Genomic DNA, 133815 nt, shown 5'->3' with positions numbered 1-133815 from the left:
CATGTTAGTTGAGTAGGCATAGCAGAGACGTGGATTCAAATCCCACTATTATCACCTACGTTGAAAAATAGTGCATTTTATGGAAATTGTTGTAAAAAAATTCAACTGTGTACATTGAATTGAACACAAGTATTGCACACTGCATATGGAACATTTTGCAAGTATGTTTAGGGATGTCTAACTGGCTGGGTTCGGGTTAATAAACTGAACACACCCCAACTTGATTCCAATATCGAGTGAATGAAATAGAAACCTGAACCTAACCCAATTTTGTAGGTCCATGTCAAACAACTCCAACCTATTGATTAAGGCGTTTTCAATGTCATCATTTGATTGGTGTGCCGATCACAGCATTGTAAGCACATTGAATGAACACTTAATAAATATTCTGCAATCAAAAGTTGTTTTAATCATTTTCAAGGGTAAGTTGGGTGTATTTTAAGGGACAGGTGTCAAAAAAATTTTAATTGCTTAGTGTGGTCACCATGTGCCCACTCTAGTAAGCACATTGAATAAGCAGTCAATGAATGTTCTGACAACTGAATCAAAAGTTGTTTGTGAAGGAAGTTTCTTTGAATATTTCATTGTAAATATGTAAATATTGTGTGTTCACAAGGCTTGGTTTGTTTGCAGTTGGTGTAAATGCATGAGAGTACAAATGGTGCAAGTAGGCTGAGTGTAAATTCTTGTCTACTTTTGCTTTAAGTTTGATTGACTTTATCTTTTTTTTTTTTTGTGAGTAGTAAAAATATGAAGATGGATGCAAAATTTGCACTGCCAACAAATGCAAATGAAACAAAAATGTACAGTTTATGCATCAAACAGGAGTACAAATTATGATTATAAACAAGTGGATGCAAAATTGAACCAGATGTGAATCTTGCATCCAGTGCACTACAAACAAACAGAGCCAAATGTTTATATAAATATAGTTTTTGAGTTTCATAAAAAAATGATTAAATTCTTTCTTCTAATGCTGTGTTTGGTTTGAAAGAAAAGGTAAGGAAAGGTGGGGAAACTTGTACAAACCTTGTATACGTTTCCCTACCTTTTCCTTTCTTGTCCTATCTTTTCTTTCAAACCAAATGCATAATAAAGGGTTCAACTATACCAAAAACTAGAAAAGCTCACAGCCAATCAAGTGTTATTATAAAAGAGATGACCAGTCAAGTGGTATTAATCAAAATTTACAGGGGTGCTTTGATTGGTGAAAGCTCTACCGATACCATGTCTTTTCTTTATCATGGAGAAGGATTTATTTAACCAAATCATTCAAACCAACAACATCAAGCAGTTATGACAAAGGAAGAAAAACTATGGCATACCCAGTTACTACCCAATTAAGGCTGATTCAAACCCTATCAAAGAGCATTGGTCCTCTTGGACCATGGAAATTAGAAATCCAATGAAGTTGATAAAGTGGGATATAGTTGTATAAGGTTGAAAACTACAATAAAAGCCAATGCGATGTTTGTTATGGCTTTCTTTTATTTGAAAAAAATGGTTGTACTTGATTTATCTTTAAAACTAAAAAAAAGTGGTTGATAAATATTTTTCTACTGTTATTCACAGTTAGGTACTACGTAAGTAGAACAGTAAATAAATATTATGATATTGGAAAAACATTAAAATAAAATTTTCTCAAATATTTGACTTACACATAAACCAAGAAAAATGTTTATTTGATAAACAGACTTACTAAATAGCATTTTGGGACAAACGGCCACATGGCAATGAACTAACACTGTTTTACGAATAAACGAAAGCCATATCAAACACCATGTAACTGAGTGGTGGCTCGATTGATACATAAATTGGGTAGTCCGAAAAGGGATATGATTTCAAGTCCTATTATCGGCTCCCACCACCTTTGAAAAGAATTATTAAAATGTTGTAATATCACAAAAGGCGAGTGATTTAATACCAAGAAAAAAAAACAAAACATAAACCTTGAAAAGATAAGAAATATGAAACAAGATACCTAATGCCATCAATTGCCCATCTTGTGTAGTACGGCATTAAATGATTTCCCAAAAATTAATTTCATTATAGAAAATAGCTTTTATTAATTGTCTGTGATGTATAATTTGTAAATATTTATCATCTTACCTTGAGAAAAGAAAATGGAGTGGAGTGACTAAAGCTGTGTTTGGCTTTGTGGGTATTTATTGAAAAAATACCGCTATATCAGCACCACACAAGTATTGGCATTTATTACAGAAGAAGCAAAATGAAATAACTGTTTAATTTTACTGTTTATCAAATAAATGGTAGAAAACTGAAACACTTTGGTTTTTGTGTATAAGGTATTTGGAGAAACGTCAAATTTTTGTTTCTCCCAACACCCGAGAGTTTCTTGAAACTAAATACTGATGTAGCACACTTTAATGGTATTAATCTGAGGTGGAGGGTGAAAAACGTATAAAATAAAACTCAACCAAACAACAAAAACAGGAAATGTTTAAAATGAAAAAATATAAATAAACGCTTAAAGTGAAAATGTACAAATAAATGACCTATCAGTAAACTCCAAAGAACCAAACACATACTAAGGATGAATTATGTTTCTTTCTTCAACTCGGGGTTCATTTATTAACGTTTTTCTGAGTGTTAAGAAAGTAAAGTCCAATGAAAGAAGACTTGTACTTACAAGGCTCCAGTGGAAGGTCGCCCATTAGTCAAACGAATTAGGATCTCCTACCAACAAAAACCCCTATCAATTCTAACACCGCACATCTCACCCTGAGACTGCGACCCAACATGAATCAGATGTACAGTGTCAGATCATGTTGGTAGGAAGTTGAAATAGGACACTAGTCAAGTAATCACGATACAGATGTCATGGGGTCGAATTTGTTACGGGTTTTGTTCAACCAAACACTCAATTCCAAATCCGATCCAACTAAATGAAGAGGGATATTGAGACCCGTTGACCTAGTTTCACAAATACTATTCTATAATTGGTAAAGGTTATAGTTTCAAATGTTTCAATGCTACTACGGTGTTGGACAGAAAACCAGTTAAGCTGACCCGACCCTGATCCAATACGGTCGGGCCAAAGGTGAATTTACCACTTAACCCAATCCACCGACACGGCAACACCATGTGTCAGCTTTTTTATGAGCAAGTATTTTTGTCACTGGGTTGTGTTTAGGGGGTGTTGCACAATTTTTTTTTGGGGGGGGGGCAAGAAAGAATTATTTACTAAAACACCCCCTTATGGTTTCACGAATTTACTTAAACCTACTAATATAAATTTCATTTTATTAAAATACACCCTCTAATTTGCAACCTATTTATTTTATTGACCTCTCTTTAATAAGTGTTTGTTTCGAAAATAGTAATATAATCATTTAAACTGAATAGAAAATGTTCAAGGGCATGGGGCCATTGATTGTTTATTTCGAAAGTACTCCCTAATACTTCTTCATACAAAAAAAAATGACCAAATGGAGCCAAATAGAATGGTTGCACATGTCCTACTAAGGGAAAAATTGATATTTTCATTTTTATTTTTTTAGATCAAATTTATTCAAATGGACATTAGGGTCAAAGTTGTCATTTCAACAGTCATCTAATGGAAGGCCAATTAAGACTGTTTGGCATCAATGCCATTTTCTGAGAAAATGGCCTCTTATTTGGCATCATTTTTCCAAAAAAAATGTTGCTCCAAACCAAGGTTCAAAATATCGATACGCCCAATATGTCGGTAGGGGCGTACCGGGCATTTTGATACTTGTTTTTTACTTCTTTTTTTTTTCAAAACTGGTTCAGGGGAGCCAGTCTAGGACCCCTCCATCCCCTGAACATGTCAGACCCCCGATACACCCACTGTAGGGGCGTATCGGAAGGGTCCCAAAACGATATGTATCAGCCGATACGTAACGATACTTTGAACCTAGCTCCAAACCACATCTTGGAAATCGGAAAAGTGTGGTATGAAGAAATGCCAAATTCAATGTTTTCTCAAAAAACAGTTCGTTGTTGTTAGTGGTGCAATGACGTGACATCAATGTGGCATCATCTTAGGCGTTGGATAATGTAAAACAATGCTGAAAACGATTATACAACACTAGTACCAAACAAAACCAGTGTTGTTTTCCCAGAAAATAGCCTATATGACAACATCGATGCCAAACAAAAAAAAAATGAGCCGTTTTTTGAGAAAATGGTGCAATAGTCCCTCCTACATACAGCACCGTTTTCTCAGAAAACATCTCCGAAGCAATGGCATCTACGCCAAACAACTACTAAATAAATTGCAAGTTATAGGGGTGTTTTAGTAAAAGGTAAACTATAGGTAGGTTTTAATAAATCTATCAAACTATAGGAGTGTTTTAATAAATGAGCCAAAAAAACAAGTGCCACATCAATAAAATTATATTGCTTTCGCCGACATGGCACTTATTTTTATTTTCAAAAACAAAACCAACCATGTTGTCCAACACTCCACTAGAAAATAAAAGGATCATTTACTAAAACACACCTTATAGTTAGATGTATTTGCTAAAACCTATCCTTAAAATGAATGAAAAATTAGAAAAAACACGAGCCCAGGGTTTTTTTCATTCTAAAAATATCTCTTAATAATTCTCACATCAACCAGTCATAAACAAAATCCTATCCCGACAAAATCTCTAGAAGGCATGGAGTGTGACTGATATGAGAACTATTAGGGATCTTATTAAAGTAAAAAATCCTGAACCCATGCTCAGTCCTATTTTCACTCATTTTAAAAAGTTATGGGACCACTCCTATACAGAATTACAAACAATTCCTAACGAAGGGTCAGTAAAGCATGATTTTTGAACCGTCGCTGTTGCAAACAGTTGGACCATTCGACCAAAAATCCACCCAGACAACCGGTTCCGTTTTACCCCAAACCTGGTCATTGGCCAAAACCATTGAATCAGTCAATGACCCATTGATCCGAGTGGTCGACCCGTCGACCCATTGACCCATTCAACAGTTTTTGGCCGTTTTATGAATAGAGAAGTTTCCCCTTCCCTTATTTTCTTTCAAACCAAACACAGCCTTGAGATATGTATTACCACTCTAGCATTCTACCGTCCAAATATAGGATCACATCGAATTTATCCACCAAGGACTCGGATATATCATATAAAATTCCCACGTAAAGTGTAAACAGGTAGCGTTCTAGTAAACCACTTCGTGCTACTCTGGGATGCTTCACCCTACATAAAATATGATGGCACCCATGAAAAGGCACTACAAGAAACTGAATAGAAGTTGGAATTGTCTTTTTACAAGTAGTTTATAGTCATCACCTTCGAGGTCCAACAGTTGCATTAACTCGGTTGTTTTAGTAGCATTCCTTTTCATTCTTAAACGAATTTAATCCAAGTAACATTGTTCAGATTAATAAGAAATAAAGTAAATCATCTCTCCCAAAATGGGTAAGTTACAATAGTGTTAATGTTAAGTCACCATGGGTTACATGCAGAAAAATCTATATACAAAATGAACACAACTAAATGACAATTTAAAAAACAGATTTATCACGCAGACACGCAAGAGCATCCCTTGGAAGTTACTCTGCTCTCTTTCCAGGATACCCTCCCGAAACTTTTCCAGAAATTGAAATCATAGAATAGCTTATTATGATTGAGCAGCATCTCTCACAAATGCCAGCTGACAAGCCAAGGCAATGTGATCACTGCCCCATTTCTGAAAAAGCAACGTCAGCAAATACGTCTCAAATCAGTGTGGAAGTATGAATTTCAAAAGATAAAATATATCCAGTCACTTTTGATGATTAAACCAAAGTATCCAAGGAACCCTCTATGGTATTCTTTTAAAAAATGTCTGTCACCTTAAGGGTGGACTTATCCAGCCACGGACAATCTCTTGTGACAAAAGCAACCCATTTGGACAATCTGTTCTTCAGAAGTCAGAACCTTATTTGATGTTCAGTATATCTTGGTACGACAATCCATAAGACTACAATTTATTGGACGGCTATGATCATTCCATCAGTTTGGTTTTTGCCACAAGAGATCTCTAGGATGTAGTGCACCTTAACTATGTGTTCCATGCTCCAGCATGTGCATTAGATGTGTTAATGCAGGGAATGGATGATTATCCTAAAAATAATAAAATATGAATTTGTTGGTTAGTTGGTCCACTAGTCATGTTTTCCCATGATAATTGGATTAGGACTTGGCCACTAAGCCTACAACAATTAAATTAATGGAATTCCAAAACTGAGTAAATTCTTGATCTTACATGTGTTGGGAATCCAGGAGTGAATTGCATAATGTGTTTTGGTATTGTATCAAGCACCTTGACTGTCTGGAGACCTTCGGAATGCCTGGATGCAGATAAAATTTCAGTTAACATTTCAAATAGTTCTGTTTTGTCCCCAGGTTTCAACAGGCCAGAATCAACTTTACAATAAGGAAGAAGTTGACAGATCTTAAGTCAGGAAAAATGACATCAAAAGTAACTTGCCAGATATAGTCAACTGTTCCCAGAAATCGCCTGTTATAACTGGTAACTTGAGGTTCCCTGCTCGAGTCTCTTGTCCCAGAATAATCCTACAAAGCCAAAGGGAAAAAATCATCCAAATGCTGGTATCCTTTTCCTCAAAATAACTAAAACACACAAGTTGAAGGGATATGGGCGACCAAAAAGGGCATGGATTGTAGTAAAAAATGATTTAGTGCTCATAATTTAATAATAGATATGGCACTAAACAGAACAGAATGGTGAAACAACATTCATGTAGCTGACCCCATATAGTTGGGATGAGGCTATGAAGATCATGATGATTATAAATATATGGAAATGTGCAATGAAGTAAAAGCTACATCAAGTAGTTCTCACATTCCAGCATTAGCTACTATGATGCACATAATAAAATACTAAATCAATAATAATGTTGCAAGAACAGCATTAAACAGTGTCAAAGAAAATTATAAACTGAAACAACAATTATGAACTACCTCAACTTCTGCATACGTGCTCCTTAACTTAAGAGGATGCTCAAGAAGGGTGCACTCTGCATTTCCTGTTGCTGTTTCTATTTCCTTTGGAGTCCATAGGTACGGATCATAAGTATATTTCTCCATTTCTGCTAGTACAGACTCCTTGTGTGGAAGGAAACCATCTTGAACTTCACCACTCAATAGATAAGATTTTGATTCTTTTGTGATGATAACACATTCTTCTAAAGATTGATCTGCTTCTGCAAGATCAGGTCCTTTGAGCTTGTCCCCACATATAAAATCAAATGTAAAGCTATCTTTCTCATTGTCTACCTTGGATGAATGTGCACTGCTTTCAGTTTCACATACACATGCATCTTTAACCATGTCTACCACTTTTGGATCTACAGATATGCCATTAAACTCAATGCCAAAAGAAGTTTCTGACATATTCCCCAGATGAGCACTTTGGTAGGGAGTTTGCATCTTGGTTTCCTTATCTGTATCAATTATTTCAGATGAGAATCCTCCTAGGTTTTTCATAACAGAGTTTTCAGTAAGATTTAGAGAGGAAGCTTCTGAGACCAGTTCCATTAAACAAGAATCTGAAATGAAAGAACTTTCAGGCCTTGCATCAGTCCTAACTTCAGTGAGTCGAACATCACCTTCAAAAGATGATTCACTCTCTAAATCTTCTCTGTTAGTATTGCTAAGATTAGACTCATCATGCACCATAGGAACTGTCATATTACTCAGGTATGAATTTGACTGAGAAAGTCCACCCACAGATTGGTGGACATAAGAAAAATCTTCACCAACTTCCTTTTGATCAACAGAGAGCTTACCTTCCATTTGATAATTACTCGGGTTTTCCTTCGAACAATCACTAGCAAGGGAGGCAGTTGAGCCAATTTCTTCCTTACGGCCATCTACAATGTCAAGCTCTGTAATTTTTGTTGTTACATCAGAAATTGGATTATTGGCATCCTCATACTGTTCATTAGAGCAAGGTTTATTAGACATGTCTAAGACACCAATAACATGCTGAGGCTGGGAAAAGTTCCCTCTTGAAAGCAGATGTTCCACATCATTACTTGATTTGTTCTGATCATGCACGTCTGTTAGATTATCACTTTGCTTGATGCCAAATCCCATTTCATCAACCATCTCTGAAGCTCCAATTGAATCACTACTTGACTTTCCCCTGCAACATAGTGAAGCCTTTCTTATCTCAACCTTCCTTGGAACATAAAATCCAATTTGACTTCGCCAATTGAATTACCTGTACAAGCCATTCACAAGGTTCCGGTCTGGTGGCTTTGGGGCATGAATTTCAGCAGAAGATTGCCCAGATATCTGATCTCTAGCAAGTCCAGATAAATCTAACTGAAGGATATGAAGCACAGAACATTAAGCATTGGGTGCTACATAATATGTCAAGCATCAAAACATAGAAAATAAAGTTCATAGACTAAAAAAAATTGAGCATTTACCTTTTGTTCCAATATGTAGTTATATAATGGACTCTGAGCCAAAGAAAATAACAAATAAATAAATGTCAGTGTCATTCTAGCATCATCTAAGAAAAATTTTGAACTGAAGCCTCCACTGAAGAGGAATGATATCATGGATGTACTTTTGGAGTACAGTTGAAATCCCCACAAAGCACAACTGGAGCATTATTCCAACTCCTAGAAACAGCATGAGCTCTATCCAAAAGCACTCTAACCTGTTTGAGTACAGTATTGAAGTTTCATCAAGCCAAAGGAATCTCAAAATGTTAAAAAAGATTGTATATGTAAAAACCTAAGCATGTTCTCGAGTTATAGAAAACATGAGAAACTGATTAAGTTCAGTGAAATTACAGTATCCTTTTCTTTTCTTTTTTTCCTTTTTTCTTTTTTTTTTTTTTTTTTTGGGGGGGGGGAGGGGGATTGAAGGTGCCAGCTAGCTTGTGGTTAAGATCTCCAGCTGGTTGTAGAGTATAGGAGAGGATTAGCCCACCCTCCCAGTTGTGTAGCTCATTTGTCCTGCCAAAAAGAAAATTTTATATACAGAAATTATCACCCATGCTCCCTACTTATTGCCCCCCAATACGATTGATCTTAGTTGACTCCTTGTTTGGATAAAGCATCTGCTAATCAATTTGCTTCCCTTTTAATCCAATGGAACTTAACTCTTAGTTTGTGTGACAACTTTCTGATTTCCCTCGTGATGTAACAATGCTTCCATGAACCTAGATTATTTTTTATTAAACAGCTCAATGCAATACTTGAATCCAATGTTTTTAACCTGCCATTGACCCAGACGGTCGAACCATCCGAACCATCACCCGGCCACATTTCCGGTTCCGGTTTCACTAAAACCCATCTTTTAATGAAAAACCGTCGATCAAGTCAACAAACCGTCGACCCGGACAGTTGAACTGTCAACCCGGACGACCCGGTTAGCGGGTGACGGTTAGGTTTAAAATTTTTGAAAATGCCAGACGTGTCCTAACCCTTTGCCCAACCCCAACCCTCTTATATTTTCATTCTCCTTTTACTTTCTTTTTTCATTTTAGGGTTTTGCTGAGAAGAAATGAAGGAGGAATTTCTGTCTTTCAGAAGAAGAGAACAGAGATCCCACCATCTTTGAATGAGAGATTTAGTGCCGGCAACTGCAGTGGTTATCTCCGGTGACTTGCAATCGGATCTGGAGTTTTGGAGGGTTTTGCCGAGAAGAAACAGAAGAGGAGTTTTGGAGGGTTTCGGATCTGTATATATATATATATATATATATATATATACACACACACAGCTCTTATATATGTATAATATAATATATGTCTACATATATATTTTCTCTTTTTTAATATTTTTAATTATGATATCACGGCCTGAACCGTTCAACCCAGACGGTCGAACCGGTGACCCATGACGCAGAGGCAAAAAACAGTTTGGCCTCCGGGTCGGTTTTTAAAACATTGCTTGAATCACCCTCCAAGATAACTTTGGAATTTTGTGATTTGCACAGTTTGAGTCCCTGATGTAAAGCTAACAGTTCAACCCTTCAAGAGCCGCCTTATCCTATAGGTCCTGACTCCTAAATATAGCACAAATATCACGCCATTATACCCCTATATACTCTTCTGATACCTCACTTTACTGGATTTCCCATGCTCCCAAGTCCATCAAAGTTTAGTTTAGCTTGATGCAAATTGAGGGATACCCAAGGGAAGAAGTGTTTATTGTGGCCTCCTATACAATTTCCTTTTCCATCAACAGGAGATAATATTGAAATTTTTCTAGTAGATTCTATCCTGCTTAAAATCTGCTCTAAGGGAACCCCCAGAACCCATAACTTGCTGATTCCACTTTACTAAACTAAGTTCACTTCATCAGGTTTTTAAATAAACCTTAGATTCTAGAACTTGCATTCTTTAAAAACCCAGTTTGTCCATATTTTTAAATCCCTCTACAATTTATACCACTAGCTAATTGGTTAACCTATATCCTACGCATTGATTTCTTGATAGGAAAAGAAGAGGAGAGGGAGAGAAAAATGGGAGAAGAGAGGAGAAAGAATCATTAGGAAAGATGAGAGAGAGAGAGACAGAGACAGAGATGGAATATATAACAAGAGAAGAGAGAAAATAATAAGAGAAAGAAAGGAGAGAGAGGGGGCAAGAGAGAGCAAGGATTGAAGAGGGAGTGACATACATAACTTATTTCATGTAATTGACCTAAATGGATACCCATAAGGGCCATAACCCAACCTAACCAAACCCTTTTTATTAGACCCAATGGATGATGCAACCCATGCTCGACCTACATCTTATGGATTGTTTTGGGTGGGTAATAAGTGAATGGGTTGGATGGGTCAGGTAGGTTGGGTTAGAATTTGCCATCCCTGTGTATGTAGGCTACAAAGCAAAATCATGGTAGATCTATTATCCTTCTCTTCCTCTTTCTTGTTATTGTTTTCTTTCTCTGCAAGTTGACAAGGTAGTTGGCCCCACTTTATAAGTTTCTTTCAAATATCAGGCTTTCTTTCCAGGTTAAATCTTTTTTTTCCCAGAAGTTATATCATCACACCATTGTTCATGAACCATACCATTTTGAATGCTTGTGCATGCACACATGCACGTATGGACATGAATGTATACATAAACATATAGGCAACCACGACTACATATCTATGTTTTTAAAGGCATACAAACAGCCTAATGATATTTCAATTTTTTCTAACCAATAATAAATTGATTTTATTGAACAGAGGATGGCAGGTACAACATGATATACAAGAAGAAACTCCACCAGGAAAAATGGCACTATAATTTAGAATTCATAATCAAGCTATTCAGAAAGTCATAAAAAAGATGCCAAATATTTAATTCATCAACAACTGCAAAACAATGAGGAAATAGAAATGTAAAACAACTAGCATGGCCAACTGCATATATGCTACACACCTGCCCAAGCTTAACCTCTCCTCTTTTAGGGTTGTACAGCACATGAGTGTTACATATAACAACTTGATTAACAAGTTTTGAGCTGCAAAAATGTAGTTATTTACTTTAAGCAAGAAGTCTAATTAGCAAGCACTGGAACCTTAAGTACTACAGATTCAAGCAATCAAAACCTGGCCGGAGAAAACCTCAAAAATTCAAGTAAACAAATAAATCGTCGCAATACCACTTTGCATTAGGATTCAATGGCAATGGAGTTTCTTCCAATTATGTTTGACCACACATTAAAGGATTAAGAATCAACAAATTTACTGTTAAATACCAATCATACAAAAGTTAACATCATTTGCTATCTATTGGTCCATATGGAAGGAAAGAAACAAAGATAAGCATGACCAGGACAAAGGAGCGAGGAGTACAAGCAAAGCTGTCTTACATCATTAAACTTCAAAATGGATTAGATCATAGGTAATAGCTTTCCAACTGCATAATATTTGGAGAAAAGAGACAAATTCATGAGAAACTTGCTAGATGCAAGGTAGTGTTATGGGCCCAGGCTGGGCTAGGCACGGATTCCAAGCAACATAAGTCTGAGCTTGGGCCTACACAAGTCAAGCCTGATTCCAGGCCTATAGCTTTTATGTATAAAATATTAAATATATATAATATTTTATATTATATATAATATGAATTATAGGTGTCATATTATAACATTTATATAGGACAATTTAGTGCACGAGGCTCCCACCAATGTAGGGTCCGGGGATGGACATATGTACGCAGCCTTACCCTTGCACATACAGAGAGGTTGTTTCCAAGATTTGAACCCTGGTCACCCAGGTCACAATGGAGTAACCCAAACATTCGTATATAAAATATATAAATATAACATAAAATAACATATACACATATGTATAAATTATGTATAAATAACACATGCACACACATACATATATATATGGGGGAGGGGGGGTAGACCTGAAGTGTTGAGCCCAAGCCTGGCCCTGAAATCTGTAGGACAATTGCAGGACTGGGCCAGGCCTGAGCACAAAACCTAAACCCAGGCCCAGAATTGCCAGGCCAATATGAAAATGATCACCCCTACTCCAAAGCATCCTGCCCCTCTTGCTAAAAGCCTTCGACTTACTGCCAAGAGGGGATCAGATTTGGAAGGCCTGGGGGAGGTACCCACTTCCAACCAAACAACCTCAAAATGGGAACCCATATTTTGTATGAGTTAAACAGCATTAGATGAGCAAGTGCTGAATGGTCTCAACTGCACCACACCACACAGCCAGCCTTGGTTGATGATAATCATCCTTTTTGTTCCTAGATCCAACTCCAAGGGAAATTTACCACATCCAAAGAAGCAAAACTTCAAAATAAGGATTTAACCAAGAATTTGCAAGAGCCATCACCTATCCACCAATTTGGCCAGACACCATTGGTTGTGGTTTCATCTAGTTTACCTCACCCAACAAAGCAATGGACGAGTCAACATCCCAATCATCCACCAGCCCTCTCAGTCTTGGAGCCCAAACAATATGATTTCCAATGATATCATGACAATCTATTACCATGGTTAGTTTATATTGGCCAGAGCATAAATGTTGGGATAAGCAAGGTAAAAAGGGGAATTGCCACACTGCAGATCCTTCCAAAAGTAGATATCCTCACTATTACCTGGTTTAAGGATAATGAATTTAAAACATAGGTGATAGGACCTTGTTTTGCCTAATACCTCTCCATAGGTTTGTGTCATAAGAATCATTTAGGGGATTTGTTCCCTATCCAAGACCAACCTCCCCATACTTACATGGCCTAGAAAGGATTAGAGAATCATCTGCAAATTGAAGCAGTGTAATTGGGCTACAATTATTTGAGACTCTGAAACCTTGAAGATAACCTCCATCCTCTACCCATTTTACCAATCTTCTAAGAGCCTCCACCACAACGATGAATAATGGGGGTCCCCTTGTCCAAAACCCCGTTCTCCAACAAAGAATCCCCTAGGAGTGCCATTGACTAGTATTGAGAAATGTACAGAAAATAAGTAGCTTCTGATCCATCCCCACCATTTCAAACCGAATCCCATGTTTTTTGAGGGAGATAGTCAACTAAAACCCCATTTCACATGGTCATAGGCCTTTTCCATATCCAGCTTATAAATCACACCCAGCTCACCTAGCCTCAACTTTGAATCAATACACTCATTAGCCATGAGAGAACCATCAAGGATCTATCAACTATCCGCAAAAGCATCTTATGAGGGAAAAATAATCAAACCCAACACTCTTCTAAGCCAATTTCCTAATACTTTAGATATTACCTTGTAAAATACTACCAATAAAACTTTTTTTGAGAGAGAAGGCAACTTTCATTAAGATAATCAAACTAATTGTCCTATAATCCCTAATATCATATGCTCCTTGAGACTTAGGCATCAAAGAGCCGATTGGCTTGGCTTATTAAATATAGTTTGAGGGGGATCCTATAATATTGAAAATGTTCTTTATTTACAGTATCTTGGCTTCTTTTGTTAATCTATGCAAAAAAGTGTACTAAGGATTTTCCCTTTTAGATCATAGAACAAAATTTACTCACCAGGAAAAAGGAAGGAAAAAAATAACAACTTGGCAATGTTAGTGGTGTTAGTGAAGGGGTATTTCAGTCTTTGTACTTGTTGAGAATGCTGATGTGTACTGTTATATTAGTTCGAGTGCCTCTTACTTAAAGAAGGGCACTCAAGTCTTTTCCAATAAGTTAATAATATAATAACAGGTCTGGCCGAATCAAGGGATTAACTTTTTTCCCTAATTCGAACCAGCCTTTCTCTCTTCTCTCTTTTCTTCTTTCCTCTCCTACTTCTTGCTGTCTACTTTACTCTACAGTCAACGAACAAGACAGAATTCTATGGCAGGTCAAACTTCAACATGGTATCAGAGCTAGGTTCACCAAATCAGACTTGCTAGAATTCTGCCTTCTGCGCATTCGAATTAGGGTTTCACTTGGGGTTCTCAGTTGTGAGTTGAAGACTGGGAAAAGGGCTGAAAAGGAGTGATCGCCCTCTTCCCTAGGAGGTCTCTATGCCTCCGATTGTGTCGTTGGTGATTGGTTGCTGTGGTTTCTAAGCCCTAGTTAGGGCTGGTACGTGTGGTGCAGTGGTGTCTCAGCCCTTCGTATGGTTGGCCTTCAGGCGATGAGGTAAAGTTTTTTTATATATTTTTTTTGTTATGGAATACATGAGAGGTGTAGTACAGTTCGCATGATGGGTTTTCAGATTGCAGTATGCTAGGGTTTATTCTGGTTTGTGTGTGATTCGAATGGCAATAGTGTCTACTGAATGGTGAAGCTTCCTATAGTTGTGGATTAATGTTGGTGGTGTTACAAGTGTGGTTTTCAGCTTTTGATATCGCTGAAATCAGTGTGTAGACCTCGGTGAGTAGGGGTTGTGGTGTTGTAGCTTTCAGCATTTAATACTGCTGAAATCAGTGTACAGATTTCGGTGAGTAGGGTTTGTGGTGTTGCAGTTCTCAGCTGTTGAAATCAGTGTGCAGATTTCAGTGAAGTGTCTGTGTGTAGTGTGCAGTGTGTAGTGCTCCTAATTCAGTACTCAGAATTAAGGGAGTTCGGCAATGGCAGATAACAGTGATAGTAAACCTAGTGTCATGATATCTACTGACTACTTGAATGTCCAAATGACCTCCATTAAACTGAATGGAGAGAATTATGTCCCTTGGGCCAAGTCTGTAGAGGTTTTTCTGAAGGCGAAGAAGAAAGTGAAGCATATAAGAGAGGAGAAACCCCCCGCTAATTCTCAGGAGTATGAAGACTGGGAACAGAAAGATGCACAGATCATTACATGGTTGTGGAACAGTATGGAACCCAAAATCAGTGTGAACTTCATGTTTCTTGACACAACCAAAGAGGTGTGGGATCATGCTAAGAAACTGTATTCAGGTCAGGATAATACCACTAGGGTATATCAACTGTATCAGGAATACTTCAATCTGCAACAGGGAAATCAGAGCTTTGAGGAGTACTATGCCAATGTGAGGAATATCCGTAATGAGTTAAATGTCTATCATCCTCTCACTTCAGATGTCAAAGTTCAACAGCAACAGCGAGAACAGCTTGATGTGACACGGTTTCTGGTGGGGCTGAAGTCTTGAGTATGAACCAGTACGAGCCCAGATACTAGGGGGATCTGCTCTTCCATCTTTAGAGGAGGTGTTTGCCCGTCTTCAGAGAGCTTCCATTGGATCTATGGACTCTAATGTCTCCGATAAATCAGCATTTGCAGTGTCAAGAGGCCGAGGTGGCAGAAGTGGGACTCGAGGAACCCAGCCTGGCAGGAGTGGTAGTGGTGGATCTACACATATCCGTGGTGGTGGTCGTACTGGAGGCAGAGATTCAGGGGGAGCTCGGGGTAGAGGACGTGGCTCAGGTCCACGGAAGTGTACTCACTGTGGTTTGGATGGACATACCATTAACTACTGCTATGACTTACATGGTCCTCCCTCGACGTGGGCCAACCATGCCATGACTAGTGACACCAGTTTCAGCTCTACACAGGAGAAACGGTCAGCTGACCCGATGCCTTCTACTCCCTCAGATGGTCCAGGCAAGGAGATGGTGAGTGTTCCTCGTGATGAGTATGAGAGGTTTGTTCAATCCAAGTCGCAGCAGAACACGGCTTCCCTTGCACACTCAGGTATGGCGTGTTTGGCATCCACACCCAACCCCTGAATTATTGACTCTGGAGCCTCCGATCACATGACGGGAACTCCAGGTGTGTTTTCATCTCTCACTCATTGCTCAACATCACAATCTGTTACCCTTGCTAATGGCTCCACGTCATCTATCTGTGGTGTTGGTAATGTTGACCTAGACCTTGTATCCCTATCCTCTGTTTTATATGTACCTAAGCTTCCATTTAATCTTATGTCTGTTAGTAAGCTGACCAAGTCCCTTAAGTGCTCCATCACTTTTTACCCTTCTATGTGTGTTTTTTAGGATCTCAAGACGGGGATGAAGATTGGTGGAGGGCATGAAGCCGGTGGACTGTATTATCTTGATGGTGGTGGACGAACGTCAACGGCTCTTCAGTCATCCATTTCTCCTCTCCAGTGGCACTGTAGATTTGGTCATCCTTTGCTGAAAGTGTTGCAGTCCTTAGTCCCTTCATTGAGTCAACTTTCTATTTTAGATTGTGAGTCTTGTCAATTTGGGAAACACCATCGTGTTCCCTTTCGTTCTAGGGTCGATAACCGTGTCGAGTCTTTTTTCTTTAATTCATTCAGATGTTTGGGGTCCTTATAAAGTGATGTCATATAATGGATACCGATATTTTGTTATTTTTGTTGATGACTGTTCAAGAATGACGTGGCTCTATTTAATGAAAGAAAGAAGTGAATTATTTTCCATCTTCCAGAAATTTTATGCTGAGATCCGCAATCAATTTGGTGTTCACATCAAAATTTTCCGTTTTGATAATGGTCGTGAATACTTGTCTTCATCTTTTCGAGAATACTTGGACCAACATGGCATTATACACCAAACTTCATGTACCTATACTCCGCAACAAAATGGGGTTGCTGAGAGAAAAAACCGCCATCTTGTAGAAACGGCACGCTCCCTCATGCACCACATGAATGTTCCCAAAACTTTTTGGAGCGATGCAATGCTCACCTCTTGTTTCTTAATTAATCGGATGCCCACGTCTATCCTTGATGGTCGTTCTCCTTTTAGTGTCTTATTCCCCAACATGTCTCCGTTTCCGCTTTCTCCTCGGGTATTTGGGTGTGTCTGCTTCGTTCATAATCTGAGTCCCGGGACTGACAAGTTAGATGCACGTTCCATGAAGTGTATCTTCCTTGGTTATTCCCGAACTCAGAAAGGGTACAAGTGTTATCATCCTAGTTCTCGTCGTTCCTTGGTATGTGCTGATGTTACATTCTTCGAGTCTACTCCGTTCTTCGTGGGGTCCGGTGCTGCTGCTTCCCCCACATCACCACCTCCTCTTCCTCTTCCTGTGGCTGATCCACCTCCTCTGGTTCCAGTCATGCCTACGTCCTTGCCTCCGGTGCCACCATTGGTTGACCGTCCACCCATCCGTCACGTGTATACACATCGCCCACGTGTACCGGCTGCAGCTCCTCCAGCTTCATCACCGTCGACAGATCCAGCTCCAGCTCCGACACCAGCCTCCGACCTAGATCTTCCTGTTGCCTTACGGAAAGGTAAGCGTACTTGCACCCTTCACCCTATTTCCAATTTTGTTTCACTTACCCACCTCTCCGCTTCCCATCGCCAGTTCATATCTTTGTTATCCTCCGTGGTTGTTCCTAAGGATGTCCAGGAAGCCCTTACCTCTCCAGAGTGGTGCCGTGCTATGGAAGAAGAGCTCTCTGCTTTGCATCATAATCACACTTGGGATCTCACCGCTCTTCCTCCTGGGAAGCAAGCTGTCGGTTGTAAGTGGGTGTATAGTGTTAAGTACTTGCCAGATGGTCGTGTTGAGCGCCTGAAGGCGCGGCTGGTGGCCAAAGGGTACTCCCAAACCTATGGCATTGACTACACGGAGACGTTCTCCCCGGTTGCTAAGATAGGGTCAGTTCGTGTCGTCATCTCTCTTGCAGCTATGTCTGATTGGCCTCTCCATCAGCTCGATATCAAAAATGCTTTTTTGCATGGGGATTTGCTCGAGGAGGTCTACATGGAGCAACCACCCGGGTTTGTTGCTCAAGGGGAGGATGGTAAGGTATGCAGACTTAAGAAGGCTATTTATGGACTTAAACAGTCCCCTCGAGCATGGTTTGGTAGGTTCAGTGAGGTGGTCAAGAAGTTTGGTATGAAACAGTGCCAAGTTGATCACTCTGTCTTCAGTCTTGACTCTTCGGCAGGTAAAATAATATTGGTGGTGTATGTGGATGATATCGTTGTGACTGGGAATGATAAAATGGGCATTGACAGATTGAAGGCATTCCTACAGGAACACTTTCAGACAAAGGACCTTGGCAAGTTGAAATACTTTTTGGGCATAGAGGTAGCAAGATCTAAGCATGGCATTAATTTGTGCCAGAGGAAATATGTGCTTGATTTACTGGAAGAAACAGGATTGTTGGGTACCAAACCGGCTGAGACACCTATGGAAACAAATACGAGGCTGAGCAGTGATATAGGTGAAGTGTTTGAAGAGCCTGGCAGATACCGACGACTTGTAGGCAAACTAAACTATCTAACCATTACTCGGCCAGATATTTCATTTGCGGTTAGTGTGGTGAGTCAATTCATGCAGAAACCTTTGGTCCCACATTGGAATGCAGTGCTAAGGATTGTGAGGTATCTGAAAGGAGCTCCTGGTCGTGGTTTGCTGTACAGAAGTGGTGGAAAACTGGTAGTAGAAGGATACACCGATGCTGATTGGGCAGGTTCTATGTCTGATAGACGATCTACCACAGGCTATTGCACCTTTCTGGGGGGTAACCTGGTAACATGGAAAAGTAAGAAGCAAACAGTTGTGGCAAGAAGCAGTGCAGAAGCAGAATATAGGGCCATGGCACATACTGCTTGTGAACTAGTGTGGCTGAGGAACCTTCTACAGGAGATAGGATATGACATCAGTACTCCAATGAAGCTCTATTGTGACAATCAGGCAGCGGTTCATATCTCTTCCAATCCAGTGTTTCATGAAAGAACCAAGCACATCGAAGTTGACTGTCATTTTGTGAGAGAGAAGGTGCTGAATGGGGTGATAGAAACTACATATGTTAGTATGGGAAACCAGTGGGCAGACTTGTTTACAAAAGGCTTGAGTCGGGGGAGAGTGGACTACATATGTAACAAGCTGGGATTATATGATATATACTCACCAGCTTGAGGGGGAGTGTTAGTGGTGTTAGTGAAGGGGTATTTCAGTCTTTGTACTTGTTGAGAATGCTGATGTGTACTGTTATATTAGTTCGAGTGCCTCTTACTTAAAGAAGGGCACTCAAGTCTTTTCCAATAAGTTAATAATATAATAACAGGTCTGGCCGAATCAAGGGATTAACTTTTTTCCCTAATTCGAACCAGCCTTTCTCTCTTTTCTCTCTTCTCTCTTTTCTTCTTTCCTCTCCTACTTCTTGCTGTCTACTTTACTCTACAGTCAACGAACAAGACAGAATTCTATGGCAGGTCAAACTTCAACAGGCAATAGCAAATTAATCACCATAAAAGGAAAGATAAACTGTGTACCTATCTCCTCCATTCATATATTAGTATAGTGCTTTTTTTTTGAAAAAGGCAAGGATGATTTCATTGAAAGAACTATAAGAAAAAAAAAAGTTAAGTGTATAGCCCTTGTACACAAGATTTTGTACCCTAAGCCTATAAAATCCTTTCATTCTTTAGAAAAAGAGATTACCACTATATATTAGTATGGTTCTCATGTACACACAAAGCACTAACGTCATGGAGATAGCCATGAATGTATAAAACACAAAAGAACAAAGTGTGATTAAGGTGTTTGGTAATAAATTATTACCCTTTAACCAATGTTTTGCACCTTGTCTTTTGTGGCTTACACCTCCACGGTTATCCCATGTCCTCGAGGACTCGGATGCAAAAACTTTATAGTGGAAAGCGACTCAAGAATAATGACAAGGTGGTTAAGACAAAATTTTCCAGTTCCATTGAAACAAAGACATGTAGTAAGAAAAGCAAAGAACATAGCAAAGAAGTTGAACACCGTAGTGGTTTGGGCATGAAGATCAGCAAACAGCATGTTTAATACACTAGTGAGACAAGGCACCAGTAGAAACCAGCTTCTTCGGGGGACTATAGATAGTGAAAGGGAGGGACAAAACAATGTAAAAGGACCTTTTTCTTAATTTTGTCAGGTATGATGTTTGTTCTAGGAATTCTTTTTTTTTTTTTTTTTTGGGGGGGGGGGGGGTCAAGATATTTGGGTGGAAACTCTGCTCTCAAGGACATTTTACCTTCTCTTTACTCTAATTAATTGTTTAATAAAGAGGTTGTTTCTCATTTTCTCCCTGTCCTCCCTCTTTCCTTAAGTTGGAACTTTGGCTTCCAAAGGGGTCTTAGGGATGATGAGCTTGGCTCTGCTTCAGATCTTCTCTTTTTTTCTTGGCAATGCCGACTTGGATCCTCTCAAGCCGGACAGGACGATTTGGTCCCCTCATCCAAGAGGTTATTTTACTTGTGTCTCTTTTTTTTAAGTCCCTTTGTTCTTCTGTACAGTTGGGTTTTCCCGGTTAAGGAGATCTGAACTAGGCCTGTTCCCCCTAAAATTATTGTGTTCTGTTAAGAGGTGCTTAATTGTGAGGATTGCTTCCACTTGCTAATACCTGTCCTTTTGTTGTTGCTATTTGGAATTGGATCTTTGCCTTATTTGGGTGCAGGTGAAACCTACCTATAGATGTTAGTTTTTTGTTTGATCCGTCCTTTGTGTGGGCCACAAAAAGAAAGCTAACTATGTGGAAATATATTTTTCTATCAATAACTCATAACTTTCATTAAGATTAATGAGAAATAAATACAGAAAGAGGGGAGATGTATTAGAACAGCTTCACTTTAGACAATCTGGGAAGAAAGGAATGCAAGACTTCCAAAAAATGAAAGAAGTCTCCTAAATGTCAAGGATTGCATTTTAACAAGGGCAATTCATTAGTTGAGAACTATGGACTCCTTCCAATCTTTTTCATTTGATGATCTTTGGAGAAATTGTTTAGCTGTGGCACTTAGCTCTTCCAAGAAGGATAGGATTACTGTAGTGTGAATTCCTCCTCTCAAAGGTTGTGTAAAGCTAAATTTTGATGGAAGTAGTCAAGGTAACTCAGGCCCTTGTAGTATAGGGGTATTGAGAGATAAGCACAGCAACATTTCAGCTTTATTCTCTGGCCCAGATGGAATAGAAGACTCTAATAGGGCTGAATTACTAGTGGCTATATAAGGCATCCAGGTTGCTAACCAACTTGGAGTGGAGAATCTAATAATTTAAGGAGATTCTAATGTCATTGTGGGGTGGTTGACAGATCTGGATTCAGTCATTTGGTGTTATAGGGACATCCTAAGGAAAGCTAACTGGTTAACAAGGAGCATGAACATCAGCTTACATTGGGTGAACTGGTCATTGCCAAAGAGTGCTTAGACTGTTGTGCTAGAGATGGGGTGCCAAAGTGTCTGTAAATTGGATTTGGAGAAGGCTTATGATCATGTGGACTTGTTGCTCTTGTGCAGATATTAGTTGAGGAGCCAAATTATGGTTTGATTATTGCTTGTTTTGCTGTCTCCTCTATGCTTAGAAATAGGGTTGCTAAGGCTACTTTCTGAGCTTTAGGTACCTATAACAAGATAATCCCTTTACCCTTTTTTTCATCTGGCAGAGGCTCTTAGTAGGATGATTGTTAGACAATCTTATGCTGATTTTAGGATTCAACTGAATATGGCACCAAATATCTCCCATCTTCAATACGCTGAAGAGTGAAGATGTGCAAATTGTTCTGAATCCTCTTATTATGTATTATAAATCTCACAGCCATCAACGTTTTAAGGCAATGCCACTTCATTAATCTAGGTAGAATGTCTCCTATGGATTGGGATTGTGACCAGGAAATTGTGGAAGCTATCCTATTTTCTGACCATCAGGAAAAACACTTCTCCAGGGAAAGTTCGATGGTCTTCCATCTCTTTCTGAGTATATTGTCTTTGGTTGTCCTCATTGTATGCGTTAACATAGATTAGAAAAAGGTTTGCATTCTGCAACAGTATTGCTGGGAGGGAAAATGGAGGGTGAGAGGGTGAGGAACTAAGATGGGAGGGAAAATGGAGGGGATGGAGTTCGTGCAGGCAGGTCAGTGGAGGAGATCCTTGAAGATAGAAGCAAAAAATCTCCTGTTCGAAGAGATGAGAATCAAGGGGAAGGTAAGCCTGAAGGTAAGGGAAGCGAAAAAGGGTACAATATTGCTGGAAGGATTAGAAGTGATCGAGTGGCTAAGAAAGTTCATAGCTGGAGCCTGTTCAAAAGGTAAGCAGATAAACTGGCAGGATTTTAGTACACTAGAAGGGAGAAGATATGTTGTTGAATGTAAGAGGAATAGAAAGGGGTTCTTCATAGCTTTGACTGAATTTTTTGGGAAGGGACAGAGGCAACTGGTGTGTCTACCAGCAGGAAAACAGAACCAAGGCTGGGGGGAAGTAAACTGGTTGCTCAAAGAGTTCTTAGTTCAAAGAGTAGCAAATGAGAAAAAAGCCTCCATAAGGGAGGAGAAGGCTTATTTCAGTAACAGCAGGGTACAACAAGGGCCAGTGGTCATGGCAAAAACAAAAGGCCATTGCAGAATGGTGGGAGGTCTAGAGAGAGAGGAGTGAGATAGTAAGTTTGTGATACAAGCCAAGGAAAAGGTTAATGATTGGAGGAGGGTAGCTGACTTACTGGCAACCAGGTTGAAGTTGAAGACTGTCTTCATAGTAACCCCCTTCGATAACTGTAAAGCCATCCTAGATCCATTAGAGAATGATTTGGAAATATTAGCTATCAATATTCAGGCTGAGTTCGGATCATTCACAGTCTTCAAATGGAATCCAACATCCAACTCCAAGGATTTTTTTGTTGAAGATGGTGTGGTGGTGCGTGTAATAGGCTTGCCATTCCATCTATGGAAACAAGAAATAGCAGAGTCTATAGCTGTGTTGTGTGGAGGAATCTTGAAAGGTGCTTTCTGGGGCGATCTCTATTCAGTAGCAATCCTGCTAAGTGGTGTGAAGCCAGAAGAAATTCCACGAAAAGTAGAGGTACGAACAGAGGGGAGTTTTGTCTCTGTGTGGTTAGCTTCCTCCATTGAAGCAGGGCTGTGGAAGGAGGCTCGGTTGGTAGGAGGGGAGAAGGAGGAAGAAGAAGCACTACGTGGACTAGTGAGATTGGGTAATTCAAATGGGAAGGGATGTTTCGCTAAAAAGGGCCAACATATTCTGGGAAGCCAAAAAGCTTTGGGGCAGTTGGAAGGTCAAACCTGGAGAAAGCAAGAAGAGGGTATGACAAATGGCAGATCCTTTACGCAGGTGGTGTCAGGGGAAAAAGACAAAAAGCTTCTACTGTCGAAAGGGAGAAGGCTGAACCAGCAATCTCAGACAGGGAAGGTTGCTGGTTCGACCATTAAAACAGGGGGGCGTGACTCTTTAAGTGGTCACGTGGGACGAAAAGAAGGGCCCAATCGAGTGGATCCCTATTATGGTGGGCCGGAGAAGGCTTTTCAAATAAAGGACTTAAAGTTGGGCTCCTATAGTCTTGAGCCCAAGGCCCATTATAAGACAGATGGGCCGAGGGACTTGTCAAGTAAGCACGTGACTGGGAGGAGGGATGAGCTGATAGACGAGATAAAGCGTTTATCTTCTTCAACCCCGAACCCTTCCTCTCGACCGAACAGTTCAGGCGCAAAAAAGTCTCAAGACTCGCAGTCTCGAGACTCTCTACAATGGGTCCCATCCAACCTGGCGAACCGTCTCTCACCAGATAGGCGCAACCCGAGATACATGAAGCCTAGTGATGAGAACAGAACAGGGTTTGAAGATTGGTTGAGTGAACAAAACAGTAACGACGATTCTGATAGAGACGAAATGCCAAGTCTGGGAAGTTTGTCTCCGAAAAGCAACAATGATCTTCTTGAAACAGAAAGTTTGCATACAGAGTTGTTCTTAGAGGAAGAGACTGAAGAGGCAGGTGGCGGGAAGACTAGGAATGGTGAAGAAATTGGTTCTAAAGTTGTGAAAACTCCTCCTCCCTTCGTCGAGCGAGCTGACCCTGAGTCTAATGAATTACAGGATGTTGGTGGAGAGGGACAAGAATCGGCCGTGAGGATGGATGCGGGTATTCCAGTGTCGGAAACACAGAGAAAGGTTTTCCAAGTGGGTAGGTCGTCAGGAAGTGATTCTTTCACCATGTCTACTTCCCAACCTTGTCCAAAAAGGGGAAAGGCCTTAAAACCATGTGCCGCCTGTCAGCAAATCATTTTCAGTGATTCTAGTCCTACCCCCGTTCTATCAGGTATGGGTGTCAATTCTGTTTTAGGTACTGACTTGTTTGCTATGCCTGTAACAGATATCCCAGCTTCCCATCCAGGAGTTTCTGATGCAAGAGAGAGGGTGATAGTGGAAGGAGGAGAGAGGGTGATAGTGGAAGGAGGAGAGAGGGTGTTGGAAGGAAGTAGTAAGGGGGAGGCGGATAGAATTTGGGAGTTGATATGTACAATGATGGAGGAACAAAATAAAAAGGAAGGATTCGTAGAAAGATGTTGTAGCAAAAATAAGTGTGAGAAGGGTAAAATTCTTTCTCAAACATTGGCTGGAAAGGATGGAGAAATTGGGAAGGGGGGGAAGAGAGGAACAAATAAGAAAAAAAGATCTGAAGTGGAAAGGCTAATCTCAGACATTGAGGGGGATTCAGAATTCAGTGGTAGAGGGGATAGGAGGAAGGGCCTAAAATGAGGAGAATATGGCCTCTTATTGGGTCCTTTGTTATTTTGTATCGATGAAAATTATTAGCTGGAATGTAAGAGGGTTAGGGAGTGCAAAGAAGAGAAGGGCGATCAAAGACCTACTCCGAAGGGAAAAACCTGATATTGTGTTGTTACAAGAATCCAAACTGATGGAATTAGATGGGAGATGGGTGAGGAGTTTTTGGAGGTCTAGAGGTTTAGGTTGGAGCTCGTCTCCTTCTTGGGGAGCCTCGGGGGGGATTGTAACACTACGGAAGGAGGATGTGGTGGAAGTAGTGGAAGAATTGATAGGCAGATTCTCAGTTTCCATTAAGTGCAAGAATGTAGAAAATGGGTGTGTATGGGTCTTAACCAATGTTTATGGCCCTAATTCCTATAGAGAGAGGAATGAGATGTGGGAGGAACTATATGCAATTAAGGGGCTATGGGATGGTCCTTGGTGCCTGGGCGGGGATTTTAACGTCATTAGATTCTCTGATGAAACCAGTAATCCCCAACAGGTAATCTCAACAAGCATGAGGAAATTTAATGGTTTTATTGAAGATTGTGAACTGAAGGAAATACCTCTGCTGCAAGCCAGTTACACTTGGTCCAACCTTCAGGAAACCCCTTTGTGCTCGAAGTTGGATAGATTCCTTTTTAACCTTGCCTGGGAGAATAGTTTGGAAAACTTGGTTGCTAGGGCATTACCCAGGGTCACCTCCGATCACTGTCCTATCCAAATAGGAACTGAGTCTTTTCCTATAGGACCCAAACCTTTTAGATTCGAAAATATGTGGCTTACCCATCCAGATTTTGTGAAAAAAGTGAAGGAGTGGTGGGGTGAGAAGGAGAGGGGGGTAAGATGGAAGGGGATCAAGTTCCACAAGAAATTAAAAAGGTTGAGAGCTAAAATAAAAGTGGAATAGAGATCAGTTTGGTAGAATTGAGGAGCAAAAATTGGGCCTAATCTCTCGAATAGAGAATTTGGATGTAAAGGAATCTTACAATGGGCTGACCGAGGAGGACAGAGTGTTAAGGAGACAATTAAAAAAGGAGTTGGAAGAAGTGTTATTGAGGGAAGAAATCAATTGGAGACAAAAATCTAGACACAAGTGGATTAAGGAAGGCGATGGGAACACTAGATTCTTCCATGATTGGGCCAATGGGAGACGAAGAAAGAATTTTGTGACCAAGCTAGAGATAGGAGAGGAGGTGATTACCGACCAGGATGACATAGCCAGAAAATTTGTGGACCACTTCAAATCGATTTATAGAAGGCCTTTGAGTGAGAGAACAGTCATGGAAAGGGTGGATTGGCCAAGGATTGATGAAGGAGTGGCAAGGTGGCTGGAAAGGGATTTCGAGGAAGAAGAGATTAAGAAAGCTGTCTTTCTAATGGATAGATCCAAGGCTCCGGGTCCAGATGGCTTTACAATGGGTTTTTATCAAGACTGTTGGGAGGTGTTGAAAGAGGATCTAGCTGAAGTCTTTAAGGAATTTGCAGACAATCACACTATAAGCCCTGGAATTAATGCCACCTTTTTGGCCTTGATACCTAAGAAGAATGATGCCAACCACCCAAAAGATTATAGGCCTATTAGTCTGGTGACAAGCATCTATAAAATTCTGGCTTAAGTGCTCTCATTGAGAATCAAAACAGTCCTCCCTACCATCATTAGTGAAACTCAGGGGGCTTTCATTCAAGGGCGACAAATAACAGATCAGATCTTAATTGCGAATGAGTCTGTGGAAGAAATGAAAAGGTCTAGTAGGAAAGGATTCATTTGTAAATTGGATCTTGAAAAGGCCTATGATTTGGTGGACTGGGAGTTTCTATTAGAGGTTATGCGGAATGATGGTTTTGGGGACAAGTGGTGTAGTTGGATCTTTGGGTGTATCAGTACTTGTCACTACTCTATTCTGGTAAATGGTACGGTGAGGGATTTTTTTCCAGCTTGCAGGGGTGTCAGGCAAAGGGATCCACTTTCACCATTCCTTTTTACCTTAGTAGCTGATGTGATTAGTAGGATCATTACTAAGGCTGACAACAAAGATACCATCAGGGGTTGAAGAATAGGGAGACACCAAGTCCCCGTCACCCACCTTCAGTTTGCAGATGACCTAATGATTTTTTGTGAAGGAGGTCTTAGTGAAAAGGTAGCAAACCTAAAGAAGCTAATAAAAGGATTTGAAAGTGTCTCTAATTTGAGAATAAATCTGGAAAAGAGTTGCGTAGCAAGTATAAATTTGGAGGTAGGGGAGGTCGAGGCTATTGCGGAGTGTCTTGAGTGTTCCACCTCTGCTTGGCCTATGTCATATTTAGGGCTTCCTTTAGGGGCAAATCCTAGGGAGAGTAGATTTTGGACCCCAGTATTAGAAAAATTTGAGAAGAGATTAGTCTCTTGGAAGATGAACTATATTTCTTTAGGAGGAAGAATTACCCTAATAAGAGCTACCTTGGCTAACTTACCTACCTATTATTTGTCTGTCTTTAGGATACCAGTTAGGGAAGCTAGGAAGCTGGAGAAGTTGATGAGAGACTTCTTATGGGAGCCGGGACAAGAGAAAAAGGATCACTTGGTTAATTGGGAAATTGTGTGCAGAAGTAAAGAAGAGGGGGGTTTGGGAATTGGGAGGGTAATTAGAAAGAATCAAGCTATGTTAGGGAAATGGTTGTGGAGATGGCCTTTGGAAAGAGAGAGATTGTGGCATGAGGTGGTGGGAAGCATTCATGGGAGGTCAGAGAATGGATGGGATGCTGGTGTATCGAGGCAAGCTAACCTAGTAGCACCTTGGAAGGCTATTCACAACACCCTTCCTCAATTCCTCAATTTTATCAGGTTTGAAGTTTGTTCTGGCAACTCTATCCTTTTTTGGGAGGATATTTGGGTAGGAGACTCACCGTTAAAGGATTTGTTCCCCTCGCTTTTTTCTATTTCTTTGTACAAAAAAGAGGTGGTCTCAAAATTTGTCTCACCCTTGGGAACACCCTTAGATCCTACTTGGGATTTTGGTTTTCATAGAGGACTTAGGGATGCTGAAATTGAGTCTCTTTCTTTTTTGTTTGGGTGTCTTAATCAGGTTTGTTTGGATCCCTCCAAGCCAAATAAGAGGGTTTGGACTCCTAGACCCAATGGAACCTTCACTTGTGCTTCTTTTTTCAAGTTCATCTCTCAACTTTCTACTCACCAACCCTTTCCGTCAAAAGAAATTTGGTGTAGGCCAGTCCCCCAAAAAATTATGGCTTTTTGTTGGGAAGTTTTCCATGGGAAAGTAAACACTTTAGACAACCTACAAAAGAGAAGACCTTTTCTCTGTATTTCTCCTAATTGGTGTATCCTCTGTAGAGCTCACGGTGAGGATTGTTACCATCTGTTAGTATCTTGTCCCTTTTCTGCAGACCTTTGGGCTTGGCTACTTTCGTTGTTTGGGGGTAGTTGGAGTCTACCAGCAGAAGTTCACATGCTCTTCAACCATTCTACCTTTTATTGGCCTACAAAAATAGGGAGAATTATGTGGAGATGTGCTTGTGCTGCCTTGACTTGGACTCTTTGGGAAGAAAGGAATCTCAGAATTTTTCAAGATAAGGAAAGGAACAGCCAAGATTTGAAAGACTGTGTGTTAAACAGGGCAATACATTGGCTGAAGACCTTGGAAATCTTTCGTCAATTCTCCTTTAATGACATTTGGAGAAATTGGTTAGTAGTAGCAAGGTGCTCATCTTTAAAGGCCAAATCAATTACAAGCTGGTCTCCTCCACCCGAAGGCTCAATTAAGTTGAACTTTGATGGAAGCAGCATGGGTAATCCAAGATTATCCGGAATGGGGGGTGCTTTGAGAAATGAGAAGGGAGAGATTTTGTTGCTCTACTCAGGTCCTTTGGGAATTGGGAATTCCATCAGGGCAGAACTTTTAGCTGTTGTACAAGGGGTCCAATTTGCAAACCAGTTGGGGGTACAATAACTAATAATCAAGGGGGATTCCAAAGTGGTGGTGGGTTGGTTGAAAAATTCTGAAGAGGCTATGTGGCAATACAAGAATGAAATGAAGAAATTTAGTTGGTCGACAAGGAATATGTTGGTCACTGTACAGTGGGTGGGGAGATCAGCAAATACCTTGTCAGATGTGTTAGCTAAGCAAGGGGTAAATAGGGAAGAATTATTTTGGGCTCAGTTGTGATTCTTGTTTTTCTTTCCTAGTTTACTTGTAAGTTTCAAGGAGGGGCTGCAGCTCGCGCCTCTCACTGGGATGATGTATGAACTCACTCTAATTTGCTTCTGAATCAATAAACTTACTATTATTCATCAAAAAAAAGAAATTGTGGAAGCTTGTGCAGATATTTTAGGTTGTGGCTTCTGATTACTCCCTTGACTCCATCTGAAACCCCCCTTGGGTGCTAACTGCTAAGCAGTTCTCTACAGGTGCTTGGAGTCGGCTGACTGAGAAGATGGATACTATATTGGTGGATTGAAAGTCAGAACAATAACTTCCTGACCTTCTTGGGGCAGATCACACTAATTAATAGGTCTGTACTCCAGTTTACTGCTACTCACTTCTACAAAAGCCTGCTTTTGAGGCAACTGGTAAAAAGATTCAAAGAATTTTGAAATAAAAGATGTAAAATGAGAAAGTTCCATCATGCTAAGTGAAAGGGGGATATGGCATACTAACATTGTGAAGGGCTTGGGCTTCAAGTAATGACTAATGAGCAGTATGAAGAAAACCTTATTCACAAATTCTCCGTGAAGGTATTTCAAAAATTGACTCATTAAAATGGAAGTGGCTGTTAATAGGGGGATTCCACTCTTGGTTGGACAATTAGACCACTGAGATGTAAACAGCTCTTAGAAGGTCAGCCTCTAAAAAGGTTACATAAAACTTTTAAATGGACCAAGGCTTGAGGAAGAAACAGGATTCACTTTTTGGGAGGACGATTAGAGTGATTTGGAATTCTTTATCACATTATCAATGTTTAGACAAAGTTGGTGAAACCATTTATGAATTTCTTTAGCCTCATGGGTGATCCAGTGATTTGGAACCCAGTTTTCATATGCCCCTTCATTGGATATGGAAATTGGTAAGGCATCATCCTCTTCCAAAAGTCATAAGGTACTCCATTTCCCCAAAGAAAAAAAAAAGTTCAATGATTAGGAGGATAGAACCTAATCACAAGTGTGAGCAAAGTATTTCCATCCAGTGATTTAAAAGGCCAACCTAGGCACTCAAACAAGGCGCATTTTAAAGTATGCGGCTCACCTAGGTCCCAGGCACAACACTTTCAAAAGGCACAAGGGGCTTGGTACAAAGGTGGCTCGTAGAATCAGGAATGTAAGATGTTTTACATCAGATTAGCTCAGTGATTTAAAAGGCGTGCCTAGGTGCACAAGCGAGGCACATTTTGGGGTATGCGCCTCACCCAGGTCCTAGGTGCACCCCTTTCAAAAGGCGCGCGCCTGGTGCGCCTAGGCATGCACCTAATGCGCCTTGCACCTTAGCCCAGGCGTGCGCCTTTTAAAAGGGGTGCTTTGAGAACCCCCTATTTGCTAATGTTGTTCATTCATTCATTGCAATAAAATATCTTCTTAAAAGGCAATGAAAGTTATATAATCATTATTTTTTATGTGAGAAATAAGAATTTCAAACCCTAACATAGACTTGTTCGGGCTTGCCTCGAGAGGCGTGGTACAAAGGCGACTCATAGAATCAAGAATGCAATATGTTTTACATCACATTAACTACTTGAAGCAATGCAATTAAGGAAAAAAAGAGATTGTGGGTTTTACATGCTTGAAAATGCTTTATATGTTTGCTTTTATTTTTAAATTTTCATTTGAATACACTTTACATGTTATGTTTATGTATTTTAATTTTAGATAATAGGTTTTTTAAATCATATATTTTAAAATTTAAGTTTATATTTTTATTAACATTATGTTTAATATTTTTTGCATTTTTTTAATTTTTGGCTATTTTTTGAATTTTCTGACTTATTTATTTTTTAGCTTTTTTTTTGTAATTTTGCGCCTTTCTTAAAAAGGCGCACACCTCGCCTTACGCCTTGCGCCTCAAGCGCAAATTTGGCCCTTGCACTTTTTTTGTGCCTTGCGCTTTTAAAACATTGGATTAGGTATTTGAAGTAATGCAATTGAGGAAAAAAAGAGATTGTGGATTTTACATGCTTGAAAATGTTTTATATGTTTGGTTTTATTTTTAAATTTTCATTTGAATACACTTTACATGTTATGTTTATGTATTTTAACTTTAGATAATAGGTTTTTTAAACATTTATTTTAAATTTTAAGTTTATATTGTTTTATTAATATTTTTTGGCATTTTTTGTATTTTTGCACCTTGCTTCGAAAAAGCAAGTGCCTTACCTTGCACCTCGGGCGCAAATTGCCCCTTGCACTTTTAAAACAATATTTCCATCTTCCTCCCATGGAAGAGCCATGAAGGCTTTTGCATTGAAGTACATAACAATTGCATTTCACACGCTTCTATCCATAATGGATTGGTGGAGGCTCCTATGTGACTTGAAACTTTGGGTAAGGTTGTCATGGTTAACAATCTCAACCATAGGGGCTTCAAATCCCTAAGAGGTGTTCTGCATGTGAGGTGGATGAAGAATCCTATAGATCACTTCTTTGGCTTTTATTGGCACTTTGGAGCTCTGGTACTTCTTTTTTTTGGTTGCTAAGCTCCCTTCAATCAATTGGATGCTAAGCTTTTAGCCTCAGATTTATTTGGGTTCAAGGCTATCTATCCTTTTGATGATGATGTCATTTGTGATATGTTGGATTGTATTAGAGAAAGATTGGTGTTTAACAAATCTAATCCTTGAGCTAGTTGAAATTTCTCATTTAAGATGTAAAAAGAGCTTTAAGTATAGTGAATACAATACATTACGCTTTTTCTCAAAAGAAAAAAAAAAAAGAGCTTTAAGAAGAAATTTCTCATTTAAGAGGCTTTTCAGAGAGAGGCATGATTGAAAAAAAAAATAAAAAAATCAGTTAATTTAATTTTGTTATATTAATTGTGAAGATATCTATAAACTAAATAACAAATCAAGACTTATATGTTACAAATTCATACATATGCCATAAAAAAATAAAATAAAATAAAATAATGGGATTACCTTGAGCACGAAGCTTCAGACTCATTTTCAGCAGCATTTTGACTCCTTGACTGCTCAAAAGAAGAACACCACTGTAATTAGGTTCTTGTAAGTTGTAATGAACTAATGATCTCATTGAATGCATAAAACCAAGTAAAAAGATAAAAACCAAATAAGAAACCTTCCTATTCAATATCAGCAAAATTAGGCATGTTTTCTGCAAATTATTTGAGATGTAATGTACCTCTAGAACACAAATCTGTGCAACATTATCACGAAGTCCAAGCTTATTGAACTCAATGAACTCCTCATACAGTAACTTGAATCTAGTACATGGAGAATTAGAATTGTAGTTAGAGTTAAGCACTTCTATTTCTTGAAGGTAACATATGAAATCACATAAATTCAGTAAAATTGGCATCAGAGAGCCACAACAATACAGCTTAATGATGTCAGTTACTCCCTTCGTTAAAAACACAGAAAAAAGATTAAAAATAAAATTACATTACACCATAAAAGCTTCACTGGCCAACAGTAACATAACATATAATACACCCTCAGAACCATCACAATCAAGAAACAATCACATTATAGATGGTCACATCCATCTGTTTTATGTACCTATGTGACAGATGGTTTTCATCAATCCTGGACCAAATCTCAGAAGAAGGCTGAGGGGCCATTTGATAACAGCTGAGGATGCTGAACTGAAAAGTTTAATTGCTTTGTCTATTAGTGAATAAGTTTTTCAAGGAGATGGAGATTGTGGGCTCCTTAATGGCTGAAACTGAAGTTGGTAGATTACTATACCCTTGAAAATTTTAATATTTGATTATTTTACCAACTAAAAGACAAAGCAATAAGTCTTTCAGTTCAGCAACTTCAGCCTTTATCAAACACCCCCGTGAGAAAGATGGAGAAGATTATCTATGCCAGCAATACAACACCTGAGAAAACATGAGACTTAATTTCTAATAATCCAACCACTGGATTAGCTTGAAATTCAGATATTTGAAGCTTAAGAAGTGCATTAGATACCCTGTATATCTCAAGCTAATCAGACTACAGGAAGAATTTCATCAAAGGAGGTTAATCCAGCTGTTAATAGTTGGTCATAGCCAAAGTAAAATACTTGACCATTGGGGCCCGCATCTAGGGTTACATCAGCATTGAGTATTTGCGGTTCAAGTTTCATGTTAATTGGGCCATGGTTAATGAGTAATAGTAGTTCTTTTGGTAGGGAAATTGAGGTCAGTTTTTTTGTTTCCTTTCTTCCTCATTTATTCAATATTTTTGATAAATAACATGTATTCATTAAAAGAGAAAGAAGAAACACCTTACTGCTCAGCAAAAATAGTAGGCAAAACAATATAATGCAGCTTCTTTCAACAAAGCTTCAGGAACCAAACAGTACAAAAAGTTACAACTGGGACCTGAGCACCCCTACAACCCCAATCAAGTAGGGGTGCTCACAGTTCAACCGAACCATGGGCCTATTTTCCAAGCCAAACCAATACCACCAGTTTTTTGAAAATCGTGAACCGAAACTGAACCAAAGCCAATCGATTGACCAGTTGATCAGTTCAGTTTTCAACCAGTTCGGTTCATGGTTTTTCAGTTTTTTATATTTATAATATATAATGAATAAATATATAAACAATAATAATACTAGAAATACATATAATATATTATATCGTAAATAATAAATAATATACTATTTATTATAAAAATATATTTATATATAATGCATATATATTCATTTATAATATATAGATAATATAAAATATATATACTGTTGGTTCGGTTAACCGCCGATTTTTTATATTGGTTAACCAAAATCAAACCTGTACCTTTGGTTTTTCAAAAATATCAAACCAATCAGTTTGATTAACCGGAATTTTTTGTTTGGTTTGGTTCAGTTTTTGGTGACCACCCCTACAATCAAGTACATCCCTCTTCATTTCTTCAATATAACCATACAGGGGTATTTTGGGGAGTCTAATAGATAAAGCATGATGTCTTTTAGTAGTTTCCAACAAGCAGGGGTAATTTTGTAGAGTTTTTAGGAGAGTATAAAGGTTCTTAACACTCTTTATGCCACTATCCCCATCTTATTCAAATTGAACTGATTTTCTGTTTTAGCAATGAGGTTTTATTTTCTTCTACTGTTCTCTTTAGTTGCCTGCTATTGAGAACTGATTTCTCTGCTCCCAATCTACTTTTATTGATTGCTGCAAGAAATCTTATCCTATATATGTGTGCTAGTTTGCAATTTCTGGTTACATTACTATGCATTTGTGTGCACTTAAATAGGCAATGCATATAAACAGAGGGTTCTTATATCACGTGTGAAGCAATGAGAACTCCAGATTTTTTTATCTGTAACAAGATTAGGTGCATCAACTAATATGAAAAAGTTGGCAAATAAGAGTACAAAAACCTTTTCTACCAAGCTGTGTAAGGACCAACATCCCCAATATAGTCAGCCATTTTCAAGCCCTCCTCTAGCTAGACAATCATTTAGGGAATTAGCCAATCTCTGTAACCATCTAAATAGCTGTCCATTCTTGAAGTCAGCAACCTAGCCTCCTAAGGCTGCATTTGGTAAGAGTGCAAAAAATGAATGCACTGATGTGAATGCAAATCTTTCAAGTAGAAGGATGCAAACCCAGTTCGGTTTTGCAGTCATAAATTTACAGTGTCTTGTTTAGTTGTGATGGGTTCAAACATGAATCCCATGGCCAGAACCAACCAATTTTACATTCACCAACTTTCAGTGCAAAAATTGCTTTTTTGGAAACTAACCTCTCTCATTTTGAGTGCAAAAACAGTTGGGAAAAAAAAAACAAATTTACTTTCATTTTCAGTACAAAAACTTGTTCTTAACAAATGCCTGCAAAACTGAACCAGAGTGCACATTTTCTTCAGTTCTGCATTAGCAGTCTTACCAAACGCAGCCTAATGAATGTTGAATAGTCCACAGACAACTGGATTTAGTAGCTTCAAACCAATCGCTGCTAAAGTCTTTCTCCACCTCACAATTTTTACTTCCAACCCTATAACAAGGATAATATTTATGCACTAACTAGTGTTGCTTCCATAATTGGTACTGAATATGCTGCTACCAACTATACCACTGAACCCTGAAAGCTCCTACTTCTCTAAAACGCCCTAGGTTGGCCAGAGAGCACCCATCAGAATTCAGTTTTACTCAAGTCTTGTAGATGCAAATATCATGCTACTCCTACTATGAGTGAGCAACTCTGGCAATGGGCTCCCATCCTCTTATAATGAATGCTCTGAGCTAAGGTCCTTCGTGGTGATCCAGTAGGCTATTCTTATAGTTATTAAGTTAGCGATATCTCCAACTTCCTTTTCTTCTCACGAAATATTCTGGAGTTCCACTCTTCACAAATATTCCACAATATTCATGCTCCTTTGCCTACTAAATGTCCCTATTTCCCTCTAGTATTCACCCCAATGCCCCATCTTCTAATTCCAGAAAAGATTCTCATTTTGTTTCACAGATCCTAAGATTCACAATTTTCCTTCTTGAGTTTTTGATCAAAGAAACTTACATGTTTTATCATCTCATAGAATATAACTAAGGTAGGTCGCTCCGTAAACCCACATATTCTTATTGACCATATTTGTACAGGACAAAAGTATAAGCATCCCTTGTTTGAGGGAATCATTCTTGGTGAAAAGGCAAAAGTAGACCTACTTTAATGGCCAGAGGAATCATTTAACAAGGATATCTGGAGTTATGCCCCAGAGGGTATTTATTCTTCTTACCACAAGGGCTCCACTTATCAAAGTTAGGGGGCTTCATAAATTATATTCTCCAAGATACTAACATCTTTGCCAATTTTTTATTTAAAACAACAATTTATAAATCTCTCCTGTACACAAAGACAAGTACCTCCCTTTTTTTTCCGATATGAAATCAAACAGATAAGACCTTGTACCTACATGGCTCAAACTCAGAATGAAACTCATCTAATTGATCACAAGAACACCTCATTGTGCAATGATCACAACTTGGCTTGTTGCCTTACTAGATCTTCTAATGCTATATGAACCAGCATTTAAAGTTGAAAAAGTACTTTGAACATAGAGATAATAGCTATTGAACTTGGAAAAAAAAATTATAAGATAGGGGTGCAAGTCGGTTAGGGGTATATCCAAATTTGATCCTACAAAAACCCAGGAGTTCAAATTCAATATGATATTTGAATTCAAATGTGATTCAATTACATATCAGGATATCTGGTTCACTGGTTCAATTTGAAGATCAATAAATTTGTATAAAACTAGTATAAATCCACAAAAATAAGTATAAAATAAGAAAATGTATTAATTTTTTATATTATAAATAGACTTGTCCAAATCCCAATTCCCATTTATTGCCAAGCAACTTTAAATTAAAATTCTTAAAAGAGATATATATAATCAAATAAGATCGGATCTAGCAATATCCACTAATCCACATTGATCGGATTAATAGCATATCATATTTTCAAACCTGATTTGATTCAATTATGGCTAAATAGATATCCATATCCAACATAAATGAACCAGATTCAAATTCAAATTGGATTAAATCCAAACTATTTGCATCCCTACCCCCAAACTCTAACCCTGACCAATCTGATAACATCCTGTTGGTTCAGGATCAGGCTTGGATTGGGCCATTTTCTCACTTCTTTTTCTTTTACCAAAAAAAAAAAAGGTTCTCACTCCTCAGACTTAGAATTAGTCAATTAAGGTTAACTAGCTTTAGTCTATACGGAGTTATGTGCATGTCTGTGCATAGGAACAAAGTTGTGGTGCTTTAAGATAATGTTACACTAAAAAAAAAGAAAAAAAAATATTAGCTTTTAAACTTAACCCCCAAACTCTAACCCTAAACCAATCCATAACATCATGTTGGGTTCAGGGTCAGGCTTGGATTGGGCCATTTTCTCACTTTTTTCTCTTTTACCAAATAAGATAAGAAAATGTTCTCACTTCTCGGGTTTAGAATTAACCAATTAAGGTTAACTAGCTTTAGCATATACATACATATGTGCATGTTTGTGCATGGGAACAATGTTGTGGTACTTTAGAAAATCATCATCATCATCCAAGCTTTATACCAAGTCCCAACTATATGGGTCAGCTACATGAATCCTGTTTCGCCAATCCGTTCTATTTAAAACCATATCCACTGTTAAATTAGTAGTGCTTAAATCACTTCTTATTAATTCTACAGTTCTACACATGTCCTCTTTGATCTACCCCTAGCTCTTTTAGCCCCTTCTACTTGTAATAAATCACTTCTTCTAACTGGAGAAGTGGAGCTGTTGGTGGTCCTCTATGCACATGACAAGCCATCTTAGCCTACTCTCTCTCTCTCTCTCTCTCACACACACACACACATTTCCTCACTTATTGGAGCTATTCCTAGGTTTCAACAGATGGCTTCATTCCTGATCCTATCCTTTCTAGTTTTTCCACTCATCCATCTTAGCATTCACATTTCTGCTACACTCATTTTCTCAACATGTTGTTTCTTTTTTTTCTTTGATAAATGAAGAATTAATTTCATTAATCAAGCATAATAGAACTTTACAAGCTTCCCTTGGAGAGGTGCAAGGTGCCCAAACTGATATAGATCTGTTTTTCTTAATCGAGGAATGGACTATAACATTCCAATTCCTCCAGAAATCATCAAAGGAGAAGAAGCTGAAGGAATCCAAAGATTTCAGCCAATGAATAGCCCTGGTTAGGGTGCAATCCTTCACTGCTGTAATGGATCTCTCCTTGTCTTGGAAGGTTCTTGCATTTCTTTCTTCCCAAATGGTCCACAAAGTGGCTGCTCTAAGGCACCTCCACATATTTCTTCCTCTTTTTGTTGGCCAAACAAAGGTAGAGGGAGAAAATACCAACTTAACTTCTGTTGGCTGGTTCCATCTGCATCCAAACAAACTGAACATGTTGTTTCTTGACTGCCCAATACTCTGCTCCATACAAAATAGCTGGCCTTAAAATTGTTTTATAGAATTTTATTTTTGTCGTGGTATCCTCCTATCACACAAAGGTCCAAATGCACCCCTCCATTTTGCCCAACCTGCTTTAATTCTCTAGGTGGTATCCTCCTCAACCTCTCCTTTGTTATGAATTATTGAACCAAGGTACCGGAAATGGCCACATTGAATTATCTCTTGCTTACCAATCTTAAGGTTATCCTGACTTACTCTCCTATTATTACTAAACTTACATGTCATATACTCTGTTTGAGTCCTATTTATTTTAAAACATCTTGTTCCTAGGGCATTTGTCCATAAGTTTAATTTTGAATTTTGCATTTAATCCTTCATTAGTTTCATCCATTAAAACAATGTTGTCCGCAAACAACATGCACCATGGAACTTGGTGAAGACCCATCGTAATTGTAAAATCTGAAGTCTCTCCGAGTGGTATTCTAAATTGGTTGTTGCCCCTTCATACATATCCTTAATTAGGTCTATATACCTATTTTGAAACCCTTTCTTTTCCAAGACCCACCATATTATCTCTCTAGTAACTCTATCATAAGCCTTTTTCTAGATCAATGAACACCATATGAAGACATTTCTTCTTCTCTCTAGGCAATGCTATACTAAAAAGGGAAAACATTAGCTTTTAAACTTGATATTTATTTATGCAAAATGAAGACACATCAAATTCAAGTTGGGTCAAGTTGCACCAGGCCACACCCCTACCCAACCTGAAGTTAAGTTGGGTTAATTTTTTCAACCCTAACACTAACTTGACCTTCAACTCAACCCAACCACACTTTAAGATTGTAAACCAGCCCAAGTTGAAATCCTACCATAGGAGTTTGCAAATAAGAGTGTGAACAAGGACTGGATTTCTAAGGAAGTACTAGAATCATTAAGTATTGTGTTCATTATCCATACATTACTTTCTGTAGTGGCCACTTTGTGTTTGTGTGTGTATTCATATCCAGTCCACTCCTCCCAAGACCCGAAATATTTGGGACCAAAATTGGGTAAGAACACACGTAAGTAGCTGAAAGTCAATAGTAGTAGATGCAACTAGATAAACCCGCAAACAAAACAAAATTCAATAATCTATGGCGATATTCAGAGATAAGAGGCATACAACTACAAATGAAGTATTTTACCTTGATGTTCGCCAAAAAATTGCACATCCATCAACTGCAGTGCCAGTTCGCATCTGCAGATTCACAAAACCATTTTTGTGGAAAATACATCTAGAAAAAAAAAAAAAACATAAAACAATAAACACCATTAAACTGACCTTCCAAATGCCTTCATATCCTTGGAGCTTTAGCTCCTCCTCTAAGTCATGAAATCTATCAACCTCCTGAAAGCGAGAAGAAGAAAAACATTGACAACAAAACTTGTATAATAAGAAAAAAAAAATCATGAGGTAAGAATACATCAAAGGTATTACAAAAGATATTTGAAGTCAACAACCAATAGGTGGAAAAAAATCCAGAACCACAAGAATAATAGCACGATTAAACGGTTATTATGGACAAAACTAAAAGTAGGAAGGAAAAAACATGAATATGAAAAGCAAATAAAACATTAACCCCTTATTAATGACAAAAGAAATTGTGTTACCTGCATGCAGTGCTTTAAAAGTGAGAAGTGCAACTAAAATGCAACAATGAATTCCTAGAGGTTGTGGCACAAGACAAGGCATGCTTCTAAACAAAGTAAAGCACTATTTTTGGAAAAAAACAATAAAAAGTAAAACTTAATATACAAAGATATGCAAATCTAAATTCTTGAAGAAATAAAATATTTCAAAATCCCTATTTAGCTCAATTGGTTAAAACATCATGTTACTAACATGTATATTGTAGCCTTTTGTACATCTAAATTCTATATAGGCTAAACTATTTAAACATTGAACATCATACTACAACCTACACTGTAGCAAATTGCCTATTCAGCATCAAATTCAAGGTCAATTCATTGAACTAAGCAACAAGCCAGGTAAGGAGAACCTAGGTTAAGGTGAGACTCGTACAGCTGGCACCCCACAAAATAAGCCTTGCCTGTGAACCTAGGCAAGCCTTTTAAAACAATGCTCAAATGAGTATTTTGGATCTAAGCGCCACTTTCAGTTGATACACAAATAAATGTTTTTTTATGAATGTTGATACACAAATAAATGTTTAAGGCCATGTTTGGGAGTGCTTATTTGGGCCATTAAGCACTTATTGGTATTTGGGAAATAAGTCCAAAATAATTGCTTATTTTAAAAATAAGGGCTTATTTTTTAAGCCCAAATTTCCAGCTTTTTTTAAGTGCTTATACAATAAGCACTTATTCAAATTTTTTCCTCCAAAATTATCCCTAATTGAATTTTAAAATACCACATATAAAATTATCCCTAGTTGAATTTTATAAAAGTACTTTTATGAAAGCACTTTTATTAAATTACTTTTATAAAAATACTTTTATGAAAGTAAAGTGCTTTCAAAGGGTATATTTTGAAAATTTGAAAGAAAATGAAGGACAAAATAGTCACAAATGCTTATTTAAGTGCTTATTAGAGAAAAAGACTACCAAACGCCCAATATAAAATAAGTTTATTTTAAAAAAATAAGCACTTGAAAAAGTTGGGTGCCAAATGCAAATAAGTGCTTATTTGAATAAGCACTTATTTTTAACTTAAGCACTCCCAAACATGGCCTAAGACACATTAAAAGAAAAATGTTCAGGATCTCCTCTACAAGCCCCATCAACATTCTGTTTAAACATGTTTGCAGCAAGCCTGGTGCAGAAAGAATATTTCTTTTGTTGCCTCATAGGATTGTTATTCAAGGCTTTAAAAAAATCCCAAGAAGCTGAATTCATTCTTAGTTTCGATTAAAAGTCCCATCTCTTTAATCCACCTAAAAATCTCTGCAACATTGAAATTACAATGGTACAAATCCTCCTTGTGTTTCGGGTACTTACTTTACCTGCAAGCTTCCCAAAGCACCAATGATGGAAATACACTCATCATAATGTTTGATACGTGCCTTAGGAAAACTCACCCCTAAAAGCTAGCTGTTAGAGGGAGAGAACCCAAGCACATATATATCACACAACAGCATCCCATAGTACCAATGTGGGACAAAGGGGTTGTAACATTTCACCACACTCCGCAGTCCCAGCACCCACGCAAGCCGACTTTGCCCTAGTCCACCTAGTCCCGACCGAACATTGCAATACCAACATCACTGCCTGCACCGCACAATTGCAACTGGGAGGCATGGTGTAGGCTCTGATACCATTTGTTACGTGCCTTGGGAGAACTCACCCCTAAAAGCTAGTTGTGGAATATCTCACATTAGCATCCCATACTACCAATGTGGGATAGTTGAACAAATCCATTCCTCTTGCCCTATTAAACCACATTATACAACTGCCAAATTTTTGGTTGACTTGAAAACAAATACTAAAACAGAGACCAAGATAATTCAACACCTTCTTGGCCAAAGTAATTCTATTGAGAAGGTCAACCAAGGCTTCAATAGTTCAATGGATTTTGTTCCACATGGCATGTGCATTTTGAGGATCCAAAGAAAGCACAGAATCTTTAAAGAATAGCCCTATGCCACAACAACTTCCACCAAGTTTTTATTTATTTTTTTTTTTTGATCAATAACAGCTTCAGCAATTTTATTAAAATATCACAAGAATAGTTACAGCAAGGAAGACAAACACTCTTATCTTCCAAAAACAACTTAAGTCCTCAAAGAAAGAAAAGGAAAAAAAGAAGCAATTTAGTTACAACTTAGACCGAAACATTACATCCCTTTCTATCCCCTATTTAGCTAGCCCATCAGCTATAGAGTTGGCTGTTCTTTTAACCGAACTCAGCCTGATTTCCATTTCCCGCACCAGCCACTTGAACTTTCTTCTCTCATTGCTGTACTTCCATAATCCACAGTTGTCTTTCCTCAGCCACCCTATCACCACCTCCAAGTCCCCTTCAATTATGAGTTTCCTGACGTCCATCAACTTAGCTTTCTGAACTCCTTCCATAATTGCCAAGATCTCAGCTCTAAGAGAATCCCCCACTCCAATTGGACCTGAGAACATGGCTGAAATGACCCCGTTCTCATCCCTAAAAACACCCCCAATCCCTGATTCTCCAGGATTCCCCCTACAACTCCCATCAAAGTTCAATTTTAGGAATCCAGCAGGTGGGGGTGTCCAAGACACCTTCACAACTGATTTGGACTTCATACAGCTTGCAATCTCACCCCACTTGCTCAACATGTCATCCACTGTTTAGTCTGTGAATAGCTCTAGATATTTCAGCCACGGTACAGCCCTGATATGGATCACAAACCTCAATTCTTCAGCCCCTCTCTCTTCATCAGAGAAGATTCTAAGATTTCTTTCTACCCCTAAAGACCAGCATACTGCAGCCCTCAGTCCTCTCCACAGTGTCCTTCCCCTTTTCACACGCCATTTGAACAAAGAAGGAGAAAATAGGCTCTGCAAATCTGATGGAGGGTTCCACCTGCGCCAAAAGAGAGAAAAATCCCATTCCCAAATTGACTTTGCAAATTGGCACGACATCAGTAAGTGAAAACCAGTCTCCCCATCCGCTTTGCATAGAACACACCAATGAGGTGATAAGCATGTATTGGGTCTCTTCTTTTGAAGCAAATCACCAGTATTGAATCTTTCCAGATAGGCTTCCCAACAAAAACTACCAACCCTAGGAGGAATTGGTCTGCACCAAACCTCATTAACCGGGAAAGGGGAGGTTGCAAGACTGGTGGACTGACATAAGACTTTGAAAAAGGAAGCACAAGGAAAAGAGCCCGTGGGGGTCGGGGTCCAAGTTCTAGAGTCCACCTTAGAAGGGTCAATGAAGACATTATCAAGATGGTCAAGGAGGCTCAAGACACATTGGAAGTCAGAGTCCCTCACAGCCCTCCTCAATCCCAGGTTCCACCCAAACCCAGAACTGGAGGAGGAAGGGGTGATGAAAAAAGAAATTGGCTTATTTTTACACTCAGAGAGGGCATACAAGGAAGGAAACAGGTCCTTAAGTGGAACATTCCCCACCCAAGTTTGTTCCCAGAATTTTATGCAAGTGCCAAAATTCGAATCATACTTGACAAGTGGGGAGAAGACTGGAAGCAAATCGTGAATGGCTTTCCAAAGTGAATTGCTTGTGGACCTTGCTCTAATTCCAGCATCCCATCCATTCTGCTCCATCCCATGTATGCTTGCCACCATTCTAGCCCATAGCTTCTCCTACTCCAAAGGAAACCTTCACAACCACTTTCCCAAGAGGGTCGAGTTCCTTCTCCCAATATTCCCGAGCCCCAAACCTCCACTAGCTTTACTCCTGGTCACCATTTTTCAGCTAACTCTATGGTCCCTCTTCTCCTCTCCCGGCTCCCAAAGGAAATCTCCCATTAATCTCTCCAACCTACTGGAAACCTTCACTGGAATTTTGAACACTGAAAGGAAATAAATGGGTAAGTTTGCTAGCGTGACCTTGATCAGTGTAGTCCTTCCACCAAGGAGAGATAATTCTTTTTCCAAGAAGCAAGCCTTTTTTCAAATCTCTCCACCACCAGGCTCCAAAAACTCTCTCTTGGGATTATCACCTAGGGGCAAACCTAAATAACTCAAAGGCCAATCTGATATTTCACACCCAAGCACCTTTGCATTCTCCCTAACCTCTCCCTCCTCCATATTCACACCCACTACACAACTTTTCCCGAAGTTCGCTTTCAAGTTTGACATTTGCTCAAAAAATTGAATTACTAATTTCAAATTCCTAATGAACCTCACATTACCTCCTTCACAAAACAAGATCGTATCATCAACAAACTGTAAGTGAGTGAGTGGGATGTCCTCCCTACCAACCCTCTATCCTCTAATGAGGCCCCTAGAGTCTGCTCTATGAATCAACCTTCCCAACACATCAGCAACAAGTAAGAACAGAAAAGGGGATAGAGGGTCACCCTGTCTTATACTCTTAGTGGTTGGGAAAAAATCTACCACTGTCTCATTCACTAGTATTGAATAATGACAGTTCCGAACACACCCCATGATCTATTTACACCATCTAGCCCCAAACCCCAATTTGGTCATGACTTTCCTCAAAAATTCCCAATCCACCATTTCATATGCCTTCTCCAAATCCAATTTACAACCCCCCCTTCTTTTTATCCTTCTTGAAACTCTCCACACTCTCATTGGAAATGAGGATTTGATCTGTAATCTGTCTTCCACTCACAAAGGCACCCTGATTTTGTTCAATTAAGTCTGGCAATACCTTCTTCAGTCTCAAAGATAACACCTTTGCAATGATTTTGTACAGGCTATTGACCAGACTAATTGGTCTGAAGTCCCTTGGGTGTGAGGATTCTTTCTTTTTGGGGATCAGAGCAATGAAAGTGGAGTTCACCCCCCGATTAATAATTCCTCTCCTATAAAACTTCTCAAACACCCGTAAAAGGTCCTCTTTCAGAATATCCCAACAATCCTGATAGAAAGCAATTGTAAAACCATCAGGCCTTGGAGTTTTTGTTCTATCCATAGAAAATACAGCTTCCTTAATCTCTTCCAAGTCAAACCCCCTCTCCAAACTTCTCCTGTTATCCCCCCTACATCTGGCCAATCCAATCCTTCCACCCACACCCTTCCACTTACAGGCCTTCTTAGAATGGATTTAAAATGTTATACATATGCCCCAGCTATCTCCTCTTGTTGAATTAACTCAATTCCATCCACAACCAGTTCGGAAATGAAATTTCTCCTTCTCCATCCACAACCAATTCCATCCACATGCCCCAGCACCCTTTTAACTTTGTACGAGGTGGAACTCTTATAGTTCAAGAAGCAAATTGCAAGACTCTTCTAATTATTTCCTCAGTTGTCTTTTTGATTGATAATAGGTCAATTATATTCTATTGAACAATAAAAAGGTAAACTCAGACCTAAGGCTCATATCACTAAGTTGTGTCTATCCCAAAGGAACTAGTCCATGTACAACGAAGTATACACTTCGCAAAAGATCACTATGCCATTTTTTTATCAGAAATGATAACTTCATTAAAGATAATTTAAATCTGAAATATAGAAGTCAACCCCTATTAGAAGAGGTTGATCCAATAGACATCATAGTATCATACACTACAGCACTGCCCAGTAAAGGCTCTCCCTTACAATCCCTTGTTTTGCTAAGGCATCAGCTAAACAATTTGCTGATCTCCTTACCCACTTAAAACAAACACCCACCTCCCTTGTTATGTTAAGTATTTCCCTTATCAGCTGTCTATATTGCCAAATTCCTAGCTGCCCTAATTGCATCCACCTACGGGTGTAAACGGATCGAATTCGAATCTGATTAGAAAATCCAATATCCAAATTTGATTCAATATCCGATGGATATTGAAAATTAATATTCGAATTCAATTAAATATTAGAATATTTGATTCGACTCGAATTCAACCAATTAATTATTTTAGGTAATTAATAAACATATAAAATAAATATTTTATTTATAAATAACATTTAAATATTTTGTATATTATATATAAGAATTAAATAATCAATTGAATTCGGATATTTATCAAATCGAATCAGGTCATATCCGAATTTGACTGATTAGATATTTGAATTATCCAAATTCGATTGATTATGTCAAATCTTGAATTCGAAATTGGATTTTCAAATAACATTGACACCCCTACATCCACCCAATTACCAATTTGGAGTCCCCCTCTATCTCAATCTGTTGTAGCCCCAATTGTTTGGCCAGTTTTACTCCTTGATGTAGTGCCAAGGTTTCCACTCTTAAGGAATCTCCAATTCCAACTGGACCTGAATACAGAGCTATTATCTTGCCTTCTGAAAGCACCTCCTATACCAGATGGGCCAGGATTACCTATACAGCTTCCATCAAAGATCACTATGCCATCTCATACGCATTATGATTTTGAAGACCAACTACACCAAATTTTGTATTTTCTTTTAACATAGATGTATACTTTTTTTCAAGACCAAAGAAGCTGAATAATATGAGAGAAAACACAAGGGATACGCCTTCTGGTATTCTGCTTGTATCAAACAAAAGTTATTATAAAACACTGCAATATGGAAAGGAAAATTATTACCTGAAGACACATGATGTCAGGTGACCATAGCCTAAGCTCAAAAACCATTCTTTTCTTTCGCCATTCCCAGTCTAGCATATACCTGGGTATGTGAAAGTAAAGTTCTCGCCGGTGGTTCGTAGCCAGGTAATCCGCAAGTATATTGTATGAGAGGACTATAAACCGCTCTGTAAATCATTGAAACAGATTAAAAAACAATGTCTAGCATCCAACTTTGCAATTATCCTAAGAAATAATTGTATCGAAATGCAACAATTTTGCGACTTAATCCACCATTTAAATGAACAACAGAACTAGTTTATAATCCAATTCATCACCAGCAGTGATTCAGATGTTATTAACTAAATTTTCACCTTAATTAAAGGAGAAGTAAATAAAAATAAAAAAAAAACATGTGTTTTAAAGACTAAGCAGAAAGCAATACCACATTGACCAGGAGGCTGTGACAAAGCGTACTCCCAGTTCCTGTAATCCAAGGGTTTCGGTCGCTGTTGACGGACAGGCGGATGATGACCGTATGGAAGTGGTTGGCGAAAAGGTGGCCGAGGACGGAAATTTTGCGGCTGAAACCCACCGGGGTCCCGGAAACTCCCTCTTTGTCCCTGCCGGAAACCGTAATTTGTCTCCCTTACCGTCCTGAAATGTGAATCTCCGGACACAAAAGTGTCTCGTCCGCCACTGGGCCGATCCGAGAACCCTCGTCGCCATGGATACCGACCGCCGGACTAGCAACGAAACATATACGTTTAGGATTTCTCGGTCAAATGATTGAAGCATGAAGATTTAAAAAGTTTTCAGCTTTTTACAGTACATACAGAAGCGCGGGAAGAAGACATGCTTGCGTCAGCGGCTGCTGCGGCTAGGCATTGGAAAGAAGAGGCGGATGACCTCATCGTTCACGGCCTTACTTTCCAGACCGTATTGTTAGGAGGTTCCAACTTCTAACACTTTCTTCATAGGAAGAATCTCTTTATCCTTCTTCTTCTTTCCCTTCTGGTGTTTCACTTCACTCACTCAGAGGTCGCCGACTTGCTGCCGAAGGGCTTTAGCTCTGATCAACTTGCGAGAGTTTTTTAAGAAAGACGATGATGAACGCGTTAGGATATAGGATGCCACGTACATTTTCTCATAAGGGCATTTATGTCATTCAAGAGTAATATTTACTATGGTAGCTCTCGTCTGCAGCGGTGCAATGCAGCTTAGCGGCGGCGTGTGCGTGTGGTGTGGACTCATGCTATCGTGACCGAGTGACTGTGTATACTGTAATACCACGGAATCTGAGGCTGGGCTGTTTTGGAAGCCTGTTTTGAATGACATCTCGTAATGAGTGTGAGTAAAATAATAGTTACACTCAATACTGTTTTAGTTGAGAAAGACAAATAAGGACATGAAATAGGTGTGCTCCCAAAAAAGCCCAAGATGTTTTTTCGAAACAGGCAAAGTGATCTCCGGAATATGGGGTTGATCATTTCAAGCCCAATCCGAAAGGCTCGGTCTCGGTCTATAATTTCCAGGCCCGTTCTAACCCAACCCTGCACGTCCCTTAATTAGGGATGGCAACGGGACGGGTTCGAGAAAGGGTTTTTGTAAATTTTAGAATTTTTTTATTAATAACCGCTCATAAATTGGCATCAATTCCGATCTGGCATATATTCTCCTATTTTTATGTGTCAATACATTATTAAATTTAACACACAATGCATAAGTTCATATTGCCTTACAACAAGTATAAATATCAATACACACGGATACACCGAATGGGACGTATTGAGTTTTTTGACCCCCATACTCTACTCTTCTCTCTTTGAATTTTTTTCAAAACCTGTTTAGAGGGGTCAGTCTAATGTTTCTCTACCTTTTAAAAGGGGTCAAAAGAACCAAATCCTGCCTATTTGGCGTGTTGGTGACCCATCAATACAATATGTGGCAAAAATTTGGACATTGCTTGCAATAACAATTTAATTGTAAGCACTATAATCATCTTAGTAAATTCAATATGTGGGTCAAAAAAAAACATGTCTAAGAGATTAATGATATTACTAGTGAAATAGTAAAAAAAAAATGTGGTAGTCTATCAAATATGGTAGTGAAACAGTCAAAAAAAAAGCACAAAAAAATGATGGTAGTCTATCAAACTTACCTTTTATTGTGTACATCAAATATCACATTGTTTTCATGTAATAGTTTGGGGGGTCTAATGCAAACAAGGAAAAAACACATGGATGGAGAATGAATAATATGTAATGCTGAGAGAGAGAGAGACCTTTATAATGCAGATTCTTCAATGTTTATGGTTTTCCTAGGCTAAAACTTGTTTGAAAACAATAATGAGTGATTTTTTTCTTAGGCTGCGTTTGGAAACGATGCAAATAAGTGTAAATGCAAATATGTAGAATGAAATAGTTCATATAAATTGTAAAATTGGGTTAGTTTTGCACTAACAAATTTATCTTATTAACAAACAGACTTTTGGTTGCAATGGGTGCAAACATGAATTCTAATAAAGCATATGCTTTTTTTTTATTAAAAGCCCATTCGAATGCAAATTTACTTCTTTTTTATTGATGCACTTTTACATCTTATTATCAATATAAATATGCATTGGCTTGTCATTTGTCAGTCTATAAATGTAATGTTGCCAAACACTGGCAAAAGTAAACCAAAAAGTGCAAATTTATCCTGAACCGGGATTTATACTCCATTTGCATCATTTCCAAATACAGCCTTAATGGCAAAGGGAAGAGGAATACATGCAATAAGAATAAGAAGAAACATACAATAAGAATACCAACTGATGGTGGCTCAGGTGGTAGGTTCAGTGACTACTCGGAGTAGAGACCTAGGATCAAATCCCTCTGCCACCAGGGGTTAGGGGGTTGTATAGTCCCATGAAGCTAAAAAAAAAAAAGAAAGAAGAAGAAACATGTTCATGTGTTTTTTTAAGTTATGTCGTTTGATATCCCAATGGGTATTGAATGCAACTTTTGGGGAAATGAATATTGGAGGATGCTTCTATGTAACAAGCTATTTTGCCCACGTGAATTCCACACAGGTGATGGAAGTAGTTCCATGGGAAGGTCATTGAACCGATTCAATGTTGGTTGATGTCAACTTTCCTTACAAGATTTCACCAAACATTGTGTCGAGGGCATTTTACGTGGGATCCACTTATCAATGCTATAATCCAACGCCCATAGCCCTCCCAAATGGAATTGGATATGCTACCCCACTCGTTATTCCCACATCCCTCCCCATCAGTAATTACAATTGTGCATTGAGAACATTTCCCTTATCATTCATGGGGAGATGTTCCCAAATACACAGGGGTGGTGTTAGGTGGGTATGGATGTAAGAACAATTCATGAATAGCATATTCGAAGTGCTCCCAAATAGGTTATTAGAATTTTCGTATTGTGTTAATGCATTGTTTTTTATCACATAGGACATGATTGGTTTCTAACTACTCCGACCATTATTGAACGCCCCATCCCTAAGGGTAGGGTTGCAAATGAATCGAACTGGGTATAGGCATATCCAGATTTATTCATTTATGTTCAATATATCCAAATTCGATTCTTTTATGTTCAATATTGAATCGGATCTTATCCATCTGATTATAATTGAATTTGGATTCCAACCGGATATTGAATAGTAATAAATAAATAAACGATTAAAATAATATATATTATTAATAAAATGAACTAAAAATGACTGCTATTGTATTTCTTTAACAATATGAATATAAGATAACTTGCATGAAACTTAAACTTATAATAATTTAATAAAAAGGGAAATTCCCGATTAGTACCTTGTACTTTGGGCCTAGTGCCACTTTGATCCCCAAACTTTAAAACGCGACAAGTCAGTACCTGAATTTTTTAAACGTGCCAATCCAGTACCTACCAACCAACTGTTAAGCAGATTTTGAAAAGACACAAATGCCCTTCAAGTGTCATCTAATTTTTTTATTAACCATCCAAAAGTTTGGGTCACATCTCAATGGGCATTCTAGTGACTCCAACTTCTTTAAATAGAAAAGGCAAGGATTTGAGATTGTTCATTTTTTGTCAGCGTTTGCATGGTTGATAAAGAAAAATAGATGGCACTCGAAGGGCACTTGTGTCTTTTCAAATGTCAATTAACGATTGGTTGATAGTAGGTATTAAATTGGCACGTTTTGAAAGTTCAGGTATTGAATTGTCACATTTTAAAGTTTGGGGACCAAAATGGCATTGGGCCCAAATACAAAATACTAATCGAGAATTTCCCCAATGCTTAGTTTATAAATAATATAATATAAATCTGTACAGTGCAAATACATACAAAATAAAACAAAATACAAGGTTTTGCATTCTATATATTTGTATTTGTACTCCTTCCAAACCGAGCCTTATCAAAAATACAATATTTGAACTAATACATACGATATAAACTTTTAAATACTTAATCAAATAAATCCCATGTCATCGGATTTTATGCAATTATAATCATATTGAATTTGAATTACCTTTGATGGGATTGAATTAAAATTTGGAGTTTTAAACAATCAAATTCCGTTCACACCTCACTTAATGGCCGAAAGGAAATGGCATGATGGTTTGACTTTGTTAAGGTGCTCTCATGCTCTACTCGTCAGCAGCCAGCAGGTGTTTGATTTTGTTCAACCACTTTAGCCCTTTTCAATCGGCATTCAGTTGAAGACATAAGATAGGAGTTGGGAACTCCCGCCAACAAGATACATTTAAATACTATTCCAACTTAACGTGAGACCGCACATCTCACCATGAATAAAATGTGTGGTGTTCGATCATGTTGGAAGGATATTGGAACGTATTTTATTGGCAAGCGATCTGGACTTTAGCATATCCAATCAACTGAGTTTCTACATAAAGGAGCTACACAAAACACACATCACATAAATAAATAATAATAATAATGATGAGGGCGGATTTGTCCCTCCAATAACCTCATGACATATGGCATTTCGAAACAGCTAGACAACACCCAAATGCCACCTAAGCGATGATTTGGAGTCTTAGATCGCAATTCGTCTTCGCCCTGACCTAGCGACCTGCCTTTTATCGCTGACCTGGCGACCTCGACCATAACTTAGGTCGGCTTGTAGCACCTCGTCCAGGGCTGACCTGTAGCACATCGTCATCGGCTGAAGTGACCTCGACGCGAGGTGCAATCTCTCTCGAGGGCTTGCCGACTTAACTGAGGACTAGGTGACCTGCAAGATGTGCTCGCCGACAAATTCGGCATGCATACCCCGACACTCCCAGGTTTATCTGAAGTTGGCCCGCGTACTGAATGTCCCGGATGATGGTCAACGTGCATAGCGGTTACCTCTGAGGATTTGGGACCAGCAAGGCATGACCTCCCAGAAATCTCGGATGCGGTGCGCGAAGCCTACACCAAACAATGCCTATATAAAGGCACCAACCGCAATGACACTGGGGACGCGCGATTACTTGCATCCAATATCTTTAGCACTAAGATTCTAGCTCACAATCACAACACCGTACTGACTTAATCGCCCCGGGTGCTCTAATCCTCTGTCTTGCAGCTTGGTCCAGCTTACTACACGACTAAGGTTCAGATCATCCTCCAGTTAGGAGCTTCCAGATCGTGCATCATCAAATAATAATAATAAAACCTAACGCTACCTATTACAAAAACCCTCATTATGACGAAGGTTGGCAAATCAATCTGCTGATGAGAAAGTTTATATTCCAAAGATGTCGATTCTGCCCGTTTAGACGATATCACATATCTGCCGCACAACACATCTCTATTGTCATTGAGAGATGTTCCCAATACATGGCGGGATTGTGATGTGGGGCGGAACTCCCTTTAAACAACCAATCACTTTTTATGATGATATTATGTCTTTGAAATGACATTTCCAAAAGATGGGACTCTGCTGCAACCCAAGATTCACCTACATTGACAGTAGTGTACTCTCAAAATATATTTGAAATAACCACCTCAAATGATTTATAGCCACACAATAACTATTGTAGTTGGCCCATCATTTATAGGTATTCTATTATTTAGTATTTAGCTTTCTCAAAGATTATAGGAGGTGCCAAATGAGGGGTGACTCAATTGGTATGTTATTTGGTTTCATACGGATTTCATTTCTACAATCATTGATTTTGAGAAGAGGATTTTTAATGTGATGCATATCAACAAATACTCAAAAAAATAAAAAATCATAGAAGGTGAGAGACATTCATTTTCAAAAATATTTTTATTCTTGTTCTTCCAAAGTTGTCAGCATGCTTACCATATATTTAGAAAATTAATTTTTTCCCTGTTTCATTTTTTCCACCCGTGTAACATTGAGTGTTTTCTTTTTTTTTTTCTTTTTCATTTCATTTAAGTCTTATATCTCACATTTTAAGCCAAATGATGGTGACTCAATTGGTAGGTTCTTGATTTGTCGGAATAGATACCTGGGATCAAATCCTGGTGCCACTAGGAGTTGGGGGAGGGGGGTTAAGGAAAAGGGGATGGGCTACCCCCTGTTGTGTAGCCCCATGAAGCGATAAAAAAAGTATCTCACATTTCAAGAAGATTTAAGTTATATGAATCCAGCTTCAATCAGAGCAAAACCTGTTCAGCCTTGCATTGAGATTATGTGCTTTATTTCATGGATAGATATTCCCAATGCAAGATTACAAGAGGCCGTTAGAACGGTGTGATCATGAATTTGCTCTGACTGAAGCCAAACTCAAGTTCTATTCTAGAGCCAAGAGGAGCCGATCAGACTCCATACTTCTAATTTCACTTGGAGCCCTGTCAAAATTTTGTTCTTTGTTTGCACGATGGTGACTTGGAATCTCGATTCCGTGGCATGTAAAACGTGGACAGCACACAACTCTATTTTTTCACTGATCGAGAATATAGTTGGCTGGCAGTTTGCCACGTTTATCATATCTATTGCTCGAGTTTACTCATGCAGTGTTCAGAGAGCGGGTCCCACACGTCAGTTCTACGCTTTCCACGTGTAAGGGAAGAGGGTCGATGAACTGTAACTCCCATTCAACTGATACGTCATGACATCATAGATAAGAGGGGAATTCAAGTTTCAACCCCCTTAATTCTTCTCTGTTGTTTCTTGGGTGAAGATGATGGCGATCTGCTCCTCGTTATCATCTCCTCAATCTCCGTGTCTATTCTCCAAACGTTCTTATGGTGACAGACTTCATAGCTTCTCCGTGAGTTCTCGCTTCAAAGCTTCTACGGACGTTCCAGACTTTCTTTCTGCGGATTGGTATGTGATTCTTGATTTTTTTTTTTTTAGGTTTGTCAAAATATGTTCCGAATAATGTTTTATTCCTAACATATTTTCATTCCATTCCTTCTTATTAAGAGTATTGTTAGGTTGGGATTCCGTAGTAATCTATTTTGTTTCCAGATTGTAGTTCGGAAAATGTTGAAATGATTAAATTAGAATTTCACCCCTGAATCAAGAAGAATTTCTCAAGGACCTTCTTTTATCGGTTTATGATATAAATTCTTGCACCCTTAGGTGTGTGCATATGCACTTAGCCAAATTATCAATAGCTGAGAATATTTGTCTTTTTGTTGTGCAATTTCGGAAATTTAAGTACAAAACTCAAAAGAAGGCGATGAACTATTTAATGTTCAGAGAATCTGGAGAAGTTCAGTTTGGAATTTTAGGGAAACTCAATATCTGGATATTGTTCCCTTCGTTCAAAGACTTACAAGCCGACGGTTCTTCATGTTAAAAGACATTATCTAGATTCATATTGTGTTAATTTCTATTTAAATATCTTATTTAATTATTTATTTATTTTTCCAAGTTATTGAGTTTCTAGTCATGCCTTCTTTCTAGTTGGCTTTTGGCTTCACTGCTCGAGAAGGAACAGATTGGGAATGATAATTCCACACAAATATGATATTAATATGCTTTGTTTCATTATATGCAGGTTCTCTTTCTTTTGGCATTTAACTGTGGGATCATTTTGCCATATTTACGTTTCCTTCATTATAATCTGCAAATATCACTTTCATTGCTACAACTTGAATACTGCCATTTTCTGGACACTGATCTTAATCTGTTAGATAATTTTGGAAATTCTGTCCAGCCAGTCTATGGATTTTGCAGTAGTTTGGTGTCAAGTGAACTTCCTTCTTTGTTATAGGCTAAAAGAAGAAACTATGACAGGAAACTAGCTGCAAAATATTCAAGGGTGGGTCCTTTTTCAGTCTTCAGTTCCATGAAATCAAACACCACATCAAATGCATTGCTTTGTTTACTCACAGAAAACCCATTTGCGCATTAAAATGAGTGTATGTGCAGAAAATAAACAAATCACATTTAGAACAAAAGATATAAACTGTACACCCAGGAAAGGGGCTATTTACACTGATACTTTGAAAGTAGACAAAATTCAAGGCAAATAATGGTAAAGGACAGAAACTTACCCTCACGTCTGATGGAACCTATTGTAATTATTTATTCAAACTCTTAGAGGCCTACCATCAGTGCTCCATAGGCAGATTATCCATCATCACAATTTTGGAAAGCCTCCAAAATGCATTGCCTAATGCATCTTTGGCCTTTCAAATTTCCAACAAGAGTTCAGAATTCAAGAAATATAAGAATTTGAAACCTTGATTGTAGATTAGAAATCGTGTATTCTATCCATTGAGAAGATCTCCTTTCTAACTTCTTCTCACTCATTACTTATTCCCAACTTTTGTCTTTCCCACATTTTAATCATCATCTAACCCAATATGAAAATGAGGTTACTCTCCAAGCTGCCTCTTTTTTACCTTTTTCTTTTTTTTGAGAGGGGTCATGCAAATAGGATGAGAATTTCCTTTTATTATTCCCGGTTAATTCCAAATGTCTATGAAAATGCAATTATTGAGATGCATCTCATAACTGACCAGTTCATTTAAATTACCCTTACAATCTTATAGTTCTCTCTCTCTCTCTCTCTCTCTCTCACACACACACACACACACAATCTACAAGCAATTAATCCCCCTTCTTATAGGCTGGTAATTACCCTCTACCCCCTGCATTTCACCATTTACAACCCCTTGCTTGGATAATGCATCAGCCAAGCAATTAGTTTTTTTTTTTTTTTGATAACTCACTGAATATATATTAAATAAAGAAACTCCAACTGCTCAAAACAGAGCAGCAGAGCACAAACAGAATACAAAGGAATCTGCCAACACATTTGCAGACCTAGGAACCCAATTGAATGAGGCATTTAATGAAATTCCAATTGCTACTGCCCCCCTCACCAACTGCCTAAATTCCTAGGTTAGGTGATCCTGTGCTTTCATCCAACATATTACAGTTTGACAATCCCCTGCCACAATCACATCTCTCCACCCTTGCTGCTGTATTAGTTTCAAACCTTGAATTTATATAAGAAATTCTGCCCTTAAAGAATTCTCCTTCCTGCTGGGCCTGTGAAACTGAGAAGAGTATTACCATGCTGATCTCTCACACCCCCACCCCTGAGGGTCCTGGATTCCCTAGGCAACACCCATCAAAATTGAATTTGATTAAACCTTCTGCAGGAGGAGATCAAACCAGAAAAGTTTTCAGTTTGCTCATTTGGAAACCAGCCACTGTTTGCCATCCCCTCAATAAATCATTTAAGGAAACTTCTTTGAACTCCTCTGTCACCAGCACCCAATGTGCCACCCTGATTAGAGTGATCTCTATAACCTCTTCAACTGATTTGTGAATTTCCTCAAAAAGTATAGCATTCTTTTCACACCACAGTCCCCACAGAATTGCACCTCTCAAGCATTGCCAAAGTATTTTTTGCCTCCTAGTAGAGAATCACAGGAAATCTGTCTTGAAAAAATTCACCACCTCGCTTGGTGCACACCAAATCTTACCCACCAATGAAAAGAAATGCTGCCAAACCTGCTGTGCAAAAGGGCATTGCAACAAGAGGTAGTTAGTAGACACCCCATTCTTCAGAGAAAAGACACACAGATGAGGTGAAAGATACCAAATGTTCCACCCTTTGGAGCCTTTCAGAGGTGTTAGATTTGGTTGGTAGCTTTCCAACAAAACATCTTTACTTTTAGAGGAATTGGACTGGACCACAACTCTCTGGAAGGAAAGGGTTGAGGATCAACAAAGGGAATCAAAGTTTTGAAGAAGGAAGCACAAGAGTAGGAGCCTTTATCATTGGGAATCCAAATCCTCTCATCACAACCTTCAGAGAAAGCCTGGACATTTTGGAGAAGTTCAAGCGAAGGGATTAATTCACAAGTTTCAGGATCTCTCAAAATCCTTCTCATACCTAAGTCGCAGGCTAGCCCAAACCCTTCTCTGGATACCATTTCAGCAATTGTTCTATGTTTGAAAGTGGATAGGCTGTAAATTCTAGGGAAAGAAAGACAGAGAGGAGAGTCCACCCACCACAAGTCTTCCCAAAACTTCACCAAGAAATTAGCTTCTCTTGGATAATAAGTTGTCTCCCAAGACCCTGCCCAAGCTTCTAATATCCCTCATAACATGTCTATACTGCCATGATTCCTGATTTTTTCCCTTAATGTAGTCCACAACTACCTTGGAGTCTTCCTCAATCATTGTATCCCTAAGATCAAGCACTTTACCAGCCTCAAACCATGTAAGACAGCTAACAATTTGACTCTTGTGGGGTTCCAATATCCCATTGGACTTGAGAAAATGGATAAAATGGTCTCATGGATGTCTCTAGACACCACTCCTATGCCTGGTAGCCTAGGATTTCCCATGCTACAGCCATCAAATTTATTTTGATGTGAGCTCACTTGATGACTGCTATTCGACAAGACAGATCTAGATATCGATGATGGTGCTATACACCACCATCCTCTCCCAATTCATCTCGCATGCAGGGGAAAAAGATCCTCAAGGTCTTTACCTAATGTTCTGCTTAATGTTTCAATGATAGATTCCTTGGTTTGTGCCTTCCCTTGAAGATTCTATTATTCCTCTCCCCCCAAACAGTCTAAAGAGTTGTGGACCTTGTGATCCTAGTGCTTCTCAATACAAATTTTCCTCCTCATTGCGGAGGCAAGAAGAAACAAGCATTGAATAAATCTCCATATCCATGCGGTGTCCACCTATATCCAATGAGAGAGAAAAAACCACCCCCAAATACTAGCAACAAATGGACAATAGATTAGCAAGTGATTGTATATTATCTCCTCGCATAACAAAGATAACCAAATGTGTGGAGATAAACACCAGTTGTGCCTCCTCTTTTGGAGATTTTATTGAGTGTTGATCTTCATATGAAATTCCTCATAGAAAAAGGCCCTAATCTTGGGTGGGACTGGTCTACTCTAAATTGCTTTCATCAAAAAAAGTTTGTGAGGGGCGAGGAGGAGAAAAAAGAACTTAGGAATGAAGTACAAGTGACTACTCCTAAAGGATTAGCAGTCCACACTATCCTATTGGACATGGAAGAGTCTAAAAAGTCACTCTCGAGTGAACTAAGTAGATTATCAGCTAAGGGGTTTCAACAAATCCCTTGGCCCTCTCTTGAGGCTGAAGTCCCAAGAAATCTCGAGGTTTGAGGTGGATACAAAATAAGAAACAGCTCTTACTTTGTAGGAAGAAATAAAAAACATGACAAGAGAAAGATCTTTTAGTGGAAAATCCCCCCCACATGACTATAACTTAGTTTTGTTCTTTCTCTCTCTCTCTCTCATGCACAGTCTAGTTAAGTGACTAGTCAATGTTAATGTTACCACCTGAATATAGGACTTGGTCCTAGGTGGGGGCACACACTGCTTTAATTGGGCAAATCTTCTTGCTAGTATCAACCATTACACTGAGCATCCACACCCTTTGATAGAAATCATCCTTGATTTGTGAAAATAATACCCGTCTACTTTTAGCTTATTAGAGTTTCTTACCTATTGCAGGCTCGAGTCTCGCAGGAAAAGGCCTTTTGGCCCAAGATTAAATGTAAGATTCTGGATTTCAGAATGTGTACCAACCATTGCTATTGCATCTATATAACATATCGATCTACCTTGGTCTCTTATTTTAGTTTAGTGCAGAAGAAGCAGTACAATACCAGCTTGATGCATTGAAATACAATGACCAACCTCGTCAAGATTATGGGGTGGAAGTGATGTATAGGGTAATGTCTAGATCAAGTGGTACAACCCAATCTTGTGTTTTTCACTGCCTGACTTGGACTCACAATCTGAATGCTATATGGATTTTCTACAACAGTTTGCTGGTTTTGATCCTTTTGAACGCTCCACCTATTTTGGGCCCTTCTTTGATTTGGGACAGGTTAGTGAGCTTTCTGAAACCTTAAGCATGTAATTTTTTGTAACCACTGCTAATTTTTATGGGAGACTTTCTTGCCTTTCATGCAGTTTGAGCGGTTTAGGCGGATTTTCCACCATTCAACATACCGAGTTTTGCTTGGTCACAAAGAAAGAAAGATCTTGAGCAGTTTGTGGGTAAAAGAGGTAAATAAGCAATATAACTTGGCAACCAAATTGGATTAATAGATAACTTTGATGCCTAAGTCCCAATGCCTTGATGGCACTTTTGTAAGCCTTTTCTATGTTGGTCTCTCAAATTGCCTGGTGTACATGTGGCTCTTAAATAGAATCGGTTCAAGCAGCGGGTTTGGATACGAGGATCGCGTCCAGAGGAAGAAGAGATATTCCAATTTACAATGGTTCAGGTTTGCTTGCTTTGCCTTCTTCTCATGATAGCTGTCTTCATAAAAATGACACTCCATTTTCTCATAATAGTTCCTTATATGATGTGCTTTCAAAACAGTCTGCCACTGTTAGAAATGATTTTTTTGTTTTTCGGTTACCATCTATCACTTTCTTATTATAAAAAATGTTTAGTTGATGAGATGAACTCGATTTTCCCAGTATATTTCTATTATAACCCTTGTTCATGCATAAGCATTACACAGATGGCATGGATATTAACTCAGATTCAAATCTTTCAATATGAGGAGCAGGTCCTCGTATGAGGAAATATCCCAAGGCCTAGACATGAAATTCAAAGAACGTAAAGATCTTTACCACGTGATGTCAAAACCAAAAACAGAAGCAAGTTAAATGCCCCAATAGTTGGAAAATTCATCTGATAATGAGCCTATGCAATTCAATTAAGTTTTCAATGTTTTTATGAAAGTGAATTGTTGAGCAAATTTATGATATGAAAGGTTACAGATTGCAAGCTTCGTGTCCATATGAATAATTTCTCTTGAATATCCACATCAAGCCAACTAATGAAATCAATAATTGGTCATGACCTTATTGTCTTGCAAAGAGCACGGGAAATTGATGATATGACATAATTGCAATGCTAACTATGCCAACAAGGAATTGACCCAACCCAATTTTTGCTTCTTCGGAATAAAATATATAGCATATTACTTGTTTTAGTATATGCTTGAACACATTCACTGCGTTTTGACAAAGCAAACGCTTGTTCCTTCTCATTGGCAGAGGGTCGGTGGTTCTTGGGACGGTTATTGGTTGACAGAGAGCCTACTTCATGATGGAGATGGTTTTTCTGGAGGTGTTGCTTATTGATCTGCCAATCCAGTAGTCATACCACAGCTTTGTAAATTGTAAATTATTAACTGGGGACTGATTAAACTACAATTAAAATGGGTTTCCTTCTTTTAACTTCCACGATTTGTATATATGATAAGTTCAGAGTCCTTCCATTCTCATTGTCTCGTCGCTGGAGGTTGATTAAACATTGTAAATGGAAATTGTAAGTTGTATGTCCAACGGACAAAATGATACTTAGGGAGTTGCTTAATTGCTTCTGCCCTATAAGAGCTCTCTCTCTCTCTTTGTGGTATTGTCATGCTACACATTACAAGGTCATTAGGTGGATGCAGAGCCGGGTGAACATGAGGGTATTTGGTACACCATTGCCATTTCTATTTGTATTGATCCGTGCCTCCAAATTAGAGAGGACACCAAGTGACCATACTGACTACTGGGTCATCACCACACTAGAGGCACTTGATATCTCAACTAATGTTGTATTTAGTACCATTATCACTTCTACTTGCAGCGTTTTGTATTGTTCAATACAAATGTTTGAAAATTTGTCTGTCACATCACATCAGATAACCACTTCTACCGAAAAAAGTATAAATATTGGATTAAGTGTTGGCATTTATAAAATAAACACCAAATATTATGTATTCCTAAAGAAGCAGCAATGGTACCATAATGTTGAATTGATAATTCAAACCATTTGTGGTAATATATATTCTTATAAAACTTGTGTTGGCCAACCTAAAATGTTAGTAAAAGTGTATCAAACACAACCTTAAGCCATTACTGTTCTCCTTTTTGGTATGGTAAACCGAAACCCCTCCTATTCTATCGCATGCCAAGGGAGACTAATGGGGATTGACATTCATGCGGGTCATGGGTTTGTATTTTTAATAAAGAAAAAAATGCATTTATCTTGTATATAAATTTTCTCTGTTATGCATATCCGGCTATCCTATATGTCCACCCCACCTTTCTCGGCCCAAAACTTTCTCAATCCAATTAATGTCGAGCCTCCTACATCGAGACATTTGGTTTCATGAATAAGGAGAAATTGTTCAAATTAAAGATTGCGATTTCTTTGATTGGTTGAAATGGCACTTTGAGCTATTGTTGGGGAAAACACAAATAAAAATTTGGGCTGTTTGCTATGTCTTTAAGGCTTAGTTTGGAAAGAGTACAAATACAAATATGTGCAGTATAAATGCATACAAAATATTATAAAATTCAAGGTTTTGCACTTTACATATTTGTATTTGTACTCCTTCCAAACTGAGCCTAAATAATTATTTTATTATGGCACAGTTTGGAAGGAGTGCAAATACAAGGTTTATGAATACCGTGTACAAGGTTTTGGACTATGCATATTTGTATCTGTACTCTTCCCAAATGGAGCTTATGTGGCAAGTTATCATCTAATGTGATGTATAAGCAATGTAGAAACAACTTAATGGGTACTGGGCAACATGATTGGTACATCCACATTGGTGAGCACCCCTTAGACTCTGAATTTCTTCGTTTTTGGACTATGCATATTTCTATTTGCACTCTTCCCAAATGGAACTTATGTGGCAAGTTATCGTCTAATGTAATGTATAAACAATGTAGAAACAACTCAATGGGTACTAGGCACATGATTGGTACATCCACATTGGTGAGCACCCCTTGGACTCTGAATTTCTTCGTTTTTTTTTAAGTGTTTGATAAGTATACATATTAACCATGTGTTTAGATTATTATATTTTGTATTAAAGCTTGATTTCAATCAAATGTATCGTGGTTAGATGATTCAACAACAATTGAAAAATAAAAAAAAAGAAAAGCAAAATCTATGGTGCATCCATTGTGCAAAAGACATGACTAGTTGAACATGTTGGTGAGTACTCCTTACTAAATGTAAAAATACACTTTGTAAAACATGGATCAATGAAAGGTGTGAGACTTATAGCATGGTTGGTTGATATTTGGACTTAATGTGCATTCAATGTTAATGAAAGCACCATAGTTAGTCCTGTCAATGATACCCGAAAAATCCAAGGCCGGATATGACATCCAATCTGATTATCTTGGATATGGATGATGTGTTTATGTAATCGAATTGGATTCATAATTTGGAATTTACACCTGATGAATAATCATATTAGATTTAGAGTTGACACCATTCAATCTGATTAAAATCCAAAACTAAATATACTATAATGTTTATTGATTTTAATATGTAAACTTTATATGATTATCGATGGTGCGTGATATGGTGCTCCCTACTGGAGGACAGCTTGGACGTTGGGCTAACGAGGTCAGCTAGCCGAGCTGCAGGAAGACATAACTCAAAGTACCCGGGGGTGGGCACTCTGATGCTTAAGTTAGTAAAGAGCGTCTAGATGCTTAAAAAGTGAAAGTGCAAGAGTGATTGAGAGATAAATTGTGTGTTCATTCTTTAATGAATGAGATGCCTTTATATAGACGTAGATTGTCGTGGGCTTCATCTAGCATGTTTGAGATCACCAGCCTGCCTCGTTTGGAGGTGGTTTCACACTTAGAGACGGCTTCTGCGTAAAGCGATGAAGCTTATACGGTTGCCTCCAAAGTGGGCAAAGCAGGAGTTAGGTCCATCGATGAGGCGACATGATCCCAAAGGATTCAAAAACAATAGCCCACGCATAGAGGAGGTTAGCCGCCACATCATGCAGATTGTCATTCGAGTCTCAATCAGTTTAGCATAAAATAAGTTGCCTCTTAAGTCGACCTCGCCTTGTTGAGATGTTTGCATGTCGACCCTATCGAGGTGGTGCTAAGACAACTAAGGCAAGCGAGGTGCGCCCGGAGTGTTTCTAAAGTTGCCTACATGGCGCTAAGGTGTCATGAGACGGTTCCAGAGTGCCACATGTCATATTGTCACTAGAGGGACAAATCACCCATCATCAATTATATTTAAAATTGTACACACACATATATATATATATATATATATATATGTATATATATATATATATATTGAATATTATATTATATTTATATAACAAATGCTTTATGTTACATTTACATTAATTTATTATATATGAAAGTTTAAAAATAATTAACTTTCTTTTGTATTTTAATTGATTAAAGTGTCATATTAGATCCATAACTGATCAAAGTTTGCCTGGGTTCGAATTTGAATCCGATATCTTCAAATCATAATGGGCTTTTAGATGTAAGTTTTCAATAATCGGATCAAACTCATATTTTGTCGAATTCGGTCCGATTACAACCCTAACCATAGTTGAACTACAAAAAATGCCCTTCAAAAAGACTAAAGCATCTCTGGTTGCATCAAGTACCCATACCCCCTCCCCCCCCCCCAAAAAAAAAAAAAAAAGAGAGAAACACACACACAAAAAAAAAAATTCATGCAAGGTGGAACTCAATCCCCAAGTGTTTGTTATGACTAGTCAAATACCTCACAAACTAGCCAATTGGCACCTTTGATGCTTAGTTTGGGGATTAGTGCAAAATACAAATATGTTTATAACAAAACCTTGAATGAGGCATTTCTAAACCTTGAGTTTGTATTATATATTTACATTTGCATTCTTCCCAAACAAAATCTCAAAGTACTAAATATTTCCAGCCATACAAACATATACAAAAATTTAAGGTAGAGGAATCTATAAAACCCCCTTAAATCATTCATTTCAACTAATTATCAAATTGATCACAACTTGATGTTTCTTTTTTTTTTTCCGGGGGGTAGGGGAATTGAAGGTTCCCTAGTGAAACAGAGCAACGTGCACTTGAAAGCCTACTCACCACACCACAAAAAGCATGTTGTCACAAGTGAACTCTTCACCACTCCCACAAGTGCCATCCACCATGCCTACAACATGTCTTCAATGTGTCATGAGTTTGTCTTGGATGGGGCTATCTATGTATTTTGTAAGGGGGGACGCCAATAGCAATACTGTAATTATGTAATATGATTTTCAGCATTTTGATGTTTCATTTTGACATTCCACAAAAAGGCTTAACTTACTATTTGAGGGGAGATAGATAGTCGAGTGTGCCAATACAATGAGCCCTTTTACTAATTCGTGTGCATTATGCGTTGCCTTTCGTGTGTTATTGCTTGCTTTCATAGGCTTACTCGACCCAATAGAACGTCGCACGAGGCCTTGCTGACTAGCCCTATGACACTTGGTATCAGAGCATGAGCTCATGAAGCACAACAGGGACATCATGGAGGAGATTGAGCATGGACTCTCCCCATATGACGATGCACCCACGGATGACACCGCCAAAGACAAATCACTGAAGGCCCGAGCACCAATACCTAGCAAGTGTGAGAAATCTACTGACAAGTACGAAGTCGTTGACTTGTGCATGCTACGTTGTGAAGCCACCATATATGAGATGCGAAATTAGGTAGACGAGCTCCATCAAAACATGGAAGCCATGGAGAATGCGTTGGTGAAAGTGGAAAGCCGCCTAAGCGATGTTGTGGACAAGGTATGCAACATACTCAATGGCACGCTCAAGGAAGTTTGTAGCACCACGTGCAAATATCATCAAACTCGCACATCCAAGACAAACTTGATAGTCTTCAAACCTAACTCGATGAAATGAAAAGCGAGTGGGCAACATGGAGGAGGACCATATCCTCCCCTATGACCATCCAGCCCCAAATAAATTAAATTAAAGAAGAGTGGGCTGTCATGAAGTCATACTTGTATACCTCCTCCAATGTCCAAGTTCAGCTAGATAAACTCAAGGTAGAGTGTGCAATCCTGAAGAGAGCCGTTGTTAATCCAACCAGCACCTCCACTATGCACACTCCTTCACACATCAGGATTAGGGAGCTAATCCCCTATCATAAAACATGCAATACACATGAGCTTGACAATTTTCTATGGCAGATGGAACAATATATTGCAACAACCAACATCAATGATGAGATGACCCAGGTACACACAACTACAAAATGTATTTGACTGATGTTGCCATGTTGTGGTGGCACATAAGATGTATTAACATTGAACGAGGTACGTGCACCATCAACACTTGGGTCGATTTCAAGCGATAGTTGAAGAGACAGTTCTACCCATAGAACATGAAGTTATTTGCTCGTCGAAGGATGAAGTCCCTCAAGCACGGTGACTCCCACCACAACTATGTCAAGGAGTTAACGACTCTTGCCTTGGAGATCACCAACATGTCTAATAAATACTTTTTTATTCAACTTCATGAATGGGCTACAACCATGGGCGGAACTAGAGCTCCAACAAAGAGGTGTTCAAGACCTTGCAACTGCCATGGCAGTGGCTGAACAACTCGATGGAATGATACTGTCGAATGATGAAGCTGCTAAGCCTGCTAGTCCATGCACCTCAAATTTTAGTGGGGGAGACAAGCAATCGAAGTCTCCATCGGATAAGCAGCCTTACCAACATCAGCCACCAAAGTACCAAAAGGAGAAGCAACCACATGGAAATTGAAGCTCTTACAACAGCATATACCCAAGGAGACCAACCCATCATCCCATGTGCTACATTTATAGGGATGAGCACTTGATAAAGTATTGCCCAAAGCAAGAGAAGCTAAATGCTCTTATTGCCAAACTTAGTGATGATGAGTAGAGCAATGGGGAATGGAGTGCCCAGGCACCAAGAGTGGATGCCCTTCAACTTTTTAATGGCATGATGAAAAAATGGGCTACCTCCAAGTAGCCCGTCACAGTCAAGAGAGGGCTATGTTGACATAAACCTTGGCGGGAGGCCAACCAAGGCCCTAATTGACACAAGGGCCACTCACAAACTTCATATCAATTGCATAGGACAATAAACTTAACTTGGCCATTTCAAAGGAGCCAATGTGGTTCAAAGCTGTCAATACAGGTACTAGACCAATCAAACAAGTCAGCACCTGGGATGGAGAGATTGATCTTTCTGTCATTCACATGAACGATTTTGATGTGGTCCTAGGCATGGACTTTATGCTATAGGCAAAGGTGGCACTAGCTCCACATATCAACACCATACTTATCATAGATGATCGTTCACATTGCATGGTTACAATGATTGCATGCAATCGTTGAGCAAATCATCCTTAGCACTTCAGCAGCAACCGCCACCACACCTGCCTTCAATCATCAAGCTCAATAGAAAACTCAAGCCGCCACCAACAATGATCGCACCTACTACTATGTCAATTGGGGAGAGCGAGTGCAACCCAATCATATTAGGGTCTACACCCTTGCCTTGCCTCAAACCAATCACCACATTAAACCTGCGAGGAATTGTCATTGGGATAACATCCATGGGAACCAATACCCCAAACATCTAAACCATCATTTTGACCCAACATTGGCCTTAACTTTTCATACCATTCAAACTGGAACGCCTGATATCTTACATTGAAGCAGCCAATAAGGGACATTCTTTGGGACTTAGCTATAGGTTTTCCCAACACGATGAGCATCTTCAAGCTGTCCACCCAACCCTATGCCCATGCCTTGGAAGAAACATAGTTCATGAAGCAGTCAAAGAATCCTCCTTTTCCAACAGTGGATCTATACAACAAGCAGATGCCAATCTTCGAGGACGATGACTAAATTGAATGGGGAAGATTATCACAATTGAACTCTTCACCATGCCCACGAGTGCCATTCACCATGCCTGCAGCACACCTTCAACATGTCATAGGTGTGTCTTGGGTGGGGCTATTTATGTATTTTGTAAGGGGGGATTGCCAATGGCAATACTATAATTATATAGTATGATTTTTTTTTCACCACTTTGATGTTTCATTGTGTCACTCCCCCAAAAGCTTAATTTACTCTTTGAGGGGAGATAGGTAGTCGAGTGTGCCAATATTGTGTAAAGGTTAAGTACGGGGTCCCCTTGATACAAACTTGTGCGTTTGTGCTTGCCATTCGTCTATGCAATACAAGTAGCATTTTTTACTAATTAGTTTGCATTATTTGTTGCCTTTTGTGTGTTATTACTTGCTTTCATAGGCATACTTGACCCAATTAAGCATTGTGTGGGGCCTCGCCGACTAGCCCTGTGACATTGTGGTTCTATGGGAATCCAACACCTTAATTGGAAGGTTGCCAATTGCTAGGTGAATATTGACTAGTGCGGTTTTTAGCACTTGGCATATTGATTTTTAACTTGTGAACAAATAGACCAACTGAGGGCTGGTTCGTTGGTGTGTTAGGTGGTTTTGTTCTAGCGTCAACGTAGAACAAGGGGGGAGTTATTAATGGTGCATGGCACCCAATAGAAAAAAAAAACTGAACAAATAGAATGCCTTTAAAAAACAATCTAAATTGCTATTCACCTCTCTCCCTCCTCTCTCTCCAAGTTAAAGCTCAAAGCCTACAAAATTGTGTTTTATGTAACGACAATCCAAGCCAATTAGAACATTATTTACACACATGTATATTTGAACTATACATGTTCATGGGATGGGCTTCTGGGCCCACAAGCCTACAAAATTGTGTTTTATGTAACAACAATCCAAGCCAATGAGAACACAATATTTACACACATGTATATTTGAACTATACCTGTTCATGGGTCGGGCTTCTGGCATGAATTTATACTGTATCGGCTCACACTTCGGGGTAGGCCCATTCAAAATTTTGGGAAGAGGCAAGCATGAACCTAGTACATGAGTATATTTAATTAAAAGAGATGGACTAGAAATGTAAATGGGTCGGGTTAAATAGTAAATCCGACTTGACCCAACCTTGTAGGGTAAGGTTAGGGTCAATATATTTGGTTTTAGGGTTAGGTTAGGGTTTTGATTATTCAGCCCGAATTGGGTTCGGGTTTTGGCTGACCTGCCTCGCTAGGTCATGATACCCTACATATATACAAAGTATTATTGTAATTTTTTGAATTCTAACTCTATATCTTTAAAATTTAAGATTTATTTACATATTGATTTTGATTTTTTTAATGGAAAAGTGACATCTTAAATTATATAGAACAATTATCTAACTTAAATTAATGGATTTTAGGCATTCAAAACATGTCAAAAAAATATAATTGAAATGCTACGAATCAAGTTGGGTCGGGTTAAAAAATTATGTGTTTTTAAGGCTAGGTTAGGGTTGAGGCAAACCCATGCCAAACCCGACCCATTGACATCTCTAAGATGGACTAAGGCTGTATTTGGTGCCACATTAGTGTTTCAGAAACTGTTAATTAATTTGTAATTTGGTTGGCTGATTTATAAGAAATCAGCAAATTGGTTAGAAATTAATTATAAAAAATGGGGCTGAAAAAGGAGGAATTGCCATTTTCCATGATTTATCTATTTCAGGGTTATGATTTATTGAATGACGTGGCATCTGGATAGGAGAAATAGTTCTTATAAAATTAAAATCATTATTAATAATTATTATGAAACAAAACTCAGTGTATTTCTCACGAATTGGATGACATGACAACAATGATAAACAAACAATTTCTCTGATTCGTGAGACATCAGTGATTTGCAGAAATCTCACAAGAGGATCATTATCCATTCCAAACACCTTATGGGTTTCGACCCGATTTGCCTTAGAAATGCATCTTCACTTAAAGAGGCCTAAGAACAAGAGCCTTTAGCATGTAGCGGCCACATATGCGATTTGACATCTGCCCCCCATAAAATGTTTCTAAAAAATGTTTTACAGTACAATCCAACCGTGTATTGGAACATCTCCACATGACAAGTAAGGGACATGATGTTTAACTCATGCGACTTTTCCTGTCTTACTAGTTACTAGCCATCATTATTACGCAACTGCTTTGTTTCGGTTGCCTTAAAGAAGTTATTGGTAGAGGCTTGTCCGGAAAGCCGCTTAAACAGCTGTACGATGATTAAAATTGGCTCTCCGGATTTTTCATCAAACATTATTTAAATGCTTTTCGTGTGGGCCCCACATCTTAATTCTAAAATGTCCCCGCACGAAATCCTCAAATCCCTCCCAAACCGCGCATCGGTCACTGCAGATCCAACGTTTCAGCTCCAGCCAAAGAGCCCCGCCCAAAACCCACCGCTGGTGACTCCGACACTTGCCTAAGCTGCTTCTCGCTCTAGGAGGTTAATTCCACATAGGTAGGCTTAAGAATTTCCTCCTCTTTCTCCGAACGCTTCGCCGTCTCATTCCCTTACTCCTTCCGCGCTTTCCGCGTCAACCCACGTTATCGTTTTGTTCATTTCCCGCGCTCCTTTTCTCGGATTTTCATTTTCCCGCGCTTTGTTAATTTCAGCAGAAGAGCAGCATCAACAGCTGCAATTAGCCAGTGTTTGATTTCCATACGCTACTTCTTCCTGTATAATTGAAACCCTAATTTCAGAAATGCAATTCTTCCGTTATTCTGTTTGAGCTAGATTTTTTGTTCGCAGAACCCTAGGGACTTTCTCCCTCAGTTTTTTCAGCATACACTGCGCTATTCTTCATTTCACATGTTTTTTCAGTATTACTTTTACAGGGGTTGAAGGAACTTTCATGTTTCGTTTTCAGGATGTACATAAAGCAGGTAATCTTAGCAGATTACTTATGCAGTTTGTTTGCGTTAATTGACTTTCATGTTAGTTATTTGCTGAATTTGTTTTAAATTTCGAAAACCAGGTTATCATCGAGGGCTTCAAGAGTTACCGAGAGCAAATTGCTACAGAACCATTCAGTCCAAAAGTTAATTGTGTAGGTAATGATTTTGCTCTTCTTCATTATTGTTCTTATTTCTTAATTTACATAAGCATGCTAGTGATGTCCATATAAATGTTGGTTCTTTAAGTATTCCAATGCTATTGGTGTTATTGTTTATGTTCTTCTGACATGACTGGTGTTGCAATGTTTCCATAGTTGGAGCAAATGGGTCCGGGAAGACAAATTTTTTCCATGGTATGTAACCTAGAACTGAACAGCATTCGATGTTTTTTTTTTTTTTTTTTAATTTACCTATCTTAAAATCCAAAGCAGAGAGACTGGTTTAAGATTAATTCGTATTTCGTGGTTTTTCCTCCTTAGCAATACGTTTTGTACTCAGCGACCTTTTCCAGAATCTTCGCAGTGAAGATAGACATGCCCTTCTCCATGTATGTATTGCTCATTGAATTATTTATTTCCTGGATGCCCTGTCTGTTCTTCTGTTATTTCATAGATTCTTGGTGCTAATATCCATACTTGCTTTTGAATATCCAATTGAATAGGAAGGCGCAGGTCACCAAGTGTTATCTGCTTTTGTGGAGATAGTGTTTGACAATTCTGACAATCGCATCCCTGTAAGACCTCTATTGCCACTATGTTTCCTTTATTTCATAAATGTTGATCTTAATAGTTCTTACTAGGGGTGTCCATGAAAAACCAAAAGACCGAACCAAACCGAGAAAACCGAACTGCAAAATGCGGTTAACCGAACCGATCGGTTCGGTTTCGATTCAGAATTTTTGAAAAACCAAAGATTTTCGGTTAACCTACAAAAAAACGGCGGTTAAACGAACCGACCGGTATATATATTTATATGTATATTATATATATTTTGAACATATGTCACATATTTTCTATATATTATATGTAAATATATATATTCATTATATATACATTTATACTTATATTATATTTATAATGATCTATTTATAAATATACTATGTATATTATATATTTTTAAATTATTTATAATATATTATATGTTATTTATTATTTATAATATAATATTATACATATATTTATATAATATATATTATAAATATAAAAAACCGAAGAACCAAACCGGTCAAAAACCAAAACCGGTGGACTGGTTAACCAGTGGTACTGGTTTGGAGAAATGGAAAAACTGGTACCACCGGTTTGGTTTACAAAAAAAAGGCCATGGTTAGGTTAACTAAAATGTGGACACCCCTAGTTCTTACTGTCTACCAGGAACTTAATGTGTTCATTTAAACAACTAAAATGTGTTATTTTCGTGCTCTCTATGCTTTCTTCATGAAAATTGAAATATTTCCATTTTCAATTATCTCTCTCTCTCTCTATCCCCCACTCCCTCCCTACCTCTTTCTCTGTTAATGAATACTTAGGTTGTGTTTTGTATACTTGTTTCTACTTGAAAGGTTTTGGGTTGATCAATATGAATTAGTGAGAGATATGTTTTGTTGTCACATCACATATAAGAGTAACTTTAGGTAGACTGATTAGGTTTTGTCCCCATTGAGCAAAGAGTCATACATTTTTAAGGTACGCCTGTTTTCAATTTCAACTATAAACAGCCTCAAATAACAGTTGTATGCCAATTTGTATTGATCAACTGAAACATTTTGGGTAGAAAGAGCAATGGTACCAAACACAACCTTAATTGATAGTGCCTAAAATTTACATACGAGGATGTAAAAAAACAAAGCAAAAATACTTTAAAGCCCCATCTCTCAATAACAAAAATTCATGTAGGCATTGAGCTTTATACCCTTCCCACACCCGGATTGTCTAGGCCATTAACGGTAACATTTATATCCTTAGGTATCCACTTGAGATGAACTGGAAACAAGGAGAGAGTGTTTAATCTCATTTAGGTAAAGATCAAACTTCCAAGGGTGTAAATCACAATCCATGCACTGGCTCATGGTATTAGATGAATTTCCTTTAACCAAAGCATTCCCTTAGTGAAGTAAACATGTGTAGTTTTAAGCGTTCTCAAATACTTTTTCCTTGGGGGCTGTTTGATAATGGGTGAAGTGGCTGAACTGAATGACTTATTGCTTTGTCTTTTAGTGGACACTCTAATTAAATGGATATAGTACTTAAGGTTATGCTAATCAACCCAGCTTTAGCTTCAGCCATTAAAGAGCTCATAACCTCCTTAATAATTTCTTCACTAACAATTATAAGACAAATAAAAAGCGGAAGTTTTTGATTAACTTCCATGATTACTGGGAGGTTGTGGTTGAAAAATGATTGGAGTGCAGATAGGGCGGTTCGTAAAGTTACTGAGAAGGTTGATGCCTTCCCAGTTTTAGGGTAATGCAAGTGCCAAGTTAACCATCCATTTTTGGCTGATATAATGGGAAAGTTCATTAAATATATGAGAAATGTGAAAGTAAAGGAGGATGAGACATTGTCCACATGATTGTGGATATGTATACAAAAACACAAAGGCTCCATTTATTTGTAGTGCAATTTCATTTATGACGCAAATGCATTAGTGCACATGAGAAGAATGCAGGTTCTGGTTCACTTAGCTTGCTTCATGTTTTTCCCCTGCTTCATCTATGAATGCAAACAAACAAAATAAGGCAAAAGCTGAAACAACAAAAATTGCAATTTGCATTCACATATTTTTTTGATAAATGATTGAAATAAATATCAGAAATACAAGCAGCCTAGGAAGAGGCACGAGATGTTACCTCCCCCAAGTACTGAATCATAAACACTAAACATGCCCAAACCTGAGATACAAATTACAAAGTAGCCCAAAACAGATCACCCCTTGACACCCCTTGCTTGGCCAGAGAATCAGCCATTGCATTTACTGATCTGTTAACCCACTGGAACCTAACAGTTGTGTTTCTTGTCATCCATTTAACTTTCTTTAACAGATCCCTATAGCCCCAACAAACTGTGTCTGGGCTATTCAGCCAGCCCACTACTAAGGAGACTACTAACAAATTGTTCACTCCTAATTGACTAGCCATCTGTATACCTTGTACTGCTGCTAGTAGCTCTGCCCTTACAGAATCACCTTCATCCACTGGTCCTGAGAAAAGAGACAACATATTGCTGTCTTTATCTCTCAGAATTCCACCAATTCCAGATGGCCCTGGGTTACCTTTGGCAGCTGCCATCAAAATTCAATTTTACCACTCCATCCGGTGGGGGTTTCCATTCAACTTGTAATTTGTTCTTGGTGGAGACTGTAGAAGCCACTGCTTCCCAATTTCTCCTTAAGTCATCAAAGGAGAAATCTACCAACAATTGTGAAGATTTCAGCCATGAAATTGTCTTTGCCAATATACATTCCTTGACTTCAGCAAGACTTATTTCCTTTTCTTGAAATATTCTAGCATTTCTCTCCTCCCATAAAATCCACAAGGTAGTGGCTTTGATACATTTCCACATTATTTTCCCTCTTTTTGTCAATCTCCCAAGAGTAGCCGGAGTGAACAATAGCTTTACTTCAGAGGGCAAGTTTCACCTGCACCCAAATAAAGAAACAACCCAGTTCCAAATATTGGCAGTAAAGAAGCACAATATCAACAAATGGTCAGTCCTCACCCTTCACTTTACACATAAAGCACCAATTTGGGGACAAACACAAAAGAAGTTTCTTCTTTTGCAAGTTTTCCACAGTATTGATCTTACCATAATAGGCTTCCCAATAGAACATTGCTATTTTGGGGGGTATTGGCCTTGACCAAACCTCTTTAACAGGGAAGATCTGAGAGGAAGGGTTAGAGCAAAGGGCTTTAAAGAAAGATGCTCAAGTGAAAGAGCCAACCGGGTTTATAGCCCAGACTCTTTTGTCTGGGTTAGTGGGGTCTAGGCACACTAAATCTAGAAGCAACAACAACTCTGAGGCACAATGAAATTCTTCATCCCATAACCCTCTCCGAAACCCAAAATCCCAATTTAAAGCCAAAGGGAAAACCGGGGGGGGGGGAGGAACCAAGAAATGGGTTTCTTTTTAAAGAGGGAGATGGAATAGAGAGAAGGGAAACAGTCTTTTAGGGGTTGAGTGCTCACCCAAGTATTTTATTCTTTCTAATCATTGTTATCAAATCAGGTTGCAGTTCTGAGTTTTCTACTTGGTATTAGAGCCACTTTACAAGATTTTTGAGTCTTCCATCATGCATCCCTAGATCAGCCAATTGCATGGTGAGTTACAGATCTGATCGAAGACTTCAAAAGGTCCCAAATCTTGGATTTTTTTGGTGGATCTAAAACTCCTTGTGTCAGATCTTGGGTTGATCATCATAATCAGGAAGGATTGGAGAAGGAGGAAGAATCTTGATTGTAGTAGGGCTCTTTATTTTTGACGTAGGAAAGGGCACTCAAGATTTTTTAGGCTTCTTGGTGTTTTCTGAAAGGAGCGTTTCAAGTTTTGGAGCTTTTTGAAGTCTTTGGAGGGAACGAAAACCTTTTCTCCTATTTCTATTAGCTCACGCAAAGATAAGAATCTCTCTGGGTAAAGGTATCTGGGTACTAGAAGGTAGGTTAAGGTCTTTAAAGGGGATAAGCTATTTTTTTTTGTTTTGTTTACAATTGATTTTCTAAACTGCTCTAGGAATTATGGAGGGCAGTGGAGTTGAATACAACTCTATTGGTGAAATGGAACTAGGTGGAGGAGGTGCTGGCGATCCTTTTGGGGTAGGACCATCACTACAGTTAAGTTGGATGGTACAAACTATTTGGAGTGGTCACAATTAGCCAAAATGGCCATGGGTGCTCGTGGAAAATTGGGATATGTCACTGGTGAAGCGAAGAATGACCAATTTTGGGAGCAACCTTGGGTTGGGGATTCATCCCTGATGGACCAATTTCCCTCTTTGTATGCTTTGTCAGATTTGAAAAATGAACCCACTTCTTTCTTAGTTGCTTCATAATCTACTTCCGGCTTTTTGGGTGGAATCTAGGGTTGAGAAGGACAATCAGAGATACAAATTTGGGTTGTATTTCGTTTTTTCTAGCCATCCTTGAAAATGTTTTCCTGGACCCGAGTAAGGATGACTCCAGAATTTGGACCCCCTCCTCCTCTGGCTCCTTTTCTTGTGCATCGTTTTTCGAGACTTTGTTCCAACCTCCTGCTCCCTTTGGGTTGTCCTTCCTTGTTAAAGAGATTTGGAGCAAACCCATTCCTCCTCGAGTTGGTAGTTTTTGTTGGGAAACTTTCCTGGAAAGAATAAACACAAATGACTTGCTTCAAAGAAAGATACCCAATTTCTGTTTACTTTCTAATAGGTGTATTCTTTGCAAAGCTGATGGGGAAACAAATTACCACTTTATGATTACTTGTTTGGTTACTAAAACTGTTTGGGAGTGGGTTTTTTCCCTTTTTGGATGTACTTGGAATCCCCCCGTGAGTGTGCAAAGCTTGTTCTCTCCTTTGTTCTCAAGATGGCCTAAGAAAAGAGGGAAGGTCATGTGGAGAAGCATTAGGGCGACAATGTGTTGGTCCATATGGGAAGAGAGAAACTCACAAATTTTTTCAGACAAGGAAAGAACCATGGAAAACTTAGTTGAATTGATACACCTAAGGGTAGTTCACTGGCTGAAATCTATGGAGCTATTCTCAGATTTTTCCATGGCTGACATATTGAGAAAGTGGAAAGAAATGGCTACCTCTACCCAATGTAAGAGGACCTCTAGACCTTCTTGGTCCCCCTCCTTCTGGATTCATAAAATTAAATTTTGATGGTAGTAGCTTAAGGAATCTTGGGCTTTCTGGGATTGGGGGGTTGTTCAGGAATGAGGTTGGGATTATTAATGCTATTTTCTCAGGTCCAATTGGAGAGGGTGACTCTCTTAGGGCTGAGATTCTAGTAGTTTTGGAAGGAATCCAAAGAGCAAGAGAATTAAACATATGATGCTTGGTCATTGAAGGGGACTCGGAGGTGGTTGAAGGAAGATGACAATGGTTTGTGGAGCTAGAGAAATGAAAAGAAAAAATTTAAATGGCTGAGTAGGGATATTGAGGTGGAGTACAACTGGGTGAAGAGAAGCGCCAACTCAATGGCTGATGGGTTAGCCAAGCTAAGGGCGCTTAAGGAATCTATGTTTTGGGTTAATTTTTAGTTTTCTTCTTTATTCTTTGTTGTGGGGGAGTTAAGATTATTTACCTCCCCTTTCTTGTACTTAAAGTTTCACAAATATTATTATTTAATAAAACATTTTGTTATTGATAAAAAAAGAGAAGAAACTTGAGACCAACTCTTCTCAATGGGTGTAGAAGAATTATATGGTGATGGTCTAGCTGTGCAATTCTATGTTATCCCATATAAGCGAGAACTTTCTATGGGCTAACACAACTAGGGAATTTTGGGATGGAGTTGTAGAGACTTACTTATAGAGTGAGAATTTTTCTAGGGCTTACTAGTTGAGGAATTAGGTGATTGCTACTAGGTAGGGAGATAAATATATTGCAGTTTATTTTTTAGCCCTCAAAACGTTGTGGTAGGAGATAGACCATTTGGAGACTATGATTTGGGAGAGCAGTAAAGATGCAACCACTTACTAGAAGCTAGTAGAGAAGAATAGAGTGTTTAAGTTTCTAGCAAGACTTAATCCAGTGTATGATATTGCATCACAACATGTTCTTTCTCATTGTAGTGTAACTCTCTCTCAGGCATATGCCTTTGTGTTTAGAGTAGAGAGGAGGAATGTGATGATGAGGAACCTAAATATTAAGCAATCTGTTATGGTTAGCACAATTAAACTTAAGCCTAGTAGGGATAAGTGTGGTAGTGATAGTATGAAGGAGGACGAGAAGGACTTGATTTGTGACTACTGTAAGAGGCCTAAGACCGAAGATACTTGTTGGAAGCTTCATCCACATCTTATACCAATTCGACGTAGAAATAAAAGGGGAGTGCTAACATGGTAGTGATTGGTGACTTAATCGGACCGCCTACCACAACTTCTTTAGAATCAGTTGCAGTGGTTGCAGTTAGGGCTGAGTTGGAGAGACATGGGTAGTTTCTAAGTCAGAGAGATACAACTAATTCTAGTTCTTCATTGGGTGGACAACAGGGTGCAAGTGGTCCATGAGCTAGTCATACTACTTCATTTGCTCATAAGGTAGTTCATATGCCATTGCAAATTATTCCTCCACTACAGGTAAGGGGGGATCTCCTTGGATAGGAGCCTCAGAACATATGACCGGTATTTCCACCATCTTTTCTTCATACCACCTCTACTCTAGTAGAGATTCAGTTTTTATAGTTGATGGCTTCCATGTTCCCATTGTTGGGAAAGGGGTCCATCAAAATAATTGATACCATTACCATGCCTTCTGTATTGCATGTGCCTAGACTAAGTACTAATCTTTTATCTATGAATAGTTTGACAAAAAATTTGAATTGTTTAGTATTTTTTTTCTCTTGGTCATTGTGTTTTGTAGGATTTGGAGTCAAAGAGGATGATTGGGAGTGGTTGTGATGTGAATGGCATATGCATTCTCAATGTGCTTCCTAGTCATCAGGGTCATCATGTCAATAGTAGGAGTAGAGTCAAAGTCAGTGGATCGTATTATGCTTTGGCATAACTGGTTAGGGCATTTTTCTTTTGGTTCTTTGCGCTTTTTGTTTCCAAAGCTATTTGACTTCGTTAAGTTGTCAAGTTTGGAGTATGAAGGTTGTCAACTTGGAAAATATTGTAGATATTCTTTTAAAGTACTAAGCCAGCCCACCAATCCTGTAACCCCCAGTTTCCCTGTTAATGAGGTTTGGTGCAGGCCAATTCCTCCTAAAGTTGGTAGTTTTGTTGGGAAGCCTTTCTGGAAAGAATCAACACGGGTGATTTGCTCCAAAAGAAGAGACCCAATACTTGTTTGCCCCTTCATTGGTGTGTTCTTTGCAAAGTCTATTTTGGAGTGGGCTTGCTCTCTTTTTGGGTGTACCTGGATTCCTCCTTCAAATTTGTAGGGCCTTTTTGATCCTTCTTTTTCAGGTGGTGTATGAAAAGGGGAAGGACTATGTGGAGAGGATTGAGGGGTGCAATATGCTGGTCTTTGTGGGAAGAAGGAAATTCCAAAATCTTCTCTAATGTAGAGAGAGGTGCTGAAGAGTTGAGGGCCTTAATACACATAAGGGTTATTCAGTGGATGAAGTTCCTAAAGCTTTTCATAGAATATACAGTGGATGATATGCTGAGGAAGTGGGGTGAGATTGCTAGCTGTACCTAGACTAAGGCTGGGGTGAGTGTGTTTTGGACTCCCCCACCTGCGGGCTTCATAAAACTAAACTTTGATGGAAGTAGCATAGGGAACCCCGGACAATTAGGGATTGGGGGTGTCTTCAAGGATGAGAATGGGGTTGTTTCTGCCATGTTCTCAGGCCCAATTGGGGTGGGTGATTCTCTCAGAGCTGAGATCCACGCAGTTATGGAAGGTGTCTAGAAAGCTAGGGAGATGAATATCATAAAACTCATAATTGAAGGGGACTCGGAGGTGGTGGTTGGGTGGCTGAACAAAGAAGAGAGTGGTTTATGGAGTTATAGTAATTTGAAGAGGAAATTCAGATGGTTGGTTTGAGAAATGGAAGTTAAAATCGTTTGGGTGAAAAGGTAAGCTAATTCTTTTGCTGATGGGTTAGCTAAACAAGGGGTGGACAGGGACGCCATGTTTTGGGCACAGATGTAATTTAATTTTGTTGAAGATTAATCAGTTTTATGATGTTTTTTATGAGTAGATGTTTTATGTTAGTTGTTAGATAGGAGGTGGGGACCACAATAGTTATGTGAGTTCAAATTTTATTATGTTTTTGTGTCTTATATATGCTGTTTTATGTCTTGCTGCCCTTTAAGGGCATAGTTGTCTTTGTACTGCTCTATTATTTTTAGTATAAATAATAAGTGAAGGGGGCGGCTAGATTATTTCTCTCCTTTCTTTTCAACTTCTCTTCTTCTGCTTATCTCTTCCTTCTTTCTTCAAGAAACTCCTTTTATTTCATATTTTTTAATTCAACAAGCTTTCTACTAATTTTTTCTTCTCCTGTTCTCTTTTTCTCTCTTGTTTCTTCTCTTGGGGCTCATAATGTAGATGGAAGATAAGAAAGTTTGTCTTCCTCCCTGTAATTATTGTGATAATTAATGAATTGTGTTATTGATAATAAAATAAAATAAAATATATTCTTCAGTTTTTGATATTGTTCATACCGATGTTTAGGGACTATATCATGTTCCTTCCTTCTGTGGGTGGATTCCACTATTTTCTCTTGTTTGTGGATGATTATTCACGATGTTGATGGGCATATTTGATGAGATCTCATGATGAGGTACCTGCCTTGGTACAATTGTTTCATCAAATGGTTTTGACGTAATTTGGAGTACTAGTTAAGGTGTTAAGATCAAATAATGCTGGAGAATATTTTGAAAAGACTTGGAACACTATTTATTAGAGCATGGAGTAATTCATTAGAGCAATTGCTTCATATACTCCTCAACAAAATGATGTAGTAGAAAGGAATAACACATTGTGGAAATGACAAGATGTATTATGGTGAGCTCCACAGTTCCGATTCGGTTTTGGAGTGATGCGGTTCTCATGACAATCTTCTTGATTAATCAGGTGCCTCTTGTGTTCTTGGATACACTATTCCTTTCAACCTTCTTTTTCCCAAGGGGGAAATGTTTCATGTTCCTTTGAGGTTGTTTGGATGTGTATGCTTTATCCACATCCTTGGTTTCAAAGCTGGACCCTAAAGCAAAGAAGTGTATATTCCTCGGTTATGTAGGAAATCAAAAGGGGTATTGGTGTTATGATCCAATGTTGGGAAGTCGGTTTGTCATCATGGATGCCACTTTATTTTTGACTTCACACCAAGACAAAGCTGGTTGCAAAAGGGTTTACTTAGACTTGTGGGATAGACTACTTGGAGACTTTTGCACCGTCTCTAAGCAACTACTTACTCTTGGCTTCTCTTCCAACTTGATGTGAAGAATGTTTTCCTTAATGGAGACTTGTAGGAGGTGTACATGGACCTTTCAACTGGTTTTTTATGGTGATATAGGCAAAAGAAATGTATGCAAATTAAAGAAGTCCTTATATGGATTGAAACAATCACTAGAACTTGGTTTGACCGGTTTAGGAGTGCATTGATTGGTTTTGGGTACATTTAAACCTAGTTTGATCATACTTTGTTTGTGAACATTAGGGGATCATTGGTGTTAGTGTTGATAGTGTATGTGAATGACATTGTAGTCACTAGTCACAGGAAATGACTTGAGATGCATTGAAGAAAAAATTGGGAGTTTGAGATTAAGGATCTTGGGAAGCTGAAGTATTTTTTGGGCATTGAGGTGGCAAGGTCCAAACATGGGATCTTCATTTCCCAAAGGAAGTATGTGTTGGACCTATTACAAGAGACAAGAAAACTTGGGGTTAAACTAGCTAATACACCCATTGACCAGAATCACAGAATTAATGCTTCAGAAGGTGAACTAGTAAAGGATGTTGGAAGGAATTGGAGATTGGTGGGCTGACTGTTATACTTGTGCATGGCACAACCAGATATATCCTGTGTAGTTAGTGTGGTGAGTCAGTACATGCATGCCCTATGAGTTCAACATTGGGAAGCTATTGACAAGATGCTTGTCTATTTGAAAGGACACCTAGATAGAGGAACATTGTTTACTGACCCTGAACATTTGAAGTTGGAAGCTTACACGCATGCTGATTGGGCAAGGTGCCTAGATGACAGGAGATCTACATTAGGAGTTTGGACTCTTGTTGGGGGTAATTTGATTTCGTGGAAGAGTAAAAAAAGTCGTAGCCAAGTGCAGAAACTGACTATAGAGCTATGGCACATGGTGTTTTAGAGCTTCTCTGGGTTTGGTCCTTACTAGGAGAATTTGGAGTTGATGCAAAGGAACCTATGACGCTGTACTAGCGTGATAGAACAAAGCATATAGAAGTGGACATGCATTTCATAAGAGAAAGGGTGACATTTGGAGAAGTGTGCCTACCATATGTTTCATCTAATTTACAACTTGCTGATGTACTAACCAAGGGATTTGCAAGAAATAAGCTTGAATATGATCTATACAAGTTGAGAATGTGTGACATCTACTTCCAACTTGAGGAGGAGTGTTGAGATGTTCAACAATTTTTTTTGTTTCTTTTTTATTTAGCATCATTAGTTAGTATTATTGGGTTGGGCCTAAGCCCATTAGTTTATGTTTACTTTTAAAGACTGTTTTTATGTTATTAGTAGTAGCCACTAATAACATAAAACAGATGGTGACACCATTGTTGGTGGTGAGGAGAGCTTTTGGGAAGGCAATTATTGCTTTAAGGAAGTGAAGGTTGGGTGTAGATCTGGGTCGAAGAAGCAACTTTGAGGAGGAGGAGGCACCTTCTGAGGTGACTGTCAAAAACTGCGTAGTTTAAGAAATAATAATGTTGTGCATGTGATGAAAATATTTTCAAGGTTGAAGCTTAGTCTTGTTGGAATAGGACCAACAAAGAATTATAAATGGGTCTCTAGGAGAAAAGATGCAAAAGGGAGTGGTTCGGCTGAACCTGATCTTAAGGGGTCAATGATGTAGGCTAAATCGTCGGGTTCCCATTTGAGGAAGGAACAACAAGAAGGCAAGGTGACTGTTGACGGTCCTGTTGCTGAAGAGATTTTGTTTGTCACAATCGGGTGCGGATAAGGACGATGTCACAATTTGTGGGGACAAGAATAGATGGGTGGGATAAGTGGGAGAAGAGGGACTGGATGAAATTGAGTGAACTCAGGGTTGGTGGGAAGACATGGAGAGGGGGAGGAAGATGAGGTTTCTAGCTGGATTGGGTGGGGTTTGAGAGAAGGTAGGAGGGAGCAGAATGGGTGGAGCGTTGAATTTTTGATTGCAGGAATGGGCATTTTGATGACAGTTTGGGATCTCTGTCTTCTAGAGTTTGTTCAAGTGAACGAGTCTGATCTGCTTGAGAATTTTTTGGAGGCCTTTGGAGTTGAATCCTTGTAATTTGATTCTTTTCAGTGTCATTTCTGTTTTGTAGTTGGTTTGTCAACTAGACAACCATCTTCTTGAGATGTTCGGACTTTTTTCAGTTTAATGAAATTTCCTTTGATCTTTCAAAAAAAAACAGTTATTGGCAGTAGCCACCCTATTAAGGGCATATTAGTCATTGTAATCTCTTTTATTTTGTGAGTATATAAGATAATGAGTGGGGCGACTGGGTCATCATTGGCTTCTCCCATCTTTTTTTCTCTCTCATCTTTTCTTCTCTCAAAGAAACTCTTTTCTCTCATTCTTTCTATCACTATTATCAAATCAGGTTGCAGTTTTGAGTTTTCTACTACTACCATATCTTTGGGTTATGGGCTTTGTGGCAACTCCTAAATCCTGCAAGTGCTACTTAATTCTCGATGTAATCAACTTACTTTTCCCATGTCTTTTTGGCAAATACAAGAAATGTGATAGGGAGTAGAAAAGGTAGGGTTTGAAGAGAAATAGGGTGGGTGGGGGGTTGGGTCTATTATGGCTTTTTCTTTGAAAGAAAAAAATAAACAATTTTTTATTTTTTTATTTTGGGTGTTAATTAGAGAGGCGCTAAAGGGCTAAAGAGCAGTCATTAACATTTTAATGGGACATTTATCTTTTGGGGGGCCAAGGACCCACTTTATTATGCGTCTACCCCTGCCTCCACCCACTAAGTATACAAGTAATGATGATTTTAACAAAAGAATTGGGGGGAGGGGGGAGGGGAGGGCCCCCATCTTTATACTTGGCTCTTCCCCTGGGGCTAGCCAATGCCCCAACGACATTTCAGAGCCTCATGAATGAAATATTTAGACCATATATATGACAACTTGTGTTGGTTTTCTTTGATGATATCATGGTTTATAGCCCAAATTGGACCACACACTTGGACCACCTTAGAAACACAATATCTCTCCTAAGGCAGCATTGACTATTTGCTAAACAATCCAAGTGTGACTTTGACAAGAAACAAATCCATTATCTCGGTCATATTTGGGTGGAAGGGTGAGCACAAACTTGGAGAAAATTGTAGTAATGAAGGAATGGGCCAGGCCAAAATCCATAGGTAGTTTGCGCGGATTCTTGAAGTTAATTGGGTATTATCGCTGATTCATTAAGGGGTATGCCACCCTAGTTGTATCCCTTGGTTGCTTAGGAAGGACTCATTCACTTGAAGTGAAGAGGCTGGTCAAGCCTTCAAAGCTCTCAAGAAGGTTGTAACCACACCACCCTCCTCAGTCTTGCTGAATTTCACTAAAGAATTTATAATTAATGTGAAGCATCCGGTAGAGGTATTGGCGCGGTTCTCATGCAAGGAGGTCAACCCATTGCTTTTATGGCAACTTCTTATCTTCACAAGCCTTGCTGGAGTCTACGTACAAGGAGTTGATGGCTGCAGCCCTTAGTACAAAAATGGAGGGCCTACTTGTTGGGTTGCAAGTTCACTATTAGAATAGACCAACGAAGTCCCAGGTATCTGTGCAACCAAAGAGTTTTGACTTTGGAACAACAAAAGTGGGCATTGAAGCTCATGGGGTATGATTTCTTAATACAATATGAAACCTGGCTCCTCCAATAAACTTGCAGAGGCCTTATCTTGAAGGGAAGAACTGGCACAACTGACCGTAAGCCCACTTATCCATTGTTGGAACAGATCCAAGTGGAGGTCTTACAAGACCCAAAGTTGGGCCACATCCAAGCCCAATGCCAACAGGACCCAACAGCAGTTCTAGGGTACACCCTCGTGGGGTCAACTCTATTCTATAAAGGCTGATTAGTGGTGCCTTCTACTTCAGTTTATCTTCAATATCTCCTCAGGCTTTTCCATGACTCGGCCATTTGGGGTGCTTAGAACATATAGAAGGCTCGCAGCCCATTACTATTGGAAGGATATGAAAAGAGCTATTCAGGCGTATGTGGCCATGAGTTTGTCAACAACAGAAATACTTGACTTAAGCATCAGCCTGTCTCCTACAATCTCTTCCTATTCCAGAGTGTGTAATCAGTGATTTTGGATGCCAAAATCCATGGTCAAATCAGTGATTTCGGTTGTGCTTGACAAGCTCAGTTAGTGTGCCCACACCATGGGCCTAGCCCACCCTTATACTGCTGCATAGGTGGCACAAGTATATATTTAGAATGTGGCAAAGCTGCACGACACCCTGTTTCCATTGTGACTGATTGGGATCCGGCATTCATGAACTGGTTTTGTGCGGAGTACTTCAAGGTGCAAGGGGTAGACATGTTCCATTCAACGAGCCTCTACCCACAGTCAGATAATCGAATCAAGGTGGTAAATTGCTGTTTGGAAGCACATATCAGGTGCTATGTGAGTGAGAAGTCCACACAATGGATGGAATGGTTGGCTTGAGCTGAATATTGGTGCAATACATTGTACGATGTTGCTGCTGGAACTACTCCCTTCAAGATCTTGTATGGTCAAGCTTCAATGCTTCCCTATGAGAAAGGATCCACTTCAGTGGTGGAGGTAGATGTTCAACTCTTAGATTGAGATGGGATTCTTAAGGCACTAAAACTGCATCTCCAATCTCCAGAATGCATGGCAACAGATGAAACTCAGTTATGAGTTATGACAAGCACCACCAGAAGGTATTTTATCAGGTTGGTGATATGGTTTATTTGACGCTCCATCTATATAGACAGTCATCCATCACTAGGTGAGCATGGCAAAAGTTATCACCAAGGTACTTGGTCCCTTTCGAGTGTTGGAACATGTTGGGTCTATTGCCTATAAGTTGGAATTACCCCCTTCCTCAAGGCTCCACCCTTTATTTCATGCCTCCCTCTTGAAACCATGCTGAGAGGGTACACCCATAGCTAGCCCTACCTTGCCTCACTTCACTACAGATGGGGAGCTCGAGGTTGAGCTATGTTAGATTACAGACTTCAGATGCATCAAAGTGGGGTGAAAAATTGTGAAGAAGGCCCTGGTCCGGTGGAGCAACCTTTCAACAAAGGATGCAACATGGGAAGACTACTCAAAGTTGCAGCAGCAGTACCCCGACTTAGACCATGAGGACAAGGTCAATATCCAGGGGGAGGAGCTGATAGGAGCCACACAAACCAGTAAACCCAGGGCCATGACATTCAGGCCCAGAAGCCTAGGGGACAATGACTCCAGGCCACACCAAGATGAACGGGCCTCACAGTCCTCAGCCCATCAAGCCACCAGTTTGATTTGTCTACATCAGGAACCCATGTGCAGGGCACTAGCGCGGAAGCATGCATTGTATGTAAATATGTAATAAGGTCATGCTTATATAAGGCCTCCAGAGTTCGTTATGTAATTAATAAATAATATCCCTACTTCCCATTCTCTCTCTCCTTTTCTTCTCTACTCCTCTCTTGTGTTGAGGCAGAGCTCCCTTGAAGTAGCTCAACCAGATCTTAGTTCAAGACTTATCAGGTTATACTACGTCTTCAGAGATTCTTCCTTTCCCTTCCCCCCTCCAAATTTGTCCAAAAACTGCAAAAGGTTGTGATTTCCCATAGTGGTGGGTTAGTAGGTTATCAAGCCAACAATAATAAACAAATGAAAAATGGAGAGCACCTGGTTTGGGAATAATGAAATTCAATTTTGATGGGTATGGTCTTGGCAATCTAGTGACCTTAGGAGTTGGAGGAGTGGTAAGAGACCACAATAATGTACCAAGTTTCTCAGGTCCAGTTGGGCAAGGCAGCTCCTTTAAATACAGAATTGATATCTTTAATCCAGGGCTTAAAGCTGGTTATTATGCAAGGATTGTCTGATTTGATGGTGGGGGGGGGACTCCCAAAGGACCAAACAGTATCATTTCTTGGATGAGGGCAAACGGGGAAACCCCATGGATTTTAAGGTCCTTGGTGAGAGACAGGTACAGACTCTAGGCACTCATTCAAATGGGTGCCTAGGACTGCAAATGTCTTAGGTGATACCTTAGCAAAAGCAGGATTGTAGGGGAAAGTATTGTATGAGGATTGCCTGGGCCAGAAATGAGCTTGTAAATTCTCATCAAGTTATTGCTTTTGTAGCTGAAGCTGGTGTTCTATCCATTAGCCTGCTATCCAGGTTTTGGATAGTAAGAAGTTTCTACTTTATTCAATTACAATTAGTTCTGTTATTTATCAAAAAAATATTGCAATGATCTAGCTGGTTTTTGCTTTTGTTTCCATGCACACAAGGGATCTGCTTGCCACTTGGAAATTTCTATCTTTGGATGCATTTCCTCTCATTAGTCACTTTACTATGTGCCTCTATGCTTGCATGACAGGTTGACAAGGAAGAGGTGCGCTTACGGAGAACAATTGGTCTGAAAAAGGATGAGTATTTTTTAGATGGAAAGCATATTACGTAAGCCTGATTGCTTTTATGCAATTCACCTGTTTTCCTTTTTCATTTGTGGATTTATTTGCTTGATACAATTCATTGATTTTTCCTTCTTTTTGTAGCGTTTTACCTGTTTGGTGTTGATTAAAAAAATGCAATGCATCTTTCAGGAAAACGGAGGTAATGAATTTACTTGAAAGTGCTGGGTTCTCTCGTTCAAATCCTTATTATGTTGTTCAGCAGGGGAAGGTATAACTTCTTTCTAATAGGTTTTTGGCATTCTCTCTAGCATGATGTCTTTTTTCATTTCTTACTTTTGTTGGTTCTTCTTCATAGATAGCATCATTGACATTGATGAAAGATTCTGAGCGACTTGATCTGCTGAAAGAAATTGGTGGTACTCGAGTTTATGAGGAGAGGCGCCGTGAGAGTTTGAAAATTATGCAAGAAACTGGCAAGTCAATAGTTTCTGAAGCTAATTTCTTCTTATATATGTGCATGTATGCTTTGGCTTATGTCTATTTTGCTCATAGGTAATAAGAGGAAACAAATAATTCAAGTTGTTCAGTACTTGGATGAAAGATTACATGATCTGGAGACAGAGAAAGAAGATTTGAAAAAATATCAGCAGCTTGACAAGCAGAGGAGGTCTCTAGAATATACCATATATGACAAAGAACTCCATGATGCTAAGCAGAAATTAGCTGAGGTCAGTAATGTTTGTGTTGAATTATAGACCAAGTTCGAGTAACTGATAAGAAAAAAATATTATAGACCAAGTTCTATTGTTGGTGCTTCATTGTGTTCAATTAACTTAGGGTGGGCCTTGGCACAACGGTTGGGTTGCTCTATTGTGACCTGAGTGACCAGGGTTCAAGTCTTGGAAACAGCCTCTCTATATGTTCAAGGGTAAGGCTGCGTACATCTGTCCCTCCCCAGACCATGCATCGGAAGAAGCCTCGTGCACTGTGCTGCCCTTTTTTCTATTGTCAATGTGCTCTAGTCTTATGGTTGGTTATTTTATATGTAGCCTAGTGGTTCTTCACATGTTATGTTTTCTAGGTTTACAGTGGATGCTGACACGCTCACTTTTGGATGACCAATGATTAAGCTAAAGAATAAAGGTGTTAGGGACAATAGTGCATTCACAATGCCCTAGATCTAGTATAAAAAAAATTAGAATTTGGGGCTACTAATGACCTCAATTGGGTCCTTCCTTGAAATATACAAGATACCCTGACCTTAGTATGATACAATCAAAGGAGTTGAATTGCTTATGTAGGACTGCTTGCTTTGATACCGATTCATGTAGGATCAATAGCTTTAAATACCAAATGTAGGACTTGAATGATCAAAGGACAAGCTTTGGAGGGTTAGGATGGGTTTAGGGGTGATTTAGAACTAAAAAACAAAGTTTGGCTAGGTTAGAAAAGGTCTAGGGCCTTAATTGCATGGATTGCAAATGTACCCAAGGACATCGAAAAACTTTGAAATAGGGAAAATAGGTCTTTGGATAGGAATTTTGTAGTCAAATTTCATAGGTAGGGTTAGAATGAGTGGTTGTAAAGGGTGATTTAAGTTTGGTTAATTTTGGGTTACTTTTTGCATAAAAGGATGAAAATTCTGGCATTGGGAGAAAACTCAATAACTAGGGAATCTAAGGTTCTAGGTGGAATTTTGGGTTGATAATTGGAGGGATGAAAGGGTGTAAGGATTTATGGGGGGCATCCAAATCTGGGAGGGATTGGAGATGGTTTGACACAAAAAGATGAAAATGGCCAAAATGAGAAAATTTTGGGTTTCAATGAAAATGAAAGGAAAGCTCATCTAGATCAATTCCAATCATTTGAGAACATTGAATGAATATCTTTTGATGAACTTACTGCTGTTGATGATTGTAGATTTGTAGTGGCTTCTTAAAGGATTAAAAAGTAAATGGGGAGAAAGAAGAGAAATATAAAGCTAGTGCCTAGAATCACTCTAGGGCATGGGAATTACTCACCACATAGAATGAACTGTAAGATCTCAAGTAAACTTCATTTCGTCATTCATTGTATGATTGTATCTATGTTTTTGAAGTTTATGCACACGTGTATACTGCAAAATTGATATGATCATCATCATCATCATCATCATTTAAGCCTTATCTCAACCATACAAAGTTGGCTACATGAACCCTGTTTCACCATTCCATTCTGTTTAGTGCCATATCCAATTGTTAAATTATGATTGCTTAAATCATTTCTTACCACTTCAACCCATGCCCTATTTGGTATGCCCGTAGCCCTTCTAGTCCCTTAGACTTTCCAGATTATTTTTTCTTATAGGTGCTGTAGATGGTCTTTTATTCACGTGACAAGACCATCTTAGTCTACTTCCTCTCATTTTATCAACTATTAGAGCTACTTGTATATAGGGGTGGCTAGCCCTACACTCGTACTAGAACTAGGAAAAAAAACAGAGTTGGCACTATCATAAGAAAACTAAGTCCCCGTTTGGCGCATCTTTCAGCACGGGCTGTCGGCTGTTTAGAAGCCCAGCTGCCCGCATTTTCGTCTTTTCCCTTTTGGTTGGGGGAAGATCTTGCCGCCGAAAGATTGTGCCCCAAAAAGATGCAAGAAGCTTGATTTGAGTTTATTTCAGGAAGCCAGAAATGGAGCTTCTCGCCCTTTTTGCTGTTGCGTGAAAAGATGCATGGAAAGATGTGCCTCCAACTAAACAGTCCGTGGGCTGCCAAGATCTTTATGTAAAAGCCCACTACATCTTTTGGTTGTCAGATCTTCCAGAAGATCTTTCGAAAAAGACTTGCCAAATGGCACCTAAAGAACTCTTAATTCTTAAGCTAGTTAAATCAATGAAGTTGAAGTTTTAAACACACCTAAAATATGATTAGACAAATCAAACTACTGGGCTAGATCCCACAGAAAACATATAACAGGAATACATAAAAAATTTAGAAAATTTTATTTGATGAATAACAACTATTCCATTAAGAAAGAAACACCACACTGTTATGTGATTCTTTGACCTGCAACTTATGTTGTTTCATTTCTTTCTGTTGTCTGATCATATTACCTTGGCAGCTTAAAATTTCTGTGTTTGCTTTGTAGATAGAAGATGCTCGATCCAAGGTTTCTGAGACATCTGCCACGATGTATAATAGTGTTCTAGATGCTCATGAGAAATCGAAGGACCTGGAAAAGAAATTTAAAGATCTAACGAAAGATATTCAAGGTTTGAACAAAGAGAAAGATACAATAGAAAAGCGAAGAACAGAAGCAATAAAGAAGCATGCTCAGGTTGAGCTTGATGTCAGAGACCTAGAAGAAAGAATTTCTGCAAATATTCGAGCAAAGGTATTGTTTTTGTAACTTTAAGTTGATAGTGGAGTCTTTATATTGGAGAAGATGGTTTTAATGCCTATATAAAATTTTCATTTGTATAGGAAGATGCTGCACGACAGCTTGAGATTCTCCAGAAAGAAATTCAGGACTCCAGGGATGAGCTGAACAAAATTAGGCCTTTATATAATGCCCAAGTGATTGAGGAGGAGGAAATAACGAAAGGGTATCCCCTTTTTCATAGCCAAAGCTCTATAACTATTTAAGTATTTTTCTAGATGTGGGATGGAGCTGTCCCCCAACTACAGTTTCTGTCTTTTTGCCATAATGCTTCCAGATGTACCTATTCTTTAGTATGTTCTCTTTCTCCAAGGAAATGATGTGCTTCACTATTTTCTTACTGCTGTATATTGACATTGTTTATCTGCCTAAAAAAATTGAATATAATTGTTCCGTTGAAGGAAGGTTCTGATTAGAAACTTGCATACTCAATTTGTTTCTTTTCATGCTAAATGTAGAATTATGGATCGTGAAAAACAGCTTAGCATTCTTTACCAAAAACAAGGTCGTGCGACTCAGTTTTCTAGTAAAGCAGCCCGAGACAAATGGCTTCAAAAGGAAATTGATGATCTTGAACGAGTTCTTTCATCAAATTTGGTGCAGGTGGTTACTTGACATAAACTGCAGTCTAATCAAACTTAGTATAATAAGTAATCATAGATATAAGGGTGATGCCTGGGTGATGCAAGGGTATCATATATTGTATATTTTATTTGTTCACTATGATACATGAAATTTATATGCTGTACATTTTAATGTGTTGTTCATTACTTATTTGCTTGGATTCTTGTTGCAGCTCTTCCTTGATTGGATTCAATATGCTATTACTTTGCCTTCTTGTTTATTCAACGCGTTGGAATACTCATATTACTTAGATCAGCTGTGCTAATTACTTGTTTTGCTTATTTTCTTGAATTCTTGTTATAATAATTCATGATTTTAACTATGCCTTGATATCTAGCTTAATCCAATTGATTATATCGTGTATGAAATATTGAAATTTATAATTAATAACTGATATTGCTGAAATAGTTAGCAATCAAAGCTGTAAAATAAAGCCAAAAACAACGAAGGAAAAGTAGAAAGGTGCTGTAGCAAGCTTACAATAGTCCTGTAACAGAGCAAGGTGCCAACCAGCTGGTTGGTAAGGTCTCCTGCTGGTCATAGCGGAGACTTGGGATCGAATTCCACTTGCACTTGGGTTGGGGGATGGGCTACCCTCCGTTGTGTAGCCCTTCAGAAGATATAAAAAAAAGTCTTGTAACAGAGAAGAAGGGGAGAAAGAAGAGAGTAGATTGGTGTAGAAGAAGAACAGAACTGATCGTGGGGTCTAATGAGTCCACTTTTATAGTTTTGAAATAAGAATGAAATTACATCAAGGACCCTTATGAGGTGGCTAGAACTTAAAAGGGTCACGTGACTACTTAAAAATAACAATTTCATTTGGGTCCAATAAGAATAGAATAAAAAGGCTAGTAGGAAAGAATAAAAAAAGGCCCAAAGTGACTATTCAATATTCCCCCTCAAGATGGGCATAGATGTCAATCGTGCCCCGCTTACTTGCATATTCTTCCAACTTATGTCTAGGAGCCCCCTTTTGTAAGCACATTTGCCAGCTTAGGGATGCAAACGGATCGGATCAGATTCGAATCAGGGTATATCCGTATCCGATTCGATAGTACAAACATCTTATTGAAGATCCGATCGGATCTCATAAACACAATTTCAAATTTGAATCAGTTAATAATGTTGGATATCTGAATATGATCCAATCCGATTTAATTTTTGGAAAAATAAAAATATATCAGTTTATATAAAGAAAAAGCAAAAAAATACAAGTATTTTCTTCAACTATTTTCATCATATATATATATACATGTATTTTTATAAAAAATAAATAATATAATAATTACAAATATGCAATATAAACATATTTATAAATAAATAAATAACATATGTAAATAAATAAACAACACAAACACATATAGGATTGGACAGGGGGCTCATTCGAATTCGATATGATTTTCAATACCTACTATCCGATCCGATCCGATTCGAAAATCTGGCAGGAGTATATTCAAATCCAATAAAATAGGATTGGATTTCGGATCGGATTGATCCGATCCATTTGCACCCCTATGCCAGCTATTCTTTTGAAGCTACAAAAGGAAGGCACACTTCTCCAAAGGCAACTATCTCCCTTATGAAGTGTTCATGTACCTAAATGTGTTTTGTTTTGTTATGTTGAACCAAGTTATGAGCTATATTGATAGCAACCTGATTGTCACAATATATTATTATAAGTTTGTCATGAACTATTCTAAACTCTCCAAAAAGTGATGTCAGCCACAGTAGCTTTACCACTCCACGGGCCATTGCCCTATACTTTGCCTTTGCTGAGGACCTTGCTACCACTAACTACTTCTTACTTTTCCAATAAACTAGATTTCTAGCCACAAGAGTACAATACCCAGACGCAGGTTTTCTGTCATCAACACAACCTGCCCAGTCTTTATCTATGTAAGCTTCTATTCTCTTGTGCCCATAATTAGCAAAAAGAATTCCTCTTCTTGGAGTTTCCTTTAAATAACACAAAACCCTCTCAACTGTTGCCTAATGAGTATCTCTAGGGGCATGCATGAATTTGCTAATCATTCACGTTTTAAAAGTGCAGGGTGCAAAAAAATCGTGAAAGCCATTTTGTGCTCGAGGCGTGCACCTTTATGAAGCAAGGCGCAAAATTTAAAAAAAAATCAAAGAAAATGCAAAAAATGTAAAAACTTCACAATAAATTAAGAAAATATTAAAAAGAGTTTTAATTAAAAAAATAAACTTTAATTTTAAACTAAATGTTTTGAAAAAGTCTATTAGCTAAAAATTAAATACATAGAATAACATATAAAACATATTCAAAGTGAATAATGCAAAAATAAAATAAATATAATGTACAAAACATATTCAAGCATGCCAAGCTTTTAATTTCTTTATTTCTTTCTCAATTGCATTGTTTCAAATAGTTAATGTGATTTTACATCTTTCATTCCTAATTCTACGAGCTGCCTTTGTACCATGCCCCTTGAGGCAAGCCCAAACAAGTCTATGTTAGGGTCTTTAAATTCTTAATTCCTAAAAATATTTTTTTTTTTATTATTTCCACAATGTCTTGTTGTACTGCTTTCTCTTGATCTTAATAAAATAATTTTTTTGAGTTATTAATAAAATATATCTTTTTGTTAGGATGAATAGATGAATGACATTAGCAAATATGTGCACACCTGGGCTGAGGCACACGACACACCAGACACACCTTTTGAAAGTGGTGTGCCTACGACCTAGGTGAGGTGCATAGCTTAAAATGTGTCTCGCTTGTTCACCTAGGCGTGTCTTAGGCACACCTTTTAAATCATTGCTAATTGCACTCATAGCATAGGAAATATCACGATGAGTCACGTAAAGGTATAACAACTCATTTACAATTCTTTGGAACACTTCCCTATCAGAGAGTACCTCTCCTTCTGTAGCTGACAATTTGTGATTATAGTCCATTGGAGTAGGAGCTGGCTTAGCACCAAGTATCCTTGTTTTTGCCAACAAGTCAAGCGCATATTTCCTCTAGAAGATAAAAATTCCTTCCTAGAAAGAGCTATCTCAATACCCAAGGAATACCACAGCTCTCCAAGGTCCTTAATCTAAATTCAATATTAAGTAAATACTTAACTCAATCAATCTCTTCAACATCATCTCCTGTGACAACAATATCATCTACAATTGATAAAAACAAATATATCATCTACATAGACAATTAGTATAGTCACCAATGCACCCTTCCACTTCACAAATATGGTATGGTGTGACTATGTCTGAAGGTAACCAATACCAAACAATGCATTTTTGAATCTCTCAAACCAAGCTTGTGGTGACTGTTTGAGCCCATAGAGAGATTTCCTCAACTTACACACCTTCCATATTCTTACTATGCATTCCAGGAGGAAGAGACATAAACCTCTTCATGAAGGTCTCCATTCAAGAAGGCGTTCTTGACATCAAATTGATATAGCTTCCAAGAAAAAGCAGTAAAGGATAATAAAACATCAACATAGGTCATTTTGGTCACAAGAGCAAAAGTCTCCAAATAGTCAACACCATACAACTAGGTATACCCCTTCGTCACATGGCCAGCATTATATCTCTCAATGTGTGCGTCTGCATTGTACTTGATAGTATACAGCTACCTACTAACCTACAACCAACTGCTCCTTCCATCTGGCAAATCAACAATGTCCCTAATATGGTTCTTTTCTAATGCTTCCATTTCAGTCCTCAGTGTCCCTCCATTCTGGTTGGGATAAAGCTTTTGAAACAGACTTGGGGATGGACTGAGCAGAGACAGAGGTATGTTGGGGACAAAAGGCTGTAGGAAAGGTATTTTGAGGTGCAGTGAGCTGTACACTTACACTTACCTTTTCAGACAGCAATGGGGGGAAATTCAGGTTGTGGAGCTGATGAAGGAGGTGCTGAACTTGTTGTCTCATCAAGAATTGATGGAAGAGGTCGTGATGAAGGAGCAACTTGTTCATGCCTACACCAGTGCTGTTTTTTTTTTTTTATTATTATCAATAACAGATGCTTTCATTAAAAAGATAAAAATATTAATTATAAGAAGGGGGAGATAAACTATCTTAACTGCCCAGACAAGGGCAAGAGCCCCCAGAAAAGCAATAAAACAGAATTACAAAAGAGCCAAAAAACATAGATTCCTGAACCACCCCATGCTTGGCTAACCCATCAGCAAAAGAGTTAGCAGATCTCTTCACCTAACTGTATTTTACTTCCATATCCTTAGCCAACCACTTGAAAATTTTCTTTTCATTGTTATAGTTCCACAACCCAGCCTTATCTTCTTTCAACCATCCTACTAGCACCTCCGAGTCACCTTCAACCACAAGCCTCCTTATATTCAATTCCTTTGCTCTTTGGACTCCTTTCAATACCGCAAGAATCTCAGCCCTGAGGGAATCACCTACACCTATTGGGCCTGAAAACATGGCTGAAACATTCCTATTCTCATCCCTGAATACTCCCCCAATACCAGATTGCCCTGGGTTCCCTCTACTACGCCAGTGCTGTCATTGATAGACCCGTGCTCTCTAGATGTAAGATGGTGATATAACTGAAATTGGCTCTGTTGGGGGTGAAGGAGAAGCAATAAGAGCCTCAACTGAAGGTGGAGGGACAACAAGAGACTCAACAGGAGGTGAAGGTCGGTTAAGAGAGGAGACAACTGGGAGTGAAGGGGTAAAATAATTCATAATTCTCTCCCTAGATGAAGCTGAGTAATAGAGGAGAAACTCAGCCAAAGTAACATCCATGGGAACAAAGCAAGTGTCATTGACAGGATCATAGCAACAATAACCCTTTTCTTTGAAGGCATAACCAAGGAAAATGCACTTTTGGGCTTTGGGTTGAAATTGATGTCATTCTGAACTAGGGATATGAACATAACAAGTACAACCTAAAACACATAGAGGAATGGAAAATAATTGTGTCTGGGAAAAGAAGATTGAAAGGGGATTTGAAACGAAGAACTTGAGATGGCATGCAATTAATCAAGTAGGTTGCAGTAAGAATAGTATCCCCCCAATACTTTGTTGGGACATGAAATAACATACTTCTAGCAACTTCAATAATATGACGAATTTTCCTTTCAAAAACTCCATTTTGTTGTGGAGTGTAACCACAAGAACTCTGATGAAGAGCACTAAAATTTTCAAGATAGGTTGAGAGATCCTTCTCAAAGTACTCCTTTTTTTTGATCAATAACTCACAGATTTTATTAAAATTAGAGAAAAAATACACAGGTACAAGAAAAGGGAGATAACTCTCTTATCTCACCTAACCAAAATCCACTACCAGCTTAGATCACCTTCTATGACCAATTTGGTGATGTTCAGTTCAATTGCCCTTTGAGTTCCTTCGATAACAGCTGAAATCTCAGCTCTAAGAGAATCGCCCATTCCAATTGGCCCCGAAAAGAGAGCAATTATCACTCCCTCCTCATTTCTTAAGACACCTCCAATACCTGATGGACCTGGATTACCCATCCTACTTCCATCAAAATTAAGTTTGATAAAACCACTAGGAGAACAAATTCATGAATCACCTTCTATTATCCAAAAAGTACTCCTTTTTCTTATTGGATCATTATACTTTGATGCAGCTACCAAACTGAGTGAGAACAAATTCATGGAATTTTTGCACTAATTTGGGCATTTAATCTTGTGAACGCATCAAGTAAACAGAATGGAATGGTGAAAGAGGATTCATATGGCTAATCTCATATGGTTGGGACAAGGATGCTGCTATGGTCTATGTATGCTTTCCTAGACAGGTCTTTCAAACATGGATATTTATAGAGCACAATGGCAGAACAGGTCTTCCAAACTCAGGCCCCTAGCTACTTCATCATCACATCATTGATAGCAGATTTCTTGCTACTTGTATGAACATCTCATTCCACTGGAGAAGAGGATAAGCCAATTCTCTTGCAGACTGTTGGCTTGGAGTTGACTGGGGAGATTGTATTGGGGGTCTGCTCTTATTTCTGTTGAATATATCAGGGATTCCCAGAGTCTATTGTATCCTTCTTGTTTAGACTGTTTTTTTGGTGGGGGTACGGGTAGCTTTTCAGTGTCCACCCCTTTTCTTTGTTTTTCATCAATGAAGTTTCCTGTTTGTAGTCAAAACTAAAAAGTTCTTGTATATTCCGTTATGTTATTTTTCTGTTTGTCATTTAAGTTCCTCAAGTGTCAAGATCCTATACAAAATAGGGGCACTGGCATATGCAAATGACTACCCAAAAAATCTCCCTTCTATTCAAGGATCATTTGATTTCCTTTTTCCATAAACATGATCAAACTGTGAAAGGAACCATGCTCCAACGAATCCTTGTTAGATAGATACCATCTATAGGTTGCTGTGCATAAAAGGTCTCACAAGGATGGTCCAATGTAGGTGTAGAATTTTGAAATTATCACCTCATATGTGCTTCGTATATAAGGTAGTTGCAAGGCAATTTTGGTTTCAGTTTTGGAAACAAGAAATATATTATGAAAGCATGAACATGTTTTGAGTTTTTGTTTCAAGAATCAATGCTTTTTTCAAGCAGGTGTGGTTCTTTATTTTTGGAACTTACAACGTGAGAACAATTCATGTTGGAGAACACACCTTATGGTTTTTTAACCCACATGTTGGACTCAGAGGGATTTTCTAGTAGGTTTTAAATAATCCCAATAAATTTTATTCTAGAATGGGTTTCAAAACAAAAAGCTCCTAGGGGTAAAGACTTAATGAAACACATGACTAGGTTCTGTTCATTGATTTGAATTGCATGCTTGGGTAAATAGTAAGATTCATGAATCAAATATTTTTTCTTTGAGAAAAAAGGTAATTTCATTCATGAATCAGAGATTTAAACAATAATGGTAAGTTTTTATTCCAGAATAGTATCCAATTACACGATTTAAATCAAAATTGTTAATCCTATGTAGATCATCAAATTTTGACAGATACATGGAGCATGGACATGCATCATCACTTAGGTTGAAACTTGCATACCATTCCATAATGGTCTGTGTGTATCTGAACCTAGCTGTGTTTCCTTGATCATTATTTGTTTGTGTTTTCTTTCTATTACTCCCTCCTACAGGTAGTTTAGTGTTATGTTGAAGTTATTTTTCAAGAATATGCTTATATTACTTTTCTTTGGTGAATAACAGTGTACCATTTATTACTTTCTTTTCTTGTCTCTCCTTTTTTACTTTTGTATTTTTTATTTCAGGAGAAAAAGCTTCAGGATGAAATCCACCAGCTTGATGCTGAGCTTAAAGAGAAGGAAGCATATATAGAGGGACGCAGAGTTGAAGCGGGAAAGCTAGAATCCATAATCCTGAAGTCTCAGGAAGGTTTCAACAGTTTCAAGACACAGAGGGATAGTCTGCAGGATAAGCGGAAGTATGGTTTTCTTTGTCTCTTTGTGTGAATGCTGGTTTTATTTGAATGAGGAATTTTGAAAATTCCCCCTTATAGTTAAGAGAGTTTTCCCCCCTTTTAGGTCCTTATGGGAGAAGGAAAGTGAGCTTTCTGCTGAAGTTGATAAGCTTAAAGCGGATGTTGTAAAGGCTGAAAAGAGCCTTGATCATGCTACGCCTGGTGTAAGTAGTTGCTTTCCCTGCCTCTCCCCTCTGGGATAATTTACTGCTCTAAAAGATCAAGAGAACAAGAAAGAAAACACAAATGTTTTAGAGATGATTCAAAAGAGATTGCTTCTTTGCTATTGATTAAAAAAGAGGTTACTTCTTTGCTTGATCCTTGCTTGAGTTGACCTAACAACTACTTCTAGAGGGCAGGTCTGGACATCGTTAATCCTTGGTTAGTTGTCTCTGACTCTCGTAGTCTCACACATTCCAACTGCCTTCTTAGCTAGGAACTTGATCCATTGACTTGAGTAAACTTTTCAGTAGATATAGTTGAATCTTTAGGATTTAGTTAACCTTCTCATCCATTGTGAGGGATATCTTTCCTCATTTACTGAATTTAATTTTGATGCATTTGTGCATGCAATTAAACAAGAGTTTAATTACTACATACTTCCCTATGTTAGTTGCAGTTGGTTTTGAATTGGATAATTCCTAGGTTAATTGCAGTGAATGTTGAATTGGATAACAAAAATTCTTGATCACAAGGGGTTTCATTTGAAAGAACCTGTTTTTCTTTTTTATTTGGGTACAACTCTGCAGTATTCTTTTATATTATCTCAAAATCTGTTTTCCTATTATCTCAACTTCTCCACCCCTTTTTCATGTACATCTCCTAGGATATCAGAAGAGGATTGAGTTCTGTTCGAAGGATCATCAGAGATTATAACATTGAAGGAGTGTTTGGTCCAGTCCTTGAGTTGCTTGATTGTGATGAGAAGTTTTTCACAGCTGTTGAAGTTACTGCTGGAAACAGGTTTGGGCAATCTGTACTTTCTGTGTTGAATCTGTGTGTTCAGTTGTATTTATAATATGTGTCAAATCTCATTATATGGATCCAATGTTTTCAATGATGTTCTAAGATGTCCATTGTTCTGTGCATACAGCTTATTTCATGTGGTGGTTGAAACAGACGAAATATCAACTCAGATAATTCGACACCTTAATGCATTAAAAGGGGGGCGGGTTACTTTTATACCATTGAACAGGGTACAAGCCCCACGTGTAACCTATCCTCAGAGTTCTGATGTTGTACCATTGTTGAAGAAACTCAAATTCTCTTCTAGGCACACTCCGGCCTTTGCACAGGTTAATTTTTACATGACATTCTTATTTCCTATTGAAACATTTGTTTATTACTGGATGTGCAACCTGTGTTATGTAGAGTTCTTTCTTTACTACCTTATTTGAAACATTTTTCATGTATTGATAGGAATTATGGACTGTGGGTTATGAATTTAGTGCTGCACATTCTTGGAAGTAGAACTATGGTGCATTCCCCGACTTTTGTTGTAATATTAGAGATTCATATAAAAGTCGAGGAGAAACATAACTGTGGTTTGAGGTATAACCATGGTTCACAATTTTGGTATCAATGGGCATTTCACCATGTAGAGATAGAGAAGTTTTGGAGACATTTCACTAGTCTCGCCAAGATATTTGGAAAATCTAAAAAATCAGGAAACATGGAAATAATTATTAAATCTTAAAGGAATTAGGAAGTAACAAAATTTACAGTTATTCATAAGAAACATTACTAGCACTAGGGAATGATTGAATGCATAACTAATATGAGGTGCTTTTGACTTTTTAATACATGTGTTTTTCATGGTTGTTTGCAATCTATTGGTTCATTTTTCCGATTGAGTGCATAGTATGAGGCAACATTTGCTTTGATTAAAGGCAAGGGATGTTCCACAGATACAGATTATTGGGTGGTTGAAACTTGAAAGCTGGATATATTTTTGTGTATTCATCGGAGGAATTTAAGGACCGAGGATTCCATAAGTTTTGCAATTATTGTAATAATATTATCTTGATTTCTAATGATGTTGTGCAGATGCATATTGTTGAAGATTAATTAGTTTTATGATGTTTTTTTGAGTAGATGTTTATGTTAGTTGTTAGATAGGTGGGGACCACAATAGTTATGTGAGTCCAAATTTTATTATGTTTTTTGAGTGTTATATATGTTGTTTTATGTTTTGCTGCCCTATAAGGGCATAGTTGTCTTTGTACTGTTCTATTATTTTAGTATAAATAATAAGTGAAGGGGGCGGCCAGATTAATTGCTCTCTTTTCTTTCAACTTCTCTTCTTCTCTTCTTCTCCTTCTCTCTTCAAGAAACTACTTTCTTTCATATTTTTTAATTCAACAGATTTCTACTTGGTATCAGAGCATCGGCTAGGGTTTCTTGAAGCATTCTCATGCAGCCCTAGAGCCGCCGATTGCATGAAGAAGTAAAGAGCTGATCGATCTGCTATAAATTGCCCAGTTCTTGGAGTTTTTGGTGGGACCTAGACATCAGGAAGGTGATCTACTGTTCGACATCAAAATCAGGAAGAATTGGAGTACGGGGAAGAGTCACAGAAAAGTTGGACTCTTTGTTTTGATCTAGTCTTGGGCGCCCATGTATTGCTAGTTTTCTTTTGATTTTCTGAAGAGGGCGGTTTGGTTTCTGAAATTTTCTAGGCCTCTCGGAGTGATCGATTCACTTTTCTCTTTGTTGGGAGGCGTGGGGAGGGGAGAGATTTCCCTCCAGCTTGGGTTTTCTTCTTCCGGAAGGGTTGGTTTCTGTGTGTGTGGTATTAAATTATTTTTTGAAGGTCTCTAATATATTTTTTTTCTTATTGTTGAACTATTTGAAGTAAAATGGAGAGTTGGAATACCGAGATGAAATCTACCGGTACTGTGGGACTGGGTGTTGGAGGTAGTAGTGATATTTTTTGGTCTGGGATCATTACTACAGTAAAACTTGATGGCACAAATTATTTGGAGTGGGCACAATCAGCTAAGATGGCTATTGGTGCTCATGGAAAATTAGGGTATCTCACTAGGGAGGAGAAGAAACCTGATACAAACTCTTCCCGATGGATGCAAGAGAATGACATGGTAATGTCTTGGCTATGTAATTCTATGTTACCTCATATTGCAAAAAACTTCCTATGGGCTAAGACTGCTAAGGAGATTTGGGATGAAGTGACTGAAACTTACTCTCAGAAGCAAAATGAAGCCAGAGCCTATCAGTTAAGAAATAAGGTTATAAGTATGAAACAGGGAGAAAAACCTCTTGCTGTGTATTTCTCTATGCTGAAAACCCTATGGTAGGAAATAAATCACTTAGAACTGTGGTATGGGAAAGTGTAAATGATGCAACAACTTATCACAAACTGGTAGAGAGGAATAGGGTTTTTGAGTTCTTGGCAGGGTTGAACCCTGAATTTGACATTGCTAGGCAACACATTCTTTTTAGGGAGGGTGTGACACTCTCTCAAGCCTATGCTTTTGTCTCTGGAGAGGAGAGTAGGAGGAATGTAATGCTGAGACAGCCTGGGATTGACCAGTCGGCTATGGTTGGTACAACAAAACCTAAGCCGAATGGAGAGAGGGGTAGTAATGAGACTAGAAGGGAAGATAAGAAGGACTTGGTGTGTGATTATTGCAAGAAGCCTAAGCATACTAGGGACACTTGTTGGAAGCTTCATCCAAATCTTATGCCTGCTCGGATAAGAAACAAGAAGGGAAATGCAAATGTAGCCACTACAGGAGACTCTTCAGCCCCTCTCTCCCAAACTGATTGGGAATCCATTGCAGTAGTAGCAGTGAGAACAAAATTGGAGAGGTTTGGACAGCTTATGAGTAAGAAAGATTCACCCAACCCTAGCCTTTCAGATGGACAGCAGAATGCAGGAGCCAACTACACCACTTCCTTTGCACATACAGGTAGTCCATATGCAACTGCGAATCTTGCATCCACTTCAGGTAAGGAGGGACCTCCCTGGATTATAGACTCAGGAGCATCTGAGCATATGACTAATGCCCCTACCATTTTCAGTTCCTATCAGTTGTGCTCTGGTAGAGTCAAAGTCTCTACAGCAGATGGTTCACATATGCCCATTGCTGGGAAGGGGATGGTTAGAATGACCAATGATATAACTCTGTCCTCTGTTTTACATGTCCCTAGACTTCATACCAACCTACTGTCTGTTAGTTATTTGACAAAAAAATTGAATTGTTCAGTAACCTTTCTTCTTGGTAAATGTGTTTTGCAGGATCTGGAGTCAAAGAAGATGATTGGGAGTGGTCGTGAGGTGAATGGAGTTTACCTTTTGGATGAGATTCCGAGACATCAGGGCCATCATGTTAGCAGTAGCAGTAGTAGTTGGTCAGTCAGTAAACCAAATTATGCTTTGGCACAATCGCTTGGGACATCTTTCTTTTAATTCTTTGAAATGTCTTTTCCCAAAGTTGTTTGAGTCTGTTCAATTATCTACTTTGGAGTGCGAGAGTTGTTAGTTAAGAAAGCATTGTAGATAGTCTTTTAAACCAAGTAATAAAAGAAGTACTTTTGCTTTTAATATTGTTCACACTGATGTATGGGGGCCATATCAAATCCCTTCCATGCGAGGATTCCGTTACTTTCTCTTGTTTGTGGATGATTATACACGATATTCTTGGCTATATTTGATGAAATCATGTGATGAGGTTCCTAACTTAGTACGACAATTCCACCAGATGGTTCTTACACAATTTGGAGTGAGAACTAAGGTTTTTAGATTAGATAATGCCAGAGAGTACTTTGAGAAGGATCTAATCACATATCTCTTAGAACATGGTGTTGTTCATCAGAACAGTTGTGCATATACACCGCAACAGAATGGAGTTGCTGAGAGGAAAAACAAACACATTGTGGAGGTGGCAAGGAACTTATGGTGCGCGCTTCAGTCCCTGCGCAGTTCTGGGGAGATGTAGTTCTTACAGCCGTACATGTGATTAACTGTGTTCCTTCATGGACTTTGGGGTTTAAGGTGCCATTTAGCCTCATTTTTCCAGATGGAGAGATATTTCATATACCTCTTAGGGTTTTTGGCTGTGTTTCTTTTGTTAACATTCTTGGCCCTCATCGCAAGAAATTTGATCCTAAGGCCAAGAAATGTGTTTTTCTTGGGTATGCTCAGAACCAAAAGGGGTATTGCTATTATGACCCAGTGTCGATGAGCAGATTTGTCACTATGGATGTTACCTTTTTTGAATCCACATTCTTCTTCTCGAGTAGTTCTCCTTAGGGGGAGAGTTTTGGGGAGAACTCACAATCTCTTCCTCTTCCTGTTTTTGTGGTGCCTCCATCGGTTCAGCCAGCACCTGCACCTCTAGTTTCATTACCTGAGCCACTACGGGCAACCTCACAACAATATCAGTGCTGACAGATGATGGTTGACTCCACACATGAGTGGAAAACCTGAGTGGAAAACAACCATGCAAGATGAGATGGATGCTTTGGTCAAAAACCAAACTTGGGAAATAGTTGATCTTCCCCCAAACAAGGAGACAGTCGGATGTTGATGGGTGTTCACAGTGAAGTATAAGGCCGATGGCAAGATAGAGAGGTACAAGGCAAGGTTGGTAGCAAAAGGGTATACTCAGACCTATGGTGTTGATTATCTGGAAACCTTTGCATCAGTAGCTAAGATGAGTTCAGTTCGTATTTTTTTATCTCTAACAACCACCTATTCACGGCCCTTGTTCCAGTTTGATGTCACAAATGCTTTCCTCAATGGTGGCTTACAGGAGGAGGTATATATGGACATTCCAGCAGGCTTTTATGAAAATGTTGGTAAAGGAAAGGTGTGCAGACTCAGAAAATCTCTGTATGGACTAAAACAATCACCTAGGGCTTGGTTTGACAGGTTCAGAGGGACACTCATCCGTTTTGGATACACACAAATACAATCTGATCACACCCTCTTTGTGAAGAGGAGATATGCTTTGGTGTCAATTCTGATTGTGTATGTGGATGATATAGGGGTGACAGGAAATGATCTGGAGGAGATTGATGATCTCAAAAAATCACTGCAGCAAGAATTTGAGATCAAAGATCTTGGTGAGCTCAAATACTTCTTAGGGATTGAAGTTGCAAGATCCAAGCATGGGATCTTCATTTCACAGAGAAAGTATGTACTTGACCTACTGCGAGAGACTGGGAAGCTGGGGACTAAACCAGCAAACACTCCTATTGATCCAAATCACATAATTGGTAAAGGATGTGCGAGAGACTGAGAAAGTATGTACTTGACCTACTGTGTATGACACGACCAGATATTTCTTATGCTGTCAGTTTGTGAGTTAGTACACGCATGCACCTCAGGTTCAGCACTGGGAAGCTATTGAGAGAATACTTGCATATCTGAAAAAACACCCTGGCAGAGGTATTCTTTTCTTAAATCATGAGAATCTGAAGCTAGAATCCTATATAGATGCAGACTGGGCAGGATGCTTAGATGACAGGAGGTCTACATCAGGAGTGTGCACCTTTGTAGGTGGAAACTTGATCTTCTAGAAGAGTAAGAAGCAAGCGGTTGTGGCAAGGTCAAGTGTAGAGGCTGAGTATAGATCCATGGCTCATGGTGTCTCAGAACTTCTTTGGGTTATATATCTTTTGAGTGAGATTGGGGTGAAAGCAGAAGAACCTATGATGTTATACTGTGACAATTAGGCTGCAATCAATTTGCCCACAATCCAATTCAGCATGATAGGAAAAAACACATTGAAGTTGATAAACACTTTATAAGAGAAAGGGTAACAACTAGAGAAGTTTGTTTGCCTTATGTCTCTTCAGAGTTGCAGTTGGCTGATGTTCTCACTAAAGGGGTGGCAAGGAACAAGCTTGAACATGATCTACGCAAGTTGGGAATGTGTGACATTTACTCCCAACTTGAGGGGGAGTGTTGAAGATTAATTAGTTTTATGATGTTTTTTTGAGTAGATGTTTATGTTAGTTGTTAGATAGGAGGTGGGGACCACAATAGTTATGTGAGTCCAAATTTTATTATGTTTTTTGAGTGTTATATATGCTGTTTTATGTTTTGCCGCCCTATAAGGGGATAGTTGTCTTTGTACTGTTTTATTATTTTATTATAAATAATAAGTGAAGGGGGCGGCCAGATTAATCGCTCTCTTTTCTTTCAACTTCTCTTCTTCTCCTTCTCTCTTCCTTCTCTCTTCAAGAAACTACTTTCTTTAGTATTTTTTAATTCAGCAGATTTCTACTCATATCTTGTATATGAGCCACTATGCTTAGGCTATGCAATTTTTGTCTAAAGACTAGGGTGTTGACATCTTAACTTTTTTACATATTGATACAATGAGAAGCACTGGCCATTTGGGTTAATCTAACTGTTATTTGAATACTGTACCTTGAACACTGCAGGCCTTCTACATTCTTTGGGGCCTTAGGTGTTGTCAGTTTTGGTTCTGAACATTGGTATTCTGTGCTTGTGAATTCAAACACGGTTTGATCAATGGGTGACTTTGCTCTTGATAAAATTCATCCTTAACTATTAAACACCAAATACAAATGCTTGATGATGATTATTTTGCTTCAGTTCTTGTGGTTATGGTTGGGCTGGAAAGGAATCTCTAGAATGAGCTATGGGGAAAGTAACGTCAGCCTAAAGGAGATAGCTAACCCAGGACGAGTTCATTGGGGGAAAAGGTAGCTATTGAAGCTAAAACCTTTGATCTCTTTGAAGATAATGTCTGGGTTGTTCTACTGTTTAAAGTAAAGGAGAGAGGATGAAAAAGACATTATTGCATCTGCCATGTAGTCATTAGCAGTTCTTATTTTGTCCACTTTATTAATGACTAAATGATAAGGGGAAGACCATATTTCCTTCAAGACTAGCGTAGAAATGCTTGCAATTTTGATGCTATCACCTTTGTTGAGCTTGAAAATGATGAACCTGTAATTCTTTAGAAACTGTTTGGGTTCCCTTCCAAATGCCCTAAATCTCTTCAGATACCTTATTGGTGTTCTGATCCTCTCTTTGTGTGTTTATTTACTTCATTTTGAATTTTTGTACTTCACTCAACAGATGGAAAATTGTGAAGGGCAACTGCACTGCTTTTTTTTTTTTAAGTTTCCTTTTCACAGTATTTTAATGTAGAGACTGTTTGGATACTATTAATCTGAGCTAATGCAGTTAGCACTTCTCTAGAATTCTAACATGATTGAACTCGTTTTTTTAACAGGTATTTGGTAGAACAGTAATTTGTCGAGACTTGGATGTGGCTACAAGGGTTGCTCGTACTGATGGTTTGGACTGCATAACATTGGAAGGTTTGAATTGGAACTTTGGTGCGATGCATTTTGTTTGATAATTTCTGCTTTGTAAATCTAAACCGTCTTCTTTTTCGTTCTTCTACCAGGTGATCAAGTTAGCAAGAAAGGTGGCATGACTGGTGGATTTTACGATTATAGGCGTTCTAAACTGAAATTTATGAACATAATTAGGCAGAATACGAAGTCTATCAATACAAAAGGCGAGGAACTAAAAAAGATTAGAATGAATCTTGAAGATATCCCATCAATGACCTTCCAATCTTGAGCTTATTTTCACTACTTTATTATATTTTTGCATACATTTTTATCTTGGTTTTCTCTTATAACACATGTTGCTGCTTTATTATTAAATTTTCAGAAACAAAATGATGAAATCATGATCACATCTGACCAACCTGCTGTATCTACCAAGAATCTAATGTTAGGCAACAAAAGAATTTACTCCATCCTAGAGTCATCAGATCTAATAGGAGTTGAACATGCTGATAAAATCTAACTTTTTGTATTCCTAAATGCACTTCTCATCATTGATGGCACTGGGTTCCCTAAGGGGCAGCCATCAAAGTTTAGCTTTACTACTCCTTGGAGAGGAGTTGCCCAGACTGATTAATAATCCGCCTTAATGTAGATAAGCTAGCCTTAATTGGGATGGTCAAAAAGAATATGTGGATTTTTATTTCCATTTTGTTTAAACTTGACTGTTCCAACGGATAGACAAGAAAATTACAGAGCTTGTCAGCGAACAGCAGAAAATTGATGCTAAGCTAGCCCATGATAAATCAGAATTGGAACAAGTCAAGCAGGATATTGCTAATGCTTTTAAGCAGAAGCAATCCATTTCTAAAGCTCTTGAAAAGAAGGTATCTTTTACTGCTTCAAATATGTGGAATTATGCATTTCTATTGGTTTCTTGGCTGTTCTTGATATTAACATGCTTACCTTATTCATTTACAGGAAAAACTGCTTTCAAATGCTCGTAGTCAAATTGATCAGCTTAGAGCGGGTATGGCTATGAAAAGGGCTGAAATGGGAACAGAACTTATTGATCATTTGACACCAGAGGAGAAAGATCTTCTTTCACGTTTAAATCCTGAAATCACAGAGCTGAAAGAGAAGCTTATTGCCTGCAAGACAGACCGAATAGAGGTAAATTACTAAGTTCGTTAACCTATGTTAAAGTTTTTTTAAAGCTCAAGGTGGATTTTAGTGTTCAGTGTTCTCATATCTGTTTTTGATTAATAGACTGAGACAAGAAAAGGGGAGCTTGAGACCAACCTGTCAACCAACCTTGTAAGGCGACAACAAGAGTTGGAGGCTGTAAAATTATCTGTAGAGAATGACATGTTGCCTGGGGAAGCTGAACTTAAGAGGCAGGAGTTAAAGGATGCTAAAGCATTGGTTGATGATGCAACACAACAGCTCAAAAGTGAGACAAAAGGTTTACCTTGATCAAGTTTTCACCAGTGGTATATTGCCCTCTTTTGACTGAAATTATTCTTCACAGGAGTCGTAGAAAATATAGATGAACGAACAAAGGAGATCAAGAAAATCAAAGACGAGAGAAATAGATTAAAGGTTATATTTTTATATGGTGTTAATTGTGTATTGAGCAGCAGAAAGTATGGGAGGCTTGGCATTAATATCTATGCTTCACATTTTTCTATTGCAATTTCCAGACTTTGGAGGACAATTATGAGCGGACACTTCAGGATGAAGCAAAAGAATTGGAACAGCTATTGAGTAAAAGGAATATTCTTATTGCTAAACAAGATGATTACATGAAGAAAATTAGGGACTTGGGTTCATTACCATCAGATGCGTTTGATACGTAATTCTTTTCTCTACACTTGAAAAGTTCTCATTCAATGTAGTGTAGTGATTTTTTCCATTTCAATTTTCGTGGTGAATAATGCCTTATAATCCTTTAATTTCTACTATATGTGCTGATTTTATGGTAGTTACCTGTTTACGCAATTTGATAAAAGCTTCTATGTGTGGTGTTTTTTCCTTAGTTTTTGGAATTTATTTTTCTGTTGGTACTTGGTTTTGACTTGGAAATTTCCATCATGGGCCAATATGCATGCAGGACACAGCATATTGGCTAGGGGCCATTGCTTGGTGCAATGGTACAATGTTGGGCAGACAAGCATGAGAATGCAGGTTTGAATCTGAGAGCGGCCACCTCACACCAAAAAAATGCAAAAGGTTTTATGTACTCCACCCTCCCAAAACCCCGGATAGCTGGAAATCTTTAATGACAAATCATCTTTCACAATTTGCTGGAGCATCTGGAAGGGGAGAAATCAGAGAATTTTTATTTGGAAGGCATGAAATTAGGTGGTGGTTGGAAGAATTGAAAGGATATTGATTTCTTAGGTCAATCTTATAGGATTTTCAAGGGTTGCAGTTTTCTAGTTTCTGTATTGGGTGGGGGTCTACCCCTAAGGTGATGGTTGTTCTGGTGTTTGTAGTTGAACTGAAAGGCTGGGACAAAACTTGGATGGTGATGATAAAATGGAAACCATTAAATTACAAATCTTGCTGAGTAAAATTTTACCAGCTTGTTGGTCATGAAAAATGTCCATAGTAATTCTCAGTTTTATAGGTTGGTCTTTTGGGCACCACTGGAGTTATGAACTCCCCTTCTTCTCCAGAGGGGGGCAAAACAGAAGAAACAAATGATGTACTTGGTATTGCACTATTGTGTTATTTGCTACTGCTTGATTTTTTTTTCACCTTTGGTACTGCTTATTTTATCATACTAATTTGTTATTGCTTAGTTTTCTTTGAGATGATAATTCATTACCTTTCTTCCCTTTTGGGATATGAATCTCCCCCCAACCCACAAAAATAATGATGTGCTTGCAATGTACCCACTGTCGTATTATCATTTGGCATTGCTTGTTTTATTTTATTGCATTTGGTAGTGCAGTTGTTTTTGTTAATTTGTTAAAGTCAAGTTTTTTAGATAACTCATTCATTTTCTTTCTAACACAATTAACAGATACAAACGAAAGAGCATCAAAGAATTGTATAAAATGCTTCACAAGTGCAATGAACAATTGCAAGAGTTTAGCCATGTAAATAAGAAGGCACTTGACCAATATATCAATTTTACTGAGCAAAGAGAGGAACTCCAGAAAAGGCAAGCTGAACTGGATGCTGGTGATGAGGTACTATTTTCCATTAGCTCATGATTTGCATATCATGACAATGAGCTTATAATTAATGGCTATGGGCCAGGGTTTCCTGAATCAACTGCTTTTTACCTTCTGCAGAAAATTAGTGAACTTATCTCAGTCTTGGATCAGAGGAAAGATGAATCAATTGAACGGACGTTCAAAGGTGTTGCTAGGCATTTCCGAGAAGTCTTCTCTGAACTTGTTCAAGGTGGTCATGGATACTTGGTTATGATGAAGAAAAAGGTTTGTTATTTTTCTATTTTCTGTATACCATGCTGGCCAATCTCTGTATATTTTTGGTTATCGAATCAAGGGTGCTAGGTAAAATAAATTCCTCCATAAATTGGCAGTGCATGCACTGTGAGTCTTTGTTGACATCTTAACCATGCTTTCTCTGTAAAATTTTCTTATGCTTTCTTAATCCATTATGAGTATGATGTTCCTGCAAAATTGTCTTCTATCAGGTTCTGCTTTGTATATTCTTTCAATCCATCCCTATTTCACATACCAAGAAAGTGATGAGTTACATCTCATGGAGAGGGAAGAAACTAGGTTTACAACAGGACTACTACTGTTCACATTCCTTTAGAGTGGAGTTTAGACTGTAAAGTTGTGAATGTCTGCAGCAAAAACCAAGACCTAAACCCCACAGTTAGGAATATATAATTGCCCCCATGCCGATGGCACACACATTTTTTATGACAATCTCCTTGTCATGAGCATGTTTTATGCAATTTTGTGCAAAAATTTCAGTTTTGGATTTATCTTGCACCTAAGCCTACATATTTATTAGATTCAATGTCAGTTGAACAATTAAAAGAATTACTTATGATTGGTAATTCCCTTGTAATTGTACTTTTCCTATTTTTGTAGGATGGTGATCATGGGGATGAAGATCAGGATGAGGATGGCCCTCGAGAAGCAGAGAGGGAGGGAAGGGTGGAGAAATATACTGGCGTAAAAGTGAAGGCATGTATCTTAAATGTTAATTTCCTTCTATAGGCAGAAGATATAAATGAGAAACATTTGAGAACATCTATGATAATTCTATGATAATACCCAGATACGGAAGGGACATATCTGTAAAGGGTATTGGACTGTACACTCAAAATTGAAGTGTACCATATGTCACATATATAGGTATTTGGGTATCATAATGCAAGATGCCTCATTTAGTATTTTGGCGCTGTCAACTTGGTGCACCTTTACCTAATTTTGTTTGAAATTCTATGCTTATCAAGGGTCTCAAGAGGATTATCTCTTTCTTTTCACATACGTAAAAAGTCATGGTATTCATGTAGTTCTTGATCAGCTCCCTGCTCTAACTTGTGATACTTGAATTGGTCTCTTGTGATAGGTTTCTTTTACTGGCCAAGGGGAAACACAGTCGATGAAACAACTCTCTGGAGGTCAAAAAACTGTTGTGGCCTTGACACTGATCTTTGCCATTCAGCGATGTGATCCTGCTCCTTTTTATCTTTTTGATGAGATTGATGCAGCATTAGATCCCCAATACAGGACTGCTGTCGGAAGTATCCAATTTCTTGTTTGTGCTATGTTTATCCATGTTCTATCTTTACCTATCTAAATTTTCATCTTTTGGTTGGGAAATAGAGGTAATGCATATATTGAGTTAACTGGTAGAAACTGCATAGACATCCATATCATAACAAGTGGTCATTAATCTTAAGTCTGAACATCCTAAATGTTGTGCCTATTAGATTTGGTTGTCCAAAAGATGATTCCCTGGATTGATTACTAGAAGTTCTTGTTTGGTGAAAAACCATTATTCAGATGGCTAAAGCTTATTGCTGTAGTCATTGTTCAAGTCCATACAATAGGAAGCCCCCCTAGGATAGGGCGTGGTCAAATGCTCTCTTGGATGGTCCTAACAAATGACTATCAGGTCACTCTTCGGTGCAGTGCTAATACTTTCTAACTATAGGTGTAATGCACAGCCCACTTTTTCGTGCCACCTGCACTGTAGTGGGCTGTGCCGGCACATGCCTGTATGGGCCACAGGCTTCAATCCCTTGGCCCATCCCAGCCTGGGGTTGTGGCCTGTGCTGGCCCACGGGGCCCATTTTACAGCTTGATTTCTGACCTTTTGAAAAGAATAAACTAGATTGAATAGTCAAGATCCTCAAATGGTGTAAAAGGGTTAGGCTCTTACTGTCTGACGTAGCATTTGGGCAAAACTTGATAGGTGGTTCACCTTGCCACGTCGACCTACTTCATGAACATGGGTGGGAGACTTTTCTATTTTGTTGACTTTTGTATGTGATTATGATAATCTGCAGCCACTGGTGTTCCCAAAGCTGCGTTTGTTGGAATACAAATTGCATTTGCATTGGTGTAAATGCATGGAGTGCAAAAGGGCCGTGTAAATTCTGGTTTACTTTTGCTTCAGATTTGACTGTCTTATTTGTTTGTGAAAAGTAAAATGTGGTGACTTCCATTTTAAATGGAACAGAATGAAGGTAAGAGGAAGATGGTGCACAATTTTCATTGCTGGTGAATGCAAAAGAGGCAACATACAAATTTTTGTACCATGTAACAATGCAAAGCATAACTATAAACAAACAAAAGCAAAACTGAACCAGGTGCAAAATTTTCACCTGGTCAAGATTTACACAGCAACCAAACGCAGCAAAATGTTGTTATTCAAAGCCCAAAGTTTGATTATTAGTTACATGCTTTTTACCTTTTGTTTACATAAATGCAGACTATTGTCTTCTTTCAAATTAAGTTGATTATTTCCATGGTTACTGGCCGTTATATGTTTAAATTGGTAATTTTCCTTGTTCTTGTTTGGCATTAGATTGGGAATCTTAACCATTTGTCGTTCTAGATATGATTCGCCGCCTTGCAGACATGGCAAACACTCAGTTTATTACCACGACGTTTCGGCCAGAGCTTGTGAAAGTTGCTGACAAGATATATGGGGTGACACATAAAAGCAGGGTCAGCCGTGTCAACGTCGTCTCCAAGGAAGAAGCCTTGGACTTCATTGAACATGACCAAACTCACAATACTGACTAGAGGTTACAGGTTAATACATGCTTATAGTAGCCTGTTTATATTAGGTTGTAGGGATTGCTTGTAGGTGTAGATTATCAAGGAGCATGGACAGATTGGAATATGAGTGCACATCTATTCTCTCATTTCTTGTTTGTATAAAGTTAAATCTTCTGGGCCGTCCATCTCTGTGCAAGAATCCATCTTGTGGGGCACTAGCCTGGTAGTAATTTCATGGAAATGTCTTTCATCAATACAATGTGCAGTCAGTTTGTCAAGAAATTTGTTCTTAATGATTTGGTTAGCACATATTCTCTCTCTCTCTCTCTCACGTATGACATGGTTTGGATAGCACAGGTTCAACCCCAAGTCCATGTCAACCAAAAGAGATTGCTCTTAGCAAATGTTTAAGTTGATTTGGGTGGTTCAGAAATTATGCAACTAGAAACAAGATTAATTCCAATAATTTGGATGGCACGAGGCGAAGGTTCAAAGAATCAGTAACACAGACTCAACGTGTATTTTGAAAGTATTTGTTTTGGTTGAGTTTTTACACTTTTCATATTCATCTTTAATGCTAGGTTTGGTGCAGCAACAAGATATCTTACCTGGGTAGAGAACATTATATTGGTACTGTAATTTCAAGAAAGAAACAGATTAGAAAAAATGGACTGATTCCATGCCTCTTCACCATGTTTTACCATTGGACTCGCTGTACGAGTTGCTCACAAAAATCAGACTTTCAGAGTTTTTGGCTAATGATAATCAAATGCATAGAATTCACCAAACAAGAAATAATTACTCACAAATATCCATTTTTCTGAACTATGGAGTTTAGTTGAAAGCAATGTTCATTTTCAACTTTCAACCTCGAACTTCCACCTTTTTTAATGACATGATGGCTGGTTCTTATAAATGCTATTTTTTGGTTTGAGATTGGGTGATAATCTTAGTAAGAACATAGCAGTCGGGAGGCGTAATATTCGTATAGTAGTTTTGGATGGTTTCAGTGATTTCGAACCCAAATTTCTTGTAGAAATTGATTGCATCTTCATTGTTTGTCTGAACGTGCAAGTAAACCTCTGTGATGTTTTGGTTGGAGCACAGATCTAGAACATGGTTCAACAGCTTGGTGCCTGCAGGTAACAAGAAAATTGTTAATCCAAGTTTAGCATACTAGAAATTGAACAAAAAGAATGAAACCCAAATATTATATCTAACTGAGAATAGATCATGGTGGCAAATTAGTGGCACTTTCAGCAACGCATACTTGGTATGTTTTAACATTCCATTCCTCCATTTATACAGCAATTGCGATGGTATACAAGGGGCAACAGGCTGGCAGGTTCAAATCACCGAGTGTCAGTTTAGCTGCACTAAACTGATTTTATGATTCTAATAGAATAATTTTCAATCTGTATCTTCGAACTGCCCGTTCATTCACTGTGGCTTTTCCATCAATATAATAATTTTCAATCTATATATGATGACTCTAGCTTGTTTTTGAGTGAAGGAATGCTTACCCAAGTTAGTACTCTGCCTTTTCCAAGGATGGAGACTGCAGGGTTTAAGTAAAAGGGGCAGGGTGTTATAAAGCATGCTACCGGCAGTGATATTATGGATAACATGGAAAATCTGAGAATCATTGACAACAAAGATTATGAGATGGAAGTGGTGAAGAACAATCTTATGGGGCTATTGTACTCATGGTTTAGCATTCAAATTGTAATCCAATTTCATATACTGATTATACAGATCCAGTGTAATGGCTGTCAAGCGTGAGAATGTGGGTTTGAGTCTGAGAGCGGCCATTTTGTGCAAAGAAATGCCAAGGATTAGGAAAGCATCTAGCCCATCCCTCCACGGACCCCCATATAACTGGGACCACACTGGTTAATGACCAAAAACCAAAAGAATGAAAGAAAAGCAAAGAAATATTGGTTAATGGCCTTATAGATTGTACTCCCACTATATAAATTCTCAATGTGCATGGGTTGGTTTTATTTTAAAGGAAATCCAATATCTAACTTTCTCAAAAAGAAAATCCAGTCCTCACAATCCTAGGTTCAAACAGTTTTATCAATCCCCCAATTCAGAAGTTTCGCATCCAGCAATCTACCCTAGGGAGGATTCCTTCACAAACTTGAAGCTCAACGAGTAAAACTTGATTTGAGAAATACAAGCAATATTTTGGAAAATGATGCACATCTTTGGCAGTAGAAACTACTGGAAGTGCAGAAGTCCAACATCTTTAGATGTCCGAAGTGGTGGTGACCTGTTCATCTATATGTCGACGAATTCTGGTGGGAGCAGGGGAGGATTGAAAGAAAAGAATGGTTCTGGTGGCTGATAAAAAAGTGGAAGACTGGAAAAAAATTAGCCACCAAGGTTGGATAGTTTTCATTTCTTAGAATATTAATACTTCTATGAGCGCTGAGGAGGTGAGCTGGAGACAAAAATCGAGGACAACTTGGCTGAGGGAGGGAGATAAAAACACAACATGAAAGTTATTGATCAAAATAATAAAAACAAAGAAGGATTCTTGATGGAGAAGAACGAAGGATTCACAACAACTGGAAAATGGAGAAAAGTGATTACAGCCGAGAGAAAATGATTCTTGATGGAAGAAATTGTATACCAAAAGAATCTTACGATAAAGATAAGAGAAGGAAGAAGAGGAACGAAACTGTTGGTGGGTGAAGCTGTATCATGGTTCCAGAGCTTCCTGGACGGAGCAGTACATGTAAGTTGGGGTAGGCCACGGAAGAGTTCCCTTAGGCAGTTAAGGAGGGAGTATTTTGCTGAGAGAAAGAGAAACTCCAGTGGCTGGTTTGTTGTTCTGGAGGAAAGTTTTGAGCAGAGAAAAAACAGAGCATCATCATATACCAGTAGGCAACAGTCTGCAAGGCTGGAGTACGGTAGCAAACGAGCTTCACTGGAGAATAGCTGTGAGAAAGAAGGAAGAGATAAAGGAACCAGAAAAAATGACAGCAATACTGGGAAAGGAAGAAATGACAAAGAGAAGGAAGCAATTAGAGAGGCTGGGGTTAGAAGAAAATACTGATTCAATGGCGGTATCTCTAACAATACTGGAACCAAAGATCTTATTGGAGGGGGAGAAAGGAAGTTGGGAGCGAAGACTAATCTTGTTGGCAAAGAAGGAAGTAAACGACTGGAAAGGCTTACTCGAGGAGGTGACTTCCAAGATTGGTACTCCTCATACTGTGATACTAATCCCCTTCAATGACAGAAAAGGTGTAATGGAAGTGGGGGAAAGGGAGATATTGGACTTCAAAACTGTAGTAACAAGTGAGGGACCTGTAACAATTGAAAACTGGTGCCCATCGGCTAATGAAGTAACAATGGGCAACGGGAGCTTCAACTGAAGCTTCTAGGTTTGCCTTTTCATCTATGGCAAAAAACCACTCTCCAAAAAATAGCGACAGCTTTGGGTGGTGCTCTCCTATCCTTCAAGATGGTGGACTTGAGAGCAGTGAACTTGAAAGTCGCTGGTGTGAAACCTGAGAAGGTTTCAAGATCCATCAATCTGTATGCGGACGGCTACTGGTACGATTGGGTAGCATCGGAAGTTGAAGTGTCACTCTGGTATGGAAGGTCAAAGATTGAAGACGATAGTGACGTGGCAAAGTGGGTTACAATTGGCGATGAACAAGGAAAGAAAAGTGGACACGTGTGCGGACTTGGGAAGGAAAACTCTTCTAGGAATGAAGATGTTCCCACTTTAGAAGCTGAATGGCAAGAACCAAATATTCAGCCATTTTAAGAAAAGTTTTCAATTTTTTTTTGAATCCAAAAAATCTGAGGGTCATTCTTTCGCAGAGGTAGTCAAAGGGGTGACTCGGTCGGACCAAGGGGTGGGTCCACCCAGAGGAGAAAAACTTGTTTATAGGTCCCGGTCTGACCCAACTGGCATCCTAGTGGGTCAATTGAGGTCCAACTGGGGGAGTGGTCCATATATTTTACTCGACTCAGGTGACACCTTTAAAGGTCACGTGAGTCGGGTCCACTTAAGTGCGACTGGAGACTATGGATGATCTATCTTCATCCTCACAGAAAAAACAAAAGAAGGATTCTTGTTTCGGCCAAAGAAACAGTGCTGATGTGAAGAGAAAATTACAGTGGATCCCAGTTTCCAAATCTGATGCAGCGAACCAAGGAAAGTTGGGAGAAGAACACCCAAATCCAAGGTATTTCAGATGCGGAAGAGAGGAGCATGAAGAGGACGCTGGCTGGGTTCACTGCGAATCCTCAGACGATGAATACGAACCAGAATCTGAGACAGAGAGTGACAGCTTTGGGGAAGATATGATGGAGAAAGAAGACATGGAGGACATGCTTAGCGCGGCTGCTGAACTGTTCGTTGGAGAACATAAGGATTTAACCTCTAATAAAAAATATCCTAATAATGGTGGAATGCTGAAAGATGCAGAGTACAATTTGGAGGATAAAAGGGAAAACGGTGTACCAGAAAAAAGAAATCCAAGTCAGAGAATGAACAGTGAGCAAGGAATGGGTAAGATAATATCAATCAATATCCAAACTTCGAACAAAGGCATAACAGAGGGGGATAAATGACAGAGCGATGGAAGTAGTTGTGAGTCCGAATCAGGTTCAGAAAATTCCTCACAAAATTATATTCTGGGAGTGAATTGTGAAGTCCAGACCAGTGTTGAATCTACTTCAAACTCAGGTCCAGGTATGTCTGTGCCTTTGGGTTTTGATACTAACTCTAGCTCTGGTCTTGCTGCTTGTACTCTAGGTTCCGGAGCTGCTTCCTTGCCATTTGCCCATGACGAAATTGAGACACAAGAGAAAGAGCAGAGAGGGGAGAAAAAGAAGGAAAGTGAAAGTGCGGATAGATGGTATAAAGATACTGGAGAAGAGATGGATTACAGAAAGAGTGAAGGGACAGAAGAGAAGGAATTAGAGGAGTCTGAATTGGAAGAAGCAGAAGAAGAGTCGTTGGCAGAATTTGTGGGAAAATTGGGATGTAAAATAAGAAATCTGAATGAGCTGAAAATATACCTTAAGAATAGAAAGGAAGGGAAGGTGAGAAAAAGAAAGACGAGTGAAGTTGAAAGGCTGAAGCAAGATGTGGAAGGGGATAAGAAAATCAGTGAGAGAAAGGGCAGGGGTAGGAAAGGAGAAAAATAGGAAAGCAGGTTAGGGACAGAATAAGAAGGCAATATGAAGATCGTGAGAGAATTGGGGAATGCAAGAAAGAGGGTGTTAATAAAGGAGCCACTGAGAAAAGAAAATCCAAATATACTCCTAATTCAGGAATCTAAGCTCATGACATTTAATAGTAGGTGGGCCAGAAGTGTATGGAGAGGAAACAACATCAGTTGGGCAATGAGTCCCTCATGGGGAACTTCTGGAGGAATAGTGACTTTGTGGAAAAATGAAGTTGTTGAATAATTGATTGGAAAAATCTTAGTTTTTGTTAAATTCAAACAGGTGGGCGATGGTTTTGAATGGGTATTAACTAATGTATATGGCCCCAATGGATACAGGCAGAGGAGTGAGTTGTGGGAAGAGCCAAAGACATACGAGGATTATGAGAAGGTCCTTGGTGCTTAGGAGGGGATTTTAATGTAATTAGATTCATTGAGAAGTGTAACAAGATGCGGCAAAGAAACACTACAAGTATGAGGAAATTCAACGAGTTTACCAATGTGTTTGAGCTCAAAGAACTGAATTTGTTGCATAGTCGGTTTACTTGGTCAAATCTCCAAGCTGATCCAATTTGTTCAAAACTAGACAGATTTTTGTTTACTACTGATCGGGAAGAATACTAGGGAGGTCTGATGTCAAGGACACTGCCTAGGGTCACCTCTGATCATTGGCCAGTTTTGATTAATAAGGTGGACCCTAGGAATAGAGGACCTATCCCATTCAGATTCGAAAACATGTGGTTATCCCATCTAGGTTTTAAGGAGAAAGTGAAAGAATGGTGGGTAGCAAGTGATCCGAGGGCTAATTGGGAGGGTATGAAATTTCAGTGGAAGCTGAAGGAGTTGAAAATCAAAATCAAAGAATGGAATATTCTCCAATTTGGGAGGCTTGAGGAAAGAAAACAACAGTTGATGAGTCAGATAGAGGAGCTAGATGCAAAAGAAGAACAAGGTGAGTTTGGGGAAAGGGACAAGGAGCATAGGTGGGAGTTGAGGAAAAACCTGGAGGATGTTCTCTTCAAAGAAGAAATTAGCTGGAGACAGAAGTCCAGACATAAGTGGGTAAAGGAGGGAGATAGAAACACAAATTTTTTTCATGTTGTAGCCAATGGCAGGAGGAAGAACTTGATATCCAAGCTAGTGATAAATGATGCAATATTGACTCAGCAGGAAGAGATTGAAGGGGCCTTTGTGGACCATTTTAAATCAATCTTTAGAACGCCTATGTCGAGCAGATTACAGATTGAGTGTTTGGAGTGGCCAAGACTACCGGAAGAGTCAAGGGTGTGGTTAGAGAGAAGCTTTGAATTGGAAGAAATAAGGGTAGCCATATTTTCAATGAATAGATCTAAAGCACCTGGTCCTGACGGTTTTACGATGGCTTTCTATCAAGATCGCTAGGAGATTCTGAAGGATGGCATCCAAAAAGTGTTTTCTGAATTCTTTGAAAGGGGGGTGATTAATCCAGGCCTCAATTCCACATTCTTGGCTCTAATCCCAAAAAAGGGAGATGCCTGTCACCCCAAAGAGTTCAGACCCATTAGCTTGGTACACAGCCTTTATAAAATCATTGCTAAGGTGCTTTCTCGGAGGACTAGAGAAGTCCTACCCTTAATAGATTCCCCAAATCAGGGTGCCTTTGTGAAGAGTAAACAAATTGTGGATCAAATCCTGATTGCAAACGAAAGTGTGGAAGACTTCAAAAGAAGTGGGAAGAAGGGGTTAGTGTGCAAATTGGATCTTGAAAAGGCATATGATATGGTGGATTGGTCACTTCTATTGGAAGTCTTAGAGTCTTTTGGATTTGGGCAGAAATGGTGCAAGTGGGTGAAAGGATGTATTAGGACTTGTCACTATTCCATCTTAGTGAATGGGAGGGTGGTAGATCATTTCCAGGCTACTAGAGGTATCATGTAAGGAGACCCCCTTTCTCCTTTCCTATTTACTCTAATTGCTAAAGTCCTAGGAAAACTCATTGAGAGAGCAGACTCCAGAAATTTGGTGAAAGGTTGGAGGGTAGGAAGGAATAATGTCCCAGTAACACATTTACAGTTTGTTGATGACACAATTCTTTTTTGTGGTGGGGAGGAGGTGAGTTGGGTGAGTAACCTAAAGCAAGTGATCAATGTTTTTGAAAATGTGACTAATCTTAAAGTTAATTTGGACAAGAGTTGTGTGATTGGCATTAATTTGAGTGAAAGTGAGGTGAGGATAGGGCCCGCACTTTGGGATGTGAGATCACACAATGGTCGTTGATCTATTTGGGGCTGCCACTAGGGGATAACCCAAGTAAAAAGAGTTTCTGGAACCCGGTGATTGAGAGGTTCACTAAGAGGTTAGCATCTTGGAAGAAAAATTACCTATCCATGGGAGGCAGAATAACTCTGATAAAATCTACATTGGCAAATCTGCTAGTGTACTTTTTGTCGGTGTTTAAAATGCCTGGAGCAATTTGTGGGATTTTGGAGAAATTAATGGGAGACTTCTTATGAGAACCAGGAGAGGAGAAAAAAGATCATAGGGTCAGGTGGGATATAATTACCAAAACCAAAAATGATGGTGGCCTTGCTTTAGGTAATTTGTAGAAAAAAAAAAATGAAGCTCTGCTGGGAAAATGGCTTTGGAGATTGACTTTGGAAAGGGATAAATTATGGGCTCAAGTGGTCTTAAGTATTCATGGGCAAGCGGCGGATGGCTGGGACTCTGGAGCTTCAGTTAAGGATACGAGAGCTTCTCCTTGGAAATCAATTCATGCCATCCTTCCTTCTTTCCTTCCTCTAATCAGGTATGATATGTGCTCTAGTAATCTTGTGAAATTTTGGGATCATGTTTGGGTGGGAGACATTCCGCTAAAGGAGCTCTTCCCGTCTTTGTATTCTCTATCACGTTAAAAATGAGCCAGTCTCCACTTTCTTGACCTCTTCTAGTTCATCCATTGATTGGAATTTGGGTTTTAGAAGGGCCCTTAGAGATCCGGAATTGAACCTCATTGCTGACCTACTAAAAATCCTTGAGGGGGTGACTATTGATCCACTCAGGAGAGATAGTAGGATTTGGACTCCTTCTCCTTCAGGTGTCTTCTCATGTTCATCATTCTTCAAAGTATTGGCTCATTCCCCACCTGTCTTTGGAATCCCTTTTCCAGTTCTGGAAGTCTGGGGTAGACCAATTCCTCCCAGAGTTGGTGCATTTTGTTGGGAATTTTTCCTTGAAAAATGTAAAACTTGCGACTTACTTCAAAGAAAAAGGCCTAATTGGTGTTTATCCCCATACTGGTGCATTCTTTGTAAGAAGAATGGTGAGAATTGTTATCACTTACTGGTTTCTTGTCCACTTGTTTCAGAAATCTGGTGTTGGTTTTTCTACCTTTTTGGATGCAAGCAGACCCCTCCCTCAAATGTACAAAGCCTATTCCATTCTACTACTGTTAGGGGGCTGAAGAAGAGAGGGAAAATTCTATGGAGGTGTGTAAGAGCAGCTGTATGTTGGACAGTTTGGGAGGAAAGGAACCAACGGACCTTTCATGGGAAAGAAAGAAATAAAGGTGTAATTACTAAATTAATTTCCATAAGGGTGATTCAGTGGGCTAAGACTTTGCACATATTTGAAAACTATTCAGAAGGAGATATCATCAGGAAGTGGAAAGAAGTGGCTTCGTCAATTCCAAGGAAGAATGTAATTCACCCAGTTTGGTCCCCACCAGCTTCAGGGTTCACTAAATTAAACTTTGATGGAAGCAGCGAAGGAAATCCAGGTCTGTCAGGTATAGGGGGAGCTTTCAAGGATGATGAAGGTCGAATTATCGCATTGTATTCGGGTCCTATTGGCTGGGGGGACTCTCTTAGAGCTGAATCATTCGCTGTTATGGAAGGGTTAAAAAGAGCTCGAGAATTAAATATCAGAAACCTGATAGTGGAAGGTGATTCTAATTTGACTATCAACTGGTTAATGAAAGATGATTTTAGTTTGTGGAAGTTTCTGAATGAAAAGAAGAAAATTAGATATCTCATACAAAATATGGAAGTCAAATTTCAGTGGACTAAGAGGTGTGCCAATTCCTTGGCAGATTCATTGGCTAAACAAGGGGTGGGAAGAGATAATTTGTTCTGGGCAACATTGTAATCTGAAATGTTCTCTTGGGAGGGTTAAGAGTTTTTACCCCTCCCTTTGTATTTTTCAATATTAATATCTCTTAATAAAAGTATTTGTTATTTATCAAAAAAAAAAGTGGAAGACTGGAAGAAGGTCCTGGATGTAGTAGCCGGTGAGATAGGTGTTGGGGATGAAGCAACACTGGTTCCACTCGCAGATACAAAGGCTGTGTTGGATGTGGGCGAGCAGGAACTGAGCTTTAAAGCTGTTGCAGTGAACGGGGGCCTTATACAAGTCCAGAAATGGAGCCCCATCTGCAATGAAGTTGCTGCCCAAGATGGGTGTGTTAGGCTGAAACTTATAGGTCTCCCATTCCACCTTTGGCGCGACTCTGTTCTTGAATACATTATACAGAGTCTAGGAGGAGTCTTGATGGAAACTGATAAACGGAGCTTGGTCGCCGTGGAGATACAAGTGGTCGGCATCAAGCGTGAGAACATGCTGAGGTTCATTGAGGTGTGCTTGGATGATGTGGTACAAAGTTTGGGTTGCTGCGGAACTTGAACAGGCGTGGTGGGGAGGGGGGTCCAAGGTTGAAGATGATGAGTCAGCGGGGTGGTGGACACGTGGAAGGAAGAAAGTGGGCGGCGAGAAAGAGGTGCAGGTGGACATTAAAGGAAGGTTTAATGGGCCAGCTGGGGCAGCCCAAATGTTAGGCCTGTTGATTAAGGAAAATAATTCAAAAAATTTTGAACGAAATAAAAATAAGGCGAGATTAAGCTATGCTGACGTGGCAAGGAAACCGAATGGACCAGGGGGCAGAATGGCTTGGTCCGAGCCGGTCGAGATGAAACGAGGGTCGGGTGGGCTGATGAGCAAACCGGGGACTCTTTTAAGTGACCCACGTGACAACTTAAATGGTCACATGGGTTGGGGGAAGGGGAGACTAATTTGCACGATGATAGACACAAGTAATGGTCTATCATCGTCCCAAAAGAGAAAGGAAGTTCGAAATTCTTACCAGCAGCCGTGCGCAAACTGGTCGGGGGATTTACAGTGGGTTCCTCACCGGAACAAGGAAGAGGGGAGCTCCAGACGACAACTCTCAAAGAGGCCAAACCTGAGATACTCGAGGGAGAGAGCCAAAGAGAGAGAGGAGGCGGATGAAGATTGGGTGATGTGCAGCGGTGACGAAGATGATTCAAATGAAGGGGTAGAGGATGGCACCAGTATCGGTAGTGTGGATGAAGATTATGGTTACGATACAGGTGACAGGGGAGAATGGGACATTGTGAAGATGTTCTGGGATGACTCAGAGGAGGATGAGAGGTGTTTAAGAGGAGGCCAGGAAGGTCAGACAGAGGTAGCAAGAAGTTTGGGACCCTATGAAACAAGCAAGACTGTAGGTCTGAAGCGAGAAAACCTATTTCCAAGACCTCGGATTGTGCAAGGCACAAATGAAAGTGCAAATCAGGAGAACCTGAAGCAAAGCTGGAACATACCATTCAGGGGTGAATCAAGGGTACAGAGAACAGATCACCATGTTGACCAAAGGACAGAAGGTCTCTCCCACCAACCCAAGGAGACAAATATTGACCAACCTCGGGATCTAGAAAGAGAGGCATGGAACATTCCTAATCCATTTTCCCTCTCACACCCAGGTAATCAAGTGAATTCGGATTTTGGTACTAATGCTTTTTCTGTGTCCTTTGTTCCAGATTCTTCTTCTGATCCTTGTCTTGATGCCCATGTATGTGCTGTCAATCAAGAGGGAGGGGTTGTGGAAGTATTGGAAAGGGAGGTGAAGAACAACGGAGAGGAGAGGGAAGGGAGATATAGAAATGAGAAAGTGTGGGCATATTGAGAGGGTATTCAAAGAAGTGGAAGGAAATGGGATATGGGGGGAAGGAGTGAAGAGGAGAGAAGAGGATAGAAGAGGGGAAGGTTCACTGGAGAGAAGGGAAGAACAGGAGGGCAAGGAAGGAAAGGAGAGTGTGGAGTGCATTGTGGAGGAGGGAGGAAATGAGGTAGGGGTGAGGGATGGAGAGGAGAGAGGAAGGGAGGGATCAGAGGAGAGAAGGGAAGGAGAGGAGGATAGGGCCGGAAAGGAATGTGGAGGAAGGTCAGTGGGGGAGGAACATAAACAAGAGGAGTTAATAGCAGATTTTGTGGGGAAGTTGGGATACAGATTAGAAGATCTAAATGTGCTGAAGGAGGGATTACAGAGAGGAGGAGGGAGGTCAGAACAAAAAAGATAAAGTTGAGTGAAGTTGAGAGATTGAAAAGAGATGTGGAAGGTGATAAGAAGTTTGGGGCAAAAAGAGATAGGAGGAAGATGGGAAAGTAGTGGGTAGGTGTGGAAGGGAATTAAGGAAAGAGTTTGAATGAAGACACTAAGCTGGAATGTGAGGGGAATATGGAGTGCGAGGAAAAGAGCAATAATAAAAGAGGTAATAAAGATGTATAACCCAAACATTGTAATGTTATAGGAGTCCAAGAGGATGGAAAGTAATGATAGATGGGCAAGGAGTGTATGGAAAGCGAGGGGGATCAGTTGGGTGGCAGCTCCATCTTGGGGTGCTTCAAAGGGGATAGTGACTATGTGGAAGAGGGGATGTGGTAGAAGGATTGGAGGAATTGATTGGAAAATTCTCAATCTCCATGAAGTTCAAACAACAAGAGGATGGATATGTGTGGGTGCTCACAAATGTTTATGGGCCAAATGATTATAGAGAGAGAAAGGAGTTGTGAGAGGAATTGCCTGATGTAAGAGGACTGTGGGTGGAGACTTCAATGTGATCGTATATTCAGAGGAAACAAATAAGAGCAATCAGAGGGTGACAACTAGCATAAGGAAGTTTAACAGGTCTATGGATGCCTTTGAGCTTAAGGAAATACTTCTAGCCCAGAAGACTTTTACTTGGTCAAATCTCCAATCTAGACCCATTTGCTCTAAGTTGGATAGGTTCTTGTTTTCTTTGAATTGGGAAGAACACTGAGGAGACATGGCATCTAGAGCCCTACCTAGGGTAACCTCGAATCATTGGCCCATAGTGATCTGCAAGGAAGAAAAAAAGGAATGGAGGACCTGCTCCTTTTAGATTTGAAAATATGTGGTTACTCCATCATGGGTTTACAATTAGGGTAAGAGAGTGGTGAAATGAGTGTAACCCAGTGGTGGAATGGGAGGGGATGAGATTTCATAAGAAGCTACAGTTCTTGAAAGCTAAGATTAAGGAGTGGAATATCTTGGAGTACGGGAGGCTAGTAGAAAGGAAGAGAACTCTGATGGACAAAATTGAAAGCCTTGACTCTAAAGAAAAAAGGGGAGAATTTGGAGAGGGGGACAAGGAATTAAGACGAGACTTGAGAAGACAGTTAGAGGACTGCCTACATAAGGAGGAAGTTAGCTGGAGGCAGAAATCTAGGTGTAAATGGTTACAAGAGGGACATAAACACTAGGTACTTTCACTCTTTGGTTGATGGATGGAGAAGGAGAAACTACATTTCCAAGCTAGTTGTGGATGGAATTGAATTAACTCAACAAGAGGAGATTGTTGGGGCATGTGTAGAACATTTTAAATCCATTTTGAGAAGGCTTGTAAGTAGAAGGATGTGGGTGGAGGGATTAGACTGGCCAGATGTAGGGGGGGGGGGACAACAGGAGAAGTTTGGAGAGGGGGTTTGACTTGGAAGAGATTAAGGAAGCAGTTTTTTCTATGGATAGAACAAAAGCTCCATGGCCGGATGGTTTTACAACGGCTTTCTATCAGGATTTTTGGGATATATTCTGAAAGAGGACCTTCTACAGGTTTTTGAGGAGTTTCATAGGTGAGGAATTACTAATTTGGGGATGAATTCCACTTTCATTGCTCTGATTCCCAAAAAGAATGAAGCCTCACACCCAAGGGACTTCAGACCAATTAGTCTGGTCAATAGCCTATATAAGATCATTGCAAATGTATTATCTTTGAGACTAAAGAAGGTTTTGCCAAACTTAATTGAACAAAATCAGGGTGCCTTTGTGAGTGGAAGACAGATTATAGATCAAATCCTCATTGCCAATGAGAGTGTGGAGAGTTTCATGAAGGATAATAAGAAGGGAGTGGTGTGTAAATTGGATTTGGAGAAGATATAACATGGTGGATTGAGAATTTTTGAGGAAAATCATGACCAAATTGGGGCTTGGGGCTAGATGGTGTAAATGGATCATGGGGTGTGTTCGGAATTGTCATTATTCAATTTTAGTGAATGGGGCAGTGGTAGATTTTTTCCCAGCCACTAGGGGTATAAGACAGGGTGACCCCCTATCCCCTTTTCCGTTCCTACTTGTTGCTGATGTGTTGGGAAGGTTGATCCACAGAGTAGACTCTAGGGGCCTGATTAGAGGGTGGAGGGTTGGTAGGGAGGACATCCCACTCACTCACTTATAGTTTGCTGATGATGCAATCTTGTTTTGTGAAGGAGGTAATGTGAGGTTCATTAGGAATTTGAAGTTAGTGATTCAACTTTTTGAGCAAATGTCAAACTTAAAAGTGAACTTCAGGAAAAGTTGTGTTGTGGGTGTGAATATGGAGGAGGGAGAGGTTAGGGAGATTGCAGAAGTGCTTGGGTGTGAAGTCTCGGGTTGGCCGTTGAGTTACTTAGGTTTGCCCCTAGGGGACAACCCCAAGAGAGAGAGTTTGTGGAGCCTAGTGGTGACGAGGTTTGAAAAAAAAACTTGCTTCTTGGAAAAAGAATTATCTCTCCCTTGGTGGAAGGACCACATTGATCAAGGCCACGCTTGCAAACTTACCTATCCATCTCCTTTCAGTGTTCAAAATTCCAATGAAGGTTTCCAATAGGTTGGAGAGATTTCCTTTGGGAGCCGGGAGAGGAGAAGAGGGACCATAGAGTTAGCTGGAAAATGGTGACCAAGAGCAAAGCTTGTGGAGGTTTGGGGCTCAGGAATATTGGGAAAAGGAACTCGACCCTCTTAGGAAAATGGTTGCGGAGGTTTCCTTTGGAGCAGGAGAAGCTATGGGCTAGGATAGTGGCAAGCATACGTGGGATGGAGCAAAATGGATGGGATGCTGGAATCAGAGCAAGGACCACAAGCAACTCACCTTGGAAAGCCATTCATAATTTGCTTCCAATCTTTTCCCTACTGGCCAAGTATGATTTGAACTCTGGCACTTGCATTAAATTTTGGGAACAAACTTGGGTGGGGAATGCTCCTTTTAAGGACTTGTTTCCCTCCCTGCATGCCCTCTCTAAGTTTAAAAATAAGCCAATTTCTTTTTTCATCACCCCTTCATCCTCCAGTTCTAAGTTTGGGTGGAACCTGGGATTGAGGAGGGTTGTGAGGGACTCTGACTTCCACAGCGTCTTGAGCTTTCCTGACCTCCTTGATAATGTCTTCATTGACCCCTCAAAGGTGGACTCTAGAACTTGGACCCCGACTCCCATGGGTTCTTTTTCATGTGCTTCCTTTTTCAGAGTCTTATGTCAGTCCACCAATCCCGCAACCTCTCCTTTCCCAGTTAATGAGGTTTGGTGCAGACCAATCTCTCCTAGGGTTGGTAGTTTTTGTTGGGAAGCCTTTCTGGAAAGATTCAATACTGGTGACTTGCTTCAAAAGAAGAGACCCAATACATGCTTATCACTTCATTGGTGTGTTCCATGCAAAACGGATAGGGAGACTGGTTTTCACTTACTGGTGTCGTGCCAATTTGCAAAGTCAATTTGGGAATGGGCTTTTTCTCTCTTTAGGCGCAGGTAAAACCCTCCATCAGATTTGCAGAGCCTATTTTCTCCTTCTTTGTTCAGGTGGCGCGTGAAAAGGGGAAGGACAATGTGGAGAGGACTGAGGGCTGCAGTATGTTGGTCCTTATGGGAAGAAAGAAATCTTAGAATCTTTTCAAATAAGGAGGGAGGGCTGAAGAATTGAGGGCTGTGATTCATATCAAGGCTATACAGTGGCTGAAATCTTTAGAGTTATTCACAGACTACTGGATTCCTAAAACTGAACTTTGATGGGAATTGTAGGGGTAATCCTGGACAATCAGGGATTGGGGGTGTTTTTAGGGATGAGAATGGGGTCATTTCAGCCATGTTCTCAGGTCCAATTGGAGCGGGGGACTCTCTTAGAGCTGAGATCTTGGCAGTTATGGAAGGTGTTCAAAAAGCTAAGGAAATGGATGTTAGAAAACTCATAATTGAAGGGGACTCGGAGGTGGTCATAGGGTGGCTGAGGAAAGACAACTGTGGATTATGGAAGTACAACAATGAGAAAAGAAAGTTCAAGTGGCTGGTGCGGGAAATGGAAATCAGGATGAGTTGGGTTAAAAGATCAGCTAACTCTATAGCTGATGGGCTAGCTAAACAGGGGATAGAAATGGATGTAATGTTTTGGGATAAGTTGTAACTAATTTGCTTCTTTTTTCCTTTCTTTCTTTGAGGACTTAAGTTGTCTTTGGAAGATAAGAGAGTTTGTCTTCCTTGATGTAACTATTCCTATCATATTTTAATAAAATTACTGAAATTGTTATTGATCAAAAAAAAATCTTTGGCAGCCCAAAATATTCAATTGTTTAAAAATCTCCGTGATCCATGAAAAAAGGCATTTTGATGGCCAAAAATTAAAAGAGAGAGAGAGAGAAGCACATACGTATTAAATTGTGCAAAAAGTTGCTAAATGAGAACAAGCTATCTTTAGCCTTAAACTCCTATTTGATTTTTGAAGTCCATGGATTGCACAGTATAAAACTATAAATTGATGACAATGCATACAATTCCATAAAACAATACCCATGGGCTAATCTATTGAGCTCCCAACTACCAAAATAGCTAGATCAAAGGTTCTGGGGCCAGTACATCTTGGTTTTCTTTTCTTTTCTTTTTTTTTTTTTGATAAATCAGTACATCTTGGGTTTAACTCCCCCAGACTTTACCAAAGTATCGAAGTTCAAGAAAGATAGAACTCAAAAGTTTCAAACCCAGTTTTAGATACTTTTATTAAAGAAAAACCAAAGTATAATCTCACATTGACTGTGAAGCATCAACATTTTTTTTTGATAAATGCTTCTGAAGCTTCAACATTAAGCTTTATAGAATGGTGCAGGTTCTGCAGAAGGCCTCTGTTAAGTAAGCTCACCATATGGTTTTCTGGTTAGCTGCTAGACCGATTTCTTTTCAACTTCCTGAGTGGATTTGGAGAAGCATGGTCCTGATGGTAAAGCTTTTGTTTGTATTGTAATGCTTCACAGAAACATTTGATCAACCAGAGGATCAGGGGTTCTCAATAAGCAAATTGGTGTATGTGGCAATGGGAGAAATTGAAACCATTTCTTCAGTATGAATTGATAATGATATTTGGTATTTCTTTCAGAGATGTTCTAATGTGACCTAAATATCCCATGGGGTCCTCCCTTGAACTTGTGCTCTTGAGTTATGTGTTCCATGCTTTGGAGGATAGTTCCTTCTGCCATTTCTACGGAGAGTTGATAGTTTAAAGAAAAATGGCGGTCCTCTTTGAGAACATGTGCTGAAAAGCTGCTTATTATGATTAGTCCGTTTTCAATGAACTTAAAGAACTCAAATTCTCGATCTTTCAGGTTTTTCATGAGGTAGTATATATCTAATTCAGAAAGTAGGTCATGGAAATTCTATGGTTTATCTGACAGTGAAAATCATAGAATTTCCATTACACAATGCCGGTCTTGGTCGTGGTGCTGTGGTGGACTGAATATGGATCTAACCACCAGCACTTTAACATGTAGTGGCCACTCTCAGGTTCAAACCTGTGTTCCCATGTTTGTCAGACCAAGGCTTTACTGTTGCACCAAGCAATGATCTCTATATCTTGTCAAGTTAGTAGTAATCTAAACAGTTTTAAAGGATGGAAATTCTACAGTTCATTTTGACTGTATATTAAAGATGTCTTCCCCTCTTATAAATGGCATTACCCAATGCTGGTCTTGGTTATCAAGGGTCTTGGGTGGGGTGGGCTGGACATGGACCTAACCTTCTCAACTTTAGCATGAAGTGGCTGCTCTCAGACAGACTCAAACCAGCATTGTCGTGCTTATCAACCCAAGGTTTTACTATTGCACCAAGCAATCGCCCCTATGTCTTCCCCTCTTGTACTTGTAATTTTTGTTATACAATTAACAAAATCTTTGTTAACAAAGGGGCAAAAAGGAATCAACCTATCCTCAAATATCTTGAGGAGAAACAAACACAAAACAGCTTAAACAAACTCAGTTAAGTTGAGTCAAGTCTCCTGTTCTGATAAATACAATTCACCTTTGCTCAAAAAAAAAAAACAAGTTTGAACATTTTTTTATAAAAAATATACATCTACGAGTAGTAGTAAAGAAATCTATGACTCTGGTGCTAGAAAAAAGGTGCATAGTCCAGAAAATGAAAGTAGAAAGGGTAAAATATATGTTGTGAACTTACCTACCCCTAGACCACGATATGGGGCCAAAACACCCAGCGTCATGATGTAAACACGAACACTGCTTTCTTTCTTCTCAAGGCGGCATGCGATTGAACCAACACAAATGTCACTGTAATATGCTGGACACAAAGGAAGATGTTTTTTCAAGAACGATACTATCAGCACTTACATGATTATAGAGAATCTATATGCATCTTAAAAGCAATTACTTAAGTAACTCTTTTTATCATCGATGACAATAAAACTTCGTTTGAGATCAAACATAGAACACAAGACCATCAGAACCAGATGATCAAGAACGAAGGCCAAAAACCTCAAACCAACAAAAACGGTAGAACAGATACCACAATCTACCCCGTGTGGCTTATACCCCAATAAAGCTCACTCCTCTCCACTCCTTGCCACTCTACCTGCCAACGAATTAGCAGATCACAGGATTCAAAGAAACGATGTTCAGATTCGAAAACCACCAAGACTTAAAAAAAGAAAACCAAAAACCCATCATCATTTCACCAAAACAGAGGATACCCATTAATGGGTCAACTATAAACCACCAACCAATCCCCCTCAAAGTCGAAGCATCCATTGCACAAAAAAGAACCCTAACATCTAGAATGCAACCCACAAAGAACATTAGAACGATGAGGATGCAGCTAACTGGATTATCAGCGGCGAGTTAGAAAAACAAAAGGGAAAAATGAGAGTATTCAGACCTAGTTTCGTAAATTTGCCAGAAGCGAGGGCATCCGCATAATATTTATCATTGTAGCGAACAGGGAAGAGAGCCGTGTTGAGCTTCTTCAGCTGCATCAAGTTCTTGTCTCTCACTCCATCCAAAGAGATCAGAACCTCACGACCAGCTCCCATCTTCCCCCTTTTTCCTGCATTAGAAATAAAGAAATAAATAACATCCAGAAGAAAAAGAGAGGAAGGAAACAAAAAATAAATAAATAAAGAGGAGCCGAGAGAGAAAAAAAAAAAAAAATTCCCCGGCAACGCCTTACCGAGACCCCTACTCTGTTTCGCGAATGAGTAGAGCCGAAGATGGAGACAGAGATGTTCACAGTAGAGTGTAGACTTCAAGTTGAAGGTTGATAATATAATACACGAATAAATACGGGAATGGGAGGAGTATGTTGTTCTACGAAGTTGAGGGGCCTCGGACTGAAAACTTAACTCCTCAACTTTTCCATCGGACGGTCTCTGGCGTTGCACGATGAATCACGGCTAATTGAACTACCGTATCATGGTGTAGTGTAATTGTAAACTGATACAATGTTTGTAGCCCTTGGAAGTCGGGGTGTAAATACAAACCGGTGCAAAACTTCACTCATGGTTTGTCGTTCTTGTTTTGAATGTAGTTTTACATAAAAATTGATACAAATTCAACCCATGGCAAAATTTTACATCCATAATCGATGTAAATCTAATATTGACAAAATTGATGCAACTATTTACATGAATAATTATACCCATTTTTTTACAGTTGGGAGGAAACAAATAACTAAAAATAGAAGCATACAAACACTAAAAAGAAGCATGATGATTAGTAAAATGACCCCAAGCATCACAAAAACAAGTGTAGTTGAAGAGATGATCTTCGAGCCTCGAACCAAAGAAGGATTACATGTGACCCAAGCTTGCCAAGCGATCAGCTGCAAAAATTGCTTTCCTAAACGCATGAGAATATGAGATGTTTATCTCAAACTTGAGTCTCAGATGCTGACATTCATTGATGATATTGCATAAGTTCCAAACATTCATGAGAATCCCCTTCTATGATATATTTGTTCTCAGGAAATTTGGATGCAATGTGGTGGGCTTCAAGAGTTGCCCATGATTCTGCCTCATTTATCGAGCATTCTCCAATGTTTCTACAAGTCACCCATAAAATTTAACCCCATTCATCCCTCGTAATAACTCCAACAGCTGAGATTCCATCTTGATTTCTAGAGGTGGCGTCAAAATTGAGCTTGACCCAACCATTATTTGGCGAGGTCCATCTGATTAAATTATCCCTCTTCCCCACCCGATTGGTTGAGGGTAATGGTTGACAAGCAACTAAGTATTCATCAAAATCTCCTTTGACTTTACTAAATACTTGATCCATGGGAAGGTTTTTGTTATTAAAAACATTGTTATTCTGCCTTCTCCATAAGTTGAACATGATTAAGTTAGCTTTTTCTAGAGAAAGCTTTGGGTTATGTTTTGGATCATCACTTGCAATACTATCCCACCAACATTCAATACTTGCAATACTATCCCACCAACATTCGCTACATTTTTGCCACAATTGCTTGACCTCTTCACAATTGTGAAGGAAGTGTTTTAGATGTTCCTCATTTCCACAAAAAGAGTAGTCAACATTATCAACAAGATCTAGATTTTTTAACTACGATGCTGACATTCAGTACATGAAGTACTGAACATTGGGAGGAGGGGGAGGGGGCATTTTCAGTTTCTAGATTTTGCTTAATCTCTTAACATTTTGCATTATCACTTAGGGTACCCTCAAGGAGAGTGTAGGTCGATTTAATGGAATACTCACCGTTTGGACTAAATTTCCAAATTATCCTATCCTTAGTATCCCTTGATGGAATTGGGACTGCTCTGATTTAGTCCCATTGCCTGAGGCTTACCTTACTCAAGATTTTTTCCTTGTTCCATGAATTTGAATTGGAGATAAATTCATTCACTGTATTAAGTAGATTAGAATGAGAGTCCGGATCCTCATTTACTAAAGCTCTTTCTCCAAACCACTTGTCCGTCCAAAACTTTATGGATTTTCCATTCCCAAATTGCCATCTCATCTCTTTCTTTAGAATATCTCGGAAATGGAGGATGCTTCTCCAAGTCCAAGAAATCGATTTTTTTGCCCTAATTAGCTAGAAATTTCCATTATATATATATATATATATATATATATATATATATATATATATATATATCATAATTTGGACCCATAAATTTTCAGGTTGGGTAAGAAGTTTCCAAGCTTCTTGCCCATTTGAAATTTTTTAAACCCCATCCCCCATTTCTTTTCGAATGGCAAATTAGCTCCCATTTAAGAAGGTTACGACCTTTACTTTTTCCTTTGTTCCACAATTTTTTTTTTTTTGCTTTCTTTCAATATTTTCCACTACATTTTTGGGGGGAATTTAAACACCCTCATTAAATATTGAGGCATCATATTAATTGTAGGTCTAAGCAAGGTAACTCTACCAACAACTGATAATGTGATTCTCTTCCATCCTGCTAACTTCTTATTTATCCTTTCCTCTTCTTTAAAAGCCTCCTTTGTCACCCTACTCTCAATTATGGGAGCACCCAAGTACTTCTCTTTTTTTCCTTCCCATCGGGATTTTCAAAATTCTTGAAATCACCCTTCTAAATCTATTGTGGGTATTAGAAGAAAAGAATATGGTAGACTTTGAAAATTTTGGGCATTGGCCAGAAGCCTCTGCATATATTTCCATTATTTCCTTTATCTTTTCTGCATTGTTTAGATTAACCTTAGCAAAGATAATGAAGTCGTCTGCAAATTGGAGTATAGGAATATTATGCCTATTTCTGGAAGGTTTGAATCCCAGTTGAGTTCCCCCTTGTGGGTTCTTGCTGCATATCATATTGCAGAACACCTCACTACATAAGACAGAAATATATGGGGAGAGAGGGTCTCCCTGCCTGACACCCCTTTCCGACTTGAATGATTTTGTTGGGGATCCATTAACTAGGATTTGGTAAGAAACCATAGTTATGCATTGCATGATCCATTTTATCCATTTTGTGGTGAAAACCCATTTTTAAGTACTTTATCAATGAAATTCCACTCCAATTTATCATATGCTTTTTCCATGTTTATTTTACATGCCAAAATCCCATATTTTCCCTTCTTCTTCTTCATTGAGTTCATCATTTCATGGGCAATCAGAATATTGTCAATAATTTGCTGTCTTGGCATGAAGACACTTCTGAAAGGGGCAATTATGCCTCCAAGGATTGGTTTCAGTCTATTTACTAGGATTTTTGCTATGATTTTATAAATTGTGTTGCAGAGGTTAATCGGCCTAAATTTGTCCACCATATCAGGGCTGTCAGATTTTGGAATAAGAGTAATGAATGTTTTGTTAATACCCTTAGTCATTTTCTTGAATGAAAGAACACTTTGATTGTGTCTTCAACAGAGTTGCCAATAATTTACCAATATTTTATGAAAAAGTATGCATCCAGTCCATTTGGTCCCGGTGACTTAGAATCTCCCATTAATTGAATCACATTCCAAATTTCTTCAGATGAGACCTCTCTTATTATCATTTTATTTTGATCTTCATTTATTCTCCTTTCCAACCCATTTAGACACAAATCTATATTATTTGTCTGTCCTCTTTGATACCTTTCCATAA

At 38.9% G+C, this 133815-nt stretch overlaps 4 protein-coding genes across 10 annotated transcripts; 2 read left to right on the top strand and 2 right to left on the bottom strand.

Moving 5' to 3' along the window:
- Positions 1–5354: 5354 nt before the first annotated feature.
- LOC104595310 (DNAse I-like superfamily protein) lies at positions 5355–47200 on the bottom strand. 5 transcript variants are annotated; one of them, XM_010255998.3, is made up of 16 exons: positions 46969–47200; positions 46578–46878; positions 46154–46320; positions 39298–39363; positions 39161–39213; positions 32234–32315; positions 32011–32060; positions 11401–11482; positions 8584–8676; positions 8441–8473; positions 8230–8333; positions 7793–8151; positions 6966–7447; positions 6472–6557; positions 6247–6331; positions 5355–5688 (listed from the first exon to the last, which is right to left on the bottom strand). In XM_010255998.3, exons 1-16 carry the CDS (start codon positions 47044–47046, stop codon positions 5620–5622), a joined length of 2190 nt encoding a protein of 729 aa, XP_010254300.1. In that variant the 5' UTR covers positions 47047–47200; the 3' UTR covers positions 5355–5619. The 5 variants fall into 5 exon arrangements, with proteins under 5 accessions (XP_010254300.1, XP_010254301.1, XP_010254296.1 ...); XM_010255999.3 differs by having other exon boundaries at positions 6966–7207; XM_010255994.3 differs by having other exon boundaries at positions 6966–8151.
- Positions 47201–53229: 6029 nt separating this feature from the next.
- LOC104595308 (DNA-directed RNA polymerase subunit beta) lies at positions 53230–59991 on the top strand. 2 transcript variants are annotated; one of them, XM_010255993.2, is made up of 7 exons: positions 53230–53435; positions 58085–58127; positions 58213–58305; positions 58401–58463; positions 58550–58645; positions 58789–58866; positions 59158–59390. In XM_010255993.2, the coding sequence occupies exons 1-7, from the start codon at positions 53290–53292 to the stop codon at positions 59167–59169; spliced, it is 531 nt and encodes a 176-aa protein (XP_010254295.1). In that variant the 5' UTR covers positions 53230–53289; the 3' UTR covers positions 59170–59390. The 2 variants fall into 2 exon arrangements, with proteins under 2 accessions (XP_010254295.1, XP_010254294.1); XM_010255992.3 differs by lacking the exon at positions 59158–59390 and adding an exon at positions 59651–59991 and having other exon boundaries at positions 53234–53435.
- An 8677-nt stretch (positions 59992–68668) lies between these two features.
- Positions 68669–111989, top strand: TTN7 (Structural maintenance of chromosomes (SMC) family protein). 2 transcript variants are annotated; one of them, XM_010255991.3, is made up of 29 exons: positions 68669–68806; positions 69170–69231; positions 69324–69399; positions 69558–69596; positions 69723–69790; positions 69905–69976; positions 85655–85734; positions 85881–85959; positions 86047–86164; positions 86244–86419; positions 88821–89066; positions 89156–89277; positions 89570–89714; positions 96949–97121; positions 97222–97321; positions 97984–98120; positions 98251–98452; positions 105392–105479; positions 105569–105718; positions 106191–106342; positions 106437–106628; positions 106725–106908; positions 106987–107057; positions 107159–107310; positions 108487–108655; positions 108761–108907; positions 109538–109633; positions 110022–110196; positions 111516–111989. In XM_010255991.3, the coding sequence occupies exons 2-29, from the start codon at positions 69217–69219 to the stop codon at positions 111704–111706; spliced, it is 3615 nt and encodes a 1204-aa protein (XP_010254293.1). In that variant the 5' UTR covers positions 68669–68806; positions 69170–69216; the 3' UTR covers positions 111707–111989. The 2 variants fall into 2 exon arrangements, with proteins under 2 accessions (XP_010254293.1, XP_010254292.1); XM_010255990.3 differs by having other exon boundaries at positions 68671–68806; positions 69184–69231.
- Positions 111990–112461: 472 nt separating this feature from the next.
- LOC104595306 (Acyl-CoA N-acyltransferases (NAT) superfamily protein) lies at positions 112462–130574 on the bottom strand. The gene is made up of 4 exons (XM_010255989.3): positions 130417–130574; positions 130126–130293; positions 129412–129531; positions 112462–112818 (listed from the first exon to the last, which is right to left on the bottom strand). The coding sequence occupies exons 2-4, from the start codon at positions 130277–130279 to the stop codon at positions 112601–112603; spliced, it is 492 nt and encodes a 163-aa protein (XP_010254291.1). The 5' UTR covers positions 130280–130293; positions 130417–130574; the 3' UTR covers positions 112462–112600.
- Between the last annotated feature and the right edge of the window lie 3241 nt (positions 130575–133815).

Source organism: Nelumbo nucifera, chromosome 2, assembly GCF_055504915.1.
Source record: "Nelumbo nucifera cultivar China Antique chromosome 2, China Antique-T2T, whole genome shotgun sequence".
Classification (NCBI taxonomy): domain Eukaryota; kingdom Viridiplantae; phylum Streptophyta; class Magnoliopsida; order Proteales; family Nelumbonaceae; genus Nelumbo; species Nelumbo nucifera.
This window is presented reverse-complemented; position numbering and strand designations above follow the sequence as displayed.

Coding starts and splice junctions, on each gene's coding strand:
- TTN7 (XM_010255991.3), top strand. Junction 107,058..107,158: donor ACGAGAGAAATAGATTAAAG/GTTATATTTTTA, acceptor TGCAATTTCCAG/ACTTTGGAGGACAATTATGA. Junction 109,634..110,021: donor ATACTGGCGTAAAAGTGAAG/GCATGTATCTTA, acceptor CTCTTGTGATAG/GTTTCTTTTACTGGCCAAGG.
- LOC104595306 (XM_010255989.3), bottom strand. CDS start 130,279: ATGGGAGCTGGTCGTGAGGTTCTGATCTCTTTGGATGGAGTGAGAGAC. Junction 129,532..130,125: donor TGGCAAATTTACGAAACTAG/GTCTGAATACTC, acceptor CTTTGTGTCCAG/CATATTACAGTGACATTTGT. Junction 112,819..129,411: donor ATATCGTGGTCTAGGGGTAG/GTAAGTTCACAA, acceptor TGTTACCTGCAG/GCACCAAGCTGTTGAACCAT.
- LOC104595308 (XM_010255992.3), top strand. CDS start 53,290: ATGATGGCGATCTGCTCCTCGTTATCATCTCCTCAATCTCCGTGTCTA. Junction 53,436..58,084: donor GACTTTCTTTCTGCGGATTG/GTATGTGATTCT, acceptor TACCTATTGCAG/GCTCGAGTCTCGCAGGAAAA. Junction 58,306..58,400: donor GGGTGGAAGTGATGTATAGG/GTAATGTCTAGA, acceptor TTTCTACAACAG/TTTGCTGGTTTTGATCCTTT.
- LOC104595310 (XM_010255994.3), bottom strand. CDS start 47,046: ATGAGGTCATCCGCCTCTTCTTTCCAATGCCTAGCCGCAGCAGCCGCT. Junction 32,316..39,160: donor ATTTTTTGGCGAACATCAAG/GTAAAATACTTC, acceptor TCCATGTACTAG/ATTCAAGTTACTGTATGAGG. Junction 6,332..6,471: donor GGAACAGTTGACTATATCTG/GCAAGTTACTTT, acceptor ATCTGCATCCAG/GCATTCCGAAGGTCTCCAGA.